The sequence below is a fragment of the Panthera uncia genome (genome assembly GCF_023721935.1).
Source record: "Panthera uncia isolate 11264 chromosome A1 unlocalized genomic scaffold, Puncia_PCG_1.0 HiC_scaffold_16, whole genome shotgun sequence".
Taxonomy (NCBI): Eukaryota; Metazoa; Chordata; class Mammalia; order Carnivora; family Felidae; genus Panthera; species Panthera uncia.
Window position 1 is genome coordinate 4,627,346 of NW_026057576.1, and position 137,856 is coordinate 4,765,201.

General features: G+C 44.9%; 1 long non-coding RNA gene across 1 annotated transcript; it reads right to left on the minus strand.

Moving 5' to 3' along the window:
- Nucleotides 1-18,514: 18,514 nt before the first annotated feature.
- LOC125933666 (uncharacterized) lies at nt 18,515-76,648 on the minus strand. The gene is made up of 3 exons (XR_007461055.1): nt 76,341-76,648; nt 33,489-33,524; nt 18,515-19,452 (listed from the first exon to the last, which is right to left on the minus strand). It is a non-coding gene; the product is annotated as an uncharacterized LOC125933666 (long non-coding RNA).
- Between the last annotated feature and the right edge of the window lie 61,208 nt (nt 76,649-137,856).

The window sequence follows — 137,856 nt, forward strand, 5'->3', positions numbered from 1 at the left end:
AGAGGAGAGGAGAGGAGAGGAGAGGAGAGGAGAGGAGAGAGAAGAGAAGAGAAGAGAAGAGAAGAGAAGAGAAGAGAAGAGAAGAGAAGAGGCGAGGCCTCCCACAGCTTCCCACCTAACCAACGGCAGATCCGGGTCTAGAACACAGCTTAACTCAGAGCACACATGCCCGTAAGAAGGTGACGGACAAAACCCTCAAGTAACACAACTTAGATGTTTTAGGACAACAGTATAAACGGCACGTTTCTGAGAAGTGGGTAGACCTCCCAGGACATCACGGCAGCACCAGTTCAGGCTTCCCCTTTGATTTCGTTTCTGAGTGTTGTGCAAACTAACACAGATGTGGGCAATACATGTGTCCGTCCATGTGTCCGTAGAGCCCCACCGTGCAGCCCGGTACTCTACAGACGGTGGTCGTCAACATTGCAAGGAGTCCTAACTTTGAAGCAGGAGGACAGAGGCGAGTTTCACGTAACATTAGAAAAACACATCACCGTCTCAGCCAGTCTTCTGGCAGAGACACAGCACGAAAAACGATTTCACCTCGTGTGGACTATTGCCCCAGGCTGAGACCCAGCCCGGGGGCCCTTCTGTGGCCCGGGAGCTGCTCTGGCTGGACGCCACCACCGGCTCCCCTCCCCCCTTGGCTGGCTGTCGCCAGACTTGGGGAAAGTGGCCCCTGAGCAACGGTACATGGTCTGAGCCGGCCTCAGATCCTGGGAAAAATAAGGCACATCAACTATTCTGTGTGTGTTTTGTTCTATGTGTGTGTGTGTGTTGTTTGTTTGTTTGTTTGTTTGTTTGAACATTCTTTTCTTGTAACAAGGATGTTTGGTTTCCTGGGAGGACCAGTCAAGCAGGTTAATTTGGCTCTGGGAAACTGACCGGTCAGCGTTATCAGATTTCATGGAGCTAGGAGTACAGGGAAGATTGAAATCTTCTCCTACTCGCTAAGATCAACTTTCTACCTGTCTTCTAGTATCTTCTATACACAAGTAACGTTATAACAATTTCTCACAAACCCATGGTTAATATCAGTCTATGACGTATACAGGTGGCTCAAAGAATCTGAAACCATCCGCAAATGAAAATAATCAGACTTGTCTTTTCTTGGCTTGCAGAGGGCTGTGGTGGCCCCACGGTAAAGATACGTTAGGCGCTTTCTTCAGAGTATTTAACACGTGGCACAAAGGCCTCCTTGGACTTCGGCTCTCCCTGCGACATCAGTTTTGAGCCTTTGGTATACGGAAGTTAGCACCATACCAGATATGTGGAGGAAATCTATACTGCCTAAATCGCACTGTGACAATATGACATTTTTAATACCTACTATGACCATTTACGCTGCCTTAGGAATTATTATTATCACTGGTGCTATTATTATGTTATAGTGAAGGAAACTAAGTAACCAGAGAAGTGATAGGTTTGTTTTTAGCCCCTCATCTGGTCCAGGTTAGAATTCAGACATTTCTGACCCCTGATACTGAATTCACGTAGCCAAAGATTTAATAGTCCTCGGGTCTACACATTACTCTCAACTTATTATTATTATTATTATTATTATTAATTAGCTTGATTTCCTTTTGCTAGGTCCCTTGAGGATTTTTGGGTTATTTTTTCTTCCAGTTTCTTAAGATGAATTCTAACCTGTGCGTTAGAAATTCCTTCTCTAGGGGCACCTGGGTGGCTAGGCCGGTTGAGCATCTGACTTCGGCTCAGGTCATGATCTCATGGCTCACCAGTTCAAGCCCCGCATCGGGCTCACTGCTGTCAGCTCAGAGCCCGCTTCAGAGCTTCTGTCCCCCTCTCTCTCTGCCCCTGCCCGGCTTATGCTCTCTCTCTCTCTCAAAAATAAATAATCCTTTAAAAAAATAAAAGTTAAAAAATTCCTTCTCTAGAGAAAAGGTATTAAAGACTATTTCCTCTAAATACAACAATTCCTGGACCCCACAGGCTTGGCATAAGGTCTCCTTTTTTTTTTTTAAGTTTAAGTAGTCTCTACACCCAATGGGGGGCTCAAACTCACACAACCCTGAGATCGAGAGCTGCATGTTCTTCTGACTGAATCAACCAGGCGCCCCTAAGACCTCGTGGTTTTAAACTTGCTAGATAACTTGAAATTGATGGTGAAATCTCTACTTTCTTGAATCACTTGAAATGCCCTTCTTCCTCAAGTACCAAACTGAATTTTGTAAGTGTTAAAGGACAAAGAGGAAGGAAAAACTATATGTTCTCTACTTGTAGGATGCGAATTTCGTCATGGACAGGAGATTAAGAATGCATACAGATCCTACTTCTCCCTGGTTATTTCAAGTGTACTTGATCTGCTGAACTGTGAAATAAAAATATTTAAAATCAGAGGCCCCTGGGTGGCTCAGTCTGTTAAGCGTCCGACCTTGGTTCAGGTCATAATCTCACGGTTGGTGAGTCTGAGCCCCAGGAAGAGCTCTTTGCTGTCAGGGGGAGCCCCGCTTTGGATCCTCTGTCCCCCTCGCTCTGCCCCTCCCCTGCTCGCTCTCTCGCTCAAAAACAAACAAGCATTTAAAAAAATAGTTAAAAGCATTTATTATAGTTGTACTTACCAAGTCGTTTATAGCTCTAATGGCTTTTGCTTTATGTTTTGATCCACGTTATTTCTCATATCAGTATCTTATCTCAAAACTAGAAGGTATTGTTAACAAGGCAACGGAAGCATGAGTCACCTGGGAACTACAAAGGCAGAGCAGAATGAGCTATTACTACGCTGCCCATGTAAGTGGGAGCACCAAAATGAAACAGACGGACAATGCCAAGTGTTGATCAGGATGAAGAGGAACTGTCAGGGGATATACATCAGCACCACCACTCTGGACACCTGATGGGACTCCTTGAAGCTGGTCAGTGTTCACAGCCTCCAATCGGAAGGGCATCCCCAGGTACACATCCCACAGAGGTATCCGCAAACCTCACTACTGTAAGACTATGCTCGTGGCAGCTTCATCCGTAACGCCCTCAAACTGGAGGCCCCGAATTCCATCAACAGTAAAATTACTAAGTAAATTCTGGCATCACGTCTATACAGCCACAAAAGTAAACAAACGATATAGCTTCACGCAGGTCATGGAGGAATCTTGCCAACGTTGTGTTGAATGAAAGAAGCCAGACAGAGAAGAGGCAACACTAGAGAACTCCATTTGTATAAAACTCCAAAATAATCAACACGCACCTACAGTATCAGAAGTATAGACAGCAGAGGAAAGCCATCTCAGGGAAGAACAGTGATAAGAGGGGACGGGAGGAGGGTATCTGAGGGCTGTTTCTTAATCTAAGTGCTAGTACGTGAGTGTGTTCGCTTTGTGAAAATCCCAGCGGCTGCCTGTACCCTTAAGTGCCTGTGAACCTCTCTGTGGGATACACAAACATTTTTTGAAAGAATCTAATACAGGGCTCTACACAGGATTTATTATGAAAGCGTCACACTTTGCCTTTTTTTACAGGGTAAAATTCAAATTTCAAGGAGAAGCACTGTAGGAATTTCTTCTCGTGAGTCACTTTGCCAAATCGTCAGCACTGCCCGACGAGGTGGGTATTATGATATATTCTCATTTTGCAGATTAGCAAAGGGAGGCTCTGAGAAGGATCAGTTTGTCCCCAGCACCACACACCTGCTAAGTGGCTGATCTGCTAAGATCCTACGGGCTGTCGGATCCAGAGGGCAGCCCCCTGAAACCCACGGCCTGGAGCCAGCACAGATCACGGAGCCCTGGGTGCAGATTTCTTTTCCTTCCTTCAAGATATTTCATATGGATTGCTTGGAGATAACTCAAACTGAAATTAAACTTTAGCATTCCTCCATCTAACCTCTCGGCTTCCCTTGCACATTGGTTTTCTTTCAGTACCCTTTGTCACTTGCCATGGTAGTGTTCATAGTGTTGTTTTAGACACTAAATGTCTTCCACTGCAAGATCTGTTCTTAAAGTATTTGTCCCGATAAAAAAAAATGTATTATATGACCCACCCAATTCCATTTAATAGTATTGCAAGTTTATTCAGGGCATTCGATGTTTTTTACTTTATAGCAAATTAAACTCAGATCAAAAAGTGTTTATTCGGGGCGCCTGGGTGGCGCAGTCGGTTAAGCGTCCGACTTCAGCCAGGTCACGATCTCGCGGTCCGTGAGTTCGAGCTCGCGTCAGGCTCTGGGCTGATGGCTCGGAGCCTGGAGCCTGTTTCCGATTCTGTGTCTCCCTCTCTCTCTGCCCCTCCCCCGTTCACGCTCTGTCTCTCTCTGTCCCAAAAATAAATAAAAAACGTTGAAAAAAAAATTTAAAAAAAAAAAGTGTTTATTCAAGGGGCGCCTGGGTGACTCAGTCGGTTAAGCATCCGACTTCGGCTCAGGTCATGATCTCACGGTCTGTGAGTTCAAGCCCCGCATCGGGCTCTGTGCTGACAGCTCAGAGCCTGGAGCCCGTTTCAGATTCTGTGTCTCCCTCTCTCTCTCTGCCCCTCCCCTGTTCATGCTCTGTCTCTCTCTGTCTCAAAAATAAATAAAACATTAAAAAAAATTTTATTAAAAAAAAAAGTGTTTATTCAAAATGTATACACACACCCTGCCTATTTCCAAGAAGCTTTGGCTCATAATGAAAGGTGCATAGAAAATAAAGCTGAAATACACAACTTAAAACCTCAAAAAAGGGGAAGAAGCTAATTTAGGGTAATACAAAGGCCATCACTGAACATTAAAATCAAATCACTGAACTCTAAGCTTTCTGGAAAACAAGTACATAAATCTCCTAATCTGATCGATAGAAAGAAAGAAATCAGTTATACAAAGACGACAATTTTCCAGATGCAGATTTCCAAGAGGCATGCCTAAGAAACTTACACAAAAGGTTTGATAATGAGTGATACAAATCATATGTAGAAATAAAGTGCCATTAAGAAGTGTCATTTTAGGGGCACCTGGCTAGCTCAGTCAGTGGAGCGTGAGGCTCTTAATCGCAGGGCTGTGAGTCTGAGTCCTGCATTGGGTGCACAGATTACTTAAAAATAAAATATATGTTTAAGTTTATTTATTTATTTTGAGAGAGAGAGAGAGGAGAGTGTGAGCGGGGAAGGGGCAGAAAGAGAGATAGGGAGGGAGAATCCCAAACAGGGTCTGCTGTGCTGTCAGAACCAGGAGGCCAAGGCAGGGCTCGAACTCACGAACCGTGACATCATGCCCTGAGCCAAAATCCAGAGTTGGACGCTTAACTGACTGAGCCACCCGGATGCCTCCAAAATAAAATCTTTTTTTAAAAAGAGTGTCATTTGAGGAGGGAAATTTTTACAAACAAAACAGCCCTGGATTTTATTTTTTGAGAACAAGTTCCAAGAAAAACAAAACAAAACAAAACAAAACAAAACAGAAAGAAAGAGAGATTCTGGTGGTTTTTTTTTTTTTTAACTTTTATTTATTTTAGAGAGAGAGGCAGAGTGCCAGTGGGGGAGGGGCAGAGAGAAGGAGACACAGAATCCGAAGCGGGCTCCAGGCTCCGAGCTGTCGGCACAGACCCCAACGTGGGGCTCGAACCCATGAACCGTGAGATCATGACCTGAGTCGAAGTCGGACGCTTAACGGACTGAGCCACCCAGGTGCCCCGAGATTTTGGCTTGTAAAAGGCAGCAGAGACCCACTAGGCTGGCCAGGCGGTGCCTCTGGGACAGCGGGTCAGCCCAGGATCCCCCAACAGTCACAAGGCCAGGCCTGCCCTCCACTGTCAGTGCCTTAGTTTTGCTACAAGACAAAACATAGAAATAGCAATACTCACCCTGCCTACCTCACACCGAAGCACTCTGTGCAACGTAAAATGCTCTACCAGCATAAACCTATATTCGCCATCAAAATGGAGGGAAAAACAACCACGTTTTCAAGGATGAGAAATTTGTCATTCTCATAACCTTTGTCTTGAGGGTGATTTCATCTGTTCCACTTACTGTCCTTTCCATTTTTGTCAGGAAGGGCATTTATTAGAAGATCTCAATGTGTGATGAATCAGCACAGAATTACAAAAATGTGACCTTTCGCTATGAGTTGTTCTTGCCCAGTGTTCTGTCCTTTCCCTCTGGCAGAAGTCTATAAACAAAAAAATTCCCCCACTTAAAGTTACAAGAGACATAATTCGCAGAGGACTTTATCCTCCAGGGAAGCGTGCTCTTTTTCTCCAAGCTAACAACCATGGATTCCAGTCTGGAAATTGCCAGTGAACCCGACACTCTTGTGTGCACACGCGTGGTGTGAACTCAGGTAAACGTGTGTTCATGTACACGGATGTATTTTTGTAGCCATCGCACAACCAAGGCCCAGAATCTGGGAGCTGGAGCGTTCTTTTCTCCCTGAATAGAGAAGTGATTGCCCAAATCTCTCAAACTTCAAGGGCTCCTCCTCCTGAAATGGGAGAAGTTGTCATAGTGTTTGATTTCTTAAAAAAAAACATTATTTGACAGCTGCTAAGATAGTGGATCTTAAAAGTTCTGATTACAAGAAAAAAATTGTAATTAGGTGTTAATGATAAGTTAATTCAACTGGTAGTCATTATTTCATAAGTTACCAAGTCATTATGTGGTCTGCCTTAAACATGCAAAATGTTCTACGTCAATTACATCTCGGTAAAACTGGAAGGGGGGAAAGGGTAAGGCGTCATCACGTAAGCACCCGCTCTCTTGTGCCCCACACGTGTCATTGCCTAAGCAAATGTCCATGGTGAGGCAGCTCAGGTCGAGCAGAGGAGTACCATGCCACTGAGCAAAAGGGCACGTGGAAAAAGTTCAGCTAGGCTCTTGGCATCTATCTATGAACGTAAAGCTGAAGAAGAGAAAGGACCTTGCCAACCCCAAAAATAGGTACATGGGATCTAATGAGTTTGTTTGTTCCATTCAGCTGAACCATGATTGGCATGATTAACCCAGGCACACAACGCAAAAGGTCTTCACTACGAACTCACCCGAGTTGAAGACATATTTATGTGTATCTTTTAATAACCACATTTGCATCATCCTACCCAACCGTCAAACTGTTGTTAAAGCTCTGAACTTGTGATCTAAACAAACAGTAGATGGGGCGCCTGGGTGGCTCAGTGCAGACAGCCTGCGACTCTTGACCTTGGGGTCATGAGTTCAAGCCCTACATTGGCTGTAGAGATTACTTAAATAAAAACTTGAAACAATTTTTTTTTATAGATGTTTATTTATTTTTGAGCGAGCGAGAGACAGAGCATGAGCAGGGGAGGGGCAGAGAAAGAGGGAGACACAGAATCAGAAGCAGGCTCCAGGCTCACAGCACAGAGCCCGACGCAGGGCTCAAACCGTGAGATCACGACCTGAGCAGGAGTGGGACACTTAACCAACTGAGCCACCTAGGCGCCCCTAATGTATTTTTTTTTAAATAAACAAACAGTAGACCTCTGAAGAACTATTATTTTACTGTACATTCCCAGACTCTAAGTGGGGTTCTCCGAGCGCTTGGGTCAGAAGCGATGGGGAAGGCTTGGTAAAATGCGGATTCCTGGGCTCCACCGCTGGCTCATGGGGCAGCCGCTCTGGGGTTGATGCTGGAGAAGTCCCACGCCGCTCAAGCTGCCCGGATTATATCCAGGCACAAGACGTCTTGAGAAGGTTCATCCTAGAGTGAATGCAGGAAGGCTGACCCAACGGCCAGCACACAAACGACGACTCACGAGCCGCTTTTGTGAAAGAAGTTCGAGCACGTGTGCGGATGTGCCCTCGCACCTCGCAGCTACGTGACTCGCGGGGAGAGTGGCCAGTGATCTCATGTGGCAGCCTCACGTGCTCCGAAAACTGCGGTGCTAGAAACATGCGACATTTAAGACTATGCGGCCCCGCGCTTACTCATTACCCCGCCCCCCACGTGTGCTTTTCAGTTTTAGGTTATTTTCCGCTTCTTCTTCCGTTCAGTTAGAGTGCAACATTCCCACGGAGACCAGCGTTGCCGCTCCATGACCCTCAGGGTGAGTGACCGCGTCCCTACAACTAAGGAGTAACAAGAGAAGTCACAGAACTGCCTTCTCTCTCACCGTCTACACGAGCCACCTACAGCCTCCGCTCAGGCAGCCAACGTCCCCGAGGGAAGATTTGCACCATTCCCAAGGATGGGCCACAGACCTCAAAACCGGAGACATAGGCTGGCTCCGCCGTGTCCCGCACCTGACCCCAGAGCAAGGAATTACCGCTACATTTCTAATAAAACGAAGAGGTGAAGGCTGTGTATCAACGTGTTAACGTTGACCTTGACGACCCACTCCGATTCCAGCTAGGCTTTGCAGCACTGCCGTTGGTTGCCAAGTCCCCTCTGCCCTGTTCTCAGCGGACGGCAGCCTTCCTTTACCTACTTCTCTCTGTCCCTCCTTCCTTTTAGGCACAGGGTGTGTGTGACCACCTCTCGGATGCATGAGACTAAGCCGGCATCCCGGATCCACCAGCTATGCTAATGCCTGCCCTCCCCCAGGCCCCCCTGCACTTCGCAGTTTTCTACTGTCTGATAGGCATTTCCCCCCAAGTCTGGATGCGTGCAAATATGAATCGGGTGCAAAAGACTAAAAAGAAAGCATTTCCTTAACACCACCATGGTCCCCTAACCCAACTCCAGGCTTGTTTGTGTGTCTATTATCTTTAAAGCTTCAACCTATGAGCTATTTGACAAAAACGATACTGACTTTTTTGTCTGGTTTCAGAGAACATATAACATCGTTTGTACCAGAGCTATTTACATGTGAGATTCTGATTCTGAGACATTTAACTTTGACATAAGCATCACAGACTATGCTAATCCGAACCTGGTCAAAAATTTCCAGTTAGGCAAATGAGTGTTTTTTTTTTTTACTTTTTTAAATGTTTATTTATTCTTGAGAGACAGCGAGAGACAGAGCACAAGCAAGGGAGGGGTGGAGAGAGAGGGAGACACAGAATCCGGCAGCAGGCTCCAGGCTCTGAGCTGTCAGCACAGAACCTGATGCAGGGCTGGAACCCAGGAACCTCAAGATCATGACCTGAGCCGAAGTCAGACGTGTAACCGACTGAACCACCCAGGCACCCCAGCAAATGAGGTTTTTGGTTTTTTTGTTTTTTGTTTTTAATTAAGTCATTAATTTATTTTTTTTAATTTACATCCAAGTTAGTTAGCATACAGTGCAACAATGATTTCAGGAGTAGATTCCTTAGTGCCCCTTACCCCCTTAGCCCATCCCCCCTCCCACAACCCCTCCAGCAACCCTCTGTCGGTTCTCCATATTTAAGAGTCTCTTCTGTTTTGTCCCCTCCCTGTTTTTATATTATTTTTGCTTCCCTTCCCTTATGCTTATCTGTTCTGTGTCTTAAAGTCCTCATATGAGTGAAGTCCTATGATATCTGTCTTTCTCTGACTAATTTCACTTGGCATAATACCCTCTAGTTTCACCCATGTAGTTGCAAACGGCAAGATGTCATTCTTTTTGATTGCTGAGTAATACTCCATTGTGTGTGTGTGTGTGTGTGTGTGTGTGTGTGTGTGTGTGTATACCACATCTTCTTTACCCATTCATCCATCGATGGACATTTGGGCTCTTTACATACTTTGGCTATCGTCGATAGTGCTGCTATAAACATTGGGGTGCATGTGCCCCTTCGAAAACGTATACCTGTATCCCTCGGATAAATACCTAGTAGTGCAATTGCTGGGTCATAGGGTGGTTCTCTTTTTAATTTTTTGAGGACCCTCCATACTGTTTCCCAGAGTGGCTGCACCAGCTTGCGTTCCCACCAGCAGTGCAAGAGAGAGCCTCTTTCTCCGCATCCTCGCCAACATCTGCTGTTGCCTGAGTTGTTAATGTTAGTCATTCTGACTGGTGTGAGGTGATATCTCATCGTGGTTTTGATTTGAATTTCCCTGATGATGAGTGATGTGGAGCATTTTTTTCATGTGTCTGTTAGCCATCTGGATGTCTTCTTTGGAGAAGTGTCTATTCCTGTCTTTTGCCCATTTTTTCACTGGATTATTTGGTTTTTGAGTGTTGAGTTTGATAAGTTCTTTATAGATTTTGGATACTAACCCTTTATCTGATATGTCACTTGCAAATATCTTCTCCCATTCCATCAGTTGCCTTTTAGTTTTTCTGACTGTTTCCTTTGCTGTGCAGAAGCTTTTTATCTTGATGAGGTCCCAATAGTTCAATTTTGCTTTTGTTTCCCTTGCCTCCAGAGACGTGTTGAGGAAGAAGTTTCTGTGGCCGAGGTCAAAGAGGTTTTTACCTGCTTTCTCCTCTAGGATTTTGTTGGCTTCCTGTCTTATGTTTAGGTCTTTTATCCATTTTGAGTTTATTTTGCGTATGGTGTAAGAAAGTGGTCCAGGTTCATTCTTCTGCCCGTCGCTGTCCAGTTTTCCCAGCACCACTTGCTGAAGAGACTGTCTTTATTCCATTGGATATTCTTTCCTGCTTTGTCAAAGATTAGTTGGCCATACGTTTGTGGGTCCATTTCTGGGTTCTCTATTCTGTTCCACTGATCTGAGTGTCTGCTTTTGTGCCAATACCATACTGTCTTGATGATTACAGCTTTGTAATACAGCTTGAAGTCCAAGATTGTGATGCTTCCAGGTTTGGTTTTCTTTTCAAAATCGCTTTGGCTAATCAGGGTCTTTTCTAGTTCCATGCAAATTTTAGGATTGTTCCTTGATTTCCCTTTCTGTGGCTTTATTGTTGGTGTATAGGAATGCAACCATTTTCTGTGCATTGATTTTATATCCTGCAACTTTGCTGAATTCATGGATCAGTTCTAGCAGTTTTTTGGTGGAATCTTTAGGGTTTTCCATATAGAGTATCATGTCATCTGCAAAGAGTGAAAGTTTGACCTCCTCCTGGACGATTTGGATGCTTTTTATTTCTTTGTGTTGTCTGACTGCAGAGGCTAAGACTTCCAATACTATGTTGAATAAGAGTGGCCAGAGTGGACATCCCTGTCTTGTTCCTGACCTTAGGGGGAAAGCTCTCAGTTTTTCCCTACCGAAGTGTGGGGAAATATTAGTGTTGGTTCTTTCATAGATGGCTTTTATGATCTTGAGGTATGATCCTTCTAGCCCTACTTTCTTGAGGGTTTTTATCAAGAAAAGATGCTATATTTTGTCAAATGCTTTCTCTGCATCTATTGAGAGGATCATGTGGTTCTTGTCCTTTCTTTTATTGATGTGATGAATCACGTTAATTGTTTTGTGGATATTGAACCGGCCCTGCATCCCAGGTATAAATCCCACTTGGTCGTGGTGAATAATTTTTTAATATTGTTGGATCTAGTTGGCTACTATCTTGTTGAGGATTTTTGCATCCATGTTCATCAGGGAAATCAGTCTATAGTTCTCCTTTTTAGTTGGGTCTCTGTCTGCTTTTGGAATCAAGGTAATGCTGGCTTCATAGAATGAGTCTGGAAGTTTTCCTTCCATTTTTATTTTTTGGAACAGCTTCAAAAGAATAGGTGTTAACTCTTCTTTATATGTTTGGTAGAATTCCCCTGGAAAGCCATCTGGCCCTGGACTCTTGTGTTTTGGGAGATTTTTTATTACTAATTTGATTTCTTTGCTGGTTATGGGTCTGTTCAAATTTTCTATTTCTTCCTGTTTCAGTTTTGGTAGTGTATATGTTTCTAGGAATTTGTTTATTTTTTCCAGATTGCCCATTTTATTGGTGTATAATTACTCATAATATTCTCTTATTATTGTTTGTATTTCTGCTGTGTTGGTTGTGATCTCTCCTCTTTCATTCTTGATTTTATTTATTTGGGTCTTCTTTTTTTCTTTTTTCTTTTTTCTTTCTTTTTTTTTTTTTTTTTTTTTTGATCAAACTGGCTAGGAGTTTGTCAATTTTGTTAATTCTTTCAAAGAACCAGTTCCTAGTTTCATTGATCTGTTGTACTGGTTTTTGTTTGTTTGTTTTGTTTTATTTTGCTTTTGGTTTCAATAGCATTGATTTCTGCTCTAATCTTTATTATTCCCTGTCTTCTGCTGGTTTGGGGTGTTATCTGCTGTTCTTTTTCCAGCTCTTTAAGGTGTAAGGTTAGATTGTGTATCTGAAACCTTTCTTCCTTCTTTAGGAAGGCCTGGATTGCTATATACTTCCCTCTTATGACTGCCTTTGCTATGTCCCAGAGGTTTTGGGCTGTGGTGTTATCATTTTCACTGGATTCAATGTACTTTTTAATTTCCTCTTTAACGTCTTGGTTAGCCCATTCATTCTTTAGTAGGATGTTCTTTAGTCTCCAAGTATTTGTTGTCCTTCTGTGGTTGATTTTGAGTTTCATAGCGTTGTGGTCTGAATGATCTCAATCTTTTTGTACTTGCTGAGGGCTGATTTGTGTCCCAGTATGTGATCTGTTCTGGAGAATGTTCCATGTGCAAATGAGGGTTTTTTTTTAATGAGGGTTTAATTTATTTTGAGAGAGAGATAGAAAGTGAGCAGGGGAGGGGCAGAGGGGCAGAGAGAGAGAGAGAGAGAGAGAGAGAGAGAGAGAGAGAGAATCCCAAGTAGGCTCCACATTGTCAGCACAGAGCCTGATGGAGGGCTTGAACTCACAAACCATGAGATCACGACCTAAGCTGAAACCAAGAGTCAGACGCTTAACTGACTGAGACACCTGGCAGCCCTAATTAGGCAAATGAGCCTTAAAAGAATATTTTTAGGGGCTCCTGGGTGGCTCAATTGGTTGAGCGTCTGACTCTTCATTTCGGCTCAGGTCATGATCCCAGGGTCATGGCATTGAGCCTTGCATCGGGCTCTGTGCTGAGCCTGGAGCCTGCTTGGGATTCTCTCTCTCTCCCTCTGCTCTCCTCCCTTTCTGACTCTCTCTCTCTCTCCCTAAAATTAAAACCAATTTTTTGAAAGATTATTTTTATCAGAAAGAAGTGGGGGGGGAGAGAGAGAGGAAGGAAGGAAGGAAAGGAAGAAACCAAAAAGCAAAAAAACCTTTATATCCAAAATTCAGGTTGAAAACCCACGATTTTAAAACTCCAAGTAACATATATAACACCAAAACTACCAGGTGATTCTACAAAGAGAAGATGTCACTTTTATTACAAGAAAACAAGCTTTCCAACATTTCCTGTGTGTTTTGAGCACACTGTCGGTTGAATCAAGCCAAGTGGCAGATGTGGACTATTTCAGCTTCATCCAAGCCCCACCCCACAGCGTTGCCATAGATAAAAGCACGGGTTGGTATTTATATTTTCTTCTATTTGCTGTTTCATAATAAAATCGCTTTCGCCGCTCACGTCTGAATGCGGCTTCAACCGTACGATGTACCAGCATGGACCCGAGCCCCCTGCTCTCTGCTCGCTCCCACCACGAGGCTGGGGTCCCCTGGTGGACCACAACTACAGTATTTTCCTTCACACTGTGATCTGATCTGATCAGATCAGCGAAACTTGCCGCAAAAGTTATTGTACTGGCCAAGCACGGTCTCTGATCTCAGAAAACCGGGAAGAGCTTTATAAAAGGAAATATAATAAACAATTAGCGAGGGCCAGAGAGAAGAGATTCAAACTATTAAAGGGTTTCAAACTGAAGTGCCTTGAAGCCCTTGCCCCCCTTTCAGTTGGAAAGATCTGCAGCCATAATGGAGAAATCCTACTTGGAATTTCTCCTCATTAAAACCGAGTTTACACACTTGGTCTTTGTTTCGCCATCCCTGGGGCCCCATGGCCACAAGTGTCCTGGTCCCCCGGTGTCAGTGTGCCATAGCCGTCTCCCTCTCCAATCCATTTTACCTTAGAACTCACAAGTAGAGTCCGGCCTGGCTTCTCTCCTAGGTGGTTCTATCAGTTTCCGCCCCATTCTCTAATTACCATTTGGTAAAAAAACAAAAACACAAAACTATTTGTTGAAAAGAATATGGACAGACAGCCTCCGATAGACTTTGTTTCAAATCTTGGCTCAGTCACTTCCCACCTGCAAGGCCTTGAAATGTCACTGCCCAAAGGTCTGTGGTGCTTTAAGTAAGACGCGTGCCTTGTTCTCGTCTGACACACGGTGAGCACCCAGTAAAGATTAGTTCCTTCCTCTCTGCTGGGCCCAGAGTCCCAGCTCACACCGTCCATCCAGCTTAGCTGGAGTAGTGGGCCCTTGCCATTTCGTTCGGCTACCCGGCATCTCGACCCCGTCTGTGTTTGGGGAATTTCTGCTGACTGGGTTTTGGTGGCAATTCTGGGGAGTTGCTACTGAGGGTGCTAATCTAATGAAAGGTGCTGGTGGGTGGCTGCACGTCGTCTGGTCTTCAGTCTTCCTTGCTTCTGGGCAGTGGCATGCAGCCTGGGCTCCATGATCACAAGGGCTCTCACCGTACTATGACACAACATGACACAACATGATGGCAACACAAAAGAGACGGGTCAGAGTTCCGCCTCTCCTGGGTGAGGACAGCACCACAGGAGGCTGGAAGGGGGCCCTCTTGGGGCAAATGTGGCATCGACGCTGACAGCATCAACAGTCGCCAGAAACCCACGTCTGGTAGAAAAGACACAAGACCAGAGCCAGCCACAGAACTCCCGCACTCCCAATCCACGCGCGATCGGGAGCACGCATGGCGACTTACTAAAGACAAAAAAAATAAATAAGTGTATATCACTCATCGATCCCTCTCGCTGATAGAGCAGCAAAAGACAAAGGACTAAGAACCAAAGCAAAACCCTGATTGCCTTTGCGATCCAACGCTCCCTACTGAGAGTAAAAAAGCGCCCTTTTATGAAACCTGATAATAGAAAGGAATCTAAATAAGTCTAAGCATTTGACAGGTTTTTAAATTCTGATTTGCAAGTTGAACCGTTTAAACCTCTTCGGTGTTTTCAGATCAGCGAGCTTATAAGAAGCTGTGAATCAGCTTCCACTATTTGTGCTCTCTTAGGAATGACACTATCGAGTTTCCGCCTACAATTTCTGTTCCCACCAGGCTCTCCTCCCGCCGGGCAAGGCTGTGATGGGGAAGCTGGCAGAGCCAGTTGGGTAAATGAGCAGTAGCTGGTACAGAAATGACTAGCAGCTGCAGCCACAGCCGGGTGCAAATGCAGAACTTCACACGGAACAATCAAGAGATTGTTTTTAGAACTCGGCTGACATCATACACCGGGAGCCTTTTATTCATCATCTGCACGGAACAGAGAAAGAAAGGGGCACTAATTACAGAGAGGCTGCTCAGGGAGCAATCCGGATTTTACAGCAGGAGCCTGCCCTCTCCTTGTTTGTGATGGTGTGAACAATAACCTTGCTTCTCGTCTCTGATAAAGGGTGCATGAGAACTGGAATGGTGATGACAATATCACCCCTATTTCCTTACCTATGTCACCGGGCTGCCTGTCTGGACCATCACCTGGGATGCGCTCGTTCCTTTGGATTTGTACGCTCATTTTTAAGCCAAGATTAGAATTACACACTAGTGGTGAAACGGAGAGTTTTGAAAGGCATGCCTAATTATTCAGTGTTGTGCCTTCTGGCACTAACTGGGATTTCCTAGGTCCCGGTGAGCCCTGGATTAGATGGAGGGTGGCAAACTCTGGCCCATGGGCCGAAAGTAGCCACTGCCTGATTTTGTAAATAGAGTTGTACTCAGACCCAGCCACGCCCATCGTTTGGCTACCTTCGTGACTATCTTCTATGGCTGTGTTCATGCAACGGTAGTAGAGCTGAGAAGTTGCAACGGAGACCATCTGACCTGCAAAGCCTAAAATATTTACTCTTTACCCTTGACTGAAAAAGCTTGCTGACCCCTGAGACAGATGCTTGTCTCGTTTCTCAGCACTACAGAGTTGCTATGCTAACTAATGCAGTCATATGAACTGTTTCCTCAGTTCTAACCACATGTTTGCCTGGGACAAGACAGAATCAAGAGGGCAAATCAAAGGTTCTCTTCCAAACATGGACTTCCTTGGAATTTCAAATGTGACCAAATGATTGGAATTCTTTTTTTTTTTTTAATTTTTAACATTTTTAAATTTATTTTTGAGAGAGCATGAGCGGGGAAGGGGCAGAAAGACAGGGAGACACAGAATCCGAAGGAGGCTCCGGGCTCTGAGCTGTCCACACAGAGCCCAATGTAGGGCTCAAACCCACAAACCGTGAGATCATGACCTGAGCTGAAGTCAGACGCTTCACCAACTGAGCCACCCAGATGCCCCGATGATTGGAATTCTAATGTAAACACACAACAGAGAGAACTAAAATAAAAGCCCACTGGCCTAATCCAGGAAGGATTTGCTTTTATAGTTGAGGGTCTGAAGGATGAGACTGTGTGACCTTTCCTGACCACATAATAGATCTTTGGTTTAAAATCCCCTAAAAAACCAAGGTGCCTGGCTGGCTCAGTCAGTAGAACATGTGACTCTTGATCTCAGGGTTGTGAGTTCAAGCCACACATTGAGGGTAGAGTGTACACAAAAAAAAATAAAAGAAAGAAAGAAAGAAAAAAAGAAAGAAAGAAAATCCTCTAATGAACCAGTTAGAATATACCTGTTGAGAATCTAGCTTAGTTGTTATTAACCCTTTTGAAGGGTGGGGGCAGGGGGTTAATACTTCTGAAAAAATGACATATACACAGACATCCACAATTTCATTTATAATTTCTGTGGGTTCTTGGGCTCCCAAGAAGATAATCCATGAGCCCCAGATTAAGAAACTGTGATCATTTTTTTTTTTTTTGCTAGTTGTGGGAAAACAAGTTTTACAAAGCACTAGTCAAAGGAACCTGTTTTCTTTTTTTTTTTTATTTTTTTTTAACGTTTATTTATTTTTTTGAGACAGAGAGAGACAGAGCATGAACAGGGGAGGGTCAGAGAGAGGGAGACACAGAATCTGAAACAGGCTCCAGGCTCTGAGCTGTCAGCACAGAGCCCGACGTGGGGCTCTAACTCACAGACCGCGAGATCATTACCTGAGCCGAAGTCGGCCGCTTAACCGACTGAGCCACCCAGGCGCCCCAAGGAACCTGTTTTCAATTAACTTAATTAGCAATTAGCAAGTACATACTTGGCAATTAATTTAAAATTAGCAGCATCTACTAAACGCCCAATAAGTGGGTACATACAATAACACTGACATTGAAAGAAGAAAGAGATGATTGTTGTTTAATAAGGTGAGAGAAGGCTTCATGGAAGAAATGTGATTTACCCTAAGCTCTGAAAGAATATCGAAGTGTGAGATGTGCACAAGGGAGCAGGAGGGGCTGGCCCAAAACTGTCTTCAAGGTTCAGAGAATTCTCAGTCTTGGGTTTCTTCCCTGTTGGCCCCAGGCAGAGGAGCATCTAAAACGTCCCTAAAGGAACCTTCAGATTCTGAGGCTTCAGAAGAAATCTCTACACTTTGTCTATTCGCGCCATTGTGACTTGCATTCGGGGCAACACTGGATCCTCGCCAAAGTGGGTTTCGTGGGTGCTTGGCCTAACGCTCTCTTTTGCCTTCTTAAAATGTGTCATAATTTAACAAATAGGCAGTGGTATTTTCATTTTGAACTGAGCCCCCCAAATTTTGTAGCCAGTCCTGATCCCGGGGGAAGAATGGATCCAACAGTAATATGATCAAACATGGGTAAGAAGGCAGCGAACCGTGTGGCTTCCTCCCCCAAGCTGGGACACCAGTCTAAAGGGTGAGGGAGCTCCAGTTCTCATGTGCCATATAGACGGCTTGTCACCAGTTCTTATGGGTCAATTTAAACTCCTTCAAATGATCAGATGAAGCTAATTATAATCTTCTAATTTCGCTCATAGCAAGGGATGCCCCACATTTCACTTGGGCAATTAAAACCTGCTTTCCTACATTTTAGGTTTTCTATCACACTTTTTTAAAGAAGAAAACCAATCCATAAATGCTATGACTAAATGGAGGGAGAAAGATTGTAAGATTTATTTATTTTTTAAAATATTTATTTTGGGGGGAGGGCATAAGCAGTGTAGCAGCAGAGAGAGGGGGACAGAGGATCCGAAGCAGGCTCTGCATTGACAGGACAGAGCCCGATGTGGCGCTCGAACTCTCGAATGCGAGATCATGACCTGAGCCGAAGTCACACGCTCGACTGAGTGAGCCATCCAGGTGCCCCAAGATTTATTTTCAATTTCATTATTTATGTCTTTTATTTTAAAGCTCACTCTGTATTCTCATTTCTCCAAGTTGCTGTAACAATTCAGGTTGGCTCTTTTACCTACCCTGAGTCTTTGGTTCAGGAGGCTCCAATCCTCTGACCTGCAATGAAGGACCAGCCTCTCCCCCTCTTTAAGCTTTAAGATGTTCCTTGCACAGTTAATTCAAAGCCATTTCCCTCAGGACTTTGGTTGCCATTAGAGATTTGGCTTTTCTTCTGAGAATGGAGAACTCTACGTTTGAACAGAGTGAAAGAAAGCTTGCTACTTACTGCTGGAACAGCCAAGGTTCTAACTTGGTTTAGAGAACTCAGTATTGGGGCACCTGGCTGGCTGTTGGTAGAGCGTGTGACTCTTGATCTTGGGGCCATTGAGTTTGAGCCCATGTATGGCTTTTTACTTAAAAAAAAAAAAAAAAAAAGGAATGCAGAACTTAGTATTTATCTGACAGATGACCACAGCAATTCCATTACTTTGAGAACAAATTTGAACTCTTCCTCGGGGCATAAATGCAAAATGTAAAACAAATGAGGCAGAAGGAAAATGACATTAATGGACCACATGCTTTCATAACGCTTCATTCAGGAGAGCCAACCACTTTCTATAAAAAGAATAATATCTGAACGTGATGATTAAGAAACCAGAGCTTGGCTAAGCTAAACACAGGACGTTCTACAGTCAAATTCAGGGTACTTTGATGGGAATGATCAGCCATGTAATTTAAGTCTTTTGTGACTAGACAGAAGAGGGAAGTTTGTGTGGTTCTAAAAGATCAAGAAGGGAGATGCCTTTAATCAGTGGTATTCAAGTGGGGTCTCTAGGTCCTAGAGGAGTCGCAGAGATCCAAATTATTTCTGTAATAAAATATGAAGGTGTCATTTGTTTTTTACCGTGTTGACATTTGTACCAAAGCAACGGTAGGTAGAGGTACAGGGTCCTTGGCCTGAGTCAAGGCCCTCAACTATACTAGGGGTCCCATTAAATCTGTCACGGCCCTATGCTTGTAGTTACAAAAAACGAACAAACAAACATGTACGTTTCACTTAAGAATGCCCATGATGATGTAGTAAAACTTTAAATCTCAACCTTTTTAATAGTCTTAAAAAATGAAACTTTTCATGTCAACCCTTGTAACAGTCCGCATAACAAGATGGAAAGTACTCGCGGAGCACTCCTGTTGCACATGGAAGTACAGTAAATGTCTCGAGAAGTCCTTAAGCAATAGTTTGAGTTGCAAGCCTTTGGTTTCCACGGTGCACTATTTGTACTTGAAAGAATGACTGACGGACTGTGGTCGCTCAGACTCGAGTTTGTTGGACACGTTCTCAAAAATCCTGTCACTGAAAGGAAAACAACAGAAGGTATTTGTTGCCAATAGTAAAATTCAGGTTTCGAGCAGAAACGAGGTTATTGAAAACCTGTCAGTCACCATGGACTTGACAGCTTTCCAATATCCCAAGAATTTTCTGACAAGATTGGTGTTGATATGAACAGGAATGCTTTTTTGATACGTATAGCAACATTTGGAAGACCTGCAGAATTCAGACAACCAACATTTTTCAAGTGATCAATGCATGCCGTGACCAAACCATGCGTGGGTAAAGCACCCACTGAGAGTGCGAACGAGAACAATAGAGTTTAACGTAACAGCATGAATCCGAAACTACACTGTGACTCACCTTTAAGAAATGACGCTGGTTGAGAAACTCAAACCCACCATTTTTTTTTTAATTATTTTTTTTTACATTTATTTTTGAGAAACAGAGTGAGACAAAGCGTGAACAGGGGAGGGGCAGAGAGAGTAGGAGACACGGAATCTGAAGCAGGCTCCAGGCTCTGAGCAAGCGGTCAGCACAGAGCCTGATGCGGGGCTCAAACCCACGAACTGTGAGATCATGACCTGAGCCGAAGTCGGACGCTCAACCGACCGAGCCACCCAGGCGCCCCAAACCCACCATTATTTGAAAGGGCTGTTGAAATACTTCTTCTTCCACAAAAATATCTGAGTGAGGCCAGATTTCCTTATACACTTCGACTAAGAAAACATATTGGGACAGATTCAAATGAAATGCCAAAGCAGAGAGAGGACTCCTGTCTTCTATTAAGCTAGACATTAAGGAGATTTGCAAAACTCCCAGACAGCACCACTCTTCTTACTTTTGTTTGGTTTGCTTTGGAAAATACTGACTTTCATAAGAAAGTGTTATTTACGTGATGGGGTTATTACTGTGCTTTTACATAAATCAGTAAGTATTTTTACAATTTCTCAGTCTTATTTTTTAATATCAGTAATGTAGCCCGTTGTAAACAAAAGCTCTCGAGGCTCGTCAGCTTTTCTAACTAGGCTCCCAACGTGGGGCTTGAACTCATGACCTTGATATCGAGAGTCACGCGCTTCACCAACTGAGCCGGCCCGGCATCCCAGGCTCTTCAATGTTTAAGAGCCTAAAGGGGTCCTGAGGCCAACAAGTTTGAGAACCCTTGCCTTATATGAACTAAATACGATTGGAGGACACACAACCAACAATGAGTGCTACAGATTCTAAAGGAAGCCTCCAGCATGAGATGACTGAATCCAACCAATTTCATGGCGAATTTGGCCTCTTGCCATTATATTTGATCCAGAACAGAAAGGATATTAACCTTTTATTTTTTTTTCTCATTAAATTCCGCCACTTGGCAGTAACTATGTTAAGAGGAGCAGATTAGTAGATTATGTAAGGAAGGTTCCCCTGGGTTTGGATTTAGATTGTTATACTACTTGATTTTCCCACTCTTGAGTTCCCCTCTTGCCCGAGACCATAAATGCAACAATTTCCCAGCATCATTCCAGGAGTCTAAACAGTCTTTGGAACAGCTGCAGAATGTTGACGGTCTCAGGATTCCTTAAAGGAATCTTTAAGGAATTTTTCTGTGGGTAGGGGAAGCCACCGCCCGTGACTCTTAATTAAATGTTGAAAGCCCGCGCCCGCCCGCAACAATGAAAGAAACTGTAGATTCCTCAGAATCTCAGTGCAGATAAACTGTCCCCTCTTCCATAAATAAGGACTTGTTCCAGAGAACTCTCTACCGCCTTCTTCCTTTCTGTTTAGTGAAAAGGCTATGCTTGATAAATGGGAAAAGCAAACGGGTGGCTTCCGTGACTGCATTCACTTGAACACATTCCTCCTGGCACTGACTTCCTTCCTAAGGCTCACAGCTGGTCGAACTGTAGGGCCTACCTGCCATGGGAGGGACGGAAATGCAGCCAGGGCCAAGGCGATTTTCTCCAGGGACACGCTGAGCAATATCCCAAACATAGATTCACTTTACTGGGGATGAGACCAGAGGGTACACACAGCACCCACAGCTCCTCAGCACTGCACTGGGTCCCGGTGCAGGAAGGGACGGGGACCCAGAGCATAACGGGCCCCATGAAACTGAAGCCGGAAACATCTGGCCCGTGGGTGGCCAGTTTCTCCTTAGTTCCTTCTTCTGTGTCAGGTTCATTACAATTGTCAATTTACCCTTCTGAGTTGAAACCAGTAAGTTAGCAGAACATTTTGGGATGGGGAAGATCCCAGAAAGATTTCTACATGCAGATCAAATGAGCATACTCACGAATGGTAATGAGTTTATACCTCTGATACTGGGAGGATCTGGACATCAGTAATGAAAGGGAAACCTCAGGCACCCTTCCGCCCCCGTCAAATCACAAAGCTGCTTCTTACATGCCTCTCAATTTGACTGTTTTTGACTTTCATTTTTATCAGATTTTTGAAGTTCTGTTTTCTTTTTAATTTTTTAAAAAATATTTATTTTTACAGAGAGAGGGGCGCCTGGGTGGCTCGGTCGGTTAAGCGGCCGACTTCGGCTCAGGTCATGATCTCACGGTCCGTGAGTTCAAGCCCCTCGTCGGGCTCTGTGCTGACAGCCCAGAGCCTGGAGCCTGTTTCTGATTCTGTGTCTCCCTCTCTCTGACCCTCCCCCATTCATGCTCTGTCTCTTTCTGTCTCAAAAATAAAATAAATGTTAAAAAAAAATTTTTTTTAAATAAATAAATAAAAAATATTTATTTTTACAGAGAGAGAGAGAGAGAGAGAGAGAGACAGAGCATGAGTGGGGGAGGGGCAGAGAGAGAGGGAGACACAGAATCGGAAGCAGGCTCCAGGCTCTGAGTTGTCAGCACAGAGCCCGACACGGGGCTTGAACTCACAGACAGCGCAATCATGACCTGAGCTGAAGTCGGATGTTCAACCGACTGAGCCACCCAGGCGCCCCAAGTTTTTAAAAAATGTTTATTTATTTTTGAGAGAGTGCGGGCGGGGGAGGCATAGAGAGAGGGGGGCACAGAGGATCCAAAGGGGGCTCTGTGTTGACAGCAGCCAATGGTAGGGCTTGAACCTATGAATCACGAGATCATGACCCAAACCGAAGTCAGACGCTCAACCAACTGAGCCACCCAGGTGCCCCTTGAAGTTCTATTTTCTGAGAAGTTTTGTAAAATTTGGTGGCTTCACACACTGTATGGATGTTAGGTGAGTGGTCTCAGTCAGGTCCTGCAGGCCCAGGGTAATTTCATCAGTCATCTAACACGAGAGGCCTCGCTACAGGTCCCTAATAGTTAAATACCTTTAAAAAGTTAAACTGATATTTATCTAGATAAAATGTGTATCTCTTCTTTCTCCCCATTAAGTCGATTGTATTAAGGTAACCTTTCCAATCTGCCCCAAACCGAATCAAACAAATAAATGAGTCAAACAACACTCTCCAGCCAAGACTATATCAAAGGCCCCAGTATTTCCAGTTTTAGTGACTCAGGAAACAAAGACTAAGTCTCAGACCTACTGACTCAACTAAATTGAATTATAAGGATGAAAACCAGACTCTGAACTATGGCAACCCTCTAGGGCAAGGCCGCCCTGAGCCGTGAAGGCATTTAGGTTCACTCCTTTTTAAAAGTGTGGTTACATTTGGGGGCAAACTTCACTCTCAGTGTAAAGTTACTTTCAAGTTCTTCTGCTCAGGAACTAGATTTTCCCATGTTCCCAAATCGGTAATGTCTTCTTTGCAACCCAAAGCCTCCATACTCTCTGTTACTACAGAAAAGAAATAAGCAGACAGCCTTTCCACACAGTCAGCCACCCCAGTGAACAAACACAAAGGAAACTCAAGATATTTGTAATCACTCCCTGTGAAATCTCTAGCAGAAGCATAGGTGGGTTGATTCCAACGGCATTCACTTCCTGCTCTTGCCATATGAGTAAATGTTAGGAAACAACAGTGCCCTGAGTACTCTGCCCACAGAGGACAACTGTGGGTGAAGAATTACCCAAAGATGGAGAAGAGGGACCCAGAGAAGCAACTTGCCTAAAGAGGTAACTTGTAAATACACTACCGAGGACACCTTGGAGACCCAGATCTCTAACGAGGTATCTGAAGTCCACTTCCTCAGGTCTGGAATGAACCGAAGAACGTTGCATGCATCTATAAAAAAGAGAATTCTCCGGTGTTGATCGAGCATTATTTAAGGGAGAGAGAAGATATGGGGCACCTGGCTGGCTGAGTTGGTACAGCATGGAACTCTTGATCTCGGAGTTGTGAGTTTGAGCCCCATGCTGGGTGTAGAGACTACTTAAAAATAAAATCTTTAAAAACAGAAAGGGAGAAGGAGAAGGATATGAGATTATAAGATCCTCAAGGGTAGGTTACTATCACTGATCTTTGCATCCACAGTGCCTGGCATGGTAACCAATATGTGGTAAATACTCAGTACATGCTCATTGATCTGTTTTATGGTAGAAATCTTGGCTATTAGAAACATTTTACCAGACATCCTGGATAAGCCTGAGGCCATTTAATTTTCTTAGGTCATCTAATTTTCCATGTCCTAATTCAAAGTTTGCCAAGCACACCGCTGGTCACAGATGTGTTTTCCCCTCTGTCCTGCTATCCGGAACATCCCTGGAGAGTGGGTACAAGTATTCTGGTCGCTGAAAAGGACTTTCTCCCACTATAAATTGATAAACTGGAATCCTGGCCCATGAAACGTGAGCATGGGTCAGTATACTAGAGTCTGACTCGCTCCAGGTAAACTGATAATAACCGAGTTGCCAAACCGGTAATGCTCAGGACGAGACTTCCGCCTGCGCTAAGCCCTAAAGAGAGGGCCACAGATGCGAGGTCCTGCCTACGCTGTAGGCCACCAGTCCTGACACCAGTATGAAGCCTACCCACCACCGGCAGCAGTCTAATAGTGGCATAAATAAATAAGATGCAACTACGTAAATAAATAAACATAAGCTTTAACACTTTTGCTGCTTTGGATGGTAAAAGGTAATGAGAAATGGAAGAGAACGGAGCAAACTAGGTGAACATACAGGTTTTGGAGGTTAGGAAAGCTAGGATTGCATTTGGTGGTTACTTTGTGAATTTAAGCAAATTATTTAACCTTCCTCAATCTCTCCATTTTCTTTGTGAAACTGAGACAATAATCATATCCATTTCATTAGGTTGGGAGGAATGAGAGAATCTACAAAAAGATTTAAAATTTTCCATTGCTAGCAAAATAGCAGACTAGAGAAAATCCTCCCACTACAGAATACTTAAGGATGCTGAGTTCAAAATTATTTTTTTTTTAATCTTTAAAAATGTATGGACTAGGTCTCAAGAGAGTAAAACATTCCTCTGAAATCAGGAATGAAGCTGTAGGATCAATCCAAGGAAATGAGACATTATCGGACATTCAGCTAGCCTGGAGGCACCTTCTGGTCCCAGATGGTCCAAGCTTTCATCTTAATGGAAACATGGGTGGGCAAGGGATTAGGGGGAAGGAGAACCAAAGACCACTACAGAAAGACAAGGCACATAAAAGGCTATGCCTTTAGAGAAATGTTAAATAAGGGAAAAACATGAACACCCCACCCAAGCAGTAGACAAGGAAAGTCATCTGTCTCAGTCTTGACTTTTAGTGGAAGAAGAAAAAGTCTTCCCGAGTCAGGTTGTCAGATTTAGAAATAAAAATACAGAGTGCCAGGGTTTTCTAGAGCAGGGAAACTCTTCTACACTTGTCCAAATCAATAGAATGTACACCACCAACAAACCCTAATGTGAACTATGGACTTTGGGTGTTAAATCTGTGTCAATGTTGGTTCGTTGATTGTAATAAACATACCATTCTGGTGGGAGATGTTGATGGAAGGGAGGCTGTGTGGGTGTGGGGAGGAGGGGTATGTGAGAACCTAGAACTAAATGCTCAGTTTTGCTGTGAACCCAAAGCTACTCTAAAAAATAAAATCTATTTATTTTATATAAATAACATGCTTATAGTAAAAATGTATTCATTGTCGATTTGAAATTCAAATTTAACAAGGCACCCTGTATTTTTTATGGCAACACTGCCCTTCATAATCCATGGCTATTAGCCAGACCTAATATGGATTTGGGTCATGAATTCACATTACCTGTCTAAAAACTGTAAACTAAAATATTTATATTAAATAGATCAAAGTTTGTATTGTCCCTAGGTGCCTGGTAAAAGCAAACAAAAAACTTCTTCCTATAAAAAAAATGCATCTTTACCCCAGGCCTCAAAATATTCCCGCAGTAGGGGTGCCTGGGTGGCTTAGTCAGTTAAGTGCGATTCTGGCTCAAGTCGTGATCTCATTGATCTCACTGTGCTGATGGCATGCAGCCTGCTTGGGATTCTCTCTCTCCATCTCTCTCTGCCCGTCCCCTGCTCTCTCTCTTTCTCTCTCTCGAAATAAATCAATAAACATTAAAAAAAAAATTCCCACAAATAGATTTCAAACAAATGTAACATTACAATAGAAAAATACAAGGAGGGGCGCCTGGGTGGCTCAGTTGGTTGAGCGCCCGACTTCGGCTCAGGTCATGATCTCACAGTCCGTGAGTTCGAGCCCCGCATCGGGCTCTGTGCTGACAGCTCAGAGCCTGGAGCCTGCTTCAGATTCTGTGTCTCCCTCTCTCTCTGACCCTCCCTCGTTCATGCCCTGTCTCTCTCTGTCTCAAAAATAAAAATAAACATTAAAAAAAAAAAATTAAAAAAAAAAAAAAAGAAAAATACAAGGAAACAAAAGGACCACAGAAAAAAATACACAGACCAGACTCACCAGGACATTAGATATTGGACTAATCAGATATAGAAAATAAACCATTTAAGTAAATAAATCAGAAATTGAAACCATAAGCAAGAAGAATTTTTATATGACCAGAAACATTAAAAGACTAACCTCTAAAATAGAGAAATATAATTATTGAAATGAAAAACTCAAAGAAACCATTAAAAAGCAGATTATACATGACTGAGTAAAAAATCAATGATCTAGAAGCCAGAATCCAGCACCAGGAAAAAGAAAGAAAAATATGAAGGGAAAGTAGAATACGAAAGCTTGAGTAAGAAGAACTAAAAAACATTCAATGAAATTCCAAAAGGAGAGGAAATTAGAATTTTCCAAAACCGATAGTAGTTTTGAGGACTGATAAACCCTCAGAATTAAGAAGCGTAAAGAATACCAAGAAAGATCACTTTATTATTCATCAGTGGATGAATCGATACAGAATATGTGGTTCATGCATACACAATGGAATACTACTCAGCCATAAAAAAAACCCACAAAATTTTGCCATTTGCAACAACATGGATGGATCTAGAAGGCAGAATGCTAAGTGAAACAATTCAGTCAGAGAAAGACAACTACCATGTGATCTCACTTACGCGGACTTTAAGAAACAAAACAAACACAAAAGAGACAAATGTAAAAACAGACTCAAGTATAAAGAACAAATCGATGGTTATCAGAGGTGAGGTGAATGGGGAGACGAGTGAAATAGGTGAAGGGGATTAAGAGGACACTTATCCCGGTAAGTGCAGAGTAACGTACAGAAGTGTTGAATCGCTACGTTGTACATTATGTGTACAGTAATATAACACTGTACGTTAATTATGCTAGAATTAAAAAAAAATAAGGAATGAATAAAATTTTTAAAAAACCAAAATTCAGAATTCTGACTACCTTTTGAGAGAAAACAGCGTGCACAATCGTGGACTAACATGCAGGGAACTCCAGATATTTATAGTGTTCTATTTCTTTTCTTCTTTAATGTTTATTTTTGAGAGACAGAGAGACAGAGCATGAGTGAGGGAGGGGCAGAGAGAGAGGGAGACACAGAATCAAAAGCAGGCTCCAGGTTCCACACTGTCAGCGCAGAGCCCGACGTGGGGCTCGAACTCGCAAGCCATGAGATGATGGCCTGAGCCCAAGTTGGATGCTTAACCACTGAGTCCCCCAGGCGCCCCTATAATGTTCTATTTCTTTTTTTTTTTTAATTTTTTCTTAACGTTTATTTATTTTTGAGACAGAGAGAGACACAGCATCAACGGGGGAGGGGCAGAGAGAGAGGGAGACACAGAATCGGAAGCAAGCTCCAGGCTCTGAGCCGTCAGCCCAGAGCCCGACGCAGGACTCGAACTCGCGGACCGCAAGATCGTGACCTGAGCTGAAGTCGGACGCCCAACCGACTGAGCCACCCAGGCGCCCCTATAATGTTCTGTTTCTTAAGATGTATGGTGATTGGGGGGGGGGGGTCCAGAGGTTCACTTTATTATTATGCATCTTAATACACATGCACATCAATATTCCTTTTCATTACCAAATATTTATAAAAACATGAAAAATGTTTAAAAAGACCTTATTGTGTAGTGCACAGAGCATTCAGTATCTAATGATAACACAACAGCTTCTGTGCAGTCACCAGAAGATCTCTAGTGGCATGGGCCTCAGGGGCACTGGGTTGCTAACACTTTCCAGCTAGGACCCCCTGTTCATGCATGTGGCTGGTCTTGTCATGGCGACAACTCAGGAGAATGAAGTGGTCCTTCTTCTTTAGCCAGCAGCCTGATTCACCTTTACCCCTTCATCCTCCTCATCCATCCATCCATCCATCCATCCAATAAATACTTAAGTACCTCCCAAGGTCTGGGAACCTCCAGACTTCAGCTTTCATCCAAAGTCCTATAGTTTGAAAAATCTTAGGGCAACAATCGGTTAGCAAGTTATAGATACATGACTGGAGTCTAGTCCAAGGTGTATCTGATCCCTCTCCCTTGACCACCCCTCTACCAGTGTGTTTTGAAATGGGTTGTTGTGATTCATAAACTTGCATAATACATGATTCACAAGCTTCTCCCACACATTCGTGATTTTCATCCCCTCAATTCTGGTAACTGAAGCTCCCAGCTCACATGCACCGACGTGAAATGCCTTCATGACAGGTAACCAGGAGATTTCATCATGAACTGACTGTGATATTAGAGAGGATCTGTGTGTAGGTTTCCTATTGGTGCTGTGCCAAACTATCACAAACTTGAAATGAGATTTGTCACCTACAGCTCTGTAGGTGGAACGCCCAACAGGGGTCTTACCGGGCTAAAATGAAGGGCTCAGCAGGGCTGCGTTCTTTCCTGGAGAATCTTTTTCATTGCCTTTCGCAGCCCCTGGATGTAGCCCATGTTCCTGGGCCGCTGGCCCCTCCTCCGCCTTCAAAACCAGCAATGTCAGATCCAGTCCGCACACAGAACTCCCCACACCCACTCTTCTGCCTCCCCTCTCCCCACTTTTAAGGACCCTTGTGATTTCACTGGGTCCACCAGATAATCCAGGATCATTCTCTAGTCTGGGCATCAGCCGATGAGCACCCCTAATGCCTCTTTGCCATATAAAGGAACATGTTTAGGTTCCGGGGATTAGGACGTGGACATCTTTGCAGGTAGGGGTGGAACTACTCCACCGCTCGTACTATGAGACATCACTCATTATTCCCGAATTTTCTCTCTAAATTAGATGATCAAAAAGTAAGCCATCAGGATCATGGTATCTCTACCTTCCAGAGAAATGATTTACTTAAGCCATGCCTTAACGTCTACCTTTATAGAAGATCCAAGTGTGACCGAACAACCTCTGTGTTTTTCAGAAACGATTGAAGTTACTGTTCAGCACGTTATTCAATGTTCTTTTAATGTAAGAGCCTACCTTATAATTTTTATATAATATATAATACCAGGAAAACTCCTGATTCAGCGGATGGATTCGCCAAATGAAAACAAGGTGGACCACAGTCTTGTCTACCTTGCGCTGGTGGCCAGAAAATTTCAGAATGAAATTCACCCCACTTCCTGTAGTTTGTTTTGTTTTAGCTCTAAAAAAATTTTCTCATTTTGGGTTTTTAAAGTTACTGCAAGTACTCTAAAAAGTAGTCACTTCAGGGACGCCTGGGTGGCTCAGTCAGTTGAGCGTCTGACTCTCGATTTTGGCTCAGGTCACAATTCCAGGGTCGTGGGATTGAGCCCCCACATTGGGCTCCACACTAAGCGTGGAGCCTGCTTAAGATTCTCTCTCTCTCCCTCTACCCCTCTCCCCCACTCATGTTCTCTCTCTAAAATTTAAAAAAAAAAATCTTCTAAAAAAAAGTAGTCATTTCTGTCTTAATAAATATAATGAAAACATCTATTAACCTTTTTTAAAAAAAGAGATCACTTTCACCTACTTTTGAAAAACTTACAAATGCTTTAGCAGGTTCAGAATACTGTAATTAAGAAATATTAAGATTTTCTAAGAATTTATGCCTAGTATGTACTCAAAAGAGATTTGGTGAATAATGCCTAATCACCAGTGAGCACTATAGCATTTTATTAAATCTAGCTCCACGGACCTAAACGCTGCTAGAATATTCTACGGTTTCAAGGCCCCGAACCACCACAGTTAATAGGGGAAAGCATAGATAGCAGGGGATGTGCCTCCCACTCTCACCTCTATAAGTGGCAGCTACAGGTTCCTTTGGCCACACTTTCACATGCAGAGCAATTAGGTACAAATAAGCCCCCCAGCATTTATGTGGGACCACAGTGCAGCCTGACCTGCCTTTTCTGCTTGGTATTCCTTTAATCACCTTTACGCAACCTGTGCCTCCAGCAAATGGGACCCTTCGGGGTTCCCCAAAATTCCGTAACTTACGCTGTGCTCTGTACTTAAGCGTATGGCCCCATCTTCTCACACTCCGGGAGTCCTCCCATGTGCATCCTTTTTAAAAATAATAATTTCCTAAGTTTATTTATTTACTATGGAGAGAGAGGGCAAGCTGGGGAGGGCAGGGAGAGAGAGGGAGACACAGAATCCGTAGCAGGCTCCAGGCTCTGAGCCGTCAGCACAGAGACCGTGAGATCATGACCTGAGCAGAAGTCGGATGCTCAACCCACTGGGCCACCCGGGCGCCCCTCCCCCATGTGCATCCTTAAAGGCCACCTTCTCCATCCTGCCTCCTGCCATGCAGCCTCTCTCTTGTGAAACCCCACGGTACTTTGTTTCTTATGGTTCTTACATTTTATGTTCTACTTTGTAACGCAACTGTACGTGCACAGATACACACACATGCTTGCGAACCATTTGCATTACTTATCTTTATAATCCCTTTTAGAAGAAAGTGCCTTGTAAATGACATGCGCTCAAAAGTATCCATTGAATTTAACTGCATATAAATTCCCACATATAATTTAATTATATGCATAACTTTTGTGCTAATAGGAATAAAAACCACGCTACCACTTATCACACTGCATTACATTTTGCGGACCAGTTTATCTGGATAGTTCGCCCAAAGGTTTGTTGAAATTCGAATATATTTAATTTAAGATTCAACAGCTCCCTCTAGTGGCCTCTATGGGCAACTGAGCTTGCTGGACTCCAGAGTTAAAACAATTTCATTTTATTTTTGGTACTTAAATTTGAAGTGGTTCTCAATAATTTCAGTTTTAATGTTAAAAACTGATTGCCACTGAATGGTAAATTTCATTTGGCATAAAAGTGTCATTTTTATGCCAAGAATAAATATAGGCAGTTATTGGTCAATGGTTTCCATCTCAAATGACTATAAACCTGTTGTTAAAAATATGAATATATTTTAATTTAAATGTTAATAAATATTTGATTAAGGTTACAAAGCAAGTTTTCAGAAGGTCACGTATACTTTACCAGTACATGAGAATGACTATATCTTGGAACTCAGTGACAATACACAACACTCTATTTTTGCTTTTTCCAAATTCTGGAACAGTATCAGTTACAAATAACTTAAAAGCTCAAGCATTTTAACTATACAATCAAATGTTCAAGTTGAAATGGAACAACGTAAAACAAGGAACCAAGTAAAACTGCAAAACGTTAAACCCCAAAGTATAGCTCTTAATGAGGCCCAAATCTCTTAAGACACCATGCCCATGGCCTGGGGGTTTCCGCCGTGAAGGGCAAAGCTAAGGAGGTCAAGGTCTGGCTGTTGGTGGGTCTCCACACTCCGTGGCGGGCTTCCCAAGGAAGCAGCCCAAGCCACAGCATCACACAGTGAGAAGCTAAGCTGCAATAAAGCTGTCTGAATTCTGGAAGAGCACAAAATGCTGCAGCTGGCCACAGGCTCTCCAAAGAACTCCAGGGAGAAACTGGTGGGGATCCCAACCTCCCCCGTCTTCACTGGCTCCAGAGAGGACAAGAAGAAACAGAAGGGCAACACTGAAATCTACAGCTATCATTGCTCATGTGACCTCCTTTGAGAAAATAAAACATCTATTTAATAGAAGCTTTTCTTGTATCCAGAATGTCTCTTTCCCTTTGGATTCCCACTGTTGCCTAGGATTCCAACAATTATTTACAAGCATTATAATTTTTGTGAATACTTTGATAGTTTCCCCTCTGGAGTTGTGTTTTTATATAAAATCTGACTTCAGAGAAGCGTTTTCATTAATGATATTTATTCTAATTGGGAAGGATGCACAAGAGGAAAAAAAAAGAGTACACACACACACACACACACACACACACACACACACTGTAAGTTAGATAATCGTTTAGTGTGCGACATAAAAAAAATGTTTTAAAATACACAAAAATTATTGCTGGAGATTTTTTTTCATCCTAAGTTTACCAAAAAGCAAAACAGAACAAAAAACATATAGAAACTGGAACTAATTCTACTGCTATTAAATTGGTAGTTATTCTATAGTATGTTATAAAAATGCATAGTGTTTTTCGCTTTCATTGATAAAAATCATATAAACTTGGGGCTCCTTCTTCTTTAGAAACACATTCACTTTCCCTGAGTATCACCCAAATTATAATAATATGCCCACTGAAATCCACCCAGTCAGGGATGTTTCACTACTCTCCTTCATACTAAATATTAAAAACAGGCTGAGTAAATTTTTAAGAGTTTATCATAATTTCCTTTCACCAAATGATTCTGAAGTAAGATATAACGGACTATGATAATCCACTTACACAACATACCAAAATTTGGAACCCAAATGCCATCACGTAATTTGTCCACAAACAAATACAAATAGTTAAAAATTGAAAAAAAATGCATCAAGGAAGCAAAATATTTTTCACTTCAGGTCAACGGTAAATGGCAAATGAATGGCGACATCAGGTAAGGTTGATGGTTCACACGAAATCAGTGAACTTCAACAAAGCCATCCGATCACCTAGCAAGGAACCTGCACCTTCTTGTCATCAATGGCTTCTAATGAATAGACACCTCTGAGTTTCTGACATGTAATCTCAGATTAGATTTTCTAAATTTCTCATTGCTAACTCAGTCAAAGCTTCCCATACGCCGTTACCCACTTTAGTTGGAGAATAAGGAATACAAAGATGTTTCATTCAATACTTAAATGGACTTCCTTAGACTCTTTACTTGTCTGTCTTTAGCCCCAATGTGGAAATCACGTCTATAAATAATGCTGAGACAAACATGATCTTTCGCAACACTTCTATCTATCCATCAGAAAAGATACTTTGGCCTCACAACCATGAAGTGATTATTAATATAACTTAATTTATAAGAAGACATAAATACGTCATATACATGTATATGCATACTAAAATGTGTTAAACCCTAAAGTTATATCCATCCAATAAAAAGCAAAAGGCCCCAGAACACTCCCAGGTTTTTATCACAACAAAATATCTCAAGAATGTAACAGCCTCATGTTTGATTTTCCATTGGGGCGAGGTGACTAATTTGCATTCGTTTACAAAATAAAATCATCCCCAAGTTCGCCCACCAGTGGATTGGCCAAAACAGCAGAATAGTTGGTAGCAGTACTGAACATTAACAAAGTTCGTTTATGACCCAGAATTATAGTAAGAGGAGGCCTTAACTTCAAAAAGGAAGACGTCACCCAAAGGGCCTGACGGCAGGGCGGGGGGGGGGGGGGGGGGGTATGTTTGAAAAGAAAAAAAAAAGGGAACCCCGCAGGTCGGGGGCCCCAGAAGAAACAGAAGAGACAGGGGGGGGGGGGAGGGGATGGAGGTCTGGAGGCCATTCTTACCAGGTTCGGAGCACTGGCGACTCTTAAGGACAAGTCCTGGAAAGGAAGGAAAAGATGTGCTGTTAGTGCGCAGACGTGTGAGAGATCATTGGAAGTTAAATTAGAATGTCAGTTCTTGATTTGATCTGAAAAAAATATATTGAGAAAAAACAAATTGTGTGTGCACACACACACACGCGTAAATGCATGCGTATACATTTACACACCCTTGATAGCAGATTTTAAGAGCACTGAGAAAATGATGCATTCTACCTAACATATCTGGATCACACCGCAAGCCCACGGTTCTGGCTGTGTTATTCCGTAACGATGAGCCCTGGGTTTCAAATTCACTGATCTCTGGTTAAGTGCACAGGCTCTGAAGCCAGACTGCATAGGGTCAAATCCCAGACCGCGGTTTCTTGCTGCGTGACGCGGGGCAGTGATTTCATTTCTCTGCCAGGCTAACGGCAGAGAATGGAGTGAGGACTAAGTGAATTAATATCCACAAAGGGCTTGGAGCACTGCCTGGCACATTGTAAGCACATGCAAATGCACGTTGCCATCTTGGGGATTTGCTCTCTGTGGCGAAAAACTGGGCAGCTTCTCGGGAATCCTTGCTCCTTTGCAGACATTTATTAGCTCCCTCCACTGGCCCCCCACTTGGTCCCCCACGTGTGGAGAACTTCTGCTCCCCAGTCCCTACAGCCTCATCCCATCCTTCCGGAGCCCATCACCAGCCCTTGCCTTCCAGAAGCACCCTTCGTGGAAGCTGCCTGCCCCTTCCTACTTAGGATCATGCTAATTTATGCTCATCATACCATCTGGATGGGCAGCTACCTATTCACTCTTTTATTCACCAACCCAACACGCGTTTATTGAATGCTGGCAGTGGGCCTGGGTGGGAACGACGGAGGCCCGCCGTCTCTGCACCCATGTGATTTATCGTGTCTTTAATCCCATGGGGGGGGGGGCAGGCCAGGCGGGGACAGAACTGTCACCCTATTGCTGGAACTGTGTGCCATACCACACATCCTGGAGTGTCCTGTGGGGCTTGTCTCTAAACGAGGACACAATAAAACTTCTGGGAGAGAAAACGCTAGAGACACAATAGCTCATGAGGGTAACGGCAAGGGAGGAGGGGATCAGATGCAGGGTGCTCAGGCTCTGGGGCTCTGCGCGGGTCCCTGGGGTGCGGAGCCCGCCTGGGTAGAGTCAGTAATGTCAAGTGCAGCCCAATGACCTTGCTGGGTTGTGGGCACAGAGAGGCAATTTTAAGCCAATGTTATGGGTGTAGTTTGTATCACTTTCCCACCCAGCTGCTGAGGAAGGATGCTCCAAGTGCTTTCGGCGAGACCTCAAGGAAGTTGGAAGTCAGCGAAATAACATTAGTGCAACGGCCAGGGTGCTGTCAGAAATGGGAAGAATTCCCCTTTGGACACCGCTGAGGGTATAACTCTGCTGGGAAATGGCCATCCCGGCTACAGGCGGGGCAGCCGCTGCCCATCAGAGTGACCACGTCATAAGAGGAGCGCCACCGTGTGACAGAACGGTCACGCTGGTCTCAGCCTGCCTGCCCAACCAGGAGGAATGGCCCAGAAGCAGGGCAGAAGGACAAAGCCACACACCGAGACCAAGGGCTGACGGACCGTAAGAACATCTGAGGAAAAGGCACAGAGCGTCCCGAATCCTGCCAGGGGACGGAGGGGCTTGGATGGGGGTTCCTGCCATTTTACTGTGGGGCTCGGAACCCGGACACTTGTCACCGTGGCTACCACCCCCCGGCACACACTGCCCGTGCCGTCCACATCACGGTAGGGCTGGGGTGCAGGTCACAGCAGAAAACAGAGCAACATTCACTTCATGTCCACACAGGAAGCGTGAGGCCAGCACTCAGGGGGGTTCGGGAACACGAAACTTGCTTCGGGGTTATGGTGAAGTCTCACTAAGTGAAGAAAGTATCCAGGTCATTTAGAAATGACAGGCCTTGGGGGCGCCTGGGTGGCTCAGTCAGTTAAGCGTCCAGCTTCGGCTCAGGTCATGATCTCATGGTCCACGAGTTCAAGCCACACAGAGGACTCTGTGCTGACAGCTCGGAGCCTGGAGCCTGCTTCAGATTCTCTCTCTCTCTCTCTCTCTCTCTCTCTCTCTGTCTCTCTCTCTCTGCCCCTCCCCTGCTCATGCTCTTTCTCTCTCTCAAAAATAAAATAAACATTAAAAAAAAATATATTAAAAAAAAAGGAAATGACAGGCCTTGCTCTGTTGAGAAATTACTGCTATTACCATAAAGATCTAGAAAGTGCCACAAAAGCAACCAGAAAGGGAGGATGCCATGAGGCTGACACAGTGTGTGTGGATTACAATGTCAGCAATTAGGGCAATTCCTTTCCTCCGTCCCACGCTAAACCAAGCAATCTTTTTCTCTCTTTAATGTTTATTTATTTTTGAGAGAGACAGAGACACAGACAGAGTGTGAGAGGGGGAGGGGCAGAGAGAGAGAGGGAGACACCAGATCCGAAGCGGGTTCCAGGCTCCGAGCTGTCAGCACAGAGATGCGGGGCTCAAAGTCCCAAAGGCCAGATCATGAGGACGCGTCACCAAGGGAACCAGCCGGGCGCCCCAAGCAATCTCTCCCTTCAAAGGAGCCCAGTAAGTAACAACGACCAACGTGGGCAGAAGACGTGCCCGACTTTGTTACAAACTAAGAAACGGAGGAAACAGGTGAATCGACTGTTTAACACGGTTTGACTATAAAATAACTGAGAAGACACGGCAGCCAAAAGAACATCTGAGAGAAAATTATTTTTTTATACTTTACATGATTGTATTTTTAAACTTTATTTTTTTAGTAAAAATTGTCAAGTAGCCTCAAAAACGGAGCTGAAAAGACCTCTGTGAATCCATCGCCTAGATTCAACAGCCATCATTTCACTCCGCTCATGCCATGAATTTTCATTTTGCTGGGTTTTTAAACAGCAAATTCCAGTCTTCATGGTACTTCACCCCTCGATCATTCAATATCCTCTTTAAAAGGGGACATTTTCTTACATAAGCATAATGCTTTCATCACACGAAACAAAATTATCATTCCGTAGTTAAGTCAGCCCTCTAGTTCCATGGTCGTTTTGCTATAACCCCTGAGTTTACAAATAGGTGTTTTTCCAGAAGTTTGGCTCTAAGTCAGTTTCGATTTCAGAAAATGTTTCCCACAACAGCATCTTTAACCCATATATCACCTGAAATAGAACAATCGTCCAGCTAAAAATGGTAGAAAGTCGTGCTTACCGTGTAAAAATGTTCTATTTCTATGGAATCACCCGGAATAAACATCTTCGTATACATTGTCTTTGTCCGTGTTTAAAATTATTTCTATCCTAAGTGAAATTCAAGAATTAGGATCATCCTAAGAATCCTGTTTCATGCTGCCACACTTCTTTCCAGAAAGTGCTATAGACAAGTGCTTCTCACACCTTAATGTGCATTGGAATCACCTGGGCATCTTGTTAAAATGTAAATTCTCCTTCCGGACATCTGGGGAGGGGCTCCGCGGTGACATCATGCTATCTGCTCATGGTTTGAATGGTATCCCCTGCCCTCAAATCCATACGTTGAAGGGGCGTCTGGGTGGCTCAGTCGGTTAAGCGTCCGACTTCAGCCAGGTCACGATCTCGCGGTCCGTGAGTTCAAGCCCCGCGTCGGGCTCTGGGCTGATGGCTCGGAGACTGGAGCCTGCTTCCGATTCTGTGTCTCCCTCTCTCTCTGCCCCTCCCCCGTTCATGCTCTGTCTCTCTCTGTCTCAAAAAAAAAAAAAAAAAAAAGTTAAAAAAAAAAAATCCATACGTTGAAGTCCTCAGTACCTCAGAATGTGACTTTATTTGGAAAGAGGGTTGATACAGATATAATTAGCTTAAAAAATTTTTTTAATGTTTATTTATTTATTTTTGAGAGAGACAGAGAGAGAGAGAGAGAGACAGAGTGTGAGTGGGGGAGGGGCAGAGAGAGAGAGGGAGACGCAGAGTCCCAAGCAGGCTCCAGGCTCCGAGCTGTCACCTGACGCGGGGTTTGAACTCACAGACCGTAAGACCCAAGCCGAAGTCGGCGCTTCACCAACTGAGCCACCCAGACACCCCCAGATATAATTAGTTTAGACGAGGTCATCAGGGTGGGCCTTCACCCACTCTGACCAATGTCCTCATTAAAAGGGGAATCTGGACACAGACACGCACACACAGAAAATGCCACGTGAAGACTGGAGCCACGACGCCGGAAGCCAGGAGAGAGAAGCCTGGAACAGATCTTCCCCTGGAGGCTTCGGAGGGAGCACAGCCCTCCCAACACCTCAGTTCGGCCTCCCAGCCTCCAGAACTGTGAAACGCTCAGTGTCTGTTGGTTAGGCCCTCAGTTTGGGGTCCTTTTTTCAACAGCCCTAGCAAACTAATGCACAACCCTTTGCACAGCCCGGGTTAGGAGGATTCCTACTTGGACACACCCCGGCCCTGTGTTTGGGGTTAGGATAATGACTACAAGCTTAGACTCTGCAGTCAGACGGGCCTGTGTTCCATAACCTGTCCTGGGTAACTTCGTAAATTACTGAATCAGGCTGAGCTTTGATTTCGTCACTTGTGACACGGCCATGCAGACCTGTCTTGTTAGGGTTTTGCAAGAGTTACATCACAAACACATGCGATATTCCAACTCTGCTGACCTTCAAGAGAGTACTTTTTAGGGAAAAAAAAAAAAAAAGTGGAGAAAAACTCAAAAATTTGTAGGCAATCAGGGAACAGGTGGGTGGTAAGGAATGGAAGCACAGGTGTGGCTTGCTCTTTCAAAGCTTTTTTTTCTTTTCTTTTTTGAAAAAGGGAAGTTAAAGAGAAATGGGACTTTGAAGGACTCACAAGGTCAAGGAAAATGTAATTTTTAGGATGAGCAGGACTTAATATCTTTTTTTATTATTTTTAAGGAATTTTTTAAATGTTCGTTTATTTTTTGAGAGAGAGAGACAGATCATGAGTGGGGGAGAGGCAGAGAGAGGGAGACACAGAATCTGAAACAGGCTCCGGCCTCTGAGCTGTCAGCACAGAGCCCGATGCGGGACTCGAACTCACGAACCGCAAGATCATGACCTGAGCTGAAGGTGAATGCTTAACCGACTGAGCCACCCGGGCGCCCCTAGATATCTTTTTTTTTTTTTTTTTTAATATTTTTGTGTTTCTTTTTTTTAAGTTTATTTATTTATTTTGAGAGAGCGAGCGAGCATGTGAGCGGGGGAGGGGCAGAGAGAGGGAGGGAGAAAGAAAATCCCAAGTAGGCTCCACACTGTCAGTGCAGAGTGAGACATGGGCTCGAACTCATGAACCGTGAGATCATGACCTGAGCCAAAATCGAGAGTAGGACACTTAACCGACTGAGCCCCCCGGGCGCCCCCTTGATTGTCGATACCTTGTCCTCATCCTCGCCACAGGTAGAACCCAGGGCACTGTCCCCAAACCCTGCCCCAGGTGCTGGGGAAGGGGCAGGGGACGGTGTGGCTGCCTGGGTCCTCCACAGCCTGGAGCTGAGAGGCCGAGAGACAGCTGGAGGCACAACTTGAGCAACGGTCGGCGTGAAGGGGTCAGAGGGGGAAGGCCGGGTAGAAGGAAGGGGATGCTATGAAACCCAGGGAACTCAAAGAAAAGCGAGAGTCCCACTCAACGAGTGGGCAGTGGGGCGCTGAGGGGAGAGCCCAGGGTAGGCGCAGCGTGCACGGGGAGGGAGTACTAAGTGCTCTGAGTGCTGCTCGGAAAACCCAGGCTCAGCCCACCGAGCAGGTGGATCGGGGGGAAGTTCCTCCGGGTGTGCCGACGTTTCCCACGTGACCTTGTGCCATCCTCCCACGCTGGCTCTGGGCTCAGACGTGTGGGCGGTGCCCGGTGGGGCATTCACAAACGGGACACAGCAGAGGCTTGGGAAGCCCCATTTGGACCTGCTCGCGGTTCCCCTCTGCCACCACACGAAGAACATGTCCGGGCGAGCCTGCCGCGTGACGAGAGACCCCCGGCTGAGTAGCTCCATCACCCCAGCTGGGTGCCAGCTAGGTGAGGGGGCCCCGTCAAGCCCAGGTACATCCCCAATCTGTAAACCCACGAACTACACGAATGCTCGGTGTCGTGAGCCACTAGGCCTCCGAGTGGCTCATTACGTGGCGTAACGATGGGAACAGACGATGGGTATGGTGCCCGCGGTTGCTCAGCAGCCACGGCAATGACTCCTCTGGCGAGAGCCCCTACCACACACCCCAGTTGTGGGGCCAGTAATGAGAGACAGGTGGGGCACAGACGCCAGGAGCTCATCCTGGCAGAGAAAGAGGGACCACGGGAGCCACTGAAATTGGAGGGTCATGACCTCGATCATCTCGGCCAACTTGAAGGGTCCTAACGTGAAGTCCAAGTGGGCAGCCTGTCAGTCAGTATTTCCCGTAAGGGTGTCTCTCTCGCCGCTCAGACCCAGTAGGTAAAATCTTTGTGCCCATCCTGTTTACACCGGAAGGCACCCTCAAGCTATTAGGGAGCCAGCGGCTTGGCCAGATACTGACCGGCAGGGGGCATCCGAGGCCGACGGAGCAAGCTTGGGCAAGACGGATGAGAGTTTTGTCCACAAGCTGCCCTGCACCCCCCTCCCAGCCCCCGGAGTCTAAAAGTGTTTTGGTCTGAAAGTGCAGCACAGTTGCCCGCTCTGGGGTGGTTCACAGAATCCCTGTGTCCGTGACGGAGGGTCTGGCTGAGATGCGGGTGGAGGCAGCAAGACTCCCGGGCAGGTCTGAAATCTGCCCTGACCTGGCATCATCGACCACTTACCCGCTTGGCTTCTTGGCAGTGGTTTTCCAGTGACCGAGTCCCTCGCATTCCTGCCGGGCCCCACGGTCAGAGGCAGGGGCCACAGGCAATCCCTGCAGGACACCCAACGCCTCTACCCTCTCAGTGAGTCTGGCACCGAGTTTGATTTATAGATACAACGGTACGCAAGACTAGATCCTGGCCCTGAGTCTCACAGTCCGAGGGGTAGGAGGAGGTGGACAGGACGGCCGCCATGACAAGTGTATGAAGAAAAGGCAGAGAAGCCCGAGGATGTTACCCGGTCTGTGAGTTCTGGGTCTGTTAGTTCAAGAGAACGTCAGGGCTTCACAAGCCCTGGCCAGTTCATCCCTCGTGACCTCTCCGGGGCCCGTCCAGACCTGCTTTTGCCGAAAGGGTCTGCAGGCGGCATCACTGGCCCCCTCTTGCCTCTAAGATCAGGACCACCACGTGCCCGGATGCACAGGTCTTGGCCAGAGGAGGAGGCCACGGTCTCAGTACATCCTCTGCCAGGCGCAACGTCAGAGCCTGGGATTCCGCTCCCCCAGTAAAGTTAGAGCCCGGTGTTTTCAGCCACACGTGGAGAAGAAAACAAGCCAGGGTCAGTCCCTCGTTGGCCAATCTAAGGGTCCTGGTGCCACTGGGTGTGCTGATCAGCCCGAGCACTGAGAGCAGTGGTAGGGTTCCAGAACTCTCCTGTGGCTCAGGGCTCCATCCTCATCAGCAGCGACACTCTCAGGCTCTGAGGGCCTGGTCACCGTGGTCCCCAGGGGTGGGGCTGGAAGGCCAAGTTGCCTCCCAGGACTGTACTGGGGCCCAGACCAACTGTGGAATGTGGTGACTAAGCAGCATCGCCAAGGTGGCATTGCCTTGGGAATGGGGAGAAGGAAAATTCCTAGAACCAGGCGCTCAGGAGTCACGCCCACTTCTGGGTGCTGATTGAAGTGGGGGGCAGAAACCCCAAAGTGCGGGCCCAGCCTCCAGCCTCAGGCGAAAGCTGGCCTCACCCACCTGCGGAGCACGGCCTTGCAGGGAAGGAGCATAGCTGATGGGTCAGGTCCAGGGGAAGAAGCCAGAGTCAACGTGTCACGGCGGTCAGCCAGCTGGAGGGTCCAGACACATCACAGCAGGATGGAAACAGGGAAAAAGGCAAGAGGAGGTCAAGGTGGAGACTGCCTCCCAGGCTCAGGGAATTTCCACGGGAAAAGCCAGGGTGCTGTCCCTTGAGAAGGCAGGCAGGTGCAGGGCAAAGCATCCAGGCACCTGGCAGAGGAGACATTACGTCGGCCACGGTGAGGAAGAGTGGGTCTGATTCAGGCCGGAAGTAGAACAGGCAGAGGCAGAGGACAGGGACCAGGGGCAGCGGGGAAGAAGGTGGCCCCGGAGGGCCTGCGAGGGCGCGGAGAAGAAAGAGACCGGCAGGGAGCTCTTGCCTCCTTGTCGGTAGTGGGTAGTGTCGTGATACACAGCACTGCATTTGTGAGCTCCTGAGGGAACCAGAAGCAGAGTCTGGGGGGTGGAGCAAGCTGACTCAGCCGGCCCTCCCCCACCTCCTCCTCTGGCAGGGCCTGGAAGGGTCCAGGGACCTGCAGCAAAGACAAAGCCCGGGCGCGTTCCGCTCTGCGTGCTCACTTGGGGGCATGTCCTAGCTGCCTGTTATGGTCCCTGTGCTCCCAGACGTCATATGACCACTGCGCTCTGTTTCTCGAGTAGCCTCCACCCGCTTGGGCCCATCACAGTATTTCTGCCACCTCGTGCCTCCTCAGCCAACTGGGTTCCTGGAGCCTCTAAGTCACTCTATCCGTTGGAGGCAGAAGTCTTCTTCACAGACAGGCTGATAAAACTAGTCCTCTGGGTTGTGCAAGGAGAGGGAAGGGAGCACCGAGGGAAGGGGAGGAGGAAGGAGCACAAGGAAGAGGTAGGGAGGGAGCATGAGGAAGGAATGGGGAGGGAGCACCCAGAGAGGGAGAGGGGAGGGGGCATGAGGAAGAGGTGAGGAGGGAGCTCTGGGGGGGGGGGGAGGGGAGGGGGCAGCCAGGGAAGGGGGGGGGAGAGGGAAGGATGGGGAAGGGGTGGGGAGAGAGCACAGGGCCAAACTTTCTCGCATTCAGCGGACTGGGAAACTGAAAAGGAAAGAAGCCGGGAGCACTGGTCTCTCCTTGAACCTACCCATCTTAACCTTGATTTAAGAGTCGGGAACACACGGCCTGTACCGCAGCTCCCCGAGTGTGACCCCACCTGTAATCGCCCACCCTACTTGGCAGCACAGGCCCCCCCAGCAGCCCTTGTGCTGCCACCATTCTCCCCAGGACCTTCCCAGTTAAGCTTCATGGCCTAACATACAAGCAAAATGTGCACCTTCTGGGGTGGCTTGTGCACAGACAATAACGACAATAAATGAGGTTTATTAAGTCTTACTGTGCGTCAAGCACATATGAAGTTTCATTCAATCCTCATGATGACACTTGGGGTAATAGTACACTACTCCTACTTGAAAATGGAGACAGGGGCGCCGGTGGGGGGGGAGCTCAGTTGGTTGAGCGTCCAACTTCAGCTCAGGTCATGATCTCGTGGTCCGTGAGTTCGAGCCCCGCGTCAGGCTCCGTGCTGACGGCTCGGAGCCTGGAGCCTGTTTCAGATTCTGTGTCTCCCTCTCTCTCTGCCCCAACCCACTCGCGTTCTGTCTCTGTCTCTCTCAAAAATAAACAATAAAAAAAATTTTTTTTCATAAAAAAAAGATAATGGAGACAAACGCGAGCCTCCGTAACTTCCCCAGATTGCACAGCTAGTCATTGGAGGAGCAGGGTTTCGAACCCACGGCCCCAGCTACTGACCACAGATATGATGCCACACGCAGAGTGGGCTCCGTCCCAGCAGGCCAGCCCCACCTGCCCCCGGGCAGACCTGAGAGGGTCGCCTGGCGGGTCCTAACCCTTCCCAGAGGCTCCTCAACAGAATTCAGCTCAGCACTGCACAGGTACTGTGCTCAGAGCTTCGGGGGACACTTGGGTGGCCGGGCACCGGCCCTGAGATGCTTTCCAGTCGGGCCAGCTGCCGCCAGAAGGACTGGAAGGTAGGAAGTGAGCCTCTTGGGGGCACGGCTGGGGGCCAGGGCAGGACGGGTTCTCTGGGCCGAGGGGAGCCCGGAAGGCTCTGTGAAGGGGCTGGCATTTCCACGGGATCTGCGAGGCAGGGTGGGCTGGGGACAAGTAAGGGTACAGAAGGACGGGGCCAGGGACGCAAGGAGAGGCTGGTCCAAAATGATGGAACAGTAAGAGCGGCGGTGACTTCGCGCATCATCCTTTTAACAGGCCGCTTTACGTGTGTCGCAGGCGAGCACATCCTTTCCCGGCCACCGTCCACATGGCTTCCCTCTGCGCTGTCACTAGGAGCCTGTAACTCAAGATGAGTAAGTGGGCGGGGCTGGGGCACGTGTCTGGTGCTGTCCTGCCCCCACCTGTCTCAAGCCCACTGTCTGAGCTGGAGGCCTCCCTGACACTCAGTCCCGCAGCTCTAACCTGGGATCGTGACTGTCCATCATCACGGGATTATCGTCACGATTCAATACTGGTGCACGTTGAGTGCTCAGATTGGCGCCACGGCATAGTAAGTGCTCAATAAAGCAGGGCTGCCCTGAGTACTAGCAGTAGGAGTAGCAGTAGTTACTACACAGACCTGCCTGGTCCGGCTCTGCCAGTCCTTCTGCACCACGTTGTGCCCCAACTCCCCTCCGTGGCTGGGCTCCACTCTGGCCTTCCTTCCGAAGGTTCCTTCATGTATCACAGAACTCGCAACGAGAACACCATGGGAACGATTTTCTCATGTATCTGTCTCAAACTGTTGCTCACTAACACTATTTACAGATTTTTTTTTTTGGATCACATTCTCAATGCACGGAAGACTGTTGTGGTGCAATGCTCAAGGATGCTGTGCCGGCTGTGTATTTACCTGCTAATGAGTTAGTAGATCTCCTAGACTCGGGGTGATGGCCCATAGATACCCTCGGAATAAGAAAATTTTTATACAAGGAAATAACTCCTAATGGATGCTAATATTTAAACTTACCCTCTATGAATACTATGTCTATTATTAACCTCTCACTTAATCGTAAAATCGTGGATGGGTTACAAGACGGCTGTATTTTCTCTGTGGTTTGCCCCAAATACCAAAGGAATGTGGCAGGAACCTACGGCTGCTTCCAGCTCAACAGGTCTGAAGACCTTCTATCCAGAAGTGTGAGTCGTAAGTGTGGCAATTGTGGAGTGGAACAGGTGATGATTATGCAAGAAATGGTGTACTGTATTTTAGAAGGTCAATTCTGAAGGGCAAGGGAGTGAAAGTCTTTATTAAGGAGGGGAAAAAATGTCAGTTATGCTGCTGTGTGCACAGAAAGGAATCTACTCCTCCATTGACAAAAATGCCTTGGCTGCTTTCTTGCGCCTCATCTTAGGGTTTGTTGACAAATCTAAAAGAATGTGATGGGCATTCCTTGGGAAATGCCCTTTTATTTTTAAGTTTATTTATTTATTTTGAGAGAATGAAAGCATGAGCAGTGGGGAGGAGCAGAGAGAATCCCGAGCAGGCTCCCTGCTCTCAGCCCTGCCAAGGGCTCAAACTCCTGAACCATGAGATCATGACCTAAGCAGAAATCAAGAGTCAAATGCTCAACCAACTGGGCCACCCGGGTGCCCCTGAGAAACGCCCTTTTAAATTTTGTGTGTCCTCAGACCCTTTTACATGACATTTATCACGTCTTCTTCATAGCGATTATCTGAATGACAGTTTCATGAGCTACAATCTTTCCCATTTTCCCCTCATCCCTACACCAAGAGGGGTCAAAACACATGAATTCATTCCTTCACCAGACAAGAAAGCACCTTTTCACCCATGAGACCATATTCCCCAAGCATCCACAAAAATATTATTTTATATCTGCATATACAGTTGACCCTTGATCAACATAGGTTTGAACCACATGGGTCCACTTACATGCAGATTTTTTCAATAAATGTATCGGAAAATTTTTTGAAGATCTGCGACAATCTGAAAAAACTCACAGACAAACCGTTCAGTCTAGAAATATTGAAAATTAAGAAAAGGTCAGGTATGTCATAAATGCATAAAGTATATGTAGATACTCTATTTTATCATTTACTGCCATTAAATATGCATGAATCTATCACAAAGTTAAAATTTATCAAGACGCACACACACGCAGACTGCACGTGGTCCTGTTCCCAGTCAAGAAAAATATAAACAAATGCAAAGATGCAATATTAGATCATAACTGCACACAATTAACTACAGTGCATACTGTAGCCCCCTTGCTGGAATTGCAGTGAGCTCAAAGTAGCTACTTAAAACCCCTGTGATGCTAATCATTTTCCAGTGAGCAGTTCACGTCTCCAGTAAATTGTATTTTGCAATTAAAAAGTGATCTCTGGCAGTTCTCACTATTAGTAGTTAAATTTGGGGGGCGTCAACATTTATACACAGATTTTAAAGCATGTGTGGGGTTGGCACCCCTAACCCCCATGTTGTTCAAGGGTTAACTGTCCTTTATCTTTCATACTTAAATCTGAACTCCTGCCCCTGGACCTCCCCTGCTAAGCCCCCAGGTAGCACCCTATTCGTGAGTTAATTCCATGATCTAAGAGACGAGGCAATTCTCCAATCCATCCAAGGTGATCTTTGATTATTGCCACTAAACACACACACAGTATCTTTTAAGAACAGGGTTTCATATATCCACCCAGATTTATTCAACTTTATCAAAATGCAAACATTTAAAACAATGTTAAAATATGAGCACTATACACAGGTTGTCAAAGAACAGGATTTCTTTACAATTAAATGCCAATGTCATCTAGCATTTAACTCCTCCCCTGTCGAGGCAGAAAAAGCAGAGTTGTCTTTTGTTTGTTTGTTTTGAAAGAGGGTGGGGTAGGGGGGTAGAGAAAGAATGAGCAGGGGAGGGGCAGAGGGAGAGAAAAAGCAGAGCTGTTTTAAAATCAGGACCCTCAATATATTATTTACTTTGAGAAACTCTTAGACCTACTGAAGTGGAAAGCAAGTTGGCAAAGATAATTTATATGTTAGTAAAAGGTACTAGTATAAAAGGGAATGCGGTGCATTTTCAAATGCCTATCAATTCCTTCCTTTGATTTATTCTCACCTAGGTTATAATAATAATAGAGAAGCAAAGTCAGGAGAAGAGCTAAGCTTTTGCTGGGAATCTGATGGTGGGAAGGGATTTATAGTCTGATTTGGAGGACTCTAGGCGGGAACATTTTGTTTTCTGTGTGCTCATTTTCGTTTTACCATTGGCTTTAGCTCACTGTCAAAGCTCTGGTAATTTACGTTGGATAATGTGACTGAACATCACTTGGGATGATAAATCGTATGGAGAGTGAATTTTCAGCCTTGTGTAAGGGAATAATCTTAGAACAGAATTAACTGATGCAGTGTTCTGACCCATTCCAGAGTCTTCCCGGGGAATGTCTGTCTACATTGCCTACAACCAGTTCCAGGAAGATGCCTGAAGAAACATATTCATGATGGGGAAAGTCCCTTCTTCACTGACTGTTCCTCTTCTTTCCCCAAAGGGGAGAATGGATGGCCAATGAGTTAAGAAAACCAAAACCTGGAGAACTAGATAGGCTGAAAGTAAATGATCCGTAGCACAGGCTTCCATATCGTGAATCTCAAATATACAAATATCAATCCAACCTAGATAAAATCAGTTCGGTAAGGAAGAAGTAAGCACATGGGCCGCATTAAAAACTTTGAGCACGGATATAAATGGCATCCATTCAAAATGCACATAGAGCCTGTCAGTTTCAGGAGTCACGATTTCGCTCCTAATTATCAGGGATATTTTATGTTTTTTATTTCATTTTTATAATAGTTGTTCCTTCTTTTTGTAATTTACAAATAGCGGTTCGTGATACTTTGGAGATTTTAAAAAACAATCCTTTACCGGGGTGCCTGGCTGGCTCAGTTGGTAGAGCACACAACTCTTGATCTCAGGGTCATGATTCCAAGCCCCAAGCTTGGCACAGCGTGTGCTTAAAAAAAACAAAAACAAAAACAAAAACAAAAACAAAAACAGAAAAAGTAAAAAGCAGCAATCCTTTAAGGACGGAGAGGCCGTGCCCTGGAGGGGACAATGCCATAGTGCACCTGGGAGGAACCTAGGTCCTTGAATGACCTTAAGAGGTAGACCAGAATTCCAGACTGCTCACCAGAAACTGTGAAAGGGAACCAGAGTAAATTTCTATCTCTAAAAAAAAACAATAGTAATACAGATTGTGTGTATATGTATATATGCAGTAAATGTACAAAACACTTTCTGGAGAGAATGGCCAGACAGGAGAGTGTAAATGGAAGGGGTTTCTACTCTATCCATTCTTCTTATGGTTACTGTGTACACAGATTTGTACTGTGTTTTCATTATTTTAAAATGTCTCTAACATTGCATTATATTTATAAATTAAAAATAGAACCAAAAACAAGCTATCTTAAGATATCATTAATATAGTGAATAAAGGCTGATGTACAGTGGAAAATAAATTGTTTTGCAAATATTTTCCATTTGTAAAAAACAAACCCCACAGACGTTCTATGTCCTTATTATTAATAATTTATTTTTTGCTTTAATCCAAAGCTTTTTGAAATGCATTATATGCAATTAAATCTGTGTTAGGATACTACCAATACAGCACATAAAGAAAGAGCTGATTATATAATGAAGATTCTAATCTTAACTCTATTATTTTTCTTAATTCTAGGTTTTCTCAAAAGCTACTTGTTATCATCAAAGTCCCTTCATGTCTCTCAAGACGACATTAGTCGATATTTAGCACTGCAGCCTATTAATGCAGGTTTTTCAAAAGACACACACAACACTGTCTTTTCTGTGTGTGTCCCATTCATCATTTGAGCTGTCAATCTTTTTTAAAGTCTAATTTACCAAACCTTCTCCTGTAAACTTGCCATTATCTCAAGGCCCAGTAATGAAATTGTCACTGGTGTCCGAGAAGCGATGCTTAGTTTGAGATGTCTGTTACTGAAACACAAAAATGAATTCATCCAACCTTTTCCCTGAGTTATTTGACACAGGTATTCCCCCTCCTTATCTACATATGTACGCCTACACACACACACACACACACACACACACACACACACACGGGGTGGGGGGCGGGGAGGGGGAATGGTATAAACAGAATGATGTAGAACCAGACAAACAGGATTTTGAGTTTCTGCAAATGCTGCACTTCTTAAGACTGAGTGACTGGCCTCAGGGAGCCAGACCTACCCACACACCCAGGCCTGAGTGCACAGGGGAATCAACAAGAAGAAATGAAGAGATATTCTCTGTTCACCCCTCCCCTTCCCTCCTCCATGGTCTTCTCTTAAGTTTCTCAAGATCCACATATGAGTGAAAACATATGATATCTGTCTTTTTCTAACTGACTTATTTCACTCAACATAATACCCTCCAGTTCCATCCACGTTGCTGCAAATGGCCAGATTTCATTCTTTCTCATTGCCAAGTAGTATTCCATTGTATATATAAACCACATCTTCTTTATCCATTCACCAGTTGATGGACATTTAGGCTTTTTCCATAATGTGGCTATTGGTGAGAGTGCTGCTATAAACATTGGGGTACATGTGCCCTTATGAATCAGCACTCCTGTATCCCTTGGGTAAATTCCCAGCAGCGCTATTGCTGGGTCATAGGGTAGGTCTATTTTTAACTTTTTGAAGAACCTCCACACTGTTTTCCAGAGCGGCTGCCCCAGTTTGCATTCCCACCGACAGTGCAAGAGGGTTCCCGTTCCTCCACATCCTCACCAGCATCTGTTGTTTCCTGAGTTGTTCATTTTAGCCACTCTGACTGACGTGACCACCCGTCTTTGACAAAACTTCTCTTCCTTTGAATTCTGGGATGCCGTGCTCTATTAGTTTTCCTCCCTGACAACGCCCCTCCCTCGCCTTTGCAGTTTCCTCTCCCCTACCTGGACATTACCTAATTGTGGTTCTTCAGGGCTTGGTCCTTGACCCTCTTCTGTTCTCACTTGACACTCTCTCCCTAGGTGAGTTCGCCCATGCTCACAGCTGCATTACTGTCTGCTGCAGGTTGAACTGCGCCCCCCACCAAAATGTGGGGTTCTAACCCCCAGCACCTGTGAATGTGGCCTTATTTGGAAACAGAATCTTTCAGATGATGAAGGTAAAGTGATGTCACTAGGCTGGGCCTTAATCCAGTACGTCCTTCTAAAAAGGGGAAATTGGACAGAGAGACAGACGCATACAAGAAGGGTGCCTGGGTGGCAAAGTCGGTTAAGCGTCTGACTGTTGATTTCGACTCATGGTTCGCGAGATCATGACATTGAGCCCCGTGTGGGGCTCTGCACTGAGAGCACAGAGCCTGCTTGGGATTCTCTCTCCCTCGCTCTCTGCCCCTCCCCCAACCTGCTCACTCTCCTTCTCTCTCTCTCTCAAAATAGATAAACATTGAAAAAGAAAAGGGAGATGGTATGAAGACACAGGCAGAAGACGGCCACTGACAAGCGAAGGAGACAGGCCTGGAACAGACCTCTCCCTCACATCCCCCAGGAGAACAGCCCTCGCCAACACCTGGACCTCAGACTACCAGGCTCCGGGACCGTGAGATCGTGAGTTTCTGTTGTTTCCTAAAGCCACTCCGTCTTTGTACTCGGTTACAGCGGCCACAGGAAGCTGACACGCCATCTATTCCCACAGTCCTCTCTCCGATCTACACGTTTCTCACAAGCTGGGTCCGTTATCTTCACTGGCTGCTTACTGACACCTTTGGGGGGATGTCCAAAAGACACTGCAAATCTAACATCTCCAAAACAGAACTCTGTTCTTTTACATCCTGTGCCACCGAATTTGACAAAACAAAATTTAAAAAGAAAGCAAGAAACCCAAGGCGCCCTGTCTCAGTAGGTCTCGCCCCCGTGAAAGGCGGGGGTAATTCTCAAAACCTCTGACCCCGTTCCCCACCGCCTCACTTCCAACCAGGTCCGGGTGCTTGGGAATCCCTCTCGGGCATGCACGATACCCGATCTGTCCTGACCCCCCCGTGGCCAAAGAAGTCACCATTTCCTGGCTGGAAGAGAGGGCTCGAGATCACGCGGAGAAAACCACTCAGGGATCACTCTGCTTTGAGCCTGTCTCTCTCGTCTCATCCGGCTTCACTGTCCGTTGGCACCACTGTCCAAGGCCTTTGATCTCCTTAAACACAGCCAGATCTTTCTCCCGCCCAGGGATGTGTCTTACACTCGCCTAGAATCCTCCTCCAGGGCCCCTCCCCCGCTGCGGTCCCACGGCTCCACGTGGCAGGTCCTCTGTATGATTTACCTCTCAGCTTACATGGCCCGTTCCAGAAAGGCGCCCCCGGCCTGTGCTATCTGGAGTCGCTTCTCCTCAAGCAGCTCTCCATCTCAGCCCCATTTATTTCCTTCACAGATCTGATCACGTTGGCGGACTTCACACTTGGCTTGTGCTCCGTCTCCCCGCAAGAATTTGTTTCGAGAAGGCAGGGGTCATCGTCACACGCACGGGGTCTAGGGCTGTGCACACACACTCAAAGCCGGCCTGGCTGTGCAGCCTCGTCGCCCACCACATGGTCCCTCGTTGGGTTCCACACACCCAGCACGCTCTCCTCCAGGGTAAGGCTCCTGTTTTCCATCCGTATTTGTCCAGCTGAACTCCTACTCATACGTCAGATGCCCCAACACCGGCCACTTCCTCAGGGAAGGCTTCTCAACTCCCAGACAAGATCAGACTCCCTGTTGTACCTTCTGGCACGTAGTGCCTCCTTCATGGCACTACCAGGGCTGAAATTTTCTATTAGATCAGTGTCTAACTCTCCCATAAGACCATATGCCCATGGAGGCAAGAATCACAACCAGTTTTGGTCACCATTGTATTCTAGTATTCAGCACAACACTGGCACATAACTGCTTTAAAAAATTATTTGTTTGGGGCGCCCGGGTGGCTCAGTCGGTTGAGCGTCCGACTTCGGCTCGGGTCATGATCTCACGGTCTGTGGGTTTGAGCCCTGCGTCGGGCTCTGTGCTGACAGCTTGGGGGCCTGGAGCCTGCTTCGGATGCTGTGTCTCCCTCTCTCTCTGCCCCTCCCCCGCTCATGCTCTGTCTCTCCTTCTCTCTCAAAAATAAATAAATTTACATTAAAAAAAATTTGTAATTATTTGCTTGATAAACAAGAGAAGCAATTTACCCAGAGTTACATAGCTTATTAGAGACCAACCCGGGACTAGAACCCACATTTCCTAACTCACTGTCTTGTGGGTGTATGTATGCAAAATACACCGTATGTTAAACATGTGTAAAACACATACGCAAAATTTAAAGAAAAAAGATAGACTGCTTATGTCTGCTCAGGTTCAACAATAAAATATCTCTGTGACCCTAGAAGTTTCTCGTATGCCTCTCCCCAGTAACATCCCCTTAGTATTCCCAGGGGTGAATGCCACCCAAAATATCATTAACTGTGCTCTTGCTTTCATTATAAAGATGTGTCTCGAAATAATATATAAACTAAAAATATGTTAACATATAAATTTATATACACATATAAATTATATTACCGTATAATTTATATACACATATAAATGATAAATAATATATTTAACAGAGCCCGTATACATCCTTCTGTGCATTTCATTTCCGAGATTCTTTCACATTAACGTGTGTAGTTGGAGGTTGTTTTCACTGTTGCACGCTTACTCCATTTCATACCACAATTTCTCTATTCTCTTGACTGTTTACTGACTTTCAGGGTGAGTCCGACTTGTGACCGTTATGAGCAATCCCCACGCTGTCGTGAACATCCCTGCACTTAGCTCGCGGGGCGCGCTGGTCCCTCTGGAATCGGTACCTAGGGCACCACTGCCTGTGGTAGGCGCGTGCCCACCTGTGCTGGCGTGCCAGCCAGCAGACCTGTGGACGCTTCGGATCCTCTCAGCCTCACCCGTCTCCAGGACCACACACTGTGCCCTGCCCGTCCCTCCAGCAATCAACTTGGCGAGTTTTGCTCAGCTACCGGCAGAGACAACTTTGTGCAGTTTCCGCCTCCACTGCCAGCATCTAACTTCCTCCCGGCCTCAGACTCAGACGAAGCACCATGATGCCGGCCGTGGACTCTCTCTTTCCAGCTGTTGGCTGGGCCAGATGCAACCTGAAAGTACAGGGGAGTCAGCTCCCACCGGGGAAGCTGGGATCCATGGAGGGCTGGAGGAGGGAACCAGCAGGGCAGTTCACTCCCCTACCCATTCTAGAACAACTCAGAGGCCATTCAGATGCAACTGCCTTCACTTCCCCTTCCTCCTCCTTCCTTTCTGCTCCCGGGACCGTGCTCCCCAGTAACATGTGAGCAGGGCTTTGCCCCACACTCCCTTTCCTACAGAATCTAGACTAAGGCTCTACATACTGCAAAGTCCTTTCTCACTGTGGTTGTACCTTTTTCTTACTGCCACCAGCAGTTAATGAAAGTTCAGTGTTCTGCTTCGTCTTCAACACTCGGTATTACCCAGCTTTCAAACTGTCTGCCAATCTGGGGAATGCGAAATGCCATCTTCCTGCGAGTTTAGTTTGCATTTTGGTGCTTACCCATAAGGCCATGCATATTTTTTTATGTTTAAAAACTGCTCGCTGTTGAATATATTCCACTACACTCTCTTTCGGGCTTGGCAAATGAACCACTTAGTACTGTTACAGGCCAACTATTCAGCCTAGGAAACTTCACAACAAGAGAGTGGCTTTGGATTCATTTTCCCTAAATATCTAAGCAGAAGAAAGTCTGATATGAAAAATTAAAAGATTCCTGATTCTGAAAAAAAAAGGAGTATTAACAGCCAGATTTACCGTCTCACCTAAAACAACAAAAAATCAAAAAACTTGAATATATAAAACAACAGTTTTCAAACATTAGAAATCAGGCAACATGGGAGAGTGATCCCAGAGAGATAGGAAATGAATTAGGTGAACCCTTTGGGGCACCTGGCTAGCTCAGCATTCTACTCTTGATCTTGGGGTAAGTTCAAGCCCCACACTGGGCATAGAGCTCACTTAAAAAAAAAATCAGGTGAGGGGTACCTGGGTGGCTCAGGTTGAGCTTCTGACTCTTGGCTTTGGCTCAGGTCGTGATCTCACGGTTTCATGAGTTCGAGCCCCACCACGGGCTCTGTGCTGTCAGCAAGGAGCCTGCTTGGGATCCTCTCTCTCTCCCTCTCTCTCTGTCCCTCACCCACTCACGCTATCTCTGTCTCTCTCAACATAAATAAGTAAACTTAAAAAAAAAAAAAAAATCAGGTGAGCCTTTGATTGCCCCAATGCATGACTGGAGAGAGCTTCTAAGCCATGAGACAAGGAGGAAGGATCCAGACTCAGTCTGGAGATCTCCCTGAGTTAGGAAGGAGTTGTGCTTTGGGAAGAACACGGTCTGCATACTTAAAACCACAAAATGCTAAAAAAAATTTTGTTAAATAAAACTATAAAATGCTGCTGGGACAAAATGAGATTCAATATTGTTAGCATACCAGAGCTTCCCAAATTGATCTAAATATTCTAAACAATTCCAATCAAAATCCTGACAGTCTTTTTTTTTTTTTTAGAAATTGAGAAGCTGTTTCTAAATTACGTGGAAATACAAAGTAACCAGAATAGCCAAGACAACCTTGAAAGAAAAAGATGGAGGGACTGCAGTACCTAAAAAATTGAGAGAGTACAGACTGACACATACCTGGCCAACTGATTTTTTTTTTATTATTTGTCAATATTTATGCCTTTTTGAGAAAGAGACAGAGCATGAGTAGAGGAGGGGCAGAGAGAGAGACAGAATCCGAAGCAGGCTCCAGGCCCTAAGCTGTCAGCACAGAGCCTGACGCGGGGCTCGAACTCAAGGACCTCAAGATCATGATCTGAGCCAAAGTTGGATTCTTAACCAACTGAGCCACCCAGCCACCCACGGTCAACCGATTTTGACAAAAAATGCAGACAATTCAATAATATATCTATATATCGATATCGATATAGATGTAGATATCTCCCTTTCAACAAATGGTGCTGAAACAAATAGAAATACATATGTTAAAAAAAACCTGGATTCATATCTCACATCATATATAAAAATTAATTCAAATTGGATCATAGGCCTAAATGTAAAATCTAGACAGATAAACCTTCTGTAAGAACACATAGGAGAAATCATTGTGATCTCGAGTAGGCAAAGGTTTCGTCATACAACACTGGAAAAGCACAAGCCAGAAAAGAAAAAAAGTTGATAAACTGGGCTTCGTGAAAATTAAGAACTTCCGCTCTTTGAAAGACACTGTGGAGCTACAGGCTGGGAGAGGACGTTTGCAAATCAGGTATCTGAGAAAGGACTTTTCCCCCAGAATATCTGAAGAATTCTCAAATGCAGTAATTTGAAAACAATCCGATTTTTTTTTTTAACGGGCAAAAGATCGGGAAAGACATTTCACGCAAGATAAATAGATGATAAGTTAGCACGTGAAAAAAAAAGCTCAGGGGCGCCTGGCTGGCTCAGTCGGTAGAGCACCCAACTCTTGATCTCAGGGTTGTGGGTTTGAGCCCCATGTTGGGTGTAGAGAGTAGTTAAAAAAATAGATAAAATTTTAAAAATGCTCAGCACCATTAGTCATGAAGGAAACGCAAATGGAAACCTCTCTAGATACCAGGATGCACTGATTAGAATGCTGGAATTTACAAACTCATCATACCTAGCATTGTTGAGAACGTACAGTAACTGCAACTCTCATTCACTGCTGGTGGGAATGTAAAACAGTGCAATGACTTTAGAAGAGTTTGTCAGTTAGGGGCACCTGAGCGGCTCAGTCGGCTGAGCTTCCGACTTCGGCTCAGGTCACGGCTCGGGTCATGATCTCGCGGTTCGTGGGTTCGAGCCCCGCGTCAGGCTCTGTGCTGACAGCTCGGAGCCTGGAGCCTGCTTCGGATTCTCTGTCTCCCTGTCTCTCTGCCCCTCCCCTGTTCACTCTCGGTCTTTCCCTCTCTCTCAAAAATAAATAAACATTAAAAAAAATTTAGAAAAAGAAAAGTTTGTCAGTTTCTTAAAAATTTAAATATATCTTCTAGATGGCCCAGTCATTCCATTAGCAAGTATTCCACAGGGCAGAAGAAAGCATCTGTCCATGCAAAGACTTGTATATGATGCTTACAGCAGCTTTACTGGTAATAACCAAAAACTAAAAACAACACAAATAAACAACACAAATAAACAACACAAAACAACAACTAAAAACAACACTCATAGGTGACTAGATAAACAACAGAATACTACGAAGCAACATTTGATCTTCTAAAGGGGAAACTATTTTGGGGTCCCCACCTGGCTCAGTCAGTGGAGCATGTGACTCTTGATCTCAGGGATGTGGGTTCGAGCCCCACATTGGGTGTAGAGATTACATAAAAAAATAAAATCTTTAAAAAGGTGTTGGGGAGTGCCTAGGTGGGTCAGTCCAACCTCAGCTCAGGTCATGATCTCACAGTTCGTGAGTGTGAGCCCCACATCGGGCTCTCTGCTTGCTGTCAGCAGAAAGCCTGCTTCAGATCCTCTGTCTCCCTCTTTCTCTGCCCCTCCCCCCCTCAAAAATAAACACTTACAAAAATAAATAAAATTTAAAAGGGGGAATCACTTTATAAACAATAAATCTGACTCTGATACACACACACACACACACAAAATACTACTAAACAAAAAAAGGCATGACCAAGTGATATACTCAACACGGATGAATCTCAAAATAATGTTGAGTGAAAGAAGGAGTCAGACAAAAAAAAGAGTTCATGCTGTTTAATCCCTTATATATATAATTATAAAAAATAGAGACTAATCTATAGTGACAGGAAGCAGATCAATGTTTGTCTGGGAATGGGGGTATGGAGGTGGGATAGATTACCAAGGGGCATGAGGATACTTTTGGCAGTAATGGATATGGTCATTATTTTTATTGTGGCCATGTCATGGGTGTGTACATAAGTCAAAACTTACCAGACTGTACACTTTATATGTGTGCGACTTCTGTTGTACGTCCATTATACCTCAATGTTAAAAAAAAAAAAAAAAAAAAAAAGCAGAGGTAAAACAAAAATGGCGACAATCTCCATTCACAATATTTCCAGTTTACACTTAATGGATGTTTAAATAGACAAAAAAGAATTATTTCTAAGAGGTCAGATTCTCTTAATCACAAATGGTCTTTACAAGAGTAATTAGAAACCCAGAATTAATATGACTTAGTCCATTATTTACTGTCCTTAAAAGAAATAGCAAGGACTCTAGGCTGCATTTTCCCACCCATAAAATGGGAATAAGGACACCTACCTACGGGGTTATCTGGATGGGCCCAATGTAACCACAAGGATCTGTATAAGGGGAAGAGAGGGGCAGGAGAGCCAGAGGAGACATAACTATAGAAGCAGAGGTCGGAGTCACGTGATCACTCCCTGTGGAGGAAGGGGTCTGGAGCCAAAGCATGCAGACCGCCTCCAGAGTGTGGAAGAGGCAAGGATATGGATTCTCACCTAGGGCCGCCAGAAGGAAAGCAATTCCGCTGATACCTTGAATTTAGCTTGGTGAAATCTCCCCCCAGAACTGTAAGATAATAAATCTGTGTTGTTTTAAGCCATCAAGTATGTGTTTTGTTACAGCAGCTAGAAGAAACTAATACATAACCTATCCATAAGCCTTCATTTCCTCAAAGACCACCATCAAGGGTCTGTTCCCTTCTAGAATGAAGATCTCAACTCCCATGCATCTCACAGGTACCACATCAACCTGTTCAGGTAACCTTGTAGCTCTGCACTTAACCTGCTCTCCAAACACTGCACATCCCTCTTTAAAAATGACGCTCGGATATGGGCAGAACACATGTTATACAGTACATCCCAATCAGTACTGGGAATAACGGATCACTAATTCCCATCCAATTCAAGTCAGCCTCACTCTTCAGGAATTCTCATTGCCCGAGGGATGAACACGTCCATTCCTTCCCTCTTAGGAAGGCTGCCAATTTGAATTTGTGTCCTCTGTACCTTCCTATATTCTTTTCAAAGACTTAACTCCTTTGTTCTCGGCTGCAAATTCACACACTAATTAAGACCACCTTCTTCATTGCCCAGCCTTTCACCATTATGTTGCTTTTTCAGCAGATTTTGGTATGAAGAACCAGGACTATCTAGATCTCAGAATGTAGTTATTATAAATACGATATCAGGGGCGCCTGGGTGGCTCAGTCGGTTAAGCATCCGACTTCGGCTCAGGTCACGATCTCGGGTCCGTGAGTTCAAGCCCCGCGTCGGGCTCTGTGCTGACAGCTCAGAGCCTGGAGCCTGTTTCAGATTCTGTGTCTCCCTCTCTCTGACCCTCCCCTGTTCATTCTCTGTCTTTCTCTGTCTCAAAAATAAATAAAAATGTTAAAAAAATTTTTTTAAATAAATAAATAAATAAATACGATATCAGATAAAGACAGACATAGCGTCGCATACTTATTACAAAAGGAAGACCCCAGTCAGCCTCAGGATTGCATTTGTTTTGGGCTGAAACTGTCCTCTTCTTTTAAGGCCACCTGCCAAAGCTGAGTGATTTCTGTGGCTCTGCATCTGGGCAGGATTCATTTCGAGTTATCAGTATAATCAATGTTCTAAAAATAAGACAGAAATAATAACAAGTCTAAAACCCAAGACCCAGTGGTGTTGATATTGATGTTAAACTGAGTTAAACAGAATTCATCAAAGGACAACACTGAACCCTACTTGGATCTGATCAAAGCAAACTGGAAAAGCAAAATCATCTTTGACTTCTTTGTGTTCAAAGATCATATCTTTCTTTGTCTTTCTAGGGACCAGAAGATCGGTCATGCACGATAAACCATTTCAACACATGATTTTTTTGTAGTTTTCCAAAACGAATTCACTAAACTAATTCACCTGCATAGTAACGATTAAAGCAAATACTTTGTAGATTAAAGCAGATACTTTGTAACCTTCTCCCCATGCAAATTTAACTTTTAGTCTGCCTTACAGGCCTAACATGTAGGGCTTGGTTACAAGCTATTTTCTCCAGATAGGGGAGAAGCTATAGGAGAAAATCTATTGCCTATTGCCTAATACAAGTCTACTTTTCTGTCTCCAAAAATTAGTACTATTTTCTTCCTTCACACTCAGAGACACCAGTTTTGCAAAGCCAATCGATCAACCAATAACAAAAATATCAATTTTGTTAAAGTCACTCTACATTCACTTCTTCCGTCGTTATGCACCGAAGAAAAGGAAATGCCAACATTTTCCACCTGAAGCCATGAAAGACAGGCTCCCAATTCCCTGTGGGTGGGACCTTCCCACCACTGAAAAGGAGTCACAGAAGAGTCACTGCTAAAAGATGCCTTCAGAATAACACCAGCCAATCTTACACGTAAATCTCCTCGACCACATCTCTGTTTTCATTCTGATAGAATCACCCTCTAGCTTTCACTGAGTCTACTCTCTGGAGCCATGACAGGATCTGCCAAGGTCCTCCACTACACGTAGCTCTTAGAGAGTTAATGTCCATTCATTACGAATGGACAGTAAGATACGTTTCAAATTCTTTTTTATGTTAAATATAATTTACTGTCAAACTGGTTTCCATACAACACCCAGTGCCCATCCCAACAGGTGCCCTCCTCAATGCCCATCACCCACTTTCATGTTTCAAATTCTTAACAACTGTATGACATAAGCCCATACAGGACCTTTAAAAATATATTTTTTTAACATTTATTCACTTTTGAGAGACAGAGTGAGCAGGGGAGAGGCAGAGAGAGAGGGAGACACAGAATCGGAAGCAGGCTCCAGGCCCTGAGCTGTCAGCACAGAGCCCGACACGGGGCTCAAACTCACGGACTGTGCAAGATCATGACCTGAGCCGAAGTCGGACGCTCAGCCAGCTGAGCCACCCAGGCGCCCCTAGGACCTTTCAAATTATAGTTTTGCCAAAAGTTTGGTCAAAGGTGATTTTGTGAATCAGTATTATGGTATGAAGCCCCTAATACCTTTCATAGTAGTGAAATTAGAGAATGTTCCCGTTAGAAAAATTTTCCCAGTTGGAATTTAGAATGCCAGGAATACATCTCCTTTACCCCTAAACTGCAGCAGCCTGCCCCAAATCTGTAAGAATGGGCTCTGACACCAAAACTTGGCAATCACTTCGTAATTGAGAAGAAGGATGTTTCATTGCAACTGCTTGTTACTTGTCCAAAAAAAAAAAAAAACAGATTGAAGAAGTGTGTAACACTCGGCTCCCAGACTTCAGAGAAGCATCACCCACCTTCCAAATGGACAGTGCCTTGAGCACAGTACGTGGATTTCATTTCCTAAATCTGTTGTTCAAATGTTCAGCGCCACTGACTGCTGTGAGTAGCAGGATGGGGGGGGGGGGTTGGTAATCTCTGGGGAAGCACCCAGAGGCCCCATCAGGAAGTAATCCCAGCTGGTTCCTCTCCACCTTGCCAGAAGATGGGTTCTTCTAGGTAAATTCCTTCTCTATCTATCTTAGCATTTGTGGGTTTGAATCTATGGCTCAAGAACGCAGTCCCGGGGGTGTGTGGGGCAGGGTGGGGGTGGGCACGATAAAGGCACATCTACCAGCTCCCTGGCTGAGAACGTATTAGGGAGAGGGAGAGAGAGAGAGAGACAATGCCGGGGAAGGTCAGAGCGAGACAGGGAGAGAGAGCATCCCAAGCAGGCTCCACGCTGTCCATGCAGAGCCTGATGCGGGGCTCGATCCCAGGAACCGAGAGATCATGACCTGAGCCAGGACGAAGAGTCGGACGCTTAACTGACTGAGCCACCCAGGCACCCCGAGACATTTTTCATGTGTTAACTCAGTTTTCTCAACAATTCTAGAAGGTAGGTTCTGTCATTAATCGTCTCAGTTCTGAAGATGAGCAACCCGAGGCACAGATGGACTAAAGGAAGGTACGTGACGAGGTGACAAAGCCAAGATGCCAGAACTCCTACCCGCTACACCACCCAGCCTCCTAGCCCCTTGCTCCTGTCTACACAGTCACGAGGCGATCTTCCAAGCGTGGAACCGGGTTCCAATCCTCACTTCGGTCGGCCGTCGGGTGGGACTGTGGGCTGCCTTCGAGTCCAGTCCTCTTGGTGACTGTCCCTCAGATGGCAGTGGGCCCTCCAGAACTCTGGGGTCTTCCTCAGCCCCGTGCTTAGCTAATGGGAGGCCACACCTGCAACTGGGAGTCGCCTTCCTGGTGTTGACCAGTCATGTTTCTGACACACCTACAATGTTCCAATTTGTCCCGGTTCTCAGCCCCAACCACAGGGGGACCTTTAGAAATGCCTGGGGAGCTTTTAGAAAAATACCAATTATATCAGAATCTCTGACCGAGGGACCCACGGACTGGTATTGTTTTTAAAGCTCCCTACGTGGTTCAACAGGGAGCCAGACCGAGAACAACCCTGTCTAAGTCTCAGATGACTTTGTCCAGGGGCTTATCAGGGGCCTGAGCATCTGTACTCATCAGGGTTCTCCACAGAAGCAGAAACAATAGATTTTAGATAGACAGATACATAGATATATCAATCGATCGATCTCTGGATCCATATCTATCTATCCAGAGAAAAACTGTGTATTATAAGGAACTGGCCCACTTGATCATGGAGGCTGACAAGTCCCGAGATCTGCCAGGTGAGTCAACGCTCTGGGAAGCTGACGGTGCAAGTCCCGGTCGGAGTTCAAACGGGAGAGAAGACCGATGTCCCAGCTCCAAGACAAGCCGAGAGGGCAAAGTTCCCCGTGCTCCAAGTTTTCGTCTATCCGAGCCTTCGGTGGATGAAACGAGGACCACCACGTGGAAAGACCATCCATTATGCTCTGCCCACCAGCTCCGATGTTCATTTCTTCCAGAAACGCCCCCACAGCACACCCAGGATACTTTCACCAAGGATCCGGGCACCCTGTGGCCTAGGCAAGTTGACACATGACATTGACCATCACACCCTGTCTCAGAGTGTTCTTCTTGTGCAAGGTCTGTCCTGTACCCACTAGGCGTCTGCACACTGAACCCCAAGTGGTTATGTTGTCATTTCACCCTGTAGGGCATCGGCTGTCGAGATAAATGGTTTCCACACCTTTCCAATTACACATCCCTACAAGGAAATTTTTTTACATTCTGTATGTCCCTAAACACATTTTTAATTCATTTGTAAACTACATTATTTCTACTGGACGTAGATACACGTCTGATATACCTACATATACACGTACCTACGTATACACGTGTATGTGCATGTATGTTGATGTATATGCGTGTGTGTATACACACGTCCTGATGCCTCTGTCCACCCCAAAAGGAGTACCACCCACCACTTTGGAGATTACAGGTATAGACACTACATTTGTCTCTGGTGACAGTGTTTTGTACTATTCATTCTCTCTCTCTTTTATGTTTATTTATTTATTTGAGAGAGAGAGAAAGGCAGGGGGAGAGAGAGAGAGAGAGAGAGAGGGAATCCCAAGGAGGCTCCACACCGTCAGTGCAGAGCCCAACTCGGGGCTCAAACTCACGAACCATGAGATCACGACCTCAGTCGCTTAACCGACCGAGCCACCCAGGTGCCCCTGGACACCTCAGCTTTTTGTGGGGCCAGCTGCAACAGTGCCTGGAACATACTGGCAGAAACGGTAACGACCAGCAGCCCCAGCGTGGGGCACGCTTATGCAGCATCATGAACAAGTGGCTGACACTATTACTGAGCTTCTGCCATGTGCTAGAAGCACTTTTCACACACGTAGCCGAGACTTCTAGCAGTCACCTCACACGGACACACAAGACGTGTTTCCCAGCACTCTGCAGCCCAAGGGTCTAGCCAATGAAGTGTGACCTACTGAGGTTTGTGTGCCGTGAAACCATCTTGTGAGGGGCTGTCATAATCTGCTCACAGGCCACTTTTTCTTTTTCTTTTTCTTCAGTTTATTTATTTCGAGAGAGAGACAGGGAAGGGCAGAGACAGCAAGAGTGAGAATACCAAGTAGGCTCCATGCTGTCAGCACAGAGCCCAATGCAGGGTTGGATCCCGTGAACCGTGAGATCATGACCTGAGCCGAAATCGAGAGTTGGATGCTTAACCCACTGGGCCACCCAGGAGCCCCGACTTTTTATTTTTCTTAAAGAACTTCCCCCAAATGGTGTTCTTTCCGGGCCTCACAATACCTGCAGCCACCCCTACCAACACCCTTCCCTGGCCTGTGGGTGGGGCATCAAGGCCTCAGGGTCCCTGGAAATCACCTGTTGAAGGTGCCGGAAGCTCCAGGAGCCCAGATCCCTGCAGACTTTGTAGAAAGGAGCCGCCCACCGCTGACCGGTAACATTTGCCTTTGGCCGTTAACAAAGCAATAAGCTTTTCCTGTGTCAAGACGGCGAAATATCGGGGGGCACCTGGGTGGCTCAGTCGGTTAAGTGTCCGACTTCAGCTCAGCTCATGATCTCACAGTTCGTGGGTTCAAGCCCCATGTCAGGCTCTGTGCTACCCTAAGTGAGGGGAGCAGAGCTGACTCACACCCAGGCCGTGGCTCCTGGACACTGGTGGGGGCCGTGGATCGCCTGGGGTCAGGAGCACATAGGGGAGCACCAGCTCTCTGCTTAATACCAAGTACCCAGACCCGGGAACGTCAGGGAGGGAGCGCTCTGAGCCTCAGTCATCAGTCCACAAGGGACCCGATTATTTTACCGACTTTGTATCTCACTGTGAACGCTTATAACTCAAATAACCCGTGTAAAACATTCAGCAGAGCGGTTGGCTTCTGAATGTAAGCCGCTATGGTTACAATAACCCTGTGGTCCTCATGATCCTTTCCTCCTCCCGTTTGGGGTAACTTTATATATTTACATATTTCACTATACTAAAATCTTCGTTCTGGATGAGGACTCACTCTCTTCATGTAAGAGCTTTCTTCTCCGAATCAAACAAAAACAACACTCCTCCCACCCCCACCACTGAGTGCAAAGTCTCCCTAATCTGATCTTCTATAAACCGAGGTCACAGTAGCTTGAATATTCAGTTCTCTTGGTATTATGGAACGAGAAGAATATTTACTTCTTAAACAACTCTTCTCAAAGAATGCTGCCTTTGCTCCCAGAGGCAACAGGAATCACGTCGTTGTAACCCTCGCTCTTTTTCCTCGTTGGCCTTGCCATGAAAACTAGTCCGATCGGCTTATAGAGGGAGAGAATAAAGGAACAGCACCAACACAGCGGGCCACTGGGAGGCTGGGACTCCCTAACTTCGCAGGTGAATCCCCCACAGAGAAGTTTCTTACTGACAGTAAATTTCCAAGCAGACAAGGTGAGCAGTAGGGAAGTCATTTGAGAGTGTCTTAAGCTCACGACTGGCTTATTTTATTTTATTTTAATTTTTTTAACGTTTTATTTATTTTTGAGACAGAGAGAGACAGAGCATGAATGGGGGAGGGGCAGAGAGAGAGGGAGACACAGAATTGGAAGCAGGCTCCAGGCTCCAAGCCATCAGCCCAGAGCCCGACGTGGGGCTCGAACTCACGGACCGTGAGATCGTGACCCGAGCTGAAGTCGGACGCTTAACCGACTGAGCCACCCAGGCGCTCCTGGCTCGCTTATTTTAGACAGAGTACACTGATGTATGACCTTTCTTATTTTTTTACTGTTCCGCACGCTGGTCAGACCCAAAGTCCCAAATCAATGACTCTGTTTTGCAAACACAGGCTTCCTTGTCCGGAATCAGCCCCAAACCACACTTACATGTCAAAGAGAGGATGTGACTGCATTAAAAAGATGGGACTTTTGTCCTCTAACTAACAATTTGTGTGATGGTGTACTCAAAACCAATCCCCTCCTCAGCTGACCACCGCTGGGATCTCTGCCCCAGGCCTGTCGGCCGCAACCGCCCCATACAGCTCGCTCCCTGTCTGGGACCCTGCCCAGAGTATTGGCAGGTGGCCTCTGTTTCCCTGCTACCCAGTCTTGACCTTGAGCGACCCTCATCCTCGTGTCGTGCTCATGACACCAGCAGGACATTAAGCAGACAAGAGCGCAGCTAACCTCACCCTCTTTTCTTGCCACACGGATGTCAGAATTTGCCGGGAAGCCATTCAGCGTTTCACTACGTAACATTATCACAACCCACTCACATGTAGCAGCACCCCGTGCCCAGAAGACCCTCTCCTTCCGCTCTCCAGGCATCTTCCACAACCACTCATCCGCGGATTTGACGGGCAATGCATGTGTTTAGTTATTGAGGCCAAGGTGGGAAACAAAGGAGGCCTGGTCCTCCTCCTTGGGCACTTACGGCCTGGTGGGGAGTACCTGTTTGTACAAGGAACAGGCCCTTACAGTACAGGGGGATCATGTCAGATGAGGGACATTCAGGGACCCAGGAGAAGCCATTGACTCAGACTGAAAGAGTGTCAGGCAAGACTTGCCGGATGGGAGAAGCGTGAGTAGAAGTTTTCCAGGTGAAGGAGGTAGAGGGAATGGAACAGGGGAGCACATTCCAGAAAAGTCAATGCGCACCGAGTTTGAGGAACTGAAAGATTGCGAAGGGAAGTGGGAAGTGTGGAAAAGGGGGTGTGGCGAAGGAGGGAACTGAGAGGTAAGTGGGACAGGCCAGGGCGCTGCGTTAAGGTTTGAGTTTTATCCTAAGGGCAACAGGGGACCATCAAAGGGTTTTAAACAGAGATGTGCCGCTCTGATTTGCATTTCGTAAACCTTACCCTTGGCTCCAGATCGGAGAACTACAGAACAGGGACGAGTCTGCAGGCAAAGGATCAGCCGCAGGTTGCTGCAGCAACCCAGAAGAGCTCAGATGCTGAGGTCTGGACAGGGCAGCGGACACAGAGTCACAGGGTGGTGGACACATGGGAGGGATGTCGGTGATAAGCTGGCTGGATATGAAGGCGAGCGACCATCTGTCTTAGAAAATCCAGCCAGGAAATACAGGAACTTTGTGGATCAAAGGAGCGAGTCCAGAGCGGGCCCTGTTGAGCTGGAGGTATCCAGTATGGACTTAGCTACATCGGGTTCGCAAAATGAAATTTAACAACATGCTATCTTAGGTCATTGTTTTTTTCAATACATACCAAGTTGTTTATACACCCACCTTTCGAAAGATGAGTAAATCCTAAACAACGTTGAAACACATCGTAGGGGCACCTGGGTGGCTCGGTCGGTTAAGCATCTGACTCTCGATTTCGGCTCAGGTCACGATCTCACGGTGTGTGAGTTCGAGCTCCGTATCAGGCTCTGCGCTGACAGGGCGAAGCCTGCTTGGAATCCTTTCTTCCTCTCTCTCTCTGCCCCTACCCCATTCATGCTCTCTCTCACTCTCCCTTTCGAAATAAATAAATAAACTTAAAAAAAATTTTAAACACATTGTGAGAAGTATTTATAATGTTCTCACAGAGATATACTTTCTCCTGAATATGACCACTTCAATAAAGCCTCCTACAACATCAGATGGTCTCTCCCCTTAATAATATTTATTGTCATGGAGCCAGGATTTGGTCACTGGTGTTGAAAAGGAGGTTTCGCTATTCTTAGACAAAGCTCCTGTTTCATAGCACAGCTCCAAACGTCTCCCACAAGCTACATTAAGCATGCCAAACAAAAGCAAATTTTTCAACAACAGCCAGTATAAAGCGGAGGGAAGAAAAAAACTCAATAGCCTAATTGAGAAATGAACAAAGGAAATGGAGATAGTCCCAGTAAAAAAATAAATAAATACGATGGCCCTAAATCTCGGAATTCACTCGGGACAAGAGAAATGCAAATTGCAACTATTCTGAGACGCGATTTTCCACCATAAGATGAACAAAAATGAAGGAGTTTGGCAGTGCTCTGTGTTGGTACAGAGGTAGGGAAACAGTCTCTAAAGAGTATGTAAATTGGTATAATTTCCATAGAGGGCAACTGAGTAATGGCCCCCGATTTAATAAGCCTATAACATTCTTTTGGTCCACACATACAATTATTCAACCATTAAAAGGCAATGAAATTCTGATACACACGACCACATGGATGAACCTTTGGCACGTTATGCCGAGTGAAATAAGCTGGACACAAAAGAATAATTACGCAGGATTCTATTGTATGAGGTAGCTAGAAGAGTCCAAGCTAGACGAGTCCAATTCATAGACACAAGAAGTAGAGCGGTGGTCACCGGGGACTTGGGGGGAACGAGCAGTTGTTCAACGAGGACAGAGTTTCAGCTGGAGATGGATGGTGGTGACATTCACACACCAGTGTGAATGGACTTAATGCCACCGAACCGCACACTTTCAAACAGTAAGTTTCGCGGGTCGCCTGGGTGGCTCAGTTGGTTGAGCGGCAGCCACCTGATTCGGCTCGTGAGATCCAGCCTCATGTCAGGGTCCTGGCTGAGAGTAGAGCGGGCTTGGGATTCCCTCTCTCTCCTTTTCTCTCTCTCTCCCTCCCCCACTCATGCTATCTCTCGCAAAATAAATAAACTTTTTTTTTTTAATTGTAAATTGCAGGGGCGCCTGGGTGGCTCAGTCGGTTGAGCGACCGACCGACTTTGGCTCAGGTCATAATTGCACAGCTCGTGAGTTCGAGCCCCACGTCGGGCTCTGTGCTGACAGCTCAGACCTTGGAGCCTGCTTCAGATTCTGTGTCTCCCTCTCTCTCTTCCCCTCCCCCACTCATGCTATCTCTCGCAAAATAAATAAACTTTTTTTTTTTTAATTGTAAATTGCAGGGGCGCCTGGGTGGCTCAGTCGGTTGAGCGACCGACCGACTTTGGCTCAGGTCATGATCTCACAGTTTGTGAGATCGAGCCCCACGTCGGGGTCTGCACTGAGTGTGGAGCCTGCTTAAGATTCTCTCTCTCCCTCTCTGCCCCTCTCCCCCACTCTCTCTCTCTCTCTAAAAAAAAAAAATATATATATATATACACACACACACACACACACACAGTTTTTACAAGAAAGTCTTATCACTGGTCAACGTTCTTTGAAAATTCTTTCATTTTTCTTACATTTAACAGAAAGAGTGTTTAGTCAGTTTCTAAAGGAATTTTCCCTTCTTTTTCTTTTCTCTCTCTCTTTAAAAAAAAAAAACAAAAAACAGGTTCTCCCTGCTAGGGGCATTTTAATTTTTATTATTACCCTCAATACCTTAGTGTATGGCTTAGAGTGTGGCTTTGAAGACTGGCCAATTTGAAATTAAATTTTTTACATCTGTTATTTATTGTGGGGGGGAAAGCTATTTATACTTTGGATCATCAAAATACCAAGCCTTTCAAATCCAGGGCGTTTCCCTCCTAATTGGTCAACATTTAATTGCATAACCAAATTCTTACTGGCCAAATCATGTCCTTTGGGGGGGGGGGGGGTAAGTGCCCAAGTTGGTTAAAGGCAAACATTGCTGGGCAAATGATTTGTTTGGGCAGATTGCCAGAGCTGACGGTGATTAATATAGTTAACTTTGAAAATGCGTATGCTTTTCTCCAGAGAATATATTCCCACAATCAGAGAATCAGAGGAATTGTTGATTTTCACATTATTCCAATTTTCTTTCCTCCCACTAAAAACGTGGGTACCTTATAAGTCGTGTGGCTCCTAGCTTCCAAATCACATATTTAAGAGCTAGACAGGAAAAAACACTTTCTTTCTTTTTCCCCCTGAGGTTCGGTTAGTTCATTTAAAATATAAATCTAAAATACCAACATTTAGGGGCGCCTGCGTGGCTCAATCGGTTGAGCGCCCGACTTCGGCTCAGGTCATGATCTCACCATCTGTGAGTTCGAGCCCCGCGTCGGGCTCTGTGCTGACAGCTCAGAGCCTGGAGCCTGCTTCCGATTCTATGTCTCCCTCTCTCTCTCTGCCCTTCCCCTGCTCATGCTCTGTCTCTCTCTGTCTCAAAAATAAAAACATTAAATTAATTATTAAATAAAATACCAACACTTAAAACTTTTCAAATTTCATGTTATGTTTTCTATTTTACACTACTCATAAATGTGTAAATACTTACACGTATTTACACGAGTACAGGCTCTACCCTCAATGATCATTGCACTTCACTTTGTATGGCTTCAGTTCACTGCACGGGGAGATCCTTCTATGTTCTCAATCAAAGGAAATTAATTACAAGAATCTGGGTTGAGGATGCATCCTGAGATGTCCTACTGGAGACGTACTCTAATGACAACCAAAATAGCCCACGACCTTGACATTTGTACAGCACTATGACTGCTGTTTGCCCTCAGGGCTTCTCAAAGCTGAGGTCTCCAGCCAAGACAGAAGCCAGGGGCATCTGAAGACAATTACGTATTTACAAAGCCATGAACTGAAAGAATCCCTTAAGAAAAGCTGCTAACTTTCACCTCTAAAGTTTTTGCTGTAAAGACTTTCCCAACGTTGTGTTTGAAAACAGATTGGTAACATTACCATCGACCAGTAGAGTCCCATAGGGTCACTGGAAAACTCATGTATAGAAGGCAAAAGGACTGATCGTTGGCAAGCATGTGGTATTCTTCGAGAAGGGACATTCCATCTGAGGCTGTCTTTTAGAAAGAGCAGAAGAATTCCAGAACAGTAAGGAGCCTTAGATATTATCTAATCAAGTCCCTCCTCCCGCAGGTAACAAATGGTAACCTCTGGAAATTTGGCTCACTGAACATTTTTTAATTGGTATTAGACACAAGACTTACATGCACATCTCCCAACCCTCCAGTAATGCTCTTTGCTCTTACACCTTGGCCGTCCAAATAAAATTCTCGTCGCACCAATCTTCATGCCACAAACACTTTGTGCAATAACAATACATTTCACTTGTTTGGAATTTGGCACACAGTTTCCTTAGCAATAGATACACAAAGACATCCCCGAGCCAGCCCCAAATACCGAATGTATGCACACGAAGCAGTGGGATGCATAAAAACCAAACAAAACCACCTGCAAATCTAACACCCTAGAGCTGAAATTACTGTGCCACCTTGAAATGCGAGGAGCAGTGATGGCATCTACTCTCCCTGCTGGGGACTCCTCCAATTCCAAATTCCTGCCCATCATCAGGAAGGGAGGAGCTGGTTTCCGGTGGGTGAGGAGTGCAGAGCCTGGGGCTTCTGGAGGATAACCCCAGGGGGCACTTCCGTATCTGGAGCCGGCTTCCCAGTCGCCATGTTTATTTTCTTCCCAGTCTTCAGATGACAGCCAGTTGCTGCCGCCCCACATTCTGTCTAGGGTTCTGGACCAGTGTTTTTCTCCTCTCTGCCCTGCTGTTGCTTTCAACACAGTCTCATAGTCATATGTTGCCTACATATCCTTCTGTCCTTAAAATGCATACTCAGGCAGTCTTTTTATGGCTTCCCAAGGGTTTATAACTCCTAGCAATGAGGAAAGAGATTGGAAATGGTTCTCTTTTCTGCTCCTTCAACCCAGCCCCTTCTTTCCTTTCCTTCAAATGAAGAGTTTCCTCCAGGAGTATGAAGGCTTAAAATCCTACGACCAGATTCACCCTGGTTTAAACACATTCAAAAATAGTATTTCTTGAGCACCCTTACTGGATTGAAGCAAGACTCTGAAAAGCAGGAAAGGGCCTGGACTTAGAGGGTGGGGGAGGCGAGAACTTGAAGGAGATAGGCATCTGCAAAGCCGCAAAGAGGAAGAAAGATCTAGTTCTCTGGCCACTGAGCCCCACCTGAAGCAGTCGCTCCCGGGGCTGCTGTATGTCCAGGAGAGCCCCCGGCAGAGTCTTCAATTGTGCTTTCGCATTTTCACGTCTGTTGACCCAGAACTCGAGGGTCGGCTACTTGAGGAGAAAGATGACCTATCTTCTCATGCCCTCGCAGCACTGAGGACACAAGTGATTGATGCATATTTGTTGACTGCCTGGGAACTTCCAAGTCACTTCAAGGTCATGATTTTCTTCAGTAACGCAGGGGAATGAAACGTACTTCCCTGTACCAACATCCGGGGAAGTCGTGAGCAGCCATGGACTGTAGTGTTTCCTCACTCTTTACACATGTGTGTTTGGCTCTTTTCTCCTCACTCGAGGCAGCGCCTCGGGGGCCACCTTTTCACAAAAAGGTGTTCCAAAAGCAGCTGTGGAGCAGGCCAAGTCACCTCCCGGACCTGTGTCAGCTGACTGGCACAACTGACCAGTTAGACCAATGTCTGGCTCGAGTCAGAGGAGAGAGAGGTTTTGCCCTTCAAAGCTGACTTTTCAAATTCCAGGTACTGGCATTGATCCCTTTACTAATTAAGTATGCACTGCTCTGGGAAACAGGCACTCTTTTGGGGGCTGGGTAACAATCGCTACTCCACACAAGAACCTGTTTCTGAAACCGCCCATCATGGAAAGCTACTGGATCACACCCAAAGAGTACGTTTCGAAAACTTCTGGTATTTCTTGCAAAAACTCCACTGAGTTTTTTGGATGCATATTCTTCGGTAGGGATATTTCAGAAGACGGTCCAGGGTCTCATACTTAGACATGACTAGGATGGTCCCCAAAGGGGAACAACTCAGGGAGATGCCATGAAGGCACAAATAACAGCCCCACGATTCTAGATGGTGAGGGGTAGCTCTTGTGAGACCAACAGAAACAGATTCCTAAAACAGTGGACAGAGCCTCAGTTCAACTTACAAAAATGGGCCAAGAAGTGATCCTATTAAAATTCTTGTAGGGGCGCCTGGGTGGCTCAGTCGGTTAAGTGTCCAACTCCAGCTCAGGTCATGCTCTCATGGTTCATGGTTATGGGTTTGAGCCCCGCGGCGGGCTCCGGGCTGACAGCTCGGAGCCTGGAGCCTGCTTCAGAGTCTGTGTCTCCCTCTCTCTCTGCCCCTCGTGCTCTCGCTCTCTCTCTCTCTCTCAAAAATAAATAAACATTAAAAGAACTCTTTTAGCAACTCACAAAATAGTACATGAAGAAAAGCAGACAGGTATGTTTCACCTTTTCTGAAGGCAGAACATGAAGTAATGAAGGAAGTCAAGGAAACACAAGTACTTTGAGATTCTGAGGATTGGTGAGATACAGAAACTCTTACAGAGACAGAAGCCTCTGGAATTTTCTTTGGCCAGCTTGAAACACAGCACTGGCTCCCACCTTTGCAAAGCAGTTTCTGTGCTTTGGGCAAGGCACTGGCCGCAAGCCTTGCAGGCTTCCCACCCGTCCCTGCTCTTCTATGACCACAGCGTTTGAATAATTTGAGTCTCTGCAACACATTCCAATTATAACCTTGTTAGCCGCTCAGTGCCTCAGGGAAAACTTTCCAATTCTTCTGGCTACCTTCCAGAGTCTGAAGTACAATGCTGAACATATCTTGCTGGAAATAAGCGTGGAAAATGCCATTCGGAGAGAAGGTCGACCTAGCTTACCTCCATAGCTGTGAGGGTTGTGAAATCTATACTTCACGGTCCTTCCAGTATTGTGAGTCCATTCTTATGGGATTCAGCATGCCATACAGGCAGTGCATAGGACTCAAATCATAGGCACTCCACAGCTCAAAAAAGGCAGAGAGATCAGACCTAGCTGGCAATGGGATCATCACCAGTTTCGTCCGCCCTTGTCAAAACCTGACAAGGCTTGAGGCTGGCCCTCCAGAGGTGAGAGTGAAAATCAAGTAAGAAGCAAGCTAAATATAGAAGAATTCACTTCTGAATCTCTCGCTGTTACTTTATACATCCAGTGGAGTATGCTGATGTAGACATATTTGCCACAACTTGCTCAAACATTTTATTTGTGCCAGGAGAGAACACTGCCAGGAATAAAGCAACTGAAAGAGGTCTTGTCTTCAGAGTTGTAGACCAAGTTCACTCTTCAAAACTAATAGGTTGAAGTTCTAGCCCTCCAGGGCCTCAGAACGTGACTGTATATGGAGACACAGTCTTCAAAAGGCAGTTCAAGGTAAGAGGCAGTTAAGGTAAAATGAGGTCACATGGGTGGGCCCTCATCCAAAATGACAGGTGTCAGAAGAAGAGATTGGGACACAGACATGCACACACACAGAGGAAGACCGTGTGAGGATACAGCAAAACGACGGTCACATGCGAGCTAAGAAGACTGGTACCGGAAAAACACAACCCCGCGGACACCACCGACCTTGGACTTACAGCCTCCGGAGCTGCGAGACAATAAACATCTGTTGTTTCAATCAGCCGGTCTGTGGTCCTTTGCGATAACAAGCCTGGCTAATACACGTGGCTCTCCTAACCACCAATTCTGCACACCGGTTCCTTCTTTCATTGACTTCATTTCACTTTCTTTTGGTCCACTGAGCCCCTCTCCGTGTCTCCTTTTCTTCTGCCCTGCCTCTGTCTGTATTTGTCTTTTTTTTTTTTTTTGGAAATTCATTTATATATTTTGAGAGAGAGAGAGCATGAGCAGGGGAGGGGCAGAGAGGGGGAGAGAGGGAGAATCACAAGCAGGCTCCGCACCATCAACAGAGTCCGATGTGGGGCTCGAACCCGTGAACCACGGGATCATGACCTGAGCTGAAACCAAGCGTAGGACGCTTAACCGACTGAGCCACCCAGGTGCCCCTGTATTTGTCTTTTAAAGGAGGGTCTCTCCCCTTCTTCCCAGACAGACGCGGAGCTTTGGAAGGCGAGAGGGAGAGAAGGCATCTTGTACTCTGAGAGGCTCAGGCCCCGAGAGCTCAGAGGTGCATCTGGTGGGCGAGGGTGTAGTGCAAAATCATTTGATTTGCATTGTAGTGCAAAATCAGCCTCTCTGGCTGACTCTGACCAAGTCTCAACTTCTCTGAGTTTCTACGTTTCCGTATATTAAAAAAATTAGTGATGGGAATTACTGCACGGTGGCTGTGAGTTTCAATTAAGATAAAACATTGGAAAATACTTTATATACCAATCACTGTAGCTCAGTTTTTCTATTTGTAGAATACATACTACCTAGAAGTTAGTATCATATAATATAGTATCATTTTAAAAAATCAACAAATATTTAGAACTTCTGTGACTCTAAATATTATATATTTTAAAGGATTACTTCTACTCTATATTTCATCGGCCTAATAGTTTCCTTTTGCTTCTCTTGCTACTTAATATTGAGAAAGGATGTTGTACTTGGTATTAAAAGATGAGTTCTAAAGACAGAAAAGACCTGGTTCTTGCCTTCACGGATCCTGTAAACCTATTTAGAAAAGTAATTTTTACAGTAAAAAACACTTATAAAATCAGTTCACAGTGGTTCTCGGGGCTCTGATCAGGTCAAATCAAGTACCTACCTGAACTTTCTCAGACAACATCCCAGAGAGCCATTTCCACCTATCGCCTACTAAATGGCCTGCCAGCAGAAGTTAACAAATCTGATGTAAAAGATTTAAAATTAAGAAAGGTAATAAAAACCCGAATGCTAAGTAGTGCATTTTGTTTGAAAAAAATTTAATTCCATACTCATTTGTAAAGAACACCTTAATACACAAGTATCTCTAATATTCTTTTTTTTTTCTAAGTTTATTTACTCTGAGACAGAGAGAGAGAGTGCGAGAGAGCCAGGGAGAGGCAGAGAGAAAGGGAGACAGAATCCCTCGGCACGAGGCTCGAACCCACGAACCATGAGATCATGACCCGGGCCAAACCAAGAGTCACACACTTAACCAACTGAGCCACCCAGGTGCCCCAAGTATCTCTAATATTCTTAAAACTAGATTCAAATAATCAAATTCTTAGGTTTTCATTAGCTTCTCAGGAACCCCTGGAAAAAGATGATTGACAATAGCAACACTCCAGTGGGAAAAATGTATATTCTTCAGAAATGTAATTGTTATTTAACTTTAGGAATATCTGACTGTGGGAGCGCCTGGGTGGCTAAGTCGGTTAAGCGTCGGACTCCTGATTCCAGCTGAGGCCATGATTCCAGGGTCGCGCCCCGCATGGGGCTCCACACTCATTGTGGACATTCTCTCTCTCTCCCTCTGCCCTTCTCTCCAGCTCATGCTTTCTCAAAAAAAACAAAAAAACAAAAAAAAATCTGACTGAAAACATCTCAACCAACAAGAAAACCATGTATTTTTTTTTTTAGAAATTGACACTCACTATTAAGAATAATCAAAATATGGTAAGTTGGGTGTGTAGGAACATAGGGATAAAAGGGTTTAATGCTTCAGAAGCATGGCGTAGCAGTCAGATTTGGATTTCGATCCCGACTTTACCACTTAACAAACTGTAAGACCCGAGGCAAATTCCGTACTTTTCTAGTCTCACCGTCCTCATGTCTTGAATTAGTGCATTATTATGTCTGCCTTGGATGAGCATAGCTGTGATCAGTGCACCCCTCCTGGCCAGCAGAAGGGGATGTCTTGGGTGGAATTTCTAAACGAGAATGTGTCACAGTTGATTATAATTGCTTCCTAGCCTTCTCCTCTTCCTAAAATGCAAACTTTTCTTTATTACTATTATGTTTTTTAACGTTTATTCATTTTTGAGAGAGTGCACGCACATGCCCACATGAGGGGCGAGGCAGAGAGAGAGGGACACAGAGGATCCAGAGCGGGCTCTGTGCGGAGGGCACAGAGCCTGACTGGGGGCTCAAACTCCTGAACCCCAAAATCATGACCCCTGAGCCCAAGTCGGACGCTTCACCAATTGAGCCACCCAGAGGGCCCTGGAAACTCTAAACTGTTTTAATTCAACTTTGTATGTCTCTCTCACCACTTAATCCTTCTCCTCCCAAGTCTGGTTCTGTATACAGCACGCAGCAAAGCCTAATAAACATGTGACGAAATAAATACATGAATAAATAAATAACACACAGACCATTTTAAATTGGGGGCAGAGAAAGAAATAAACCAGTGTGTGAAACACAGCTTAAGAACTGTTAACGGGTCAGTGTCTTCGGCAAACAATTAAAATCTGAGAAACAAACTAAAAACACCAAAAGTTACCCTTAGCTATGATAGGATAAATGGGCAAAGGGGTGAGGGAGTAAAAAATATTACTGTAACTGCCAATCACGGCTCTAGAAAAGATCATTCAAATTCCTTTCCAATATTTTTTTTTCCTGTATGTATGGCTACAACAAATAATCTTTGAGATAATGAGCCAAAATTCTCTGGCACATTTATATGTAAGAAAATACCCAATGAACTATTCTGTCCCCTGCTTTGTGAAATTCGTCTTTGTAAAACATTTTAAGATACAACTGTCTGAATATCTCACACTGTGCCTGCTACCTACTGCATATGCTTTCACTCTGCAAAGATTTTGGTTAATATGTTGGAAGGGTGAAGGTCAATTCATTTTCATGGGTCCAAACCAGGTTCTGTACTTTTTTATGATGATAATTAAGGAATACTGAACAGCAGACGCTGTTCGGAAAACGAGGAAAGAGAATACTTTTCATGGCTATTGATTTGTTAAGGTGTATCTTGTAACTTTTTCACGTCGACCATCAGTCCACAATCCAGTATTTTCGAAAACGGAGTATTAGGGCATTAAGCAGACGATAGAGCCTAGAGGCCTGATTCCCTTGCCCAAGGGCGAGTGGTGGCCAATAAATACACTTGTCTTGAGGACCCGGCGAGACAAGCGTTGGCTCCTCTCGGAGAGATGCTCGCGAACATTCTGCGTCCCCCCCGTCCCCCTCCAGCGCCCCTCCGTCGCCCGGCAACTCAGGCACGCCGCGGCTCGGCCCCGCCCCCGCTGCCAAGGCAACGCGGCCGCGCCGGCGCGCGGGCTTTGTGCCCCGGGCGCCCCGGCGCAGCAACGCGCGCTTGCCCCCTGCACCTGCTTGCTGGGTCGCGGCAACTTTTCAAACCTTAACCTCTTCAACCGCTCTGCCGGGTCTCTCACCCGGAGCCGCCGACCCCCGCCCTCTCCCACCTTTGTTTCCGAAAAACTGTTCCACGGGCACAGGATTCCAGCCACCTGCTGCGTGGCGGTCCCTCCTCCAAACGTGAGGGAGAGGTGACAACCGGCGAGGAAAACCCACTTACCTTCCTCAGCATTCCTCCGCGTCGGCAGGGGGGTGGGGGGGTGTCCGTGGAGGGATCGGACGGAGCCGCGCCGAGCTCAAAGTGTGACGGGAGTGTCGGAGACGCGGCAGGCGAACTTGGTCCCGGGCGAGCGCCGCCCCCGCGGCCCCCGCGCGCTCCTCATTTGCACCACAAAGGGCGGGGACCTTCTGGCCCCGCGGTCCGGAGACGGCTAATCCCGCCGGCGGTTGCCCTCCCGGCCGGGATTCAGACGGGCTCCGAGGGGCTGCTCAGATGCCACAGCGCCCCGGCGAGGACCAAGTCCCCCAGTCCCCTCCCCGAGCGGAGGGTCGGACTCCCCAGGCCGGCGGCCGTGCTATTGTGCGCGGGGCCCCGGAGGCCGGGCGCGGGGCGGGGGCGGCCCAGGTTGAATTTCCGAAGAGCCGGGCTCTCCTCGCGCGCGCCCTCCCCGCCGCCCCTCGCTGTTGCATATTCATGAGAGGGCGGGGTCGCTCTCCTTCTCGGGCTCCTCCGGGCTGAAGGCGGCGGGAAGAGTTGATGCGAGAGGAAACGCCGAGAGGAGAAGAGCGTGGGGAAAAAGCGGCAACGTAAACAAATGGAAGATTCCTGTTTCACCAGTCGCCTGCGCTATACACACACACTCACACACACACACCATTTCCCAAAGCCTGAGCTGAGCAAAGAAAATTTCAAGAAGGTCCTGTCTAAATGTCTTGGTCCTAATGATAGTATTAGAACAATTGGGATGTGTGTGTGTGTGTGTGTGTGTGTGTGTGCGCGCGCGCGCGCGCCAAGGATTTTTAACGATGATTTTAACTGTGTGCTTCTCAGAGAGAGCCATTGAAAATGTATACATGCAGACCTCACTAATTGCATTGATTCTATTGAATTGCATCATAATTGATCGTCTGCTTTTCACAGAGCCCTCCACCATTCCCTCAAACCCAGCTGTTCTGATTTATAAAGTCAATTTGCTAATGGGAACCCATTTTCAGGAAATAAAAATAGGGTGGGAAAAATGAGGCCTGAGGACCCTCCCTTAGGGATCGGAGGCGGTCTGAGAAGCTGCAAAAGCCATTCGCACTGAGCTGTTACCCCCCCCACCCCCCCCACCCCCACCTAACAAGCAGCCCTCCAGAAGGGTTTCTCTTTCCTTCCTGAAATATCCACCATGAGAATCATCACTAAAGCACATCCTGGAATTCAGAACCAGTCTACCACTTGAGGTACAAGCGGCTGCAAAGGTGATCTGAACAGACCCAAAGGTTCTTCTGGCCCCAAACAGATGCTTTCACCACCAGATTTCCCCTCCGTGTTAAAGTGCTACAGAAAAATCCCCGTTAAGATACAAACTTGTTAGCAGGAACAGGTGACCTGTAAGCATTACCCCTCAGCAATGGCAGGTGATTAGACTTAGGGACTTCAGAAATCCACTCATCCCACAAATCCTCACTGGTGCCTGTCTACTGGTGGATGGTGAGTGCTGGGGAGACCACCGACAAAGAAACAGCCCAGGCCCCTGCCCTGGGAGCCTAACTTTGACTACAGAACAGACTATAAACAAACGAATAAAAGTCAGGCAGTTATTCTTGCTATAGAGAAAAATAAAGCCGTTTAGAAAGGCAGGTGTTGGAATCTCAGAGAGTATGGAAGTGCCGTGAATTCTCTGCTGGAACCGGCTGACACTACGTCCAGTTTTTCTGACGGGCTTTTAGGTCTAATCGGGTATATGGGTCTGAGGGTGCCTTTCTGAGTTTGTTGCCTCATCAAGCAACAAACTTGTTTTCAGCAGTTTTTACAGTGGGCAGAGGAAGTTCTACTGCTTTCGTGCACACAGAGGTTCGGAGGGTCCGACAGTGTTGATGGATCGTCAGCCAGCAGATACTGATGTGAGACTGGGCTCCAAATGCATTAATCAGCTGGGCAAGACGCTCCATCTCTGATTCTGGTTTCTCCGGTTGTCAATATGGGGAATAGTACCCACCTCAGGGGTCGCTGAGAATATTAGATGAGACAATGTATAAACATCAGAGGGTTAGCTAGCTGTTCCAGTAATTTCTCACTGAAGCCACTGGCCTTTAGGAGGATAGCCCTGGGGCATAGCCTTTGAAAGCTGAGGTTGCTTGATTGTAGGATTAATTTTCCTTTCCAATTCTTGCCACTCATTGGTAATTGATTCTTTCCCTACAAAAAGAAGTCGGCCGTGAGCGGGGGAAGCCTAATTTACTGAGGCACCCTGCTAGCCCTCTACCCACATGATCTCTTTGTCATAGCTACCACTAACCATTGTACAGATTCAAGAGAGGATCCAAGAGGTCAGTCTCCTCGCCAGCAGCACACAGCACATTACGTGGCGGAGGGAGGATTGCGATCCTTCACCCTCAAAGCCCCGATGTTGCCCACGGCCGTGGCCTCCTTCAGGGCACGTGCTACTTTAGGCAGCAACAAACCACTGTGAAGCGAAAGGAAGAGGTTCTCGTCGTTGGCCATTCTTTAATAATAGAATAGCTGTCCCGTTGGTGGAATGCACCTGGTGTAGCCATTCTGGAAAACAGTATGGAGGCCCCTCGAAGTTAAAAGAACTGCCCTGGGGCGCCTGGGTGGCTCAGTCAGGGAAGTGTCTGACTCTTGGGTTGGCTCAAGTCCGCGATCTCACAGTTTGTGAGTTCCAGCTGTGCTGACAGCATGGAACCCGCTTGGGATTCTCTCTCCCCCTCTCTCTGTTCCCCCCCTCAAAATGAGTAAACTTAAAACAAATAGAACTGCCCTATGATCCAGCAATTGCACTACTAGGTATTTACCTCCAAGAATACAAAAACACTAATTCAAAGGGATACCCTCACCCCGGTGTTTATAGCAGCATTATCTACAATAGCCAAATTATGGAAACAGCCCAAGTGTCTACTGACTGATGAATGGATAAAGAAGAGGTGATACACACACACACACACACACACACACACACGCAGTGGAATACTATTGGCAATAAAAAAGAAGAAAGTCTTGCCACTTGCAAAGACATGCATGGAGCTGGAGAATATTATGCTAAGCGAAATAAGTCAGTCAGAGAAAGACAAATACCATACGATTTCGCTCATATGTGGTGACTAGAGGGCAAGTGGAGGAGGGTGGGGAAAATAGGGATGGGGATTAAGGATGCACTTGTAGAGAGCACCGGGTGTTATGTAAAAGTGTTGAATCATTCCATTGAACACCTGAAACTATACAGTGTATGTTCCCTAACTGGAATTCAAATAAAAACTTGAAACAAATAATAGCAATAGTATGTGGTTATTTTCTTGTACAAAAATAAAAGGGAGATACGACTTCTAGCTCCTGGGGCCAGACAAATGTATCTCCGGGGTCAGAGCAGCGAATTAGAGAGAAGAGCTGTACCCAAGCTGCCTGTCCCCCCTCCCCCCACCCCCAACCCTGACAGGTGCCATGGAGAGCCCGGACCGCCCTCTGGACATCAGGGGGTAGAACAGGGGACACCCTACCCTCGGTCCTCCCTGGCAAACCGCTTCCCAGAGGGGCCTGGGCAGTCCTTCCGTGGGGTGTCCATTGAAGGCTGCTTCCCACAAAGCAACTCCACTCATCACCCACTTCCCAAACATAATAATGTGGAAGACACCCAGATGGCTTTACACCAGACATTGTCAGAGTCCGATGCCTAGAAATAGGTCTTTTGAATAGACCCAGAAGAAGAAACCGTGGGAATCTTCCAAGGTTCCAAAGCAGTTTTTACAGCAATCCCTCCATATGGGGTGAGACTTTAAAATGCGTGACAATAGCTGGGCATTAGATGCATCCGAGAAACAGGAGAAATGAAATTGTAGGTCGATGAAAAGAAAAGAGTTTGGGGGATAAAGTTGCCCAAAGGAAGGGTTCTATTTAAATTAATGTGTGCAGATCTAAGAATAAGCTTCTTGAATGTTCCACTTAGACTGAGAGAGAATTTAACTTGCTTCCTTCTCTTCTAGGTTCAAAGCTGCATCTGTGGTTCACTTCTCTAAGCATTCATACTTAGTTTTGTGGGGCGATGTTATTTAAAGTAATAATTTCTGCTATATGTGTTGGAATCCATTTTTACTTTAAACTTTTGGAAACTCTAATGTTAGTTGTCAACATGGCCTGAATAAATCTGTTTATTGTTTTATTAAAATCACACTTTGGTCCGGAAAGAATTTTAGGTGGCATATATAAATACATCCAATCCAAGAGAACAAGAAATAGAATTAAAAACAGGCAGATGAGGAAAACATAACTCAAGGGAAATGAGAACAGAAAAGATGAACAGGCATTCATATATTTATATCTATGTAAATGCATACATTTATATCTGTTTTCATCAAAACTCTTTTAGCACTAACTCAGAAAGCAATGTAAGCAAACCGTGCAAAAATGAATCTTTAGCCTATTTAAAATAAGTAGAAAGTCATGATGTATTTCATGAAAACTCTATTATATTTGGAGGAAGAATGGAACTGTGATAAGGCGAGAGATCTAGAAGCTTCCAGAGTGCAAACCATTACAATTATTTCTTTACATTGTACATATTTGTAAAATGTACAATTTATAAAATTTTAAAATTTTTTAAATGTTTATTTATTTTTGAGAGGGAAAGAGTACAAACGGGAGGGGCAGAGAGAGAGGGAGACACAGAATCCGAAGCAGGCTCCGGTCTCTGAGCGGTCAGCACAGAGCCCGATGTGGGGATTGAACCCGCGAACCGCGAGATCATGACCTGAGCACAAGTCGGACACTTAACCGAGGGAGCCACCCAGGCGCCCCTGTGCACTTTTGGAACGTTTACTGCCTTTTGTTTCATGATGATAGGAGAAAAATGTAAAATATCTATACTGTGTGAGCGGTGTGTGTATGTGTAACTGTTTTTCCGCTAGCACTAAAGTCCCTTCCGAGAGCAAATAAAAGCACTTTAGAGACCCAAGGATGCACAAGTAAAGTGTCTCCATTTCCTCTGGTTCTAGTCTACTAGGTAAGTCCTGTGAGCACAAAGTACTTGTTAACTAACTTGCTGATTGGCCTTTCTTCTTCTTTTATTCCTGTGAATGACTTTAATGTTTTCTGGGTGGATGTTTCCCCCATCTCTGTTGCGGGCCTACTGTGAGAGCTCTCTGAGAGGAACATTTCTGGCGTTAGCCATGAATTTGTCTGTGAAAGCATTTAGATAGCGCTTCTGGATCGGAGACTGACCTTCGCACAGAGAATTAGGAAAAAAAAGCCTGAAGGGGGAGAAAAAGAGGCAGGAGCAGGGGAGGCCCCGCGGGGATGAATGGCAGCCCAGGAAAGATGAACGGGCCTCCAGGAAAGATAAAGAGTAATAATTCAGCCACACCTGGGGGTGCTGACTAGCTCTCAAGTAAGCAGCTCACAAATGGTGGCCGGACACTAATGATACCCCCTACCAGCAGGCACTAGATGCAATGAAATATTTGTTCACTTGTCTGGAGATCTTGCATCTTGTGATGGACATGCTCCTCTGTTAGATGTTATCATTTATAAATTTAGTTAATGGTTACTCTTGTTAATTCTTTTCTCAGCTTCTGTGGTCGTATATGGCTAATTCATTAGGATAAGGATTTCTTCTGCATTTGAAATACTCAGAAATGCATCGTGTGCCCTTCCTGGATTCCCAATACACAAATAACGGCAGGCTAATTATGGAGGGAGTTCTTTATTCTAAGCTGCATACAGACACAAATACAGGCTTTAGAATCTCTCCGAATTTCCAAAGGTAATACTACTCCTATGAATTGCTCTAGTGTGTTATTGGGACTTGAATTAAATGAAAGGAAATCAAGGGGGGGGGGTGGTTAATAAAGACTCACTCATGTCTACTGTCCTAAATTCTTCTAGGCGTCGAACAAGCATTTTATCTTGGGATCCTAATTAAAGTCACTTTTCATCATTTTCATTGTGTACCCCCGAGAAATAGGCTCATAAATAAAACTGACAAGACCTGACAGTGTTATTAACCACCGATGTCAAACCTGATCATCATAGCACAGAATCCCCCCATGATAGGCTGCTACGTACAACCACCTCCCGGCCCTCGGTCTGCCAGGTGGATACGGAGGAAGGAGAAACCAGATGAATAGAAGTTTCTTTGCAAAATGCAGCCCTTTACAAAAAGCCCTTATCAATCGCTGGTCAGATTTTCCCCAAGAGCATTAATTGTGACCAACCGTGACCAGGGTACTGTTGCTATCGAAGCAGTCGTAACAAATCGAGCTTCCTCACTTTGACTTTGGTTCCTTCCTGGACTTGACAACTGTTTACTGGGTGATTCTGTTTGAAGAAAGATACCAGGCACACGGGGATTTTTCCTCACGGCCATTGTCCATTAGGACATGAAAATATAATGAGAAGATAACAAACATGTGTAAATCTACTTCCTGTGAATTAAATTGTCATTTGAGTGTGACTTTAAGAGAACAATGCGAAGCATTCTGTGAAAAATTCTTTTATGAAGCAAAGATTCCAATTGTGTGGCAAATAACAGTCAATTTGTAAACTGGAATTTGGGTATAAAGACCCACATTTGTAAGATTGAGAGGTTGCAGGTTTCTTTGTGAAAGTTTCTCTAGGTACTAGGTGGTGAGGAAGGCCTTGGAGACAGTGTGGGACCTGTACAAGGACACTGGATGGGGGTGGGGTGGGGAGAAGGCCACAGAGTGGAACATGGGACCCCAAAGAGCGTGAGACACCATGGCACCAGTTTAGAAGGGTCCTCCGATCTAAGGCAGAGGGGTTTAGATTCAGTGACCATTGTCACCCTCGAGGAGCCGGGGGTTGGCATAAAGGGTCTTTAGTCAAGACTATCGTCTTGACAGGCATGCGGCTGAAAGCAGCGGACAATGCTGGTGGTCCGGGAAGTGACACCATGGGGCGGGGGGGTCAGGGCAGGGGGGAGACTCAGATTCAAGGAACCCGGGAGAAAGGAGTCGGGCTCAGGGACGCAGATGCGGAGGAAACGGAGAGGCGGCTGAGCCACAGCTCTCTGCTGGCCGCTCCGTGCCACCCGCTCTCTGGATTCCACTCGTTCTCCAAGTACCGCAGAGGCAGGCGGGTGCCTCACTAAACATGCAGAGGAACCAGGGCCTCTGAGAGCAGCCTTTCCGGAGAAGCATCTTTACATCACTGGAAACAGCCTCCAATCGACCCGGGACTGTTTGCCCTGGAACCATGAGGGAAGGTGACCAGGCTCTTACTGCACAACTTGGGGTTACCTGGCGCCGTCGCCTTTGTTCGGCTCTCTCCATACGCGCGTCTTTGCGACACAATTTGATCTCTTCCTTTCCTAGCTTCCTTCAAATAATCCACGTGGAACCCTCAGCCATGAGCTTATCTAAACCCTTTCTGGACCGGTTCTATTTTTAGCCTGCGCGCATTCTCGACAATAGAGTTGTATCTTCTTCGCAATCATGGTAAAATGTGCAATCCCCGCCCCCCTTGTCTTGAGAGGGCATTAGCGCGTCACCCTCATTCAGCCCTCTGCTTACTGCCCTTCATTCATTCATTCATTTGCTCGATAAGCATTGATCCAGTGCACACCACGGGCGGGATTCTGCGCCATGCACGAGGAACAAAGCAACGTGCTTCCAGCTCTCGAGGAACTCAGACAGACTGGGAAATCTGACACTGTAGCTGGAAAGCGAGCAGGAGCGTCTGAGCAAGGTGTCACAGACGCAGCAAAGAGAAGTGCCTTCCCAACTAGTGCGCGATGCTTCACGACCCTGCCTGCCTCTTCCACCCTAGATGTTTTAGATCTCGATGGTCTGGTACTTCTTTTTTTGTTTTTCAGTGTAAATAATCTGTATCTTTTTATCCAGCCCCTTATGAAAGCTTCTTTAGACTCGACTTTTCAAAGGTACGACGGGTCATATCCGTCTTGCCACTTGACTTGAAATGGAAGCATCTTTCAAGTGCGGACACAACGCTAGAAAAAGTTAAGAGGTGGTGCCCTCCGGCTATTTCGCTCTTAGGTATCAACCTAATGGATAATTTTGCCACATGCCCTGTAGATCTGATCTTGGTTTCTTTGGAAATCCTCTTGAATTGTAACTGTTGAGAACCTAGCACTCCAGAAAAGTTCTTTTCTTCCCAAGAACTGATTGTGTGTGTGTGTGTGTGCCTGCATGTGTATTTCTGTCTGTCTTCTTGGTGTGCCGAGGCTGAAGTTGGCTAGATTCTTTCACAAATACTAAATAAACCCCCTGCCCAGAATGCATAACTTAAGAATGGCGTCCGTGACAGCTGACGTTCTTAAGAGGATATGTGTTTCCTTGTAAGAGAGTTGAGTGGATGTAAAAGATACCGGTGACGGGCCCGCGGGAAAAATCCCGGGGTCACCTGGGACACCAAGCAGTATAGTGTCGGCGACTGGCTGACTTCGACTTTTCCACTCTGACTCTGACGTTTGTGATTTCATTCCATGGACACTGAAAGCTCTCTGGCTGCCCCGACAGGAGAAAGCTCCCGAAAGCATTCGACGGAGTGCTGTTACAATCCCTTTGAGTCCCTTGCTCCAAGGCGTCGAGAGCCACACACCGTCTTCCCGCTGCACCTGTGGACGCGCCACAGACCTCCTTTTGGAAACGAAGAAATCACACCTTAGGAATCTTCTCCCACGTCTTTGTCTTTCAGGAGCACAGAAGGCTCCATATTCAGTCAAGACGTGTTTATGGCCTGAACAAAGACAAAGCAGCGAAAATATAAAATTAGACACATTGATTCATGCCATTTAACTAGCTATCTTCATGCTTTCGGTCCGTTTACCTACACCGACATGTTCATATTTATCTTTTCCATCCCACTTAAGATCACTGGACGTATTATACGCTTATCTTTTTGTGCATTGCCCCTCCCCTCCCCCACCAGGAAGACCAGTGTCTTTTGTCTATTTTGTTCTGTTATACTTTGGCTCCTAGAATACTTGATAACTGCTCAAAAAATATTTAGTGAATGAATTCTGAATTTCAAAATGTAGGGCTTGCTCCTCAATCCTCGTGAACGTATAAGGAGAAAGAAACTCGGTGTCTGTGACGATTCCCGATGAATTTAGAGGACGCTCAGAAACAAAGATGATGAGTAGTTAGTGGACATACGCTTTTGTTTTCTAGCTACGGTCCCTACTTAAGGAAACATACCAACAATGCAGACATCCTCAGAACAGAGGATCCACTGAGGATTCTCTATATCTGAGTACAGGACTGAAAATCCGTATGGCTTAATGCCAGATCCTGATCCCTGCGTTAAGTCATCTAAGATGACGTCTCTTAAAAGGCAGCTGCATCTGATAATGGATTCGGGAGCAATAAATGTCATAGACAGAAGACGAGGGTGTTAAACGGAGCAAATCTCAACAGCTTGGAAGGTTGTGAATCGCAGATCAAATTCTGTCAGACTTGACAGTGTTCTGGCACGAGTGGGCACGCAGCTGTACACCTACCGCCAGGGCCCCACCTCCCTGCGGCCCTGAGGTCCCCTGAGCTCCAGGAGCCGGAGGAGGAGGGGCACAGCCTCACCGTTCTCAGCACCCCAGCCCAAACACAGAGCAACAAGGCTGAGGGAGGAGAGAGGCCGAGGTGAGGCTGGGAAGGAGTCGCTGTCTGCTATTTCGTGCAAAGAGCGGCCCCCCATGCAGACGGCCTCAAAGCCACACCTGAGTCCCAACGTGGGGGAGGAAATGGACTCAGATGAAGTAAGGCTCCGAGTCCAGCTGGTGGACCAAAGTGGCTACCGGGCGAAAGTGCACCCCAGGCATGCCTTCCTCGCCCCCCAACCGAAACCGCCATCGGCCTGGCCCTGCCCTTCTTCCGCAGCAGCGAGCCCCCTCCCTGTCGGGTTCTCAGCCAAGAGGAGGAAGAGGTGACCTTGACCTCCTGCTCTTGGGAGATCTTCACCCTGAGGAAGGTTTCAGTGAGACTAAGTGGGCCATGGTGTGACTAAAACCCCAGCCAGCCCATCAGAATTTTCTATGAATACGCAGCTTAGGGTCTCACTCTGAACTTCCAACGTGCTGAGCTCACTGCCTCACTCTCTTCGTGGGGCACCGCAAACCCTGTGTCAAGAAAACCCTCTAGCCCTCCTGACCCACTGGCTTGGCTGAGCTTAGGACCCCTGCCCTCCCAGCCCGGGGCGTCCTGCTCAGTCGAGCATCTCCAGCACGGCTCCCGCACCGCACTAATTTCACTGTTTAATGACCCGTCGGTGCACCTCTCCACCTCCCTGCTCCCCCTGCTCCTCCGACCGAACTACTTACTAGAGGGCAGGAGTCACCCAGAGGTCACAGATCTGAAATGCAAAGGCACCTAGCACACGGCATTGGATGGTTGCGGAAAAAGAGAAAGAGATGTGTGTGCGTAAGTGTTAAGAAAATTCAGAAAAACCCCTTCCACCGAAGTTTTTCAGGGTGGATGCATTTGCACTATGCCTTGGAAGATGAGACTGGCTGTGGGCAGGTGGAAATTGGGGAGAGGGAGGGGGCTCTGAGAGCAGAGAGTGTAACAAGAAAGCCTGTATAGGGTAGCACCCCTTGGCTCCTGCCTCTTGCCCGCTGAGGTGGTCTCGAGCAAGTTACTCAGCCCCTGTGTGTGTTAGTTTCCTCCTCTGTGAGACGAGAATGATGTTGGATCTGTTTCACCATGTTCTGAGGATCAAATGAGCTAACATTTGTTTAGGCTTAGAACAAAGCTTGGCATACGGTAAGCATTTATGTAAATATCAGCCATTAGCAAAACTATTATCATCATAAGTCCAAATAAGAAATGTGGCAGGAACTCAGAGACAGAAGAATGGAAACAGTCTGGAACAGACCTGGCTGAGGCTGTCGCTGCTGCTTTATTTTTTCCTTTCCCTTTCTTTTCTTTCTTTCTTTTTTTTTTATTTTTATTTTTTTTAACGTTTTATTTATTTTTGAGACAGGGAGAGACAGAGCATGAACAGGGGAGGGTCAGAGAGAGGGAGACACAGAATCTGAAACAGGCTCCAGGCTCCGAGCTGTCAGCACAGAGCCTGACTCGGGGCTCGAACTCACGGACCGCGAGATCATGACCTGAGCTGAAGTCGGATGCTTAACCGACTGAGCCACCCAGGCGCCCCTCTTTCTTTTTTTTTTATAGCCTAACATTCTAGATTTTTCTGCGTGTCACTTTCAAAGAGAGTATTCCAATGTTTCCAATCCATCCCAAGATTTCGTTGAGAACAAGAGGGTCATTGTGTCCTCATGAAGAAGTCATTGGATCTTTTTATTTACGTTTCTAAAATAATCTGTATTTTGACACCAGGCAACGTTCCTCCCAATTTCATCCTTGATTGGAAAAAAGGCAGAGAACAAATCAATTATATAACACACACACACACACACACACACACACGTTAGGGCAATAAAAGAAGGCAAATCATATTTCTCTGAAGATCATGGTTACATGAGATGTATAAACTGGCTAAACTAAATTGTTGCAAATCCCGTTTGTCTGTAATTTTTTTTCTTTAAATGTCCCGGTTGACGTAAACCCCATTTGCATTTACATGATCATAAAAAATCACGAGAAAAATATACTAATGCAGATCGACGTAAATATACAAGATAACAATAATAGACAATAGTGTATCTATGTTTTCCTTAATACCTTCAGCTAAGCCCACATTAGTCTAATTGCTTTGGTTTTTTGTCACTCATTTGTCAATGTCTGGCCCCTTTCTTCAGTTGTTTTCTTTTAGAAAATAAAAGCAAGTTACATAACAGTGTTGGTTGCACCCCAGAGACCATAATGATGAACCCAGAAGCCAGCAAAATGAGAGGAAAAGCCAGTGCTGTGGGCTGACCCCCAGCTCAAGGCTTAAGTTGTGCTCAGTTCTGGACCTGACTTTGTCTAAGTCTGAGAATTGAAACTGGATCTACTGTGATCTTGTTTGCCAAGTCTCCCTAGAGCTCCCAGAGCCAGGTAGCTGATCCAGGCACCTGCCCCAAATGCCCGGGTTCCCCTCCCGCCCTCAGGCTGCCTGGGCAGGGGGCTGTCAGTCTCTACCCTTCGTGGACGGAGATGCCGTCCATTCTCCCCTCGCCCACTCTGTGTGACACTGCAGAAAGGGGGTTGCTTAGGTCAGCAAAAGGGTGGGCTTTGAAGTCCAGCCGGCACTTACCAGTTTGAGACTTGAAGCCATTCCTTTGGCCTTTGAGCCTTAGTTTCTCTTTCCTAAAATAGATCCATATGGTAAGTATCTTACGAATGTCTTCACTCAAGTGAGGAAGTAAACTGGAAAAGAGGAAAGAAGCGAGACCCCAGACAGGGGATCCAAGGAGAAGAGCAGCAAAGGGGCCTTCCGGGGAGGGCTGGTGCAAGATGACAAAGCATCCCTGGGTGCAGAGGGCAGTCCAGCCTGGGGCAGTGGCCAGCCTCAAAGATGGAGCCTAGGGCTCTTGGCTTGGTGCCCGCCTCCGGGCCTACTTTCATTTATTTACTTATTTATAAATGTTTATTATTTTTCAGAGAGAGAGACAGACAGAGCGTGAGCGGGGAACGAACAGAGAGAGAGGGAGACAGGATCCGAAGCAGGTTCCAGGCTACGAGCTGTCAAGACAGAGCCCAACATGGGGCTCGAACCCATGGTGCCGAGATCACGACCTGGGCCGAGGTCGGTAGCCACCCAGGTGCCCCTGTGCCTACTTTCAATGAGTGAACTACTGGAAGATGAGCCCCTGCCCAACAAGGGACTACAGCAAGACAGAAGGAGACATGAGATCTAGGGAGCAGCAAATGCACAGGGAAGGGCAGGAAAAACGTCAGACGTCAGCAATAGCAGCCTGGCCATCATCACCCCAAAAGATGGATGGAGACCCTGAGGAAGGTCATGGCCAAGGAACCCTGGAACTCCCTGGTCTTGGGAGAGGCTATTGGAGAATATGAGGAAAATCAGTAATCCATTGATAAGCCAGGGAATTATTGACTTGCAGAAAACAAAAAGGAAGGAAGGAAATTATCAGAGCACATTAAATATTTAACCGTGGGTAATAGTTGCAAATGCAAGGGCACTTGGGGGGCTCAAGGTGGTTGGACACCTGACTCTTGATTTCAGCTCAGGTCATGGTCCAGGGTTGGGCCATCTAGCCCCACGTCAGGCTCTGCACTGAGCCTGGCGTCTGCTTAGGATTCTCTCTCTCTCTTTCTCTCTCTCTTTCTGCCCACTTCCCCCACTTGCTCTCTAAAATAAAATAAAATAAAATAAGGGCATCTGGGTGGCTCAATCAGTTAAGCATCCAACCTCGGCTCTGGTCATGATCTCACGGTTTGCGAGTTCAAGCCCCACATCGGGCTCTGTGTTGACAGTTCAGAGCCCGGAACCTGCTTCAGATTCTGTGTCTCCCTCTCTCTCTTTGCCTCTTCCCCCAGTTGTGGGCTCTCTCTCTCTCTCAAAATAAATGAATTAATGAATTAAAAATAAAATAAAATAAACTTTAAAAATAGTTACATAAGCAGATAAAGGTGAACAGTGAACACAGATTTAATTTAAAATTATAATTATTTTGAGGGGTGCCGAGCTGGCTCAGTCGGTAGCGTATGTGACCCTTGATCTCAGTGTTATAAGTTCGAGCCCCTGTTGGGTGTAGAGTTTACTTAAAAATAAAATCTTGGGGCGCCTGGGTGGCTCAGTCGGTTGAGCATCCGACTTCGGCTCAGGTCACGATCTCACGGTCTGTGAGTTCGAGCCCCGCGTCGGGCTCTGTGCTGACAGCTCAGAGCCTGGAGCACGTTTCGGATTCTGTGTCTCCCTCTCTCTCTGCCTCTCCCCTGCTCGTGCTCTGTCTCTCTCTGTCTCAAAAATAAATAAAAACATTTAAAAAAAATAAATAAATAAAATAAAATCTTAAAAAATAAATAAAAATAAAATTATAACTATTTTGAACAAAAGGAGAAGAAAAAGAAGAGAATATGATGGTGGATCAGAAGTACAGAAAGTCAGTAAGTCATGTTGAAATTGATTTTAAAAACCAATATACATACACTCTTTAGAACTGTGGTCATGTTTAAGTTGTCAGAACAAACATCTCAAAGAGTTAAAACTGGTTGAAAAGAAAAAGGTGAACAGTGAGCACAGATTTAATGGGGAAAAGTGAAAGCAGGGAATGGTTTTATTTTCTTCTGGGCCTTCCACGTTTGAATTTTTAACCTATGTGCGTACATTACCCTGATAAAAATAAAAGCTAATTTAAAATCCTCACTTTAGGGGGGCGCCTCGGTGGCTCAGTCGGTTAAGCGTCCGACTGCAGCTCAGGTCACAGTCTCACAGTTTGTAGGTTCGAGCCCCATGTCGAGACCACGTCGGGCTCTCTGCAGACCCCTCAGAGCCTGGAGCCTGCTTCGGATTCTGTGTCTCCCCCTCTCTCTGCCCCTCCCCGGCTCATGCTCTGCCTCTCTTTGTCTCTCAAAGATAAATAAATGTTTAAAAAAATTTAAATCCCCACTTTACCAGATTGTTACACGGGTTACTGACGATATTTACAAAGTGCTTAGCACAGGGACTGGCACAGAAGGACAGGCTCTCATGGGGACAGTGGTCGTCATTACTGTTGCTGGTAACAGCTCATGAGTTGGTCCAAATAAATATGCAACTGGTTACTTACCACGTGCCAGTGCACTACTCTGAGTTCCGTCCGTGTATGCGAAGGACATTTGCAGAGTGCTTTTATTTCTGTTACAAAATGTTTGTGTTTGAATGCTAATGTTTTTTATTGAGGTAAAGTTTGCGAAGTCGGGTTTTATAATTATATTCCTTGGTAGGATTTAGATCACTCTTTTTCTTTTTAATTTTTTTTAATGTTTATTTATTTTAGAGAGAGACAGGGCACAAGCAGGGGAGGGGCAGAGAGCGAGGGAGACACAGAATCCGAAGCAGGCTCCAGGTTCCGAGCTGTCAGCATGGCGACCCATGTGGGACTCAAACCCAGGAACCTGAGCGGAAGTCGGCTGCCTAACTGACTGAGCCGCCCAGGCACCCCACCTTCTTTTTTTTTTTTTTTTTTTTTTCCGAGAAAGAGAGAGAGTGAAAGAAATGTGTGCAGGGGAGGGGCAGAGAGAGAATCTTAAACAGGCTCCACATCCAGCTCGGAGCCCAACATGAGGCTCGATCTCACGAGTACGAGATCATAATCCGAGGTGAAACAGAGTTGGACACTTAATTGACTGAGCCACCCAGACAACCCTTAGATCACTCTTGAGTAGGGAATTTTACCACCGGATCTTTGTTGTTAGTGAAATGAACTTTAATTTTGTAACCTCTTAGAGTTGTAAGCAAACTTTTTGAGAACGTGTGTCCAAAGTAAAGAATCTATACTTTTCGTGAGATTTTACGAGGTTATGAGACCTAAGAGGACCCATAAAATGTCTCTGGAGAATACAATATGTTGATATGACTTTTAATAAGTTTTGACTGCTGCAGTACAAAACCTTTTTTAAACCCAAACTTTACATTTCAAAAGAGACTAAAAAACAATTCCATTTGAGGCTTGATAGACCTAATAACTCCATGACTCTCGTTTTTCTGGTGTCACATCAACCGAGGCAAGTTAATAAAGAGAAGTGTTCTTCAAACCAAGCATCATAAGTGACCAATGGCAGAGTGTTGGTCACCTACAAGACAGGGGCTTTGGCTACCTGTGACGAAAACAAAGGTACGAAAAGTAGTAGGTTTGTTTGCCCATGAGCATGCACATGTAAAGGCGGGAGTCGAGAGGGGAAAGAAATTAAGAAAGAGAGAAATTGAGAGAGAAAGAGTTTAAAATGTGGAAATTTCCTTAAACCTAATTCTACCTCTTTTTAAAAAAAATTTTCTTAACATTTTTATTTATTGTTGACAGAGCATGAGCGGGGGAGGGGCAGAGAGAGAGGGAGACACAGAATCCGAAGCGGGCTCCCGGCTCTGAGCTATGAGCCCAGAGCCCGATGTGAGGCTCTAACTCACCATCCGTGAGATCATGACCCGAGCCGAAGCCGGATGCCTCACCGACTGAGCCACCCAGGGGCCCCTAATTCTACCTCTTTTGTCTCTGAATTAATCTATTTCTTGGACAGGTAAATGTTCACTTACTTTTAAAAAATCTTCTGGGGTGCCTGGGTGACTTAGTCGGTTGAGTGTCCGACTCTTAATTTCGGCTGGGGTGGTGATCCCCGGGTTGTGGGATCAACGCCCGTGTCAGGCTCTGTGCTGGGTGTGGAGCCTGCCTGAGATTCTCTTGCTCCCTCTGCCCCTCTCCCCAGCTCAGGTGCTCTCTCTAAAATAAAGATACATAAATCTTTTATCTGCCTTCAAATCCTCACGTGATCTCTTCTACAAATGAGCATCAGAATCCTCACAAAAAGGTGCTTGGCCTCTTTCACACCCCAAACCTTGTGGCGCAAAGTCTGCAGGAGCCGTCGCTCAGCGAGCAGGTCATAAGCGGGTGCATGGGCTCTGCCCGGCCTGGGGCTGGCCACTCCAAATAGATGTGGTTTCTGTCTTCTCGGAGCTCGCGACCTGTTGGAAAAGTTAGTCATACCAACAGCTGTGAAACCACACTGGCCGGAAGTGCTGAGAGGGAGGGGACATGGTGTGTGGAGAAACCCGGCGGGTGCTTTGAGGCAGAGCAGGGACTCAGGAAAGGCTTCCCTGGGTGAGTGGTGCTCCAGCAAAGAACCACAGGATGCTGCAAGGAGGAGGCAGGAGTGCTCATGACAGGATGCGCGGCTTCTGCCAAGTCTCGAAGGAACTGGGGGCCTTAACTGTGTCACACTGGGGAGGTGGCTACGATGAGGCCAGACTGCAAAGCAAGAGACCAGAAAGAGTTTCACTGGTGATCAGACCCCATGTTCCCCGTGTTCTGGGCACGCCAGGCAGGGTCACTCAGGGGGAAGCACAGGCAGGTGGGGAAAGCCAACTGTGGGCGGGGGGGTTTTCTTGTGGTTTCCGTGGGAAGGAGCGGGCAAGGCGGGATAAGCGGGTTGAGGATTGGTTTGCTGTGTCTGCAGGTAGAGCCCTCATGAAATTCGTGGTCACTGCGCCTATTAAAACACGCGGTTGGGGGCTTTCTAAAGTCTCCAGATGGTTGGGGGTGGGTCAGGGCTTACCTGGGACCAGCTAGCAGCCATTTCTGTAGACGTTACAACATTGAATTACAGAAATGACGAGTGTGGTTTTATTGTTGAGGGCGAGGTGACCCAGGAGAGGTGGGCAGGCTCAGAGCACCAAGCAGACAATGTTACAGTTACCTTCTTAACCACGAACACTTTGAAGATGACTGGGGAGGTGGGGGGAGGTATTCTGAAGGAACAGGCCCGCGCAGTGTGGAGACGGGTCATGGAAATTGTGAGTGACCACTGAGGCCTTTAAAATACTTCGGGAGAGACGAGCCACGGACAGCACAGAGCCTACTTGGGAATCTCTGTCTCTGCCCCTACCCCCTCGTGTGCACACGTTCTCTCTGTCTCTCAAAGTCAATAAATGCACTTAAAAAAAACCCAAAACACTCTGGGGGTTATATTAAGTTGGCCAAATTCACATGGCTGGTTGAAACTGGTTTACCTCCAAGCTTACACATTCTTCACGACTTTTCCCTGTGTTAGTCGAGAGAACATACATGAAGCAAAAAATTCTCCCTGAAGGCAAGCTTGCTCTGATGAAAGCATTTCCTAGTAAATAGAAATTCCCTGATAAAGCCTGAAGAGAACTGAGCTAACACAGGAATCATTCTTTTTTTAATTAAGGCATAGTGCCTACAATAAGCCACACAAATCTTACACTGTGGTTTGATAAGCTTTGACAAACGTGCACACCTATGTAACTGCCACCTACACGTTAAGTACACGTTAAGTACACGTTAATAAACGTGTAGAGCATTTCTCTGACTTTAGAAAGTTCCCTCCCCACCCAGAAGTGGCCACTATTTTGTTTCCTAGCCCCACAGATTAGTCAGCCTGTCTTCCGTTGTGCCGGCCTTATTTTGCTGAGCATCATGTTTCTGAGTTTCATCTACGATGTGTACCAGGAATTTGCTCCACTTTACTGCTGAGTTGTAATCATCTGTAAATGGATGCTTAATGGATTTTAGCAGGCTTTTGCATATCATTATTAATAGCTTCTCAACTGAAGGAACCTCATATTTTAAATTTCTCATGTTTGCTGGGATCCTGTTCCTTTTATACAACACAGACCGTAGAATTAAGATATGAATTTCTCTTCTTCCTCCTAGTCACTCATTAATATACTGACAATATCCCTAGGCCAGAACTGCGGGCACTAATTGATGGGTTCAGCTCCCCATTGTTGATAATTAAGGCCATCTGCTTGGAACTGGGATCTGTAGGGAGACTAAATCTCCAACACAAGGTAAAGCTTCTATAAGCTTCGCTGATGTCAACAGATTGTGAGAGTGGGAAGTAAGCGTTTCTGTGGGTGAATTGCAAATGAAGGCAGCTCTACAATGAGGAAAACTGAAACATTTTGCCCTAAAAAAATTAAGAATGTGTTTTTTGGAAATAAATATATATGCCGTTATTTAAAAGGGCACTATGACCCCTGAAAATGAAGCCACCCACACAAACACTGACCACCACACACGTGCTAAATAAAGATAAGGTCTAAGAAGATTGTGTCATCAGAAAGAGGGCACAAAATCTCTAGAATATCACCAGGAATAAAAGATCAATATATCATAGTCATCTTATATCTATATATTAATAGCAAATGATTGAAAATGACACTTAAGAAGCAAATATTGTCATCTTAGAGCAACCACTAAAAACTAATGAAATTAGCTTAAAGGCAATAAAGGAACTGCACAGTCTGCTAAAAAAAAAAACATTTAATACACAAAAAGCAGGGTAAAAAAATCGGGAGTAGAGTAATTTAAAAAAGAGCGAGAGAGATGTGACGAATAGAAAACTGGCAGACTTAAAATAATTCATATCAAGAATTAAATGTAAGTGGATTAAACTCTCCAATCAAAAGACAGAGATCGGCAGATGGGAATATAAAAACAAAACCAACCTATATTCGGTCTACAAAAGATGCTCTTTAAATGCAAATATGCAAATGAGTTTAAAGTAAAAGAACAGGAAAAGACATAGCATGGAAACAGTCAGCATGAGAAAGCCCAAGTAGCTATACTGTAGGAAGGACTTTTACTCGAGACAAAGAATTTCAAAATGATTCCAAGATCAAAAAGCAGGAATATAGAACATTTACAAATGTGTATGAACCTGATAACAGAGTTCCAAAACATTAAACATTGACAAAAAGGAAAGAAGAAATAGACAAATCCATGATTTTTGCTGGAGATGAAACCATACTCTTCTGGTTAAGGACAGAACGTGTAGACAGAAAAGCAGTATAGTGAAAATTTGACCAACATTGATAGAGTAAGCAGGCAGAAAATCAGTAATGATAGATAAAGCCTAAACAACATCATCGGCCAATGACCTAATTGGCATTCACAGAACACTTGCCACATGGCAATACATTCTTTTCAAGTGCATATGGAATACTCACCAATATAGAATATCTTGAGCCATAAAAACAAATCTCAATGAATATAAATGTAATGGGATTGCTTAGAGTATCTTCTCAGACCACAACAGAATTTACCAGAAGCCAGTAACAAAAACTCCCCGGAAAATCCTCAAATATTTGGAAATTAAACATGATTCTAAATAATCTCTGAGGAAAAGAAGACATCAGAATTAGAAAATATTTTGAGTTGAACAAAAATGTAAGCACGCAGTGAAAGTGCTTACAGGAAACTTTATAGCATTAAAAAGCTTATATTAGAGAAGAAGAAATTAATAAATCCAGTGATACAAACTTTTTTCTTAAGCAAATAATAAAAGAGCAAATTAAACCCAAAGCAGGTAGAGAAATAATAGAGGTAACATTAGAAATCAATGAAACAGGAAACAAACTAAAGAGAAAACCAATGAAACTGGAATCTGGTTCCTAGCAAATCTCAATGGAACATAAACTTTTAGGTAAACTGGTCAATTACAAATGCACAAATTGCCAATGAAATGAAAAAAATGACAGAGGATTCTCACTATAGTTCTACACTCACTAAAGATTGGACAATAAAGGAATGTTATGAACATGCCAAAAAATTCAGTGCCAGGGGCACCTGGATGGCTCAGTCAGTTAAGCCTCTGACTCTTGATTTCGGCTCAGGTCATGATCCCAGGGTAGTGGGATCAATCCCCAAGTCAGTCTCCGTGTTAAGCTTAGATTCTCTCTCTCCCTCTTTCTCTGTCCCTCCCATATTCGTGCTGTCTCAAAAAAAAAAAAAAAAAAAAAAAAAAAAATCAATGCCATATGAAATATACAAATGCCTAAAAAGACACAAATTACAAAAACAGACTTGGAAAACAGGAGACATAAATAAAATGTTTAAATTTCCATCTGCTTTCATGGTAATTCTATCAAACATTTAAGGAATAACTGATACCCATCTCTCACAAATTACAGCAGAAAAAAGAGGAGGAAATACTTTACTGCATTACTCTTTAATACCTAACAAAGACATAACAAGAAAAAAAACTATATACCAATATCCATCGTGGACATAAATGTAAAAACCCTTAAGGAAATATTAGGAAAAAAACTGAACCCAGAAATATATTGAAAGCATCATGAATCATAAACAAATAGGGTTTGTCCAAGAAATGTAGTATTGGGGAAGCCTGGGTGGCTCAGTCGGTTAAGCATCCAACTTTGGCTCAGGTCACGATCTCGCGGTTTGTGAGTTCGAGCCCCGCGTCGGGCTCTGTGCTGACAGCTCACAGCCTGGAGCCTGCTTGGGATTCTGTCTCCCTCTCTCTCTCCCTCTCTCTCTGCCTCTCCCCTGCTCACGCTGTGTCTCTCCCTGTCTCAAAAATAAATAAACATTAAAAAAAAATTTAAAAATAAAGAAATGTAGTATTGGTTTAATATATGAGAATCAATTCATGTAATTCATCATATTAATAGAATAAAGGACAAAAACTATATGATCATCTCAACAGATGCAGAGAAAGTATTTGACAAAGTTCAACACCCATTCCTTTTTAATTTAATTTTTTACATATTTTTATTTATTTTGAGAGAGAGAGAGAGAGCAAAGGAGGGGCAGAGAGAGAGAGGGAGAGAGAAAATCCCAAGCAGGCTCCACGTTGTCAGTGCAGAGCCCAACGCAGGGCTCAAACTCATGAACCACAAGATCATGACCTGAGACTTACCCAACTGAGGCACCCAGGCGCCCCTCAACACCCATTCCTGATAAAAACTCTCAGCAACCTCAGAGTAGAGTGAAATATCTTCAACCTTGAAAAAGAGCATCAATGAAAAACTTAGCATGAGCATCATACCGAATGTTGAAAAAGTAAATGCTTTTATCCTAGAACATGAACAAGACAAAGATATATACCTTGCAACTTGTATTTAGCATTATTATTCAGCTGGAGGTCCTAACCAGGTGAATAAGCAAGAAAACGTATAATAGAGCATAGAGTTTTTAAAGAAGTAAAACCAAATTTACAGTCAACATGATCATATATGTAAAAACTCCTGAGGTGGGGGTGTATAGTTGCCTTATTTGGTTGAGCATTTGACTCTTGATTTTGGCTCAGGTCGGGATACCAGGGTTGGGGATCAAGCCCTGAGGGGGACACTGCACTGAGCACAGAGTCTACTTAAGATTCTCTCTCTCTCTACCTCTCTTCCCCCTCCACTTCTCTAAAATAAAAAAAATTAAAAAAATCCTGAGGGAATATACAAAATCTACTAGAAATAATAAATGAATTTAGCAAGACCTCAAGATAAAAGATCAATATGCAATAATCATTTTATTTCTATGCATTAACAGCAAACAATTAAAAATGACATTTAAAAAACCAATACATTTACAACAGCATAAAAAAAATCTTTAGAAATAAATTTAATGAAAGTTGTAGAAGATTTTTACAACGTTGAGAGAAATTAAAGAAGACCGAAATAAATGGAGAGATATGCCATGTTTAAGAATTAGAAGATTCAATATTAAGATATCAATTCTTCCCTAATCAATAGACTCAATGTAATCTTTCTTTCTTTCTTTTTTGAGCGCGACACCCATCGTGGGGCTTGAACTCACAACCCTGAGGTTAAGAGTCCCATGCTCTACCAACTAAGCCAGCCAGGTGCCCCAGATTCAATGCAATCTTAATCAAAAGCACAGCAGGCATTTTCTTTTGGAAACTGACAAGTGGATTCTAAAATTGACATGGAAATGCAAAGGGCCAAAAATAGTCAAACAATTTTAAAAAGAAGAAAAAAGTTGGAAGAGTTAAACCACCTGGTGTCAAAACTACCACGATCCAAAGAGTGTAATATAGGCCCACCAATCAGTGGAGTAAAGTCCAAGAATAGATCCAAACATATATAGTCAATTGGTTTTTCACTCAGGTGTCCAAATAATTAAATGATGGAAAGGATAGTCTTTTCAACAAATGGCTTTGGAACTGTGCCGTACTGTCCATACTGGGGGGGCAAAAAGTCTTGACTCTTTTACCATATGCCAAAATTAACTCAACATGGATCATAGACCTAAGTTTAAAAGCTTAAGTCTTTTTTTTTTAATCTTTATTTATTTTTGAGAGAGACACAGAGTGTGAGCGTGGGAGGAACAGAGAGAGAGGGAGACACAGAATCTGAAACAGGCTCCAGGCTCCAAGCTATCAGCACAGAGCCCGACACGGGGCTCGAACTCGCAAACAGTGAGATCATGACCTGAGCTGAAGTCGGCCGCTCAACCAACCGAGCCACCCAGGCGCCCCTAAAAGCTTGAGTCTTAAAACCTTTAGGCAGAAAACATGGGAGAAAATATTTGTGATATAAAATCAGGCAATAATTTATTAAGACATAAAGGCACGAAACAAAAGAAAATATTGATAAATTGGATTTCATAAAAATGAACATCTTTTCCCCTTCAAAAGACTCTCTTCAGAAAATGGGGAAAAAATTTGCAAAGCATCCAACAAAGGGCTTGTGTCCTGAACATAGAACTGTTACAACTTACCAATAAGGAGACACACAGTTCAGTCAAAAAATGGACAGAAGATTGAAACAGACACTTCATAAAAGAATATATATAAAAGGCCAATAAGGAACGAAAAGATGTTCAATGTCACTAGTTAGCAAAGAAATGCAAATTAAAACCACAAAGAGATACTGCTATATACTTCCTAGATTGGCGAAAATTTAAAAAGCCTGACAATATGAGGTATCTGCATGGGGATGAAGCTATTGGAATTTTCGAATATTGCTAGTGGTTATACTATAACAATACTATACTATACTATACTATACTATATCCCCTTGAAAAACAAGTTGGTACTTTCTTAAAAGGTTAAATACACACTCAATATTCATCCCAGCAATTCCACTCCTAGCTATATAACCAAGAATGAATACATATATCTACACACAAAGATACTGTAGACAAATGTTCATAACAACATTATGCTCCATTGCCCCAAACTGGAAACGATCAATATATTCATTAAGTAGTAAATCGGTGAACAAGTTGTTGTATATCTGGACAACGGAACACTGCTTGGTAAGACCATGGAATGAACTACTGATACATGCAAAAAACATGGATGAAACTCAAAAATATGCAAAGTGAAGCAAACCAGACACAAAAGCCAACAAATTATTCCATTTGTATGAAATTCTAGAGCAGACAAAATCATAGGGACGAAAAGCAGATCAGTGGTTGCCTTGGGCCAGAGCTGGAAGAAGAGATTGACTGTTGAGAGAACGTGAAATTCTTCTGATTTTGGTGGGGTTTGCATGATTGTATACATTTCCCAAACTCATAGAACCATACTCTTAAACTCTGTGAATTTTATTGAATGACAATGTATCTCAAAAGTTGCCAAAAAAAAAAAAAATCTATATGCAAAAAATCAGTATCTTTTCTTTCTTTCTTTTTTTAATCAGCCAGTAGAAGACCCAGTGGAAGAAAGGACAATATGTTGGATATCCTGTCTTGCCCCCCAGATTCATTCTCCACCTGACTCCACCCTGTTTCCCACCCAGATAGGCTTAATTATATTGCCTGTTGACTGTATCAATGGGCTCTCTTATCCTTTTGCCTCTGGTTGGGTTTGGCCAATGGGAAGCTCCAGCAGGAGATCTGAAGGAAAGGATTAGGGGAGGTAACATTTTTTTTTTTTTAATGGTTATTTATTTATTTTGAGAAGGGTGGGAGGGGCAGAGAGAGAGGGAGAGAGAGGATCCCAAGCAGTCTCCACACTGTCAGCGCAGAGCCCGATGCAGGGCTCGATCTCACGATCTCACAAATCAAGTGAGGTCGTGACCTGAGCCAAAATCAAGAGTCGGATGCTTAACCCCCTCAGTCACCCAGGTGCCCCAAGATAGCGTGCTTATTTCTTCCTCTACCACTGTCCTCTCTGCTGGAACCACAGTGGGCCAGTGGTGCCCCTGGAGGAAGAGTGTAACTCCTATCTGCAATAAGGCTGTGTATGTGGGTTACAGCAACTCCTTGCCCTCTGCCATCCATGCCCAGGTGTGAAGATGACGAAGGACCATACAACTGCTGCTACTTTCCCGAAGGTACTACTCTGTGCTCTTTGTTCTTCTATACCTTGTTCACATATTTGCCAATACAACTCTTCTCTTATCTCCCCAAGCCATCCAACTGAAATGGGACCATTTGTTTTCTTAAGAGAACCCTTACTGGTACAGAGTTCGCTCACAGCAGCACCAAAAAAATAAAAATCCCACTGGAATTCACAAACTAGAAATTGCAGGAGTCATGTAAAAACACTTCAAAATCAACAGCAACAAAAGACTTCAACAAATGGAAAGATCTCTGTGTACTGGAACAAAAAGACTCAACACTGTAAAGATGTCAATTCTTCCATAGTTAATTTATTATTTTTTTAAAGATTTTTATTTTTTGTCTCTATACCCAACGTGGGGCTCAACTTTACAACCCCAAGAACAAGAGCCTCATGCTCTACTGACTGAGTCAGCGAGGTGCCCTATTCCACAGTTAACTTATAAATCAAATGCCAACAGGTATTCTTACTGTTTTGTTGCTACTGCTGTTATTGTTTCATTTTTTAATTGAATGTGCCAGTTTTAATATTTATGTTGAAAAATAAACAAATAAGGATAGCTAGGAAAACTCTGAAAAAGAAAAGCAAATGTTAAAACATAAAATTATCATTAATGTCTTAAAAACCTATGGTACTGGCATGTGAATAGGAGACACCAATGTCATTGAACAAAAAGCCCAGAAAATATACATGAATACTTATGAGACATTACAATAAAACTTGCATCTGGCTCGCTTGCTTGGTGCACCATGCACCTTTTGATCTCAGGGTGGCGAGTTCAAGCCCCACATTGGGTGTACAGACTAGTTTAAAAAAAAAATGCATCTAGGGGCACCTGGGTGGCTCAGTCAGTTAAGCTTCCAACTTTGACTCAGGTCATGATCTCACAGTTCGGGAGTTTGAGCCCCCTGTCCGGCTCTGTGCTGACAGCTCAGAGTCTGGAGCCTGCTTCAGATTCTGTGTCTCCCTCTTTCTCTGCCCCTCCCCTACTGGCACTCTGTCTCTCTCTCAGAAATAAACATTAAAAAACATTTTTTTTAATTGCATCTCAAATCAGTGGGGAAAAGGACTATTTAATAAATGGTTTGGAGACAACAGGGAGCATTCTGGGGAAAAAAATACAGTTGAATCCATGCAGTTCAACATACATGAGGATAAATTCCCAATGAATCAAAGATTTAAGTGTAAATGTGGAGTTGGAAAATATTAAAGGTAATTATGAGAGCATTTGTTATAATTATGGAGTGGTAAAAGACTTTCTAATTATAATTTAAAACCCAGAAGTAATAAAAAATTTTTAAATCTTGTATTACCAAACACCACTGGAAGTAATAATGTTGAAAGGTAAAGTGGGAATCAAACAACATACTCCTGAGATCTATAAGAAAAAAAAAAAAGAAGAAAAGTACAGAAAAGAAAGGCCAACAATTCAATAGGAAAATGACCAGAACAATTAACAGAAAAAGAAATGCAAACGAGTTTTAAACAGAGAAAAGATACTCGCAGTGCCTGGGTGGCTCAGTCAGTTAAGGGTCCGACTTTGGCTCAGGTTATGATCTCACGGTTCATGGGTTTGAGCCCCGTGTCAGGCTCTGTGCTGACAGCTCGGAGCCTGGAGCCTGTTTCAGATTCTGTGTCTCCCTCTCTCTCTCTGCCCCTCCCCCACTTGTGCTCTGTCTCTCTCTCTCTCTTTCTCTCTCTCAAAAATAAAAAAAAATGTAAACAAAAAAAAAAAAACAGAGAAAAGATAACTCAACTTTTCTCATAATAAGAGAACTGCAAATTGCAACAACACTGAGAAATCGCTGTCCACTTATCAGGTAGGAAAGCTCAAAACCATGGTAAAGTATTCCTGGTGAGGCTGTGGCCAACCGGGTTCTACCACGCACACTGCTCTTAGGAGTGCAAATTGGTACCAGCTCTCTGCAGGGCTCTTGGTGCTATTAGAATTCCAAATGTATTCACTCTTTGATCTAGCTATCTTCTTCCTGTAAATTTACTCTGTAGATATATTTGCACAAGTGAGAAATTATGTCTACGTAAACTTTCCACTTCAGTATTATTTTTAATAGCAAAACCCCCAAACAAACTATCTGACAATGGAGAACCGGCTGAATACATTATGATGTATGCATACGACGTAGTACTTTGCAGCCTAAACCAACCTGGAAAATGTGCTCTGTGTGCATCATTGGCATGAAGTTAATTGGAAATGCTAATTGAAAAAAGCAAGGTTCTGAAGGATTGTAGTGTGTAAACAAGAAAGGAAAGTAAGAATATATATCTCTGAAGTTGCTTGTATATAAACACAACGCTCTGAAAGGATAGGCAAGAAACTAGTCACGGTGGTTGCCTGAGGGACAAAGGTGAGGGGTGGTGACAGCTGGGTGGATAAGCGACAGAGGTGGGAAGGAGGCTCGTCATCATATACTTTCTTATATTTGCAAAGGTGCCGAGCCCTGGAACTATATCCCCTATCCACAATTTTCAAAATGTAAAGACACATTATTCTTAACAGTGAAACCCCGGACTGACAGATATTAGTATGTTACTTCAGAAAGACTCCTTAACTTAACAATGGGTTCATCACATTCACTGTCCCCCATGTGGTACAATGAATGTTTTCTGTCCTCATGTAGCAAAAACAGACAAGAGCAGGTGTTGTAGCCTTTGCTTCCCAGCTTGGTTAATGAGATGTGATTAGATTCATTTATTCTTGGGCTCCTAACCCTTCACAGGACTCTGACCCACAAGAATTGCCCTAGGTATGATTCTCTCTCTGCTCATTGGCTTTGAGTCTCTACATACACTGATTTTCTTTTTTTTTTTTCTTTTTTTTTTTTTCTTCTTTTCAACGTTTTTTATTTATTTTTTGGGACAGAGAGAGACAGAGCATGAACGGGGGAGGGGCAGAGAGAGAGGGAGACACAGAATCGGAAACAGGCTCCAGGCTCCGAGCCATCAGCCCAGAGCCTGACGCGGGGCTCGAACTCACGGACCGCGAGATCGTGACCTGAGTTGAAGTCGGACGCTTAACCGACTGCGCCACCCAGGCGCCCCCATACACTGATTTTCATAGCCTCAAAAGTGTGCATTTCTGTACTTCCTTATTCGGACAAGTACAAAGGTGTGATTTTGTACTTCTGTAATTTGGACAAGTTAATATACACGGTTGCAACATTGGCAACCCCACCAAACAACTCAACACCATTGACAGTAATAATACACCATTAGTTAATCTTGACAGCCCGTGTTTGATGCTTTTCATTTTTCTTCTTCTTCCTCTTCTCCTTCTCATACTCCTTCTCCTTCTTCTCCTCCTCCTCCTTCTTCCTCTTCTTTTTCTGCTTCTTTTTTACAGAAGAACCGACTTCACTCTGCCTTATTTGTGCATAAGACAACCTTAAATTTTATCTGCAAAAGCATCTAAGACTAGATGGTTCTCTACAGATCATTGGCTGTCTAGCAGATGAGCATTCAAACCTGTAATTGGTGAAAATCATGAAATGAAAGAAAAGCTCCAAAATAGGGAAGAGAGAAAAGAGTAGGATTTAGGCAAGTGAATTTATTTTCCCTCTTATTTGGGAAACCATGGTGACCCAAGAGATTTGATTAAACCACATAATATGCCAACCAACATAAATCAGAACCATCTTGGAAGAAATATATCCTTTTGGCCTATTCAGTTCCTTTTCCTACCAGGCAAAATTTTCCCACAGAAATCAATCTGTTTGCCAGTCACAATCAAAATTTTCTATAAACCATAATACAATGGACAGATTGGCTGTCCAGTGGAAATGACCTTTTAATGCATGGTCTAGCCTTGTTTCAAATGCCTTAGTGTCACTGGGCATAGGATTACAATCCTCAGAACTTCTGGGAAAATTTGGAAGTGAGGTTATAAATTAAATCATGGGTCTCCAGCCCAGAATTTTGGTGATTCCATCCCAGTTCAACTCCACCCAAGTGGATAGCCTATGAGCAGCATTTTTAGGAAATAAAAGCTAGTCTATATTCACATTTTTGTGATCTGCTTTCCTATCCATTTACACACTGAAATGGTTTTATTGTGCTGCCTTCTTTGAAAGAAAAGAGCATTTTGCATTCGTTAATGAGGCAGAAAATTCACCACACATTTGTAAATAATCACACCCTTCCTGGGCTTGCTTTTTTTCGCGACTGCATTCTTAACATGATGACTGTGTTCCTGAAAAGCTGTGTATTGATTTAATTTTTAAACCTCCGATGAATCTTGTGTTAGTGAAGACGAGGATTTGAAGATCTGTTCTGAATTCTTTGTAATATGAACAGACCTTCCCAATTGATCTTCCTTGTAGGGCTGGACCTTTTTAGAAGGGTTTTCTTAAACAGAATGATTTCAGATTGTCAATTACTTACATATGTAACGACATTAGGTCCTAAGATTAAGGCTGTGTACCTTTGAGTATAAACTTCATACTTAACGTGAATTTCCAGCTGACCTCAAGAGAATATAAAGATGTATTATTAACATTATGTATTGATTATATATTTCACATAGTTATTTTATAGTTATATATTTATATAATATATAAAAACAGATATCATTATGTACATTATATAATAATAAAATAGCTATTATAAATTCAGCAACACTTTAAAAATTATAACATAATTAATTTTAAATTCTATGTTTAAAAAAATTTTTTTTCATTTTCTTTTGAGAGACAGAGAGAGAGAGACAGAGCATGAGCAGAAACAGAAAAAATTCTGTTTTTTTAAAGATAACTAATCAAAGATACAAACACATGTAATTTAAAAAGTTTAATTGAATAGGTGGCTATGTCTGCTCCTGATCACAATATTCACTTTCAACCATTTGCTTTTTTTCTTTTTTTTTTAACGTTTATTTATTTTTGAGACAGAGAGAGACACAGCACGAACGGGGGAGGGGCAGAGAGAAAGGGAGACACAGAATCGGAAGCAGGCTCCAGGCTCTGAGCCATCAGCCCAGAGCCCGATGCCGGGCTCGAACTCGCGGACCGCGAGATCGTGACCTGAGCTGAATTCGGACGCTTAACCGACTGAGCCACCCAGGCGCCCCCCATTTGCTTTTTAAAAACCACTTAATTGAGGTATGATGGCCAGGCAAAACCTGCATATATTTAATGTATACAATGTGATGAGTTTAGGGCTAACTATATACCCCTAAAACTATCCACAATGGAGGCCATAATTGATTCATCACCTCCAAAAGTTTCCTTCTGCTTCTTTATTTTGTTTTATTTTATTTTTTCCTTTTGTGGTAAAGGCTACTTAACATAAAATCTACTCCTTACCAAATATTTAAGAATATAGGACAGTATTGTTAACTACAGGCTCCCTGTTGTACAAAAAATCTCCAGTCTATTCATCTCGCATAACTGAAACTTTGTACCCTTTCACCAACACCTCCCCATTTCCTCCTCCCCCCAGCCCCTGGCAAACTCCACTCTACTTTCTGGTTTCGTGAGTTTGGCTATTTTGGATTCCTCATAAACGTGGGATCACGCAGTCTTTGTCCTTTCCTGCTCGGTTTGTTTCACTTAGCGTTCCTCCAGGTCCAGCCATGTTGTCTCAAGTAGCAGGATTTCCTGATTTTTTAAGGTGCAATAATATCCAATTCTATATATATGCCATATTTTCTTTATCCATTCATCCTTCAACGGACGTTTAATTTGTTTCCATCTCTTGGATATTATAAATAATGTTGTGATGAATACAAGAGTACAGATATCTCTTTGAGATCCTGACTTCAATTTCTTTGGATATATACACATTAGTCGGATTGATGGATCAAATAGTAACTTTATTTGTAATTTTGTTGAGGAACCTCCCTACTGTCTTCCACAGTGGCTGCACCAATTTGCATTCCCACCAACAGTGCACAAGGGTTCCCTTTTCTTCTCATTGTCACCAACACTTGTTTTGTTTTGTGTGAGAAGAGCCATTCTAACAGTTGTGAGGTGACATCTTGTGGTTTTGATTTGCATTTCCCTGATAATTAGAGCATCTTTTCATATACATGTTGGCCATGTATGTCTTTTTTGGTGAAATGTCTATTCCGGTCTTTTACCCATTTTTTAAATAGGGTTATTTGGTTTTTTGCATTGATTCGTAGGAGTTCTTTGTATATGTTGGCTATTAACTTTTTATCAGATATTTAGCCGTTTGTTTTTAGTGTTCTAGTAGTTGGTTTTCATTAATCATAATCATACAGTTATTTCTTGGTTTATGAATCTTGCAGTGTAACTATTGACTTTTTTGCTATGATAGATGAGCATATTATTTATCTATCTATCTATCTATCCCCTCCTCACCTATTCCTCCCCTTTCTTCCAGTTATAAGTATCACTATTTTTCATTCTTTAACTGGTAATAGAAGTTAATATAAACATTCATATTATACTGTAATTATACTCAGTAATGTTACATCTGGTGAAATGTATAAAAGGATAGCCCACTTAAGCCTTTTCCTTTGAGATTAGCAGAGGCCATGACATTGCACCACAGAGAGAGAAGTGTAATCATATGACTTAGCAATATGCTATATAGACAGAGTCACTATATATATAATGGGTGTGCATATACATACAAACATTTGCACATAGTGTATATGTATGTAACCAAAATAGCATAAATGCTATTTATTGATTTTAACTTTTGGATTCAATCTAGAGGTAAATTACAGAGAACCTCATCATGGTTGTATAAATTCTGTATATATGGTATAATTATACCTAAATGATTTTTAAAGCCCATAAAATCAGAATGTTTATATTTGAAAAAATATAACAAAAGATTTGAATTTTATTATTTATTCACTGACGGATAATGTTTGATGTATATATTGTATATATAACAGCACTGCAACCCTCAGATGTCACTGGTTTCCGAGTTGTTAAATACCAGTTTACTGATGGGCTTGTTAGCAGTACCTCAAGAATTTAAGTATTTTCTTCTGTCTTTTTAAAAGGGCTTATGTCTGACATCCTTATTAGATTATAAGCATCTTAAATTCAGGAAGTGGGTTTCGTATAGCAGGTAATTAAGAAATGCTTATTGGTAGGCCAATATCATACTTCCTGAGGGATTTTATATACTTAACATTCAAGCGATTAAATTCCGATAACATTTCTCAGAATAGCTGAGGGAACACTGTGTACAGAGATATTCTAGGTGATGTGGGAGGTATAGAAAGAAAGAACTTCTAGTCCACAGTCCTGAGGTTCACCCTGTATGGTTGGAGAGGCGGCCAGGGAAACAAATCATGTCTTGTATCATAATAGAGGCATGAGCCAAGTATGTGGGAGAAGGACAATTAATTCCAACAATGAGATCTTGGAGGACTTTGTGAATGAGATGGCATTTAAGCTGAGCTTTTAAAGATGAGTAGGATTTTGATAGACAGTCAGGAAGAGAATAGGTGTTATAAAGTCCAGGGAATTCAACCAAAGGCAGATGACTGCTCACCAGCTTTTACAATCCCTTTCCTTCCATGGAATGCAGTTGTCTCTGGAAAGGGGCTACCCTTCCAAAGTCTGTATTTCCCAGTTCCTTGTTGCATCTAGATATGGCAGGTCATTGGGGGCACCGCTGCCGGGTGGCTCAGTTGGTTAAGTGCCCAACTCTAGATTTCAGCTCGGGTCATGATCTCACAGTTCATGGGATCGAGCCCCGAGCTGAGCTCTGTGCTGACAGTGCAAAGCCCGCTTGGGATTCTCTGTCTCCCTCTCTCTCTGCCCCTCCCTCTCTTGCTCACATATGCACTTGCTCGCTCGCTCTCTCTCTCTCTCTCAAAATAAATGAATAAACTTAAAAAAACATGGATATGGCATGTCATTAGTTCTCACCCAGAGAGTGTTAGTGGAAGGGATATGTGTCAATTGAAGCAAGGCTTAAGAAACAGATGTATTTTCCATCCTCCCTTTCTCCATCTCCTGGAGAAAAAGGAACCAGAGATGGATGAATCCTGGGCCCCCAAGTCACCCCAGGAACAAAGCTGCTGACCAACTAGAAACACTTGCCTTGAACTGTCCCAATGAACAAATTATACACTCGACCTCTACATTTGGACATTTCCACATAGTAGGTCGGTCTAAAGGTGGATGGAGTCATATTCCCTGGAATAAAGCTGGAGCTGAATCTTGCACCCAGGACCTGGAGGGAGAAGAAAGCACGAAGTGAGATAAACAGGCTGCAGTCCCATCATTACAACACACAACATTTGTGACACAAAGGGGGGGACACATCAAGAGACCCTTAAGACAGTTAGTTTCTAATCAACTGAAATGTTGAAAGAAAAAAAATATACTTATCTCCTTCGCTACACATTTCCCTGAAAGGATATTATCCACTGGGGTAGGGGAGGCAAAACAGCCATGGCCTAGAGGTTGAGAGCAAGAGGAGAAAAATGTGCCCCTAAAAGGATGAGCCTCCACCCAAGGCCCCGGTCTGCAGCTGAGAACCCTTAGTTCTTAGTTTCCCTGGGGCAATCAATGGCTGCCCGTAACACTGAGAAAGACTGGATAATTAAATGCTGCGTAAAACTCTCCTCATTTCTAAGAGCTCACTGGGAAACCCCTACCCAGAGTGTCACTCTTAACAGACAGTACTAACAGTGTAAGTAACAGCCACTGGGGCTTTCTGGGCAATTCGATTGATGGGCGATGGGAAGTAATTGGACTCCCTCAAGGAGACCAAAGTCCATGTAGGTGACAGGCCCACCTTCTGGAAGATTGGCCCGAAATTCAATCAGAAAATAAATGTCAACTCTGATCATATCACTGGACGTAAGTTGACACTGGCCAGTTAACATTTAACCATTGGCCTTTAGGATAAGTCGAGAAGAAGCTTTTAAATAAATAGTGACTATTCCACTCTCAAATCAAATGTCTGTTAAGACTTGTACATACAACTGCACACAAATCTACATAATTACCCACGATCCTGAAGCCTACACCAATAATGTATGTTGACACAAAGCACCCAGGGCTGTACGAGCATCCAGACACAATTGGGATCTACCACCTGGGTTTGAGAACCACTAGAGTAAATAGATAGCGTTTATTGTAATGATTTATGGAGAGCCACATTGGTAAGCACTTTGGAAAGAAGAGTAACCGACTATCTGTCCCATCCCTCGGCTTTTACTTCCCTTCTGAGGAAAACGTTGAACCATACTAGCCAACGGTCAGCCTAGAGGAGACAGGCACGGAGAAATAAACCCAGGATCTACTTTGCCAAGGGCACGTTTCTGTCCAAACCACGACTTGCCATGAGATGGAGTATTTTCATGAATCGCTGGCTTTACCCTTTTAAAAATACCTGTCATTTTAAGGAAAAGGCTGCAAAGATTTTGAGACTAGCATTCTCTAATAAAGGACAAGGAACTGTGTGTATCCGGATGAGGTTTGTGTATCTGTTGAGTGATGAGCTTTCGCGGTAGCTGGAAATCTGGGGCCTGGATCAAGGGCAATTGTGACTTCCTAAGCCCAAATAGGCAGAGCATGTTTACATTAACGCATTTAGACCACAGTGAAATGAGGTACTTTAACAGCATCGATACAGGCATCGTGGGCTTTCTACGTCAGACTGCTGTCAACAGTATTCGGGGAAGGGACACAACTGTGCCGTTAAGGGGCGGGAAGTCAGTGGGCAGGGAAACCATGAAGCAGCCTCGAGGGGGACTTATGAGAAAGAGAAGACAAGTACCAAGATTGGGCACGGCACATACTTTGAAATATGCTTTGATGTTTCTAACACAATGCCAGGATACGCACGTGAACTAGAACCAGGAGTCTGACTGCAATCATCAGGCGGATGGATCTAAGCAAGCAGCTGGGGAGAGAAACATCAATTGCCCAAGGATATGTCTATCGCGGCATTTTAAAAAGAGCTATTTTCTTCTGATGCATTTTATAAAATAGTTCATGTAACAAACTTCAGAAATCAGCAGGCCACCAGATGTCCACCCAGCCCGCCAAAGTGACACTGGCCCATCTGATATTTATGGATTTGCCGTCAAGAGAACAGAGGCCTACCTATGTCTAAGTACTAAAAGTTATAAATCAACTTAAGAAACAGTCAAATAAAATGTATTACCTTAAAATATAGCTTCATAACAGAGGAATAGGAAAATAAGTGTCTCAGAGCTATGATTTATATATGAGTCAAGTCCGAAAATCACTATTTAGGTTTTTAGCATTAAGACATTAACACAGGAGTGCCTGATTGGCTCAGAAGGAAGAACATGGGATTCTTGACCTCAGGGTTGTGAGTTCGAGCCCCAACTTGAGTGTAGAGATTACTTTAAAAAAAGACATTAACATAATTTCTATTGTTTGGCAATAATAATCTAAGGGATCAAAAATAAAATTTAAAAGTATTAAAAGTATTAAAAGTGTGAAAACTTTCAATATATTATTAAAGTGTAGAGTAAATGAAAAAATTAAAGTATTAGTTTTTTTTGAGAGAGAGGGAAAGAATGAGAGACTGTGAATGGGGGAGGGGCAGAGAGAGAGGGACAGAGAGAACCCCAAGCAGGCTCCGTGCTAAGGGGGGCAGGGTGGATGGGGGGGAGAGGGTGTGCCGGCTGGGAAGGTAAATCTGTCTGCCACGGTCGCTGTGCTCCTTCCTGCGTGCGTCTGAGCAACTCGTGAGCACATTCAGAGCTGCTGCCGAGAGAAGGACAGTGGGTGAGCCGCACTGCTGGAAAATGATGGTTCATTACCCAAAACTGACTGCAGTGTGCTGAGAGGGAACCTTCGACGCGTTAGTGAATTTGCCTTTTATCAGAATGCTTCCTCTCCCTTCTCCCACCGCCCCCGATTCTCCCCGGGATCTGGAGCCATCCCCATCCCCAAAGTCAGCCACGGCACCCCCCAAACCTTCGTGGCATTAAGATGCGCCCTCCATTGTGGATTTCCCCTCGTTGGCTCTTCCACCAAATACAAATGTCCCTCCACCCCTCTGCCCCTCCCACCCCCCAGTGCAAGAGCCAGCTGAAATTCTGCATGAGGATTAATTTATTCCTAGTGAAGGCAGCCAGGCATGTTGAGAAATTACATCCTGTTCTGATGCATGAATAATGAACTTGGAATAAGGACACAGTTACTTGTTAGTCTTGTCGTAACCAGACAATTTGGATATGCAGCAGAAGTTTCATCAGATCTGTGGATCATGCCAATGTAAAAAAAAAAAAAAAAAATGGGCAAACTTTGCAGGTTAGATCATTGTTCTAATAGCACCCACCAATGTGGACTCTTGATAGATTGTGCAGATCGATAAGGTACACAAAAAAGAAAGATTTCAACTCTCCTGCTCACCTGGAGACTAGAAGACACAGGGAATGCAGATATCTATTAATAGCATCGAATAAAAAAAAATCCAGGGGCGCCTGGGTGGCTCAGTAGGTTAAGCGTCCGACTTCAGCTCAGGTCACGATCTCGCGGTCCGTGAGTTCGAGCTCCGCGTCCGGCTCTGGGCTGACGGCTCAGAGCCTGGAGCCTGCTTCCGATTCTGTGTCTCCCTCTCTCTCTGTCCCTCCCCCGTTCATGCTCTGTCTCTCTCTGTCTCAAAAATAAATAAACGTTAAAAAAAAAAATTAAAAAAAATCCATAGGGTCAGGTTTCTTTTGTGTAAAGAAAGCATTTACGGATTAATGATTTTTTCTGCTGTGATTAAAAATAAAGAATTATGATTTTGAAAAGAGCCCTCTATCTCTTAGAGGTACATGCTGAAGTCGTTACAAATGAAAGTATATGATGTCTGGGTTTGCTTTAGAATAATCTGTCTAAGTGAGGGGGCCACATATATCTGAGACAAGACTGACAACACGTTGACAATGGTTGAAGCTGGTACATGGGGTATATTATATTCTTCTCTGTATTTTGTATATGTTTAAAATTTTTCCATGATAAAAAAGTGTTTTTTAAATTTTTTTAATGTTTTTTCATTTTTGTGAGAGAGAGAGACAGAGCGTGAATGAGGGAGGGGCAGAGAGAGAGGGAGACGCAGGATCCGAAGCAGGCTCCAGGCTCCGAGCTGTCAGCACAGAGCCCAATTCGGGGCTCAAACCCACGAACCACGAGATCACGACCTGAGCCAAAGTCGGTGTGGTGTGTAACCGACTGAGCCACCCAGGCGCCCTCATGATAAAAAAGTTTCAACAAACCGATCAAAGAAGAAAAGATATCCTCAAAAACAGCCCTTCACTGGTTTACCATTAGAAATGGTAAATGGTACCCCTTGGTTTTCTACCTGTTTGTGTGATCATTGTCACTTTAGGACAGGATTCCTCGGCCTCGCCACTTTCGGGCCTGGATAATTGCTGTGGGGCCTGTCCTGCTCGAGCTGGGACATTAGCAGCAGCCCTGCCCTCTCTCCAGCAGATGCCAGTAGCTAGCGAGGGAGCATCTCCCACCTCTCCCCCCAGTCCTGTGACAACCAAGATCAAAACAGCTGCAGACATTGCCAAAAGTCCCCGGGGGGAGCGGGAACGTGCAAACCCACCCCAGATGTGCACCATCGCGTTAGACCGTGAACAATTTGAGGAGCGTTTTCGACTTCGGGTTCCTGGTGACTCCAGCAAAACTGGTACATAGTATCTGATAAACGCTCCAGCCATTCGCCTGGAGACCGTACCAGGAGCTGTGGGTAAAGCAAAGTAAAAAAGAAAACAAACGTACAGAAGGCAGTGCTGGGTGATGGTCAAGTGGTGACAAGGGCATATAAGCTATTCTTGAGAGTAGGGCTTTTACAAAGATCTTTCTAGGGGCGCCTGGGTGGCTCAGCAACCGACTTCGGCTCAGGTCATGATCTCGCGGTTTGGGGGTTCGAGCCCCGCGCCGGGCTCTGTGCTGACAGCTCAGAGCCTGGAACCTGCTTCCCAATCTGTGTCTCCCCCTCTCTCTGCCCCTCCCCTGCTCATACTCTGTCTCTCAACAATAAATAAATGTTAAAAAAAAATATTAAAAAAAAATCTTTCTAACTGATCTGGTTTGTTATTATAAGTAAGTAGAACTTATTAACTGAATTTATAAGCTACAATTTTGAAATTATGTTGTATACAAGAAGTTGATTTTATATCTTATATGAAATTTTTATATTTTCTATAAAATGTGTGCATGACTGGTATTTGACTTCACTATTATTGCTCTCAGTTATTCAAATTTGAATTAAGTCAATTCTGCTTGGTCTGTGATATATTCAAATATCATAATAGTCACTTCTTCAGCGATCTCAATTATTTAAAACAGAATTGAATAACAGAGTGTTATAAGAACAAGGCCTCAAGCAGTCCATATAAGTAATACAAAGACCCTGAATTCATTTCTCCAGGAACAATGGATATACCCTCACTCAGAACTGAGTTACTCTTACTTTGCATATCGTTCTAACAAGGTTGGTGAGCTATTTCTTTCTCATTAAAAACCAAGTTAAGGCAGGGAGCCGGGCGGAGAATGCCGGAAACGAATACACTAAAAGAAGCAAGAAGTAATACTTGGTAGTCAAATACTTGGTAGTCAAGAAAGAGGTAAAAAGCAACATAAACACTCGACAGAAATAACACCAGCAGCAACAATAAAAACCAAACCTAGGGGCGCCTGGGTGGCTCAGTCGGTTGAGCGTCCGACTTCGGCTCAGGTCACGATCTCACCATCCGTGAGTTCAAGCCCCGCGTCGCGCTCTGTGCTGACTGCTCAGAGCCTGGAGCCTGTTTCAGATTCTGTGTCTCCCTCTCTCTGACCCTCCCGTTCATGCTCTGTCTCTCCCTGTCTCAAAAATAAATAAAACGTTAAAATAAATAAATAAATAAGTAAATAAATAAATACCAAAACTAGTGTGTGATGTCGTTATTAAATGCACTTCATATCCTTTAAATATTACAGCACATTCTAACTAACGGTCATTAATTCATTAACCAGAACAGAGAATAAAAGGCACATAGCAAATATTTGTGGAATAAATGTCTGTGACAATATGTCTCCGCCATTAGGAAAAAATGTAGTTGTGTTCATTATATTATGATTATAGGGGCATAAAAGCCAGCAAAACAATTTAAAAATATTCTCACTGCACCCAAAAAAAGGATTAGAGGAAAGTTTTGTTCTTAGGGTGATAATAAACCTTATTTATATGGAAACCTCTTTTTTCTAGGACTGTTGTTAACACGAAAGATTATTGGGGCTTATTCTAGAAATAAGAAGTTGGTTTAACATTTGAAAATCAATGTAATTCATTATATTAACAGAAATAAATGAGAAAAGTCATATATCCATATATGCTAAAAAAGCATTTCATAAAATTTGAGACCCAGTCATAAAAAACACTCAGGGGGGTCTCCTGGGTGGTTCAGTTGGTTAAATATCTGACTCTTGGTTTCAACTCGGGTCATGATCTCACGGTCGTTGTGAGATTAAGCCTCTCGTCAGGGCTCCACGCTTGAAGCTGAGCTGCTTAAGATATTCTCTCTCTGACTCTCTGTCTCTCTGTCTCTCTCTCTCAGAGCCTAGGTGGCTCAGTCAGTTAAGCCTCCAACTTCAGCTCAAGTCATGATCTCACAGTTCGTGAGTTTGAGCCCCGCGTCAGGCTCTGTGCTGACAGCTCAGAGCCTGGAGCCTGCTTCAGCTGCTGCGTCTCCCTCTCTCTCCCCGTCCCCTGCTTGTGCTCTGTCTCTCTTTCTCTGAAATATAAATAAAAACATCTTTTAAAAAAATTAAAAAATTCTCGCTCCCTCTCTATCCCTCTGTCCTCCTCTCCCTCTTCCTCTGCCCCTCCCCCATTGGTGCGTGAGCAGGCTCTCTCTCTCTCCCTCCCCCCTCGCCCCCAAAACACTCAGGAAACTAGAAATAAAATATATTTAACAAAAAACCAGGATATCACACTTAATGATGAAATATTAAATGCTTTCCTTATCAATTAAACAAGAAAAAGATATCCATTTTTATTCACATTGGTACCCCACATTGGGTGTAGAGATTACTTAAAAATAAAATACTAAAACAAAAAAATGCCCAATACTAATAAGTCACTTTTCTTAATAAAAATCAGGAAATTGGCCTCAAAAGAATTCCACCCCATGTTCCACCTATTAGGATTATAGGAACATTCACTGGGGGGAGGATAGACCAAATATATTTAGTGGAATCTCAGGATACTTAGGGATCTAGAAAGAGTGACATTTGAACTATACCCAGGGAATTGTAAACATTTTTAAGTACTTCAAGGTATTTTTATATCTCTTTCTAAACAATATTCTAAAAACATAAGCTTTTCTTTAAAGATTTTATTTTTAAGTAATTCCACACACAAAGTGGGGCTCAAACTCACAACCCCGAGATCAAGAGTCACATGCTCCACTGGCTGAGCCAGCCGGGTGCCCCAAAAGATAAGCTTTTAAAGCAGAATATCATATATAATCTATCCACGACCAAAGAGTTCTACAGCCAGGCTAGAGGTCACAGTCACTTAAATTGCATTTGATATATTTAGAACTAGCTATAAAATTATTTATTCAATAAGCATGTTGAACACTTACCATGTTCAAGGAACAACAACAGACACTGTGAGTGTAAGAGGTTTTGTAAGCCTTTGTCTTCTACTCCAATGTCTTATAATCTATTTGGGGTGATGGCACACACAGGTAGACAGCGATAACAGTAATGAAAATAATAAGTAGCTGGCATTTCTCTAGCACTTCTTATATGAGGGACATTTTCTATATGTTATTTCACTTAACCTAGTCCTCAGACAACTCTAAGAGGTGGGTGCTCTTGTTTAACAGACGTAGAAACAAAACTCAAGGAGACCCCACTGCACCCCTAAAGTCACTCTGCCAGAGAAACCAGGACGGGAGGTGTTCTGTGTATTGCAAAAGCCTGACCTTTCAACCAGCAAGTAGGCCGTGGTGAAAAAAGAGCCAGGAGTCTGGCATCAGTTGGAAATGATTTGGATTTTAGGGGAAAACGTGATCAGGTGGCCCAATAAAGAAAGGCTTTGGGCTGGAAACCCAGCAATGTTGAACGTATTCTCAGAAGGCAGAAATAAGTACATGGAGAAAGAATATCAACAATGCATGAAGGCAGAAAATTCCAAGGCTGGTTCAGGAGATAGAGTATCAGCAAATCATGGATTCATGCTAAGAGGGTGGGACAGGGTCAGGTTATGGGGTAGCAGAAGTTAAAGCACGAGTTTGGAAATTATCACGAAGGTGCTAATGAATTGAAGCTTTTCAGTGGGTATATATGAAGCAAGACTCCTTTACAGTCATAATCCAATATGCAAAATGGATTAAAGATGGGGAGAAACTGGTTAGCTGCTGGTCCTTAGTCCTAGCTGCATATTAGAAACACCTAAGCAGTTTTTTTTTTTCTTTTTTAATGCCAATACTGGGGCCTCAGCCAGGTCCAGAATCTATGAGGTTGGGACCAGACATAGAATGTTTTTAAAGCTCTTCTAGGTGATTCCAATGTGGTATCAGAGCTGAGAATCACTGAGATTATTGCAGTCATGCAGTGTATGTTTTTGAGCTAGGGTGATAGCAGGAGAAATGATCGAATGCCACAGACATGATGGAGGCAGAGGAGGAAATAATATTTGGGGAGAAATTATTTTTTAATTCAACTTATTTAAACTAAAACAAAAACAGGGGTGCCTGGGTGGCTCAGTCGGTTGAGCATCTGACTTCGGCTCAGGTCATGATCTCACGGTTTGTGGGTTCGAATCCCACATCGGGCTCTGTGCTGACAGCTCGGAGCCTGGAGCCTGCTTCGGATTCTGCGTCTCCCTCTCTCTCTGACCCTCCCCTGCTTGCGGTCTGTCTCTCTCTCAAAAATAAATAAGCAGTAAGAAAATTTTTAAAAAATAAAAGCAAAAACAAAAACAGTTCACCCATTTCTCTCACCCTCAGTCCCCTGCCTCTGGTAACAACTAATCTGTTCTCTGTATCTGTGGGTTTGGTTTGGTTGATTGGCTGACTGATTGATTGATTGATTGATTATTCCACATATAAGAGAGATCATATGGTATTTGTTTTTTCTTCCTGACTTATTTCACGTAACATAATGTCCTCAGGTCCATTCATGTTGCCTGTCGTGAATAGCAGTATTTCCTTCTTTTTTATGGCTGAGTAATTTTCCACTGTATATATGTACCGCATTTTCTTTATGTATTCATCTATTGTTGGACACTTAGGTTGTTTGCATATCTTGTCTATCCTAAATAATGCTGTAGTGAACCTGAGGGTGCAGAGATCTTTTCGAGTTAGTGTTTTGTTGTATCTGGATTAAGTCCCAGAAGTGGAATTGCTGGATCGTATGGTAGTTCCAGTTTTAATCTTTTGAAGAACCTCCATACTCTTTTCCATAGTGGCCGTACCAGTCTCCATTCCCACCAACAGTGCCCAAGGGCTCCCTTTTCTCCACAGCCTTGCCAACCCTGGTTATGTTTTGTTTTTTTGACAATAACCATTCTAACAGTTATGATGGGATCTCATTATGGTTTTGATTTGCAGTTTCCTGATGATTAGTGATGTTGAGCATCTTCCTATGTACCTGTCGGCCACACGTATGTCTTCTTTGGAAGAATATCTATTTTTTCCCATTCCTTAGGTTGCCTTTTCATTTTGTTGATGGCTTCCTTGGCTATGAACTTCATTATGATTTTGATTACATTTCCTTCATCATCGGTGATGTTGAACATCTTTTCATGTGCTTACTGGCCATTTGCACACCTTCTTTGGAAAAATGTCTATTCAAATCTTCATTTTGACTTGTGTCTTTTATGTAACAAGTCCCTTTTAAGATACGTATATTTTCTCCCATTCTATGGGTTACCTTTTTTTCCCCTTCTTTTTTGGTGGCATCCTTTGAAGTACAAAAGGTTTTTCTTTTGATGAAGTTCAATTTTCTATTTTGTTTTTGTTTTTGTTTTTGTTTTTGTTGCTTGTGCTCCTGGTGTCATGGCTAAGAAACCATGACCTAATTCAAGTTAATGAAGCTTACTCTGGAGTTTTCTTTCTTACATTTAGGATGATGATACATTTTGAGTTAAGTTTGCATGTGGAGTGAGTAGAAGTCAAACTATTTTATTTTAATGCAAATATTCAGTTGTCCTGACACCATTTGTTGAAAAGACTGTTCTTTCCCTGTTAAATGGTCTTGGCACTATTTTCAAGAATTAATTGACCGTAAATGGAAGGGCGTGTCTCTGGGCTCTGAATTTAATTCCATTAACCTCTATGTCTATCTTATGTCAGTCTCATACTATCTTGATTACTGGAACTTTAAAGTAAGTTTTGAAATTGGGAGGTGTGAGTTCTCCAACTTTATTCTTTTTCAAGATTGTTTTGGCTATTCTGAGTTCCTTGCATTTCCACATGAATGTTAGCACCAGTGTGTTAATTTCTGGCCAAAAAAAAAAAAAAAAGGTAGCTGGGATTTTGATAAAACTGTTAAATGTTAAATCTATGGATCCCTTTGTGGTATATTGCCATTTTGACAATATGAAGCCATTTGATCTATTAACATGGGATGTCTTCCCTCTTAGTCTTCTTCAAATTTTTTCAACAATGTATCATCATTTTTTTAGGGCACAAGTCTCACACTATTTTGTAAAGTGATCTTATATATTTTATTCTTGTCTTATGCGACTGTAATGGAATTAGGCTTTTTAAATGTTTATATTTTTATTTTGAGAGAGAGAGAGAGAGAGCGAGCGCACACAAGCAGGGAAGGGGCAGGGGAAATCCCAAGCAGGCTCTGCACTGTCAGCACAAAGCCTGACGTGGGGCTCGATCTCATGAACTGTGAGATCATGACCTGAGCTGAAATCAAGAGTCAGATGCTTGAGCCACCCAGATGCCCCTGAAATTGTTTTCTTAATTTTATTTGCAGATTTTTAACTGTTAGTATACTGAAATACAACTGATTTCTGTGTATTCATTTTGCAACCCATACAGGTATATACACTTGTTGAGTCATTGAATCTTACGTGTAAGATACAATGCATTTTCCTGCATAAAGCTTACCTCAGTAAAAAAAATTATAAGGTTTTAAAGAAAATAAACAGGACTGGTTATTTTTAGCATGAGATTGTTCTAGTAACTGGAAATACTGAAGGTTTATATAATTGGACTGATTAAGGAGGGCTCGTCCAATGGAGAGAAGGAGGTTGTGGTATTCTATAGAGCACAGCTAATGGCTGTTAATGGAAAAATAAAGTCATTCCATATTGATACTTCAGAGAGTTAAGACAACTCCGTAAATCAGTAACTATGGTGATAGAAGAAAGCGTAGGCTGTGACTCGCATTACCCTGGCACGTTCCTTGTCAGAGCAATCTCGCAAACGAAAAAGGCTTTTGTTTTCTCTGGTCATAATTGATGAGCACCCAAGTCCCAGAATCTCCGGGCCCCATGTTCTCTGCTGTCTTTTTGCATCTTGAGGCACCTTGAGAATGAACAGAACATCTCCACTGTCTCTTTAACCACATCGTGAACACTGAGACTCAGCTGTTTGGTAATCACCGAGAGAAGTTTCAGCTATCAGTCAAGAAATAAGGCTCTTTTGGTGCAGATCTTGTGAAAATATAATACCTATTAGCAAGTGTGCTTAACTACTGGGGCGGGCAGATCCGTCTTGTGTAGTAGTAAATTTTATTTCTTCTCCAGAGTTCGTGCCCTGAGAAACCCTAGCGAACGCTTGGTACCTAGGCCATGTTGCCCATGTTTCTAGAGTTTACAAGGAAAACTTCAAGACCAAAACCTCCTGGAGACATTGATCTTCGAGCCCTTATATTTGAAATTAGAGGAATGAGGACCACAGGGGGTAAACTAGGCCTCAGGGGCCACATGTGTTTTGAATATTTCATTGTAGATATTTCAGGATAATTCATCTTCAAGGTTCTTAGGCCTCATCAGACTTAGGTCTTACACTAAGGTCTAAGAAAATACTGTGTGAAACTAGCCAACGTTCATTGAAGACTATCTATTTCTCTTCAGTCTCCTAATGTGAGCTGCTGTCACGTAAATAATCTAGATATTCCTGAGATAATTACAAATAATCACCCTTCAAGTACACTCTATAAAAAATGGTATTAACATTTGTTGAGTGACTGTGTTCCATGCATTGTTCTGGTGCTTTTAAACCTGGTCCCAAGTTTAATGAAATTTGACAATAATGCAAACAAATTTAGTTTACCCGCCAGACTTATTCAATAAATTTGTGTTCATTAAGAAGACAAGTGAAACATCATTGATATATACATATTCCAATATTTTCTTTCTTAACATTGTTTTCAGCTTCCCCCACGTTACCACGAAGACATCAAAACCCTACTATCGCAGTTCTGTCCTTCTGATTTTCCCACTGAAGGACAAGAGAAGAAAATTCCATATCTGTCATCTAAAATCTATTAGTAACTACTTTGGCTAAGCCTCGAAACTAAGATGCCGCGGATCGATTACACAGGAATGAGCTGACATTTGCTTCCTGCCAGGAGGCAATCCAGACAGATACAGAGAATTGGTTTTCTGAATGTAGTTACAGAGAGCACAATATTTACCTTTGTAAGGATCTGAGACTTAGGGAGCTAGTACGAAAAGCTGTATGTTAAAAATAAGGACTTAGGTTTTGGGGAATCACGGAAGGCCCACTATGTTTCTTCGATACTATCCTTTTGGCCAGCTTATTTGAATCTGCCGAAACAAAAAGAACGTTCTCTCTTACTTCTGGCAGAGTTGCACAGAAGGAAGGGGAGGAGCTAAATCCTCAATCCTCTCCCAGAACCTCCAGAAGAGGAAATATTGAAATGTGAAAGCTGAAAGAGCCCTTAGAAGCCACACCAGCCACAGCCCTTATTTTATAGACAAAGAAACGGAGGCAAAGGTTGAATGCGACTTTTTTTTAAAGCTTTTAGACCCTTTATCGTCCCTTCTGCCTGTGTGCCACTTACAGAATACATCGAGAAGTTTCGCTGGTGGGACTGGGATTCAGGTCCTCTGCGATAGAGTTGAAACAATTGTAAAAATGATTTTTCTTAGATGTATGATAACAAAATATCACAGAGTGCACACAGGACTGTGGACAGCAAGAGTCAGCATATTCCATTTTCAGAGAACAACTATCTGTCTCCACCATGGCCCTCTAAGGAATTTCAGGTACATTCAGATGAACTGTCTTTTATCCCAAATGCAATTTCCACCACTCGGGGCAATCTACTAAGGTAAGGTGCCCTGTGCCTCACAGTTAGCTCTGGGATTTGCCAGCTACAAACAGCTAGCCATAGGCTGGCTTGCTTTTAAGAATAACACTTGGCTTGGGGCACTTGGGTGGCTCAGTCAGTTAAGCGTCCGACTCTTGGTTTTGGCTCAGGTAATGATCTCACGGTTCGTGGGTTCAAGCCCTGTGGCAGTCTCTGTGCTGAGGGTGTGGAGTCTGCTTGGGATTCTATCTGCCTCCTTCTCTGTCTCTCTCTGCCCCTCTCCCTCCTCAAATAAATAAACTTAAAAAAATACCACTTGGCCCAAGGACAGACCTCTAAGGCAACATCCATCTACAGTCTTAGTATAAAATGAAATTACACTTTAAAGAACTTTTCCTACGATGTGAATTGTGATCTATTTCTACATACCAGAGATTCATGGCAGATATATAACTCTTAAATAAGAAAAATATGCTAAGCTATAAATATATACGCTTACAAAGTACATGCATATACAGACACTTATTTAGGAAGCTCTGCATTTCTTTTGGAATAATAATTAGGTTTATACTTCAGCCTACTTATTTTAACAAAAAGAGCATATGCCTTTCTAGGAATATACTTAACTCATAACCTGTCACTAAAGCAACTGAGTTCAATCTTCTGTTGTCCAGAAAAAAGACCAGTTTACTTTCTGAGACACCCAAAATACTGCACGTCCCTTTTACCAAAAGTCTGTATTACATAGGAGAAATCCAAAATTTCAGTTTTTCAGATCTTAGAGCAAAAGCAAGTCTCCAAGCAAAAGATATTGTTCCTGGTCGAAGCAATGAATTTCAACAGTATTCACCATGTTTATTTTCTGGAAATTGGGACACAAACACACAGCCCTCGGATTAGAGGTTGCAGGAAAAGTGGACTTTCTTATTTCTCTTATTTTACGAGTGAATAAGGTTGAATGAATGACTCATCCTGTTATGACTATAGCACATTTAGTGAATATTTTCACTGGTAATGAGTCATAACACAGGTTCCAACACGAGGAGTGCTGCTCACGCACGATGTGAATGTTCTGGAGTCTGAGACTATGTGGTGCTACTGTCTTAGTGCTGCCATCTACTGGAGACTCCTGTCTCTGCAATGTTGACCAGATGGTTTTAAAACTCAGATGGCCTCTGAATAATTAACCTCACTTCTCCAAAAAGCCGGTGTTGCTACTTTGGTTGCTCCCGGTGTGTTTGCAGCGGAGAAAGCCTGGCTTTCTGATATATGAAAGGAAAATCACGAGGGATCAATCGTGGAGTGGAAGGCATCATTCCTGCTGTCTTGCACAACAGCTAATGGAAAGAGCCTCTCCTGATGTAAACACGCTATCCTGGCTTCTCCTTCCCTTCGGCCGTTTTACTCTGAAACAGGATCAGAGCCCATGAAATCCTGTCTCAGCCCTCCCACCTGCCTCTGCTTCTCTCTCTGCGTCTAGCCTCTGAAGCCACCACTGTCCCCTTTCCTCGACTCCCGGATGCTGCCTGCCAGCCTGGCCCCAGCGAGTGGGCCAGGTGAAGGTTCGGAGAGAGGCTCTTGGGATGTCAGCTTGCCTGATGCGGTTCTGTGGTCGAGGTCATGGGCACGCTCACCATCGGTGGTACTTCCCTCCCCCCTCTGTACAGGTTCCAGGCCATTTCAGGGGAGCTCACTGGGGAGGGCACACTGTGGTCTGCTCCAGGGGCCGGCTCTGACCGCGTCCTCCCGTTCGGCCTGTCGTAACTCAGTGGCAATGCGGGAGACGTCCTCAGAGGCCCCGCTCGCAGTCACCAGCTCACCTTGTAAAGCCTCAGCTGTCACCAACCGCGGATCCTCCACCAAATATAAATACTGGGTAAACGTCCCATCATAGGAGGCTGCTCAAGAAAGGACTTGCCATGGAAATAAGGAGAGGAAGTGCTTGTCGGTCAATCCAGGCACCGTCCTCAAGGTTCAGAAACTCAGTGACCTGCATTCCAAGGAGAGACGTGTGTGGGATTGGTGGTTTATTTTTTATCCTCACTGCACCTCCTCATACAGCCTCGTCTCACCCTTTCTCTATCCCCCAACTACAGAAACACACACACAAATGCAAACACAAACACACAAATGCACATGCCAACACACACAGACGCAGAAACACACGCAAATACACATACGCATAACACATACAAACACACCAAATGCGCACATACAAACACACAAATGCACACATGCACGCACGCACACACAGACACTCCTCTCTCTCCTCTGCCTTGAAGCCAAATGCAGGAGTCCTTGAATGACACACAAAAGAAGTTTTTAACGGGAAACTGCAATCTTTGAAGAAGGGAGAAACCTAATAATACAAAGTATTTGTGGAAGTTTAATAAGCTGGATCAGCCAGAACGGAGACTGGACCGAGTAAATGTCTGTCTGCATCTTCCTTCTAGCCAGCATTCAGTTAACTGTGCCAGCTACTCAACTGGGCGCTGGGGATGATTCAGACACTTCTCCCACCTCTCCAGCGACTCACGTGTCACGAAGGCTTGCAGACTCTGGATTCTTTCTCACGTCCTTTCTCCCGGCAAACATTGACTGGCTGACACTGTTAATTGCCAAATGTGAACTAATTCTGAATGCACGAGCCTGAATTCTCCAGGCGATTTTGTTTCTAGAAAGGAAAATACAGATGCGAAAAGACAAAGGAAAGAAAGCTTTACAGTGCACAAACACGAAACAGAGAAAGGATGGAATAAAAATGATCTATTCTCATAAACCCAGAGGACGAGGAGATGGGCAGGGGGCCCGTAATGGAAATAGAGAAGTCAGCAGGGCTAGTGTGAGGGGCGAGGTGACATGTGCACTTTGAGACGGAATGACGTGAAGTGACAGGGTCATTGACTGGCAGACCTTCAGATGCGAGGGGTGGGGCTTGGGTCGAGAGTGGATGGGCAGACTAGAGACGGTATTTGGGTACAATCTGTAGGAAGGGGAATTAAATCGGCGGGGCGTGAGATAAAAGAGGCACCACGATTTAATTAAGGAGAAAAGGTCATTTCCTCCAAACACCATTGGTCCACATCGAATAAGCCATGGGAAGGCCGTCCTGAGGCAAAACTCTGGGCCCAATCCTTCCTTCCGAGCAATGAAGGGGGAGAAGAGGGGCATGGTGTGAAAAGGCAGGGAGTGGGAGTTCTGGCCTTAACTGGGGGGTCACTACAGCTTCACACAGCTCGGGAGGGGCATGCTCTCCTGAGTGCCTCCATAGCCTGACGCGGTTTTGCTGCCTTGTGTTGGGGCGGCCCCCACGGAGCCTCAGTCCCGGGTCCTGAGGTGTTCAAGGCTCCGAGATCACCGAACACACCATCAATGTGATGAGGGAGCGTAAAGCAAGCTGAGGGCAAAGCACAGCTCGCAACCCCTCACCCCCACCCGGGTGGGATGTAGGTGACATTCCTCAGGCACTCCCGGCTGCCCAAGGGCAAAGGAAAGGGCAAAATCAATGGTTAACTGACAGAGATTCCAGTCATGCAGGACACGGGTCTCCATCAGTTAACAAATGTCTTCGTAAAACTACAAGAAAAAGGCAATCTTATCAATAGCCTAATCTCCAGAAACCTAGAGACTCACTTTCCTGGAGCCCCAACATCACCCTCTCCTCCGGAGCGCTGTAGGGAACAAGGACAAGAAGGAAATGGCGGGTCAAATTAAATTTCTTTATAACCTACAGCCCATTGACAAATACTTGAGGCAAAAAGGTCTAACATTTCTCCAGGAACCCCCTACCGCCTTAATAGTAATGCCTGACTGGTGGGAAAACAACCTTAGCCTGACAATAGCAAGGATCCTTTAGCATATGAAAGTCCTTTTGCCTCAACCTCCCCTAACTGCACAGTGTATAATCAGTCGCTCTTCACAACCCCCGTGCAGCTCTTTCTGCCCACGGGTCCTGCCTCCATGCTTTAATAAAATCGCCTTATTGCACCAAAAACGTCTCAAGCATTCTTTCTTGGCTGTCGGCTCTGGACCCCCACTGCTCCAAAACTCCATCAAATGGACAAAGAACTCAACCACACAAGACACGAGGTGCACACTAGCTGAAATCAAAATAGCCTTTTGCTGTGCTTGTATTGCCAAATCAGGACTTTGGCGGATGAAGTTCATTTCCGTGCCCTTTGTCTTGCCGATGCCCCAACTGACAGCCCCAGCTGCCTTCTGGAAAACCCAGCACCTCCATTCACACATGACACCGTTTCTCTCATTTTCCTGAAGAGTCCGCAGCTCTCTGCTCCGGCTCCGCTCTTCCCCATCGCCGCAGGCTGACCTTCGTGCCCTTGTTACTGGCTCAGGCTTTGCAGTGTCTGGATTTCAATCCAGTGCAATCGGAGCGAGCCGAACGTCTGAGCCAGCTCAGCATGGGGGCTGTGACACCGGGCCTGCGTTCTATCGCCATCTCCATCAGCAAAACCCGTCGTCTCCATCGTCGCCTGCGTTCTCTGTCATAGAGGAGCTGTCAGCCCGCGTGGCCCCGCTTTGCCTCCACCTCCCCACGCACTGTAGAGCGGATTTCTGGGAGCTGCTCGTTCTCCGTGATCAGTGTAGCTGCACGAAGCTCACCCCACTTCCTGCCATCTCCAAAGCAAGGCTGTGCACGGCCCCCTGCACCCCAGTGGGCATTTGTCCTTAAACCACCTGATGACGCTTCTTGGTCTCAATTACTTCTCAGGCAAGTTTTCCATTCTTGATTAAATGCGCCAGAGGAACTCCCCCAAACCCAAAACAAGTTTTAGGTCTGGGTTAATCCCTTTCAGGAAAGACTCTGTTCCTATAAATGCTGATGATCTCATTTCAGCAACATTTATTAGGTGCAACTTGTATGCCAAACTAAGAAGGCCACAGGATAATGGGAATGTCTAGATATATATTTAGAAATCACAAAATAGATATTTTGCTATCCAAGTTATTCAGGGATGAATTACTATAGCAGAAAGAGGCCCAAATTAGGGATTATTGGGGATTCTAATCCCCATTCTGCCAATCAAGGCTACGGGAACTTTCCATGCCTCTGCTTCTTCATCTGAAAATACAGGGGTCGGACCTGATTTCTTGCTAATGTTCCTTTACGTTTTACCATGCTGGGATTTTTCTTTTAATTGTTACCTTCTTATGTGATGTGGTTTAGCAATTAGGAACTCCCAAGCTCCTATTTGACATCGGTGTTTGAGCTGTTAATAATGGAAACACTGATTCCCCTCAGATCAGCTTTGCAGATAATCTTGTGTTTTATGGAGATGTCAAAGAAGGAAGCGCTGTGCCAGAACGTCTGCAGAAAGCTTCGTCTTTCTGCAAGGTCATGATGTTCTAGGTGCTCCTGTGGCCTCTTATTTCACTCGGTAAGAATCTTATTTTTATTTATTAGCCAAAGGTGATGTGGTAAATTCCACAGTGGCTTATCCTCACTTCTGAGTTAGCATTTTTTTTCAAATCTGTGCATCCTGTTTCCTGGGCAAATTCTCCAGGCAGAGTTTGAAAAAGCACTTTTAAGAAGAATACAAAGCAGGGGTGCTTCAGTGGCTCGGTTGAGCATCCAATTCTTGGTTTCAGCCCAGGTTATAATCTCACTGTTTGTGAGCTCAAGCCCCTAATCAGGCTCTGCTCTGGTAGCACAGGGCCTGCTTGGGACTCTCTCTCTTCCTCTCTCTGCCCCTCCCTGCTCTGTCTCTCTCAAAATAAATAAATAAATGCACTAAAAAAAAAAAAAAAGAAAAAAAAGGAAATTTAAAAGGCAGTCCTCCAAGTGAATCCCAGACCCAGGGAAGGGGGTGTCTGCACTGACTCCCACAGTTCAGGGTCCCCAGCGCTGCAGTGGGGGTGAGCCTGGCTCAAGAGCAGCAACTGGCCTGCGGGTGGGTCTGTGCCATGATGAGCCGCAACTTCTAGACCAGGTGTTGCCAACAGCTTGGGCACATGCTTCCCCAGCAGCAGTTCCAGTTCCCAGGAAGGGTTCTCTGTTTCCCGGGCCAAACTCTGACACCCGAGAGCTTGCTCCAGATGGGCTCAGGCCTCAATCATCCTCTCCCTCTATTTCCCACGCGTTCCCCTATTTGGGGCAGGTTCTCCTGTCAGAACCACCCCCCCTCCCTGTGCAATGGAGACATTCATCCACCCCCAGGACCTTCTGAAGGCACCTCCTTCTCTAGGTCAAGAAATAAAATCCACAGGCTTGATTTTGTGAGAAATAAGCCCACTGCCCCAATCAAAGGAGGGACACCGAGACTCAGAGCACAGTGAAGCAAGGCTTTAATCAACATTCTTGCAAGACCGGGTGTCTGATGAACAGGCCTGCTCCGGGCACTTGCAGCAGACAATTTATCTCCTAGTATGCAAGTCCCTCCCCCTAGTATGCTCAGCCTCATTGGCTGAGCACTACAGAGGCAAATCCCTCCCCTGATTCCTCATTGGCTGAGCACTACACAGGTAAATCCCTCCCCTGGTTCCTCATTGGCTGAGCACTACAGGGGTTACAGCCTTACCCGGAAGTCACCTGTGCCCATGTAAGGCAAAAAGTAGGCTGACTGGAACAAATGTACATTCCTTGAGGTGTGGCAGACACTTCAGTTCTTTGGCGCATGCTCATTGCAAAGCCCGCGAAAACTAAGCCCTCGAAATGAAGGGGCAGGGATTAGAACCAGGAAGTGAAGTGTCCAAGCCTTTGCGACTCTGGTTGATGCATAGGTTGTAAGGTTGTAATAGGTTGTAAATCTATTGTAAATAGGTTGTAAACCTTTTGTTAACTAGACAGCACAGCTTTTATTTGGTATTTGAAAATGAATCCTCTCACTTCTCACAATTTCCACCTTTCACAAATAATTTCTAAATACTTGGAGTTTTGGCACCAATAATTCAACGCATGCGTAGGATTTGAAAAACCCATCAGCAAAACGCAACAAAGTACCTCACAGGTCCTGTGGAAGGCTGTATTGTACTTCACCGATTCCTTTCTCTTTCTTCTTGTATTCATTATTTACTCAACAGACATTTACCTGAGGCCTTCCTGGGTATAAGGCACTGAGGTTTCAAAGACAGAGAAGAGTTGGTTATGGTGGGAGAGACAGACATAAATACAGTACACCACGACTGTTACTGGGCAGAAGTTACAGCAATGGTCCCTGGGGACTGGATCCAGGTCCCCCCTCCCTGGCTCCCGCATTCTGTAATTCTCAAGGAGTTGTGGTTCTGCTTTACAGGGGAGAGAGCAGAGGCTCAAAAGGGTCACTCAATTCCTGCCTTCCAGGTAGAAGTGGTAATGATGTGGAAATGTTAGGGTTCGCAGCCTACTCTTGAGATGTCTTCCGTGCAAAAAGGTAGTTTTATTAAAGCACGGGGACAGGACCCTTGGGCAGAAAGTGCTGCACTGGGTTTGTGAGGGGTGACTGATTATATACTTGGGAACTGGGGGAAGTAAAGACGCGAAGTTTCCAAACGGACTTTCATATGCTAAAGACTCCCAGGATCCTGGAGGCCTAGCTATTGTCAGGCTAAGGTTGTTTTTCCCTCCAGCAAAGCATTGACTTTAAGACAGTGGGGAGTTCCCGGGGGAAGGTCACACTCTGCCCGCCTCGAGTCTTTGTCAGTGGGCTGTGGGTTATAAGGAAATTTAATTCTATCTATATCTCTTTTTGCCTCTGTTCCCACATCAGTAACATTAGCTTTGTCCTTTGGTCCACATCTAACACTGACGTCTCCTCTCTGAGATGCGGAAGTTTGCCCTGATCGTGGCATGCTCCTGTTAAAAAGAAATCCACAGGCTTTTCTTTTTCGAAAATGGGTGTTACTGAGACCAAGATCCCAGACTAGGGCTTACCAGCTCAGCTGATTGCAGTTTTAACCTCCCGCAGAGATGCGCTTTTAACCCCGCCGTCAGGAATTGTTTAGTCGAGGGTGGTGAGCCTGGTTCTGGGGCCTTCCCCATCCCCTGAAGGAAGGTGAGGTGAACGACTTGGTAAAACCCCCACCTTTCCCCCTAAGGGAAAGGGGCTTGGCCTGGAACAATCCCTTTCTTTTGCTAATCACTTTCTTGCCACACCCTCCTTCTAAAAACCCTCCAGATTTTACAATTCCTGAGTTCCCCTCTCCTTGCCAGGTGGGATGCTGCCTGATTCTCGAATTCATTAATAAAGACAATTAGATCTTTAAAACGTCCTCAGTTGGGTTTTTGTTAGTTATTTAACACTGCTGAAGACCGCAAGCCTGCTGGATCCCTTTCCCCGGTCGAAGGGTCAGAGAAGACAGAGGAACACCGTGTATGGGGGCTGGAACTCAGGGTGCCGTGGCTCCTGCACCTGCACCGGTAACACCCCTTGGGCAATGGGTTGCTCAGAGAATCTGCCCCTTTCTTACATTATTCAAAAAGTAAAACCAAGGAAAACCCCTGAAGCTCTTCTAATAAATTCACCCAGACTTTCATTCCGTGAACACTCATTCATTGAACACGGGCCTTGGGAATACAGAGATTGATAAACTTGTCCACCAGCAGCTGGAAGCCAACACAGACCGTCTCTCAGTGCAGCGAGGAGACTGAGGAAGCTTGGCCAGCCCACACTCTTGTTCTGAGCCCGAAGGCAAGAGCCTGCTCCACTCACCAAGTCCTTCCAGGGCACCTGTTGGGGACCAGAGTCCTCTGACGACGGCACTCCACTCCGCGATGCCCTATGTCTCTCCAAGCCTTGGTCCCAGCATTCCTGGCAGATGAAGGAGACAGTCCCTTGAACTGGGCATCGTCACCATCAAGCTAACACTCGAAGGACGTGATTGGAAGGGGGCTGGCGAGAGGGAGGCCCCCGGAGGTCCCGGCCATCTGAACGCATCGTCGTCACAACACCCGGTGCAAACCAAGAATATCATCTCGGGGAAGATCCCTCAGAGAATATCAAGAAGACAAGCAGGAGGGGGAAGGGGACGTGTGCTCCCTGGGTCCTAGGTCTCCTCTTCTCCATTCCATGAGCTGAAGACATGGAGGTGACGGTTGGGAGAGGGCGGGCAAGAAAACGAAGGGGCAGCGAGAGCAGCAGGGCCAGAGAGCCTTACCTGGATGGTTCCACACCGTGATGGGGGGCTGCCGAGCTCTCTGCCTTCCTGAAGTTCAAGCGATGCCTGTTTCATCTTCATGGAAGGGACTCTGATCAAAACACAGGTGTCGGGGTGCCCGGGTGGCTCAGTCGGTTGAGCGTCCGACTTCGGCTCAGGTCGTGATCTTGCAGTTCGGGAGTTTGAGCCCCGCATTGGGATCCTGCTTCGGATCCTGTGTCTCCCTCTCTCTCTATCCCTCCCCCACTCGTGCTCTGTGTCTCTCTCAAAAATAAATACACATTTAAAAATTAAAACAAAACAAAATCCCACAGGTGTTGAAGGATGAATAGGAGCTCATCAGAAGTTAGATATAAAAGAGCATAAGATATGGGATGGGGACAGGAGGAAGGTGATATGGAAGGGTCTAAGTTTTCAGTGAGAAGCCAGAATTTATTTTTAGGAAAATCAATGTTCAAATGAATCCAAGAGGAGAGATTCTGGAGGCAGCCAATTGAGTTCTCGGCTTCTGACCTGCTGAGAGGTGGTCTGGTAATGACACAGGATAAGAAGTCGGGTCAGTTTGGGGAACAAATGTCTGAGCTTGTTGACACAGCTCAGAACAAGTTGAATAAGGAAGGTGAAGGGCGAAGGAGACGAGGGGTGTTTTTAGGAAGAAGGAAATGAGCTCCATTTTTAACATGTTCGATTTGAAACACCTAACGATGTCCCTCAGGAAGAGGAAATACGGGAATGTGACTGCAGCTCAATTTAGAATAAAAATAAAGCTTGAGGTATTGATTTTGGAGTTGCCGGGGTATACGGTGACAGTCGTAACTTTTTGAAGTAGGTCAGACCGCTCAGAAGGAGCATATAAAGTAAGGAGAGAAAAGGACACTTTCCCAGGTAATAAATGAGAAGAGAGAGGTCAGTAAGGGGATGACAGTCCCCAGGTTGAGGAAGAGAATCAAGAAAAAAGGGGCCATGGAACTCTCAACCCAACAGATAATAATAACACAGGGCGGGAGAGCTGTGCAGCCTTAGAGGGGGACCGCAGGGCCCCAGGGCCAGCTCCTCAAAGCACGGGAGGGCGGGCTGCAGGGTGCAGGCACAGACTCACACACACACACACCCCCAAACAGACACACACATAGACAGAGACACACACAGCATCCAGCCACACGGCAAGGCCTCCCTGGACACTCCGGGGGAGAGGTTCCATCCCACCCGGCCCAGTTTATCACAGCAGCGGATTGTGGCCCTTCACGACCTAAAACCAAAGTACTCTGCACGGAGCTGGTGCCCCACACGTTGGAAAGGTTGGAAGACACCTGCCAGGCCGGTGTTGACAACAGGGAGGCGGACGGCAGGGGTCTTCGTTCCCCTGGGTAGCACAGCCTTCCTTTCCCTACATGCAGATCTTCATTTTATCCACTCTGCAAGGCCCGTTCTTAAAATCTTTCTCTGACCCCTCCAGCTCGATGGGATCTTTCCCCCCAAATCCCCAATCCCCTCAAATATTTGTTGTCCTAATTTTCCTCTGACTCTCAGTGCTTGCTGATCAGGCTCTGTCCCCCTCTATTATTACTAATACTTTACGTACTACTGTAATCCTCCAACTAGAGTATATGCCCCTCCCACATTATATCTGCCACATGCACACGTATAAACTCAGTCGTGTGTCTAAATCGATGACTTTCCCGGGCATTTGGACATCCAGGAGCCTCTAGAAGTTTCCAGACTGAAGAGGGGGCCGGCGGCCTTTGAGAATCAGGTCACTCACTCCCAGCCTATTTCTGAAGCCTCTTCCCTCTCAGGGGGGCCTCAGGCCAAGAGTGACAGAAGCCCAGAGCAGTATGAGGATATCCGGGGCTCGGAAATTAGAATAGAGCACTTGCCTCGACTATGAGGGCGTGACTGACTCAGCCATTCGCCATTCTTCACGTATTACGATCTTATTAGTACTCAAACGTCCTGAGCGTGGCAGCAAAATTGGGAGACCACGTCACTTTTTAGTTTGATTCCCAGTAAAAGAAGGCACAGACAGAAAGGGAAGAGGGAGGACCGGCCACGAAGACCGTTCTCAGACCACCACACACGCCACACTCTACGACAGTGGTCCAAACCGTGGTTGTCATCTTGGCCTGAATCCTCGCACTTGTATATATGTAAGTTATATATACATTTTTACAAGGGTTGCTGCGGTGTGCGTTCTGCACACAGGAAGGGGGCTCGGTGCTGCCACAATTCTGCTGCCTTGGTAACAGCTCACAGTGTAGGGGCACAAGTCTTGCCCAGCTAAATTCCTTGTTTAACTATCTCCGTTAAAGCATATACACGTTTAGGGTTCTTGCAAATAGCCCAGGGAGGCAAACTGGTGTTTCCTCTTAGCTCTGCAAAATTTTCAGTGGAACGGATCAGAAATTCAATTAAATACAGGTAATTCAATTCAGACAGAGAGAATCAGGCTGATGGCACATCAGGACACTACCTTTATTATAGACAAAGCCACTCCTGGAGAATGTGGCTTCTGTCTGTGGGAGAGTGGGCTTCCTTACGCCTGACCCCCAATGGGGCAGCTGGCCCACCGGGTCCACGCCCCGGGCGGACGCTGGTAAACCTGCGGCACAAGGAACCGTGTGGAATGTGTTCTCCCACCAAGGAGCCGGGGCGTCGAGGGGAGGAGGAGAGGACTGGGCTGTGCCTTCCCACACCCCCCATCAGGACACAAGGGCTGTCGAAGCTTGGACGAAGGTACCCTCCTGCACGTGGAGACTGAGAATATGGAATGTGCAGGTTTGCTAAATGAGACAAGAGTTTCACCTACCGGCACACAGCTTCCCTTCTGTGTTCCACCAGCCCCTTTTGCTTTGGGGTAAAAGAGGCACGGAGGGTCAGGTTCTAAGACACCAAATGACCAAGACTGCAGGGCTGTTCTGAACGAACAGTGGGTTGCTTTTAAGAGATACGCAGCTTGTACTCATATGCCTTCCCCCAAATCGTCTGCATCCCGCTCCCTAAAGAGAAAGACAGGATTTGAGTGGTGGTGAGCATCCCAGAAACGCCAGCATGGGATGGGTGACGATGGGCCCCGGGACTTAGTGGGAGACAGAGGGGCTGAGAGGGAAAGCCGCTGGACCAGAGGAGCTGGGTTCTGACGCTGGCTGTGTGTGTGCATGTGTGTGCGTGTGTACGTGTGAAGTCCCTTAACCTCTGGAGCCACTGTTTCTCAAACTTGAGGGCACTTGTCACCTGGAGAATTTGTTAAAAATGCCAAGTGCGGAGTTCTACCACAGGGATTCTGACAAAGATCAGGGACCCAATTTTTAACCAAGTGCTCCCCGTGTGAGTCTGACGCGGGTGACCCGTGGACCAGCGTTGCAGAAGCTGCATTTGGCCTCGTGTGGGGTAGCTCAGGGTGACGCCTTCCTGTGTCCCTGCCAGGGCCTCAGTGGGGATGAAGAGACACCACTGACGTCAGCCCATGTAGTCAATTTAAAGTCCTGCACAACTGCAGCATCATTCTGTGAATAAAGCCTCTGTTATTCCCCAGAAAACCTTTTGTGGCCCCCACTAACATGGTCTAGATTCTTCCCTAGGCGTACAGAGTATGTGGCCACAGAGTCTTTTGTGATTTCTAAGTCGCACTCTGTATTCTAATGTCCGTTACCTTCTTGATGTGTTTTTCTCCCTCTATTTTCCCCAAAGTCAGACGCTGCCTTTGCATGTTGGGTCTGATGTGCTATTTGTCAGCCACATCTCGATTCACTTGCGTTTCTCTTCAGATTCTTTTTGAGCTCCCGCTCTGTCGGCCTCCTGGAGAAACCCGTCACTCAGAGACGGAGCGGGCAGTAGAGAGGTTTGCAATGGATTCGGGCCACCCCAGCCATACGGAGTCCCCACTGGGACTTCTCCCGGGCCACAGGACTTGTCCTACCTCGGTCGGTGGTGCTTTTGCTCCTGGCCCCCAGGGCCTCTGCACTCACTGCCCTTGGACTGTCTCTGGCCCTGGGTTGAGCTGACACGGTCCAGTGCCAGCCTCTCAACACGGGGCATGGGGTCACACCTTCAGTCTTTGCCGGTCCCCAGAGGAACGGGCTGGCAGGCAGAACATACCGGACCTCAATTCTGCGCTTCCCAAACTCCTCAAGGGAAGACACACACATCGTCCGTGTTTAATAGAATTCTCATCTCTTCCTCTTGTTCTGCCGTGAATCTACTATATTGCCTCCTCCCACGTGTCAGCCAGCTAACAGACTGAAATAAATGTTTGCCGAATGGACAAATCGGTGAATAAATGAACGGAACTGACAGGAGAGAGCCACTGATGTGATATCTAATCCCCGAGCTGTGTGGGGTCAGGGTGGGGATAGAGGCCACCATAAAAGTCCCCTGAGAGTGGCCTCGATCCTAGTGCAAAAGTAAATGCCACCGGGGGCTAATTACATCTGAGCCTTGGAGACTGTGTAATATTACCACGCTTTAAGTTATTGTCATTTTCCCATTTTAAAAATACATATTCACAGATTCCTTTTTCTGTTAATAACACCCTTTTCTGTTACTTTGTGGCTGGGATGTATTCAAGCCAACTTAACAGAGAAACCTGGCAGTTCCATTTTCCTGCGTTTGGGGGACGTTTGAGCCAAAAGAATTGTGACATCCTCATAAATACATAAGATATCTGTGGCTTGGGTGTCTTGGAACAGAAGTGTGGTGTGGGAGGTGGCCAAATTGCTCATGCAAGGTGGAAAGGCGCTCACATCCTCCTCACATGTTTGTCGAGGATTGACTCTGCACGGGGGACCTAACAGAGCGAGGGTGGTAGGAGCTCCAGCGAACAAGACGTCCTTGCCTTCATGAGATCATTGTCTCGAAAGAAAGGCAGACGGATCCACAGGCACATAGAATACCCTGTAACACCAGGTTCTGTTTTGTTGTGTTTAATCCGGGGGGAAAAATGATTCTCCTCCCAGTGTCGTGAGACTCGAGGATGATTTTGAAAACTCTATTCATACTCGACACCTACTAGAACACTCCCACGGGAGGAGGTTCCTTCCTGAGTCACAGAAAACACGAAGAGGCAGATGGAACTAATAACAAAAGCTGGAAGATTCTCTGGGTGCAGGGTCCGTCTTCCACAGCTGCCATGCAAGACAGCTGTGACGTGGGAAGGCAGGGTATCTTCACATGGGCTAGACCTCAGGGCTAAAGGAGACTTCGAGTTTAAAAAGCAAGATTTGATATAAAGTTGGTTTGGAAGACGATGTTGAAGCAACATATCGTTTAGCTCCGTCACTTCTCAAAGTGATGCCTGGGGCGCCTGGGTGGCTCAGTCGGTGAAGCGTCCAACTCTTAAATTTTTTTTTTTCAACGTTTTTTATTTATTTTTGGGACAGAGAGAGACAGAGCATGAACGGGGGAGGGTCAGAGAGAGAGGGAGGCACAGAATCAGAAGCAGGCTCCAGGCTCTGAGCCATCAGCCCAGAGCCCGACGCGGGGCTCGAACTCACGGACCGCGAGATCGCGACCTGGCTGAAGTCGGACGCTTAACCGACTGCGCCACCCAGGCGCCCCAAGCGTCCAACTCTTGATTTCAGCTCAGGTCATGATCTCACGGTCATGGGATGGAGCCCTGAGTTGGGCTCTGTGCTGATAGTGCAGAGCCTGCTTGGGATTCTCTTTCTCTCTCTGCTCCTCTCTCTCTTTCTCTCTGTCTCAAAAATAAATAAACTAAAAAAAAATGGACGTGCAGAATCTCAGGTCCTATTCTAGATGCACAGAATAAGAATATGCAGTTTTTAAATGTTTATTTATTTTTGAGAGAGAGAGAGAGAGAGAGACAGAGCACGAATTGAGGAGGGGCAGAGAGAGAGGGAGACACAGAGTCCGAAGTAGGCTCCAGGCCCCGAGCTGTCAGCACGGAGCCCAATGCGGGGCTCGGACCCACAAACTGCGAGATCCTGACCCGAGCAGAAGTCGGAAGCTTAACCCACTGAGCCACCCAGGCGCCCCAGAATGTACTTTTGTAGCAACATCTCCAGATGATTCACGTGCTCGTAACAGCTTCCGCAGTGCTGGTCTAGATCCGAAAAGATAGAGCCCAAGATAGATTTGGAAAGTCTAGGTCTGGAAAGAAGCTATAATCTAGGACACAGCTGGAAAGAAGATAGAGGGTAGAGACAAGGGTTGGAGGAGACAGAACATGTAAAGATTGCTATAAAGGACAGTCTGGAGGGTGAAGCCATCTCTTGTCTAGGAAACCTCTTCACTGCATTTTCTGAGACCCTGACAGTCTGAAATCATCTGCCTAAACTATAATAATAGCTAACACTTACATAGTACCAGACACACTTCCAAGCAGTTTACGTGCAGCAACTAACTTCATCCCCACAACCCAGAGTGGTGACTAATATTCTCCCATTGCACAGGTGAGAAAACTGAGGCGTTGAGAGGAAGTGCCTCTCCCAAGCCCATACATCTAGCAAGCCCCAGAAATAGGCTTTATTATTTTTTAAAGTTTATTTCTTTGAGAAAGAGAGGGAGGGAGAGGGAGGGAGAGGGAGGGAGAGGGAGGGAGAG